A 143,449-nucleotide genomic window follows, 5' to 3' on the forward strand; every position below is an offset into this window, starting at 1 on the left:
ACTATTGCTCCCCCCATTTCTTGTGTCCTGCTGTCACTATAGAGACTCAGGCTCACAATTGAGGTGTTCCTCCCAAGTGTTGGACATAATGATGATATCATCAATGTAGATAATAACCCACTTCTCATCAATTTCTTTTCTGAACTCAATGTCCATCATTCTCTGGAAATGAGAGGGGGCATTCTTGATCCCAAAGGGCATTCTCAGGTATTCATGGATTCCTTTGTGCATAATAATCCTGAGTAGGTGTCTAGAATCTTCTGCAATGACATTCTGGTGAAAACCTTTGAGTACATCCATACTAGTCAGATACTTAGCTTTGGCCAGGTTGTTCAGAGTCTCACTGATCTTGGGAATGGGATAACTGTCTGAAGCAGTGTAGGAATTCAGAGCCCTGAAGTCTCCTACCATTCCGGACTTTCCATTGTGCCAGGCAATGATTACAGGAGTAGTGATTTCAACTACTTCATTGTGACCAACTTTCCTTAGAACATTCAGGTTTACTAGCTCTTCAATGTGTTGCTCAAGAGCTTCTATGCTTTTGGGGCTGGCTGGATAAGGAGGTCTTCTGAGGAGAGGAGGATAGGGTCTCTCAGTTGTCAACTTGATATGAACTTCATGACCCTTAATGGCACCAAGGGGCTGGTTGGTGTTGGAGAAGGCAAGGTTATTATTGTAGAGGACTTCAAACAGCTTCTCCTTTTGCTCAATAGTCAACTTATCACTGAACTTGGCTTCACAGAGTTCTTCTGTAATAAATTTCTGCAGTTGAGGATGGGACTTCTTTACAGCAGAAATTTCATTGGAAGGGCTCATTTTTTCCAGATGATGAGACTTAAAGCTGAATTTCTTCCTTTTTTTCTCATTCCCAATGGTAAAGAATCTCTCTTTGCTGTTTGTGATGTCAAAGCCATAAAGAGACATGTAATCATTTCCAAGGATAAGGTAGTTAATTCTTGCATTTTTCATAACTACAAATTCTGCTAGAATTCTAATGGAACCTTTAGTGTGAGGAAAAACTAAAGCCATTTCTATGATGCCCATTGGCTGTAATTGGTCACTACAGCTGTGGAATTTAGCATGATTGATTGGCATGAGCTTGTTTTCCCATTCTGGTATTATAGAATCCAGCAATTTGTTGCTGATGATTGAGCAAGAAGCTCCACTATCAAGAAGACATGATTGCTCTCTGGATTCAATGAGGACAGTAGTAAGATTTGCTTTTCCAGTAAGATGAGCCTTTCCTCTATCAGGTTTACATTTCATCAGTCTAGCATCCTCTATGTGGGAAGACTGGCAGGATTTGTCCCAGGTCTGGGGTTGATGAGTTTCAGCTTGAATTTCAGCAATGGAGAAGTCTTGGTTTATTTCACACTCTACAGCATGTGCTCCAAAATCAAAATCAACTAAGGGGTCAAAATTGGCACCATTTCCATTGTCCATGGCAAGAATCATGTGATTGGTTCTATGATTCTCTTCCTCTTCATCTAGTTCTGATTCAGACTTGTGTGGCTCACCTTGATCTTCTCCATTGTCACTCTTGGGATCATCATCATTATCCATTCCTACATTATTGATTCTACTCTTCTTCTTAGGGCATTCCCTGGAGAAGTGGCCAGTTTGTTTGCAGAAATGACAGATGAGTTTTTCTTTCTCAGGGGCAGAGACAGGATTCCTTTTGGTGGAGGAGTCAGTTGGTTTATCAGTTTTCTCAGGGGCAGTATTGTTTCTCCATTGGGATCTATTAGGAGTGTTGTAATTGTTTGTCACAGGTTTGTTCCTTTTCATGACTCTGTCTATGACTTCTTCAGCAATTATGACCATATCCTCAAAACTCATTTCCGTAGCATCTCTTTTGTATCTGCTTTTAATAGCATGCTCAAGATTTGGAGGGCATTGCTTCAAGATTTTTTCACAAATAAGATAATCACTGAGTTCAGGTTGATAAGCCTTCAGTCTTTCTCTCTGATTACCAAACCATTTATGGATTTTCCTCCCATCATAGGCGAAGTGATCATTCTCAAACTCTTGTTGCATTTTCCATTTCCAGTTCTCAGTACCAAACTTGTTTCTGATGGCATTCTTCCACCAAGCCCAAGATTTGTTCCCATACTGGTCTCTGATGCCTAGGTACCAATTCCTTGCAGTGTCAGTCAACAAGATTGTTAATCTACTGATTATCATGTTATCCAGCATCAAGTAGTCTCTGACCAAGATATCAGTGTTTTTAATCCAAAGTTCATGATTGTAAGGTAATTCTCCAGAGAATTTCTCCCAGTCTCCATTTTTGGGGATACCTTTCCATAATTCCTTCCTCATTTCAAAGTCTATTGCTTCATGATCAATGTAGGGGAATTTCTCTTGGGCCTTAGCATCAGGAGTATTGCTAGCAGGCTTAGGAAAGTTATCTCTTGGTGGTCTCTGGGGTTCAGGAGTAGGAACAGGAGGAGGTGCTCTGTGTTCTTGTTGTTGCTCATGGTGGACATTCTGGAAGGGATTATTGTATAAGAGATGAGGGGGTTGGTCTCTATCATCTGGTATAAACACGGAATCCAGCTTTGAGCTCACAGAGTTTAATACAGAAGATATGTCACTGAATCTTCTCTTAGATTGTTCAAATTTGTTGTGCTCATTGGCATGAAGGTCATTGATCTGATTACCAATGGAAGTAAGATTGTTGTTCACTTTCTCTTCAAAATCTTTCAGATTTTGACCAATTGTATCCATGTTAGAATGACATTTTGATTCATTTACCAGAATTAAATCTTGAACTGTCTCAAACTTCTCATCTATGTGTTTCTTCAGTTGTTCCAACACATTGTTATTCACTGTGGACTTCTCTCTGGCACTTTCACCTATGTTATTCAGGATTTGGTCAAGCAAAAAAGGAATGAATTCATTTTTAAAAAAATCAAGAATGGAATGATTCAGGACATCTTTAAAATTGCTGACACAAGATTCAAGAAGAGTACCAGGAATGGTTTCAACAGTACCAGATAATTCAGAGAGAAATTTAGAGAACAAGGCTTGTAATTTTTCTTCTAGAAACAAGGGACCATTTCTAGACATTTCAGAGTTAAGATTATTAAGGAAAAATTCTCTATTTGAAGGATCAGAGAGATTTTCAATATCTAAACTGAGGCCTAGTGGGGAATCACTACTTAAGGAACTTTTAGGTAAAGATTCATCTAGTAAGGGCCTCGCCCTCTGGCTCTCCCGCGTCCATAGCCTCTCCTCACTCCTCGTGTGGCTCTCATTAGGTATTCTCCTATTTCTAGGACTCCCTGAGTGTCGTCCTGGGGGCGTCTCCAGTTCCTCCCTGATCCTCTCCAATTGTTTTGAGGATGAGGGGGGTTGTGGCCTGCAAATTCTTGCGGCATTTGAGGATAAGGGTGTGGATTGTAGCCGCCAGTTTGATGATGCGGGCTGGGTCGGAATAACTGAACCACCTCTCGCGGTATAGAAGCTTGTGGCGGCCTCACTTGGAGCGTTTGCGGCGGTGGCGGCGGCGGCAAGGGAGTTCCTTGGTAGTTCTAATTTTCTGGGCGCAGTTGAGGTTGCGGCTGTGGACAAGGTTCTGGAAGATTGGAAAGGGTAGGAACCTGGAACTCCTGCGTCAAGGTTCTGTGCTGGAAGTCCGTAGGCTCTGGGGTCGGCGTGACTATCAACGGCCGTTGGTTGGCATGCGGTATCATTGCTAGCTGCGAAGGAGTTCGGAATTGTAGCGCGGTCGAGTTCGGCGGCACATTGCCGTTGTTCTGATGCGTCACAGAGACTTCTAGATTGTTTAGTTCCTCTCTGGGGATCCAATCCTGACACAGGCGTATCCCGTCGTTCCTCCCAACTAGATCTATGATCATTTCTTGGGTCATTGAGGCTTGGGAGAGGAGACGCCTCATAGTTAATATGTTCTGCGCTTCCCTGGCGCGGACAAACAGGTCAAATTGTTTGTTGAACATACTGATGAGGCTGGACAGCTCCTCCTCTTCCGGGATAAGGTCCATAGGTCCTGAGGACGCCTCCCGTCGAGGGCTCTGAGTGTACGGAAGGAGGGCTAGACTGGGCGGCGCCGTGGGTCTCATGCCCTCTGGGTTGATAGGCTGGGAGGGAGGTTGACCCGTCTGAGGAGGGTTCACCGTTAAATCTATCTGTTCCCTGTCGATAGGCCGTGGGACTGGCGTGGACCTGTTCGACACTAGAGCTATAGACGTCTCTCTCGGTTGGTATAGAGCCGGAGGGATCCCGGTATCTGGGGGGAGCGGCTCCTCTTCCGGGAGCTTGAGGAAGTCCTCCTGTAGAGGTGGCAAGGCTGCTTCTAGCCCTTCGAAGCCGTTCTTCGGCGGCTGGGCTAAAGCGGTAGCGGTGGCGCAGTTCTGCTGAGAGGTCTCTGCCATTTCTGAGGTGGGGAGGCATTGTAATCACGTGTAAGAAAAGTGAGAATATATTAGAAAAAGGAAGATAAAAAGATTGTCTAAAGTTAAATACCTGATGATTTAGATTTAGCGGAAATCCTTTTACTTTTCCTAGTAGTAGAAGACGATTTTTTCTTGTTTTCCTTTGCGCTTGGCTTCGCTGAGGAATTAGAAGTCCACTCGGATATGTTAACAGGAGCTACGGTCCTTTTTTGACGAGTTTTAGGCGCTTTTGCGGTTGCAATAGGAGTCCACGCGGTGCTACTGATCAAATTGCCGTTACACGGATTTGCTACTATTTTGTCGTCGTAGTTTTCTTCGTCTGCGCTAGTCTGCGCCGTCAAGAATTTCTTTACGGTCAACTGCGGTAATTGTAGATAGGAAGCGGGAGAATCTTTTGAGCGTACTCCGTTTTTCGCTATCTCTTCTTGATCCGAAGATATAGAGGGTTCTGGGGAAGATAAGTCCAACGAAGGGATAAATAGCGGCGCGGAGGAGTCGCAATTCTGCACTTTCACGAGTACACAAGACGTAAAATTTTTTTTCAAGGGTTCGGTTAGGAAATTTATCAATATAAAAGCAATTTCAGATAGTTTTGGAAGAATTTTAGCGTCAGTAGGATATGTAGAAAAAATTTTTAAAGTTATTTTTTCAAATTTTAAGAGTTTTTTGTTTGATTTAGTCAGGATGATCAGTCCTTTGGCTTTATAGCAGTCTAGAATTATGAAAAGGTGAGTAATTTTCCCGATGAGGCCCCCAATTGTGAGCCTGAGTCTATATAGTGACAGCAGGACACAAGAAAAGGGGGGGCAATAGTTGGATTTCTTGGGATAAAGAAAATACAACTATAAGAGATAAAGAGAAAGAGAGAGAGAAACCAAGCAGGATAGGAAAGAAGAGAAGTACTAGGTTATTCTAGTGGGAATGCACGTCCACTGGCAATGCTACTCTTCTGAAGAGTGCTGCTATTCTGTGCTAGAAAGAGCTACAGCTTCCTCTCAGGAGGGTATCTGGATCAGATAAGTTTAATCCAGCCACAGTTTTTTAGACTTCTCTCTGGACAGTCAAGGTTCTTAATGGGAAACCTGAGGGACAGCCCTGCAACCTAGATTTGAGGCAAAGGCCAAATGATAATAAGGGACAGCCCTGAGATCAAGATGAAGGCAAAGGCCTGTAGACGTGGAGGGACAGCCCTGTGATCAAGGAAGAGGCAAAGCAAGAAGAAAGAGCAGATCAAGCAAGACACAGAGTTGTACCTCTGAGATAAACAAGGTTCAGTGAAAGAGGTTACTTACTGTCAATATCCTAGGCGCCTGTGACGGTAGGTATACTGGGAGTATAGTAGGCTCTTTGGTAGTGATCCTGGGGTTATCTGGGTGGTGGTTCTGGTGTGCTGGAGTCTGTAGATCCGCCTCAGGCAAGGGGGATCCTGACTACGAAAATTTTCACAGTTTGCTTATGTAATTTACATATGTACATGTGGTTTGGCGCGCCTGGTAGCGCTGACACGTCACAACTGCGCAAGTGCGCCACAACTCAATAACTCAGGGAAGGAGTATAGTTACAAGGAAGTGATAAGTTGTAACTAGGGTTAAATTTGCATGAGGAAACAGAATATGAAGTCAAAACAAGGTTATCTCTTAAGATGAAAAAGATATAAAGTAATTTATATGTAACAAAGGTAGAACAGGCAGCTTTTAGGTCAGCTGTGATGACTCTAAGGCTGACAGTCTCCCTCTTCATCAGTTTTTCCGCAGGTTGACAAGACCCTTTCCTCAGATCTCACCACCACCGGCAATCCTCAAGCCAGTCAACCAAAGGAGCTCAACTTGATGCAACAGTCCGCGTGCGCCTTTGACGCCATCTTTGACGACCGGCCTGCTGCGGTCCAGACCCAGTCCACCCGCGAACTCCAGATCCTCAAGAATATGATTGACCAGCTTGAGACCTGTCTTTCCACTCCCCTCGCCACCATCCCGGACACCAAGACGACCTCCCTGTTCATTTACCCCTCACTTTATCCCTACACTATCCATCTACCGCTGCAGGCCTGCCTTTACCTCATCAATGCCTTGGGCGACGGCTTGACAGACAGCTCTCTAGAGGCTGGCGGGTGGGTTTCCTGCTTGGCAGCCGCTGGTCTGATGCCACCATTGCGCCGAGGCGTAGCATGGGTGAGCTGAGGGATGTTAGCGTGTTTGAGGGAGCATCCCAGGGCATTGCTGGGAGAAGGGTAGAGTTTGCTTGATGCCCAGTGAATTGACTTTGTGTGTCTGGACTTCCGCCCCATGGGCTCTCTCCCCCACTCCCCAGACTCCTGCTGCAGCCGCCGCCACCATGCAGGCCTTCAAGAAGATCTTCCACCGCTTCCGGGAGTCCTCAGCCGCACAGCCACCTGACCCGTGAGCCCCCCAGCTGAGCACCCTCAAGCCACACATGACAGGCCACTCCGTCTCCACCGAAGCATCCTCTGAGTCCTCCACCTCCTCCTCCCACCACACCCTCCATGCTGTCAAGGTCATCTGCCGCCTTAGACCCCATCTTCCCGCTGAGTCTACCGTCGACAAGTCCATCATCCAGATCCTGAACAGCACCCAAATCAGAATCACCAGCCAGTCTCCATATCTCCGCCGTTCTGTGACTGTGGTTTTGACTGGTACATATTTACATATCCCCACAGATACTTTGAAGCATATTGTCAATCACTTTGACTTCTCCACTTGTTACGACAAACAGAGCGGCCAACGTCATGATATCTATGCTGGCCAGGTCCTGGAAATGGTCACCAAAATCTTTGAGGGTATATTCATTCCCCATCCACTTGGTGGCTACAGCACACACACACACATACCAAAGGAGACTTGAGTCTTTTTTGCTGCGCATACAGACTGCTACAAGTTTCACGTTTGTCAATTATAAAACTTCTTACTTTTCTTTTGATACAGAGTGCTGGTATGATCCGACACATCCCTAAAGTTTTGGATTGGATGTACGGGATCAGGGAAGACACACACACACTGCAGGGGTCGCCGAGTGATCCAGGGATCATACCACAAGTGTTGCGGACGATATTTGGGCGAGTGGAAGCGCTCAGGACAAGCGCGGCGAGCAGCTCGGGGAGCTTCTAGATCTCCAGCTCGTGTTTCGAGATCTGGAAGGACAAGGTATGGGACCTACTTGTCCAAGGGGGCACGGCAGCCACACCGCGGGATGTCGGCCCCGGAGACCTGCCCATGCGCGAGGCCGCGAAGCAGCCAGATCTTCACCCCCCATCTGCGCCACGTCATCATCAGGAGCATCCCCCAGTTTGAGAAGCTCTATGAACAGGTCATGCGCTTCCGTTCCATCTTCAGCAACAAACTCAACCACACCCTGTCCCGCTCCCACACCATCCTCACCATCCATGTCACCCATCTTTCCACCAATGGCCCCCCGTCCATCTTGGCAAATGTTTCCTCATCCACTTGGCCGGCAGCAAAAACAATAATAAAACCAGAAACAAAAATAATAAAGAGTGCATAAAGGAATCCGTCGAGATCAACCAGAGCTTACTAGCCCTCCACAAGGTCTTCCGGTACTCGAAATTCATTCATCTCTTTGAGTCTCTCATCTTTTCAATTCTTTTAGGTTTTTTTATTTCAAATCAGAATGGTAGAAGACATGTTTGAGAAGGTGAATGCGAGATTAGCAAAGGTGCCAGACATAGTAGTCGTGAAACGGCAACGTGCTCAAGGACCAGCCGTGGGACAGACTTCGGCGCAAAGAGAGACACAACATTTCAATCAGGCTGAAAACAATCCGCCAAAAGACTTAATATTGGAGGAAGCACATAAAGATACAGAGACATCAAGTTTTTTAGTTACTCTTGCATTAATACGTTGAAACCACTTAAGTGCATGGTTAGCTGACTCCTGCATAACAAATTTAGATGCCCTCAAAAATCTATTGGCAACCATGAAACACAGGGGTCTCCTGAACAATTGGAGGACCCACTGAATGTAGAACAAAGTGGTGATGATGTAATTGTAGACCTTCTGTAGTCAAAATTTTTTAACATGCATTACATGAAAATGCTGAGATGGACAGAGATTCAAGAATGGCCTTGTATTTCTCTTTTTGTTCTATGTTAAAAAAATGTAATATTCTATTTTTTTATGTCTAAAGTGTTTTGTTTGCAAATGTGTCAATTCTGGGAAGTTGTTGTGACATCTGAAGTCTGGCCTGATTTTTGAGAGGCTGGTTTCCTGTACAAAAGTAAAAGATCCTGGGGTTGAGTCTTGGATTTGCAGCAGCAGGACCCAACCTGATACACAACATTAATGGGTGAAATTATTGACAAAGAATTCAAAAAGGTTGATAAATTTGTTATTCAGTCAAAGTTTGCAGTGTGAATACATGAAGAGCACTTATTCTGAAGCTCATTTACCAATAACATAAGAATTGGGAAACTTTGATTTCTGAGGTCAAATCTCAACAAAACGTTTATTCTAATGATGATTCTCTAATTCTATTGCAAACATCCATACATACACTTTGCATACTCTTACAAACCATTCTGCACTTTGCTGCATAGATACTTGAATAAGATGCAATGGTTATCTATTGATTTCATGCATACTTTTCCCCTTCTCACACCAAAAAGCAAGTCAAACTGAGCCACCAAATAATTTCTTAATGGCTTATTTGCTTGCTATCTAGCTGAAATTTCATCAGATCAAAATCCATACATAGTTTGAGTTTTACTAATCACAAGTCTGTGTTGGACCTGCCACATTCAGAACACTTAGGTTACATTTTCTTAACAAGATATTGCCAGTATAGATCCCACTTTACATGAAATAATGCTACCATCCAATAAATTCCACAACAACCTGATCAGGTGTCACAATAATTTGCATTATGACCCTTATGGCCCTTGCCATATATCAATGATAAACAGGCCTTAATCATCAACACTTGCTTCATATTACCCAAAGATTGCCCTTTCTATCACCTCTTTTTGGTCCCCAACTCAATTTATACTCCAAAGGAATGGCTTTGTCTTAAGGCTTAAGTCCCTGCAGCGGCGTAGCCGCCTTGGCCTCTAGTTTTATTCTTATTTAGCGCGTTGAATCATTCCAGTTGTGAAATGTAAATTTTATATCTTGAATGCTTGATAAAGTCAAACAAGAAATAAGAGCAGTCCAATCATACAGATAAAAATATTGATTGGCTTTGGTGAGGCAATGTATCAGAAAAAAACTAGACATTATTTTTGCAAAGGGCAGTGGCCTTCATCACACCTCTCAATATCAACTGAGCTGGACCCCACTTCAGGCCCAGTGATTCCAACTTCTCACAACTGGTGCCCTCAAAAGCAGTCCAGTGGAATATATCATGCTTGGAAATGAAATCTTGGACAGGTATATAATCAGGAGGAATGTGACAAAGTGAAAGAAAATGTTCCATTGATGATGGCAATGCCAACATACTAGCTAGGCTTCCCACGACTTCTCTACGTTTCGGAGGGGGGAGATGATCTGCGGCAAGTAATTGTTTTTGGGTCGAATGGGCTTGATGGGGATGCGGGTCGGGATAATCCTGTGCAGACAGATTCCAGGATCAGTACAGCTTTGGGCGCTGCAAGAAGTACGAATAAGCAGAAAGAAGAAATAATAACCCAACATACTCTTTGCCCGGCTTGATAGGCTTCTGGGAAGGTGGGAGAAGCGTTCGCATCGGAATAATCCTGTGCACACAAATGAAGCATTCCATGGTCAGCGGACAGGAGAGACAAGCATAACTAAGGAAATCAACTTACAACCATGGTTAATAAAGCGGTGGGCTCAAAGGAGCAGATGTCCTCTGGAATCTCAATGAAAATTGAAACCCTCGCATCAGGGGATGAGTTCTCCGCGATGCTGACAAACTTGTCAAACACGCCGTTGGGTTCATTGAAAGAAAACTCGGGTTGGATGATTGAACCAGGGGTGAGGTGATTATAGTCCGCCGACTCGAGTATAATCCAAGACCAATACACCGCATTGTATCGCTCTGCTTGTCCCACCACAAGGTCGATGGGGTAGACATGCTCCGACTCGGTCCGCAGGTGCTCCTTGACATGTGACTTGAATGTGGAGAACATCATGTCTGTCAGGTGCAGTTCCAATGGTGGGATGCAACCTTCCGACGAGGAGATCCGCGTGTGTGTCACGGGACCTTGGCCGCCCTTCTGTACCATTGCGTAGAGGCTGTATTGGATTCAAATGGGGATGGAGGAGTTGGGACCTCGGGAGACGGTCTCCCTCCCCGCATCATCGGAATCTGGGGCCTCATCGGAACCTCGGGCCAATCCGACCGTTTGTAAAGAGGAGGGGTGGTCGGACTCAACGCGTGGCGATTGTGTTTGCAGGTCTGTGGGAGCGGAGCAATGGTCGGTCATCACGGGCGTGATGTGAGAGTTTTAGCGGTGGTGAAGGTCTTGAAGGTCTGCTCTTCCAAGAAGGCAAAACTCCAACAGGCTCTCTGACTGACTGGAGGCACAGAGCCGTGGAAACCTCATAGAAAGTATTTCAGTGTGTGGTTTTGACAGCACACAACATTGGCTCCCACAGACTCCACCGGGATTAAATCTACTCGCGTGGAGCCCATTGATGTTTTCTCATCAGAGTGACGAGGATTTGACACCCCTGTGCATTTTCGACGGGGTGCCCACAATCACGGGGGGCACGGCGAAATCCACGTTGGTTTCACCAATCTAGTGCGACCCGTCGTATCCACACGGCCGCGGGGTAAGAAGTACCCCTGGCGTGTACCTGTACGTCGATCATAGTTACATCCATTTTTCTTGGTGCTATGGTTATGCTGCGGGGTATTTGGTTCGGTTGTTGACAGTTCTAATGGCGGTAGAAATAACAATTATAAGTATATTTATCCTGTGCTTTTATTTATATATTATTATATTATTATTTATAATATTGAGACGGCCTCGGATAGCTATTGGGAAAGAGTAAGGGTTGGGGAGAAACTTACCGGTTTGCGACGCCGGTAGGAGAGGGTAAGGAGTTGAGTTTTTAAGACGGGGTGGTTTGGTTAGGTGGATTTGGATTAATAGTTTTTAAAATATTTATACGGTTTTGTGAGTATTGGGTTCTCTGATCTACTAGGGTCTTTCGAGGAGGGGAAGATAAGATAAGAGAAAATTTGACTCACAGAAATATTTGGGGCAGGCTAAATCCACACCAAAAAATTACTAAATCCACTCCATTTTTGGAGTGAACAATAGTCCACTCCAACTTTCATTGGAGTGAACCATAGTCTACTCCAAATTTTGTTGGAGTGAACAAAATTACACTCCAAAAAAGCCTGTTTTTTGGAGTGTACCCATGATGCACTCCAAAAATTTTGGAGTGAACCCAATTCCACTCCAAAAATATTTTTTCCAAGGGAGATTTTTTCATTTTTTTTTGGAGTGCACAGATGTTCACTCCAAATTTATTGGAGTGGATTAAGGCTTCTCAAATTTAAAAAAAATGCAATTTTGAATCTGTATAATTGAAACTTGTAACTTTGAAAAATATATATTCCAAGTTCTTGGGATGGAGTACCAGGAAAGCTTTATAGCAGTACTCAGTAGTATGCAGGTTACATGAATCAACCTAATTGAATCCCCCCAAATTTATTTCTGATGAAGGTTTTAGTCATTACCTGCATACTACTGCCAGTAGTACGCAGGTTACATGAATCAACCTAATTGAATCCCCCAAATTTATTTCTGGTGAAGGTTTTAGTCATTGTAGAAACTGAAAGAATTGTACATACATCATTTTTCATGTATTTTAAATACACATATGATGCTGACATAAGGTTTTGTTATTCTTTGAGAACTCTGAATTCTTTCACTCAAATATTGTGGAAAACCACTCCAATAAATTTGGAGTGAACGTCTGTGCACTGCAAAAAATGAATCATTTTACTTTGGAAAAAATATTTTTGGAGTGGAATTGGGTTCACTCCAAAATTTTTGGAGTGCATCATGGGTACACTCCAAAAAACAGGCTTTTTTGGAGTGTAATTTTGTTCACTCCAACAAAATTTGGAGTAGACTATGGTTCACTCCAATGAAAGTTGGAGTGGACTATTGTTCACTCCAAAAATGGAGTGGATTTAGTAATTTTTTGGTGTGGATTTAGCCTGCCCCAAATATTTTTGTGATTGCTCAACGGTTTCAAGTGTGGGAAAAATACAAGCAAACTAAGTTGGCGATACATTGCAGGGGGAAGAGGGTCTATTTATAGACCAGGGAGGATGGGGTAGCGCTCTAGAGAGATCAAGAGAAGGGGAAGAGACAAAGAGAGGGACGAGTCCATCAGATGGGCTCGTCGTAACAATAAGCTATGTCTGTAAGGCCGGACTTGGAGAAGTCCGGCTCGGATGAAGTCAGCTAATATTCAGGGATAAGAGAAACAAGGTGCGGAGCAGCTACAAGGATGCCGCGAAAGGCTTCCAATATATATGTGATAGGCCAAGAGCGGCAAAAAGAGGAATTAGAGTATCCTTGCCAAGAGCGGCATACATGAGGCAAGGAACGGAAACGGCACAGTGAGATCCAAGGACTGAGAGAGGTCCGGTAAGTTAGGGAAGAAAGGGTCAAGGTTACTACCTTAGCCTGTGAATAGGGAGAGTTCCTATAACCGGAAGCGGGGGCTTCAAAAACCCAACAATTTGAATGCACAATTGCTAGCGCCACATAACAAAATCAGCCTAACTCCTTGTTGCAAAAGTCGTAGCTTTCATCAAGGCGCTTTTCAAAAGCAAATCCTGCTTTGTCAAAAGCACATCAGCAACCACATCAATTACTATTTCTGGTCGCTTGTGAGTATCCATTCGGCTTCTCAATTCATCCTCATTTCCATACCCGTATCAAATCCCGTTTTTGGAACCCAAAAATCCTCCACACCCCGTATACTGTGTTGCTAACATTTCCATAACCAGTACCAAGGAACTGACACATTACACACTTTTGCTTAGTATTGATCAACAGTATTTCATGGTTTAACTCCAGATGCTCGAATCATCTCACCAGTTCACTGTCTCTGCATCCGGCGCCTAGTTCAATCAACTAGCACTGTTTTTGAGCGCATTCTTTAGCCCGTGGCCTCGAGTTACCTTCTCAACCATCATTGACTGGGCCAATTCAACACGGATCAAATTACCTGGGGATTCAAATGTATTATAGCTCACAACCTGGCTTTAGTGGATCAACTTACCCTGCCAATGCTGCCCAAAGAAGAATGAGCATGAGTCCAGTCCAAATAAGAATGAGCATGAGCATATCAAATCCTCCCACTTATCCCATGCCTCAAAGCCCCAGCATAACCAATCCACCTGGCTTTAGTGGATCAAATTACCCTGCCAATCCTGTCCAAAGAAGAATGAGCATGAGTCCAGTCCAAAGAAGAATGAGCATGAGCATATCAAACCCTCCCACTTATCCCATGCCTCAAAGCCCCAGCGTAATGTAAGGACTCCACTTAGGGGTCCTTCACTGTCCGTATCGAGTGGGGCGCAGAAGGTGAACCTCGAGATGGTTTCTGGTTCACGGGGCTATCTATTGCTCAGGAGAGGGGGAAGAACACTAGACGGGAGAGATATGGTCACAGGTATCTCTCAGTAAATACATGAACTAAGGGGAATGAAAAGGAAACAATATGAAGAACAGAGAAGTGGAAGGCTTACCTAGCCGGGAGAGATATGGTCACAGGTATCTCTGCCGGCTAGGAAGGTGAAGGGAGGATGAGATGATATAGTCAAGCGGGAATTGGATCTGTGATTGCTCTTGTGAAACCTCGCGGTACGCGGGGGCTTCACAGTCTCCCCCCCTATAAAAAGATGAGGGGGAGGGTCTCTCCAGCTCAAAGTTGACAACTCGGATCAAATGGATGGTTGGTTTTTCGTTTTCGAAGGGCAATCGATCCGTAGATGCTTGATGAGTGGGCGATTGTGCCAGTCTAGTACGGTCGGAACGACGGGAACAGGATAAGAGGATGGTGGAGAAGGATGATGGGGTGGAATTTCCATGACAGGGGGCATTTGAGGGGTCACCGATATCCTAGTTGCAACCAGGGAGGGCATCGAGGACCGTTGCTTCAAGACCGGTCTGGGGGTCCGCCATTCCAGTATCAGCGGGAGTGATTGTACTTTCCAAATCAGTGGGAGGAATTGTGCTCTCCGTCCTATGGGGGATCCTCGTAAGCATCGCCCTCTGTGAAATTGATGGGTCGATCTGAGGGGGGACGGTACATGCTTGGCGCTCCCGCTTTCGGCGATGGCACCACAAGCCTCGAGGAAGGAGGCCTTGTCGAACTGAGGAACTTCAGGGACAAATTCGTTGTCCCGTGTGGCCGCCGAGATGCCGAGCATTTTGATTGCGTCCGGGTCTCCCGCTATAGCTGCTGCTTGGGCGTCATCTTCTACCGCGGTCAGATGCCAGTTCGCGAACCCGTGCGCTAAGTCGTCCAATTGCCCGTCCACCCGCGACAGGCAAGAGGCGGATAATTCATCTAAGTCGGGGGCTTCATTCCCTAGGCCCGCAACGCCCGCGGGTCGGCCAACTGGGCGGCCTGCCGTTGTCGGATTTGGTTTTGCAGGGCCGCCATTCTTTGTTGTCCACGCCGGAGGGGGGACATAGTCCACTGGTTTGGGGGGTGGGACAAAGGAGGCCGGTATTTCGACCCGACTCTTGTCCATCGGATTGGGGCAAGCTTTCGGAGCACTACCGCAGTGCTTTTTGCAGAAATGGCACAGCCCAATGCTGTCCATGTAAGCGTGGAGGCGCCAAATGGTATCCACAGACCGGTTGGAAGGAGTGGTGGTGGAAGCGTTGCGGCGGAGTCGTAAAGCCGCCGATTTGACAAGGTTGGAGTAGAACCCGCTAGCACGGCTCTCGAATTCACCGTACTTGAAGTCCACGGATCAAAGGGTCTGATGATCATCTATTTTGGCCTGAAGGACTTCCGGGAGGCCGAACGTTACGGCCTCGGCTAGTTTGTAGTCACCGAGAGAATGTTTGTCGAAGTTCACCAAGCTCTGGAGCGTTCGAGCGCGGGTACTGAACTCCAGGAAGGTTTCAGTATCCACCATTTTCAGTTGGGCAATAATTCGTTTGAGAGTTGTTTTCCATTTGACTGGGAGAGCGAACTCGAACATTCGTTCCTTGAATTCTTCCCACGACTTCCCTTTGTACTTTGCGAATTAGTTTGAGTAGAACAAGAGAAGATTCGTCTCAGAGATGAGCCCGCCCACAATGAGACGCTTGTTGTCTGCATGCGTGACCAACTTTGTTGCAAAAAAAATCTGAAGGGCTTGGATCCACCGTAAAAAGGCTTCGACATCCTGAAAGGGGCCTTTGAAGTGCAGGCCGTCTGAAATCTTGAAGAGTTGTAGATTGATGCGGCCTGGGGCGAGTTGCGGGGCCGGGGTGGACTCAGTCTTAGGACCAACAGTCCTGCTCCAAGCGTCTAGTGCGGCCTTCACATTGGCTCAAGCTTGGCTTTGGACCGCTTTCACTTTGGCTCGAGCCTGCGCTTGTGCGGCTTGCGCGGCTTCCTGGGCCGCGAGGAGTTGCTTGGCTGTGTTTTGCTGTAAGACCAGGATAGCCTGGATCAAGTCGTTGTTGGACATTTCCTCCGGTGCCAATGGGTCGCCGGAGGAGCTTTGTTGGTTGGGTTGGTTCTGCATTGAACCGGTGTGGGGAGTAGTCGAGGTGTTCGGTGCCGGGACGTTAATAGCAGTGGGTGCAGCAAGGGTGGCTTGCAAACGAGCCCGGCGTCTAATCTCCCAAGCGAGTTGTTCCGGATCTTGGAGAGGAAGCAGAGGGTCCGTATTCAACTGGCGGGTGCTCATAAGAGGGTGCGCGTAGTCGGTTATTTCCGGTCAAGAACAAAGCAGTGGCAATGGAGATGGCAGTAGTAGATGGTCAATGGGCAGTGGGAAGGCAGTAACAGTGGTGTAGGATAGTAAGGGGGCAGTCGCAGTTGAAGTGAGCAGTGAGAGGGCAGTCGCAGTTTGAAAAAAAAAAAATTGCTCGCCGAATCGAGGAGTCGGCGAAAGGGTGGAACCAGAAAAAAAAAGTGTAAGGACTCCACTTAGGGGTCCTTCACTGTCCGTATCGAGTGGGGCGCAGAAGGTGAACCTCGAGATGGTTTCTGGTTCACGGGGCTATCTATTGCTCAGGAGAGGGGGAAGAACACTAGCCGGGAGAGATATGGTCACAGGTATCTCTCAGTAAATACATGAACTAAGGGGAATGAAAAGGAAACAATATGAAGAACAGAGAAGTGGAAGGCTTACCTAGCCGGGAGAGATATGGTCACAGGTATCTCTGCCGGCTAGGAAGGTGAAGGGAGGATGAGATGATATAGTCAAGCGGGAATTGGATCTGTGATTGCTCTTGTGAAACCTCGCGGTACGCGGGGGCTTCACACGTAACCAATCCACCTGGCTTTAATGGATCAAATTACCCTGCCAATCCTGCCCAAAGAAGAATGAGCATGAGTCCAGTCCAAAGAAGAATGAGCATGAGCATATCAAATCCTCCCACTTATCCCATGCCTCAAAGCCCCAGCATAACCAATCCACACAATTCTCCCATGCAGTACAGTCCATCAGGCCCTTCTAAGAGACGAAAAAGTATATCTCAATCAGGATCCAATCCCACAACGAACACTCCTGTTTCATTGTACAAATCCTTGGATAACATAACAAATGAGGGGCAGTACTATTCCACCAATGTTTACCATCCATTTAAAACTGAGCCAGACATATCACAGACACCATTAATACCAAGGATATCACAATCATCTGTAGCTGCTTCCAGTCCAACTGGAAGGAATAAAAACTTTATTGACCCAAGACTGTGTGAGTCCTCATCATCAACGGGATGGCAGATTTTTGCAAGACTTTTTTTGCAAGACATAAGGCTTGCAACCCAGGGGTGCCCGCAAAATTGCAAGAACACCCAGTGTCTTGCAATTTTGCATACCATGAGCCAAAAATTTTGTCATGCAAGCATATGTCTTGCAAATTAACACATGCAAAATTTATTCCTAAGACCTCAAAAAGCATTTTTGGGCATGATAATTTGCATGCTATAAGTCATGCAAAAAATATGGCATGCAAAAATTTATGTGTTGCGGCAAATGTGGAAATTTGCAAGACTTGTGTTTGCAAGTCATTTTGATGACCTGCAAACTTAACACATTTTAGGGCCAAAGCAGAATTTTGCAAGACATCTGATTTTTTTGCAAGACATGTTTTGGACAAGAAAAAAACACCCCAGTAAGAAATCAAATGATAAATTTGAAAACTACTTCCTTCTGCTGGATCGGCGAGTAGGTTGGGTGTCTTGCAATGGAACCGAAGGCTGAGGGATATTCTTACCCCTTTTAACACTTGCCTTTTGGGTGTCAAGCTTTGGTGGTGGCAGTTTGGTTGGTATTGGTATGGGCATAGCCGTTGGTGGAACAGGCTTGGTGGTGGGTGGAGCAGGCTCGGTGGTGGGCGGAACAGGCTCGGTGGTGGGTGGAACAGGCGCATTTACCTTCAACTTGATTCTGATTGGTTTCGGCGCTGGCGTAAGGATTTTTGAAGCTTCACAATTGCCTTTGGTGAGGTCGCCAATATCGGGCAAGGGGGAAGCTTTGGAATTGGCAAGGGTTGTCGACTTTGAGGGTATAATTGAGGGTTGTTCTGAGGCTGTTGGGGATAATTCATTTGGTTCAGACTCTGAGGGATTGTGGGGGATCAAGACCGAGTTGTAGGACGAGTGAATGATTGATTTCATTTGCATGAAGGGATAATCTCCAGCGGGATTCTTGTTATCCTTCTGGATCTTCGCCATCGAGGAATCAAACTGCACCTCCTCGTCCACGGTCCATGTCCTTGAGTACAACAGCCAAGAGGTATCCGGCGAGACGCCAGAAATACTACCCGGTACGCGGTTGATGAGTTGGGCAAACCCATCATTACGAATGTCGTTATGGAGCCAAACCCCGACCATCCCAGCAGAAGATCTGAGCATCTTGGCCCAATAATGGTTGTGTGCCCAATACCCTTGCGAGATGAGGGTGTACGTGTATCCACGGATTGAGAGCTTGAAGGGCCAATCCGTGGTCCCCATGAATTTGTCCCTTGCGCCTTCTGGTATATGCATAACTTCAAGATGGAAGTTGAGATGGAGTGGCGGGAGGTCGTCTTCAAATGTGAGCTTAGAGATTTCCAAAAGAGAGTGGCTGTTGTTGCTGCCTGGGAATTGGATCATTTCGACTTCGGAGTTGAGTCGCTTGGGCTGGCGCCCCTTCTTTTTTTGGGGGGTTGCTGGTTTGAATAAAGGTTGATTTGCCTCGGGGCAAGACTTACAGACACGACCGCATGATAGCTGGATGCCTTCCGTGGTCCAGATATCCATAAGCTTCCCGATCTCGGCGTAGGATGTGTTGGAATTGACAAACATTTTGGGCCGGACGGCGATGACGTGGGCTTTGCGCTTTGACTGCAAGTCCAATTGTTTTGTCTCCGGGTGTGCCTCGCAAGTGTACTGCCAATCATCAATGAACCCAAAGAGCTTCTGAAAATCTTTGTTCTTCTTAAGGTTCGTTGGGTCGACTAGGATTTCAATGAAGAAATCACATGAGGAAAACTTGCCTCGAGGAAAGCTTCCCGGGTGCTTCGCGTTAGCCATTTCCCAGAGCTTGTTCTGGCCCCTGGTCAGAGTTGAACGGATGGAGCTGTTGAGGTTCAACTCATAAGTGACCCGTGACAAAAAGTGAAAAAGCAAGGCCGTGAAGAGGTCGGTCCCCTTGCCGTTGATCCCTCGTTGCCACAAAGGGGTATAGATTGCATACAAGCTCTCTAATGCGGCGGCCATCCAGCATCGATTGGCTCGGGCGGGATTATCATTAGCGGCAAGGTAGGAAGCGTATCCTTGGCCGGGGGCCTTGACGAAGTTGGAGGATTTCTTAGCCTTCTTGGATTTCTTCGGAGCCGCTTCGGCAAGTGCGTTGGTAGTGTCAGGGGGTCAGCCATCGTTCTGGTATCGCTGGCGCTTACGCTTCATGCCCAATGAGACGCCGACCTCGGTATTATTTTTGGCACCGTACTTGATCAAGACGCCCTTCATCACGGCATTCCAGTCATCTTGTAAGACCTTTACAAAGGAGAATAAGTCCACCATCCCGTGCAAGAGGCTGGCCTTTCCTCGGCTAATAGAGTCATTTCGTTTAAGTAAAAAGGAATCAAATGATTCATACAAAAGAAAAATCTCACCTGATCATGTAATATAGACGATGCAAGCTTTCCTGTGCGTTGGTTGTATCAGGGATCCCATCGGTGCCGTCTTTACTGAGCATCACACGCCGGGATGGGAAGAGGATGGCCTCAACATCCGCTACGGTCCACCAGTCCAACCATTGCCGCACTTTGGGATAATGGCGGTAGATATGATCGATCTTTTCTTCGTGAGTCTGGCCGCCTTCAACATGAGGTTTGAGAATCCCTAAACAGCATTCCTGGAAGCCTGACTAGAAGCAGCAACGATTTGAGATACGTCTGAGCTAGCCAACAATCAAAGAAAGTATCTTACCTCCTCATCAGTTGATACAAGCGATCGGTTGCGTTTTATCCGGGTCACCTGGCAGAAAAATGCTGTTGGCATCCTTTCAGCATTGATGCCGCCTTGTCTTTTTCAGACACATGAAAAACATCCATATATGCGGCCTTGTGCCCCTGCATCTGAGCCTTTGAGAAGTCCACTAGTTGTCGGGCTAGGATTTCTCGTTCAGCGTGCGTGATTGATGCATCATCAAAAAATTGCCGCATCAGTGTTGTAAAATGGATCTGGTGATACTTCACTGTGAGTCCTCTAATCCAGGAGAGTTGCACAGGGATCCATTGTTGCAATTCATCGCAGAACATCGAGGTTGACAGGAGATAGCCGTTCTCGAAGAAGCAGTACGTGACGTCGGAGACAAGTCCACCATGATAAACTTCGCCGTTCTTATCGCGAGCGAGCAACCTTTCAGACATCCATTCACTCTGAAACGTGAAGTGCTCCATTCCTGGAAGATACGAGCTCGAAATGATGAAAAGGCCTCGTCTTTTTGTCGAGTAAGCGGTAAGAGGTCCTAGGTTAGAATGGATAGACAACAATAATATGGATAGATCAACTTACAAGGCCCAGTTAAACATTTTGAGGATAAAGTCGTCACCCGATCCGGCCCCATTTTTCCCTGGTACAATTCCTAACTCAGCCAACAACGTCTTCCGATGGTAAGAAAGTCTAAACAGAATGCAAAGATAAGCGACTAATCTACGTGAATGATGTAGAAATAAAGCTTACCGGTCGCTGTTCTGGAATGACGGGTGGATTTCAGTGACCCCTTCAAAGGTTGCATTGTCATCCTGTTCTGTGGCGGCTTGCTTTCCCAACTGCAATGGAAACAACCAGCGATTAGCAATTCAGCTCAGTTGCAATTTGGAAAACAAGAGATTGGATATGTACTTACCTTGAGCTTAAAGGCACCCGCGGATGGGTTTTCCTTGATGAGCTTTGCAAAGGCCGCCTTAGCCAGCGGGTCCGGCTTTTTAGCTTCGGCCCATGGATGTTCATGGACACCCTTGTGTCTGAGAAGGCCCCAACCGGTTTCAAGATGTACATCAAATCGAAGCAAGGTCTGGTCGCACGCGAGGTGAAACACTTTACCGGGGCATTCACCGGCAAGGCCCTTGCATTTGACAGGCCTGGATGACATCTGTCAGGAAAAATCACCTCTCCGGATCAAAATAATTGCTTACTTTTCACATAGTTTCGCAATCTCACCGCTTCCAGTGGGGGGCGGGCCGGCCCACTCGCAGGTCGGATTATTGCAGACAAGGGCCCCGAGGCATTTGTAGCGCCAAACCTTCCACTTCCCATTGGCCCGGTTGTTTCCATTGTGCCGTTTAAAAAAAGCTGTGGTACCAAAGTTGGTTATGTCGTCGCCTGGAAGCCAAAGAAAGGTGGTTCGACCGTTTGGATAGAGGGGATAGCCCTGTTGATCAAGCTTGCACCCGTGGTCAATGAATGTTTTATGGTCCTCATTCATGTCGGGGATGAACCATTCCTTGTCCTTTTTTTTCTTCTTTTTTTTCTTCTTTTTTTTCTTCTTCTTCGTTTGTTTACCGTCTGATTTTCCAGAAGAGCTATCCGACTGCGCTGAGGGGTTGGTTAATGTGGGCTTTGATGATTTGGTGGGCGGAAGTAGATGTTTGGAGATTGGAGCAAGTTTTTTTCTGGGACAATCGCTCTCTCTGTCGGAGTCTTCGGCTGAGGATTCAATGGCTGTCTTGATCCGGTGATTTCTAGCTGGCTCTGAAGTCTTGGATGACAAGTTGTGCGAGGGATCTGACCTTTCTTCATCGGAACTACTTTCCGGAACAACGGGGGCGTGACACTTCATGCAGGTGTGCTAAGTACATATTCAATGATTAGCCATGAACAAGATGGAAGAGGATTATAGTTTGATTTTGACTTACTTATGTAGTGATGAGCGTGGTATGGGATGTAGCGAGGAGCGTGGCGTGGGAGATATCATGCAATAGTGGGAATGATCGCCTGCAAAATTCAAATTGGCTTTGGGATGCAGGCAGTTTTGCAATGCATACGGTGCATGCGATATTGTCTTGTAACGTCATGGTATGCAAATTTGTTGGTTGTGGGTTAGGGTTGGAATCTTGCATGACTGTGGTGCAAGTGTTGTGAGCGAAGAGGTGTAAAGTTACCTGGCGGGGGAGCCCGTCGGAAATTTGCGAGGTTTATTTTGCATATGTTGTTCTTGCATGTGATTTTTCGGGGGCGATGCAATGCAAAATTGTAATAACCCCCGGGGGGTTTGGAATTTTGCATGCCATTGGTTTTGCAGGGCTTATGTCTTGCAAAACATGTCTTGCAAAATTATGGGCACCCATCATCAACACCCAAGACTTCCACAAGTCAGAGAGCCCCACTAGACACCAATATTTATGGACCCCTGCCTCATCCACCAAGGAGAATTGATTACATATGGGAGCTACCATTGCAAATTCAACCATTGGTGGAACATGTTTTTGATGTTCAGGGAGATGGAAACTGTGGATTTAGGGCTGTGGCATTCTGTTTGGGAATAGGAGAAGGCCAATACATGCATATACGGTCATCTCTAATGGCGGAATTGAAAAAGAGGAGAGAATTCTACACCAAAGCAAACCCTTTCTATACAGTTGATGAACATTTAATGAGTTTGGATGTTCCATCACCTGAACCATGTGCGGTTAAATATTGGATGGGAATGCCAGGAATGGGAAGGCCAATTGCCAATGCATTCCAGAGACCAGTCATTTTTTATTCAAAACGTGAAAGCCAATCATTCTTCCCCGACTTTGTTGGACCCAATACCAATCGCCCCATTATATTGGCATTCATCGAAATTGAAACCATACGCCATTTTGTTGATCTAACATTTCCAGACATGAGGGAATTCCCAGCTCCCAAACCCATTGGCATGATTGATGAGAAATATTCAGATGCACATTGTGCCTGGCGGGAGAAGTTTGCAAGCTGCTTCAAAATGTATGACAGAGCACTACTCCAGCTTCCAGAATTGGAAAAAACATTTGGCTCTTCCAAAAACAAAATGGATGAAAAAAGGGCTGCCAGGAATAAAAATGTATGAATTAAAAAGATATTCAATGATACCTGAATTCTATAAGCCATCATAGAATATGGGAAACAGGCCCCAATGATTTACAAAATAAATTAAATTTGTACAAGTTGGTTTTTACCATTGAACAGCCGGAGGATCTTGTAATAATGTAACATTTTCTGGAATTTTAATATGAGGGTTACTAGTATTTGGAATAAATTGTCTGGGTTGAGTGGCCCGCAAATTGTTTGGTTTGTGAATATGAGTGACCTGATGAGTGGGGATATGGCATGGTTGTTCTTTGGCGGATATTGTTGGTTTGGCCTGAGATTTGTTCAGCCATTTCTCCATTCCTGATTTGGTGGCATCTTCCCAATTTTGCTTTGTGATAGAGGGGAAAACCAACCTGGATTCAGTCTTGTGATGGATTATTGATCTTAATGAGCAAGCATTAAGTATATATCCATATTTTTTTGTGTGATCATGCTGAACAACATAATGGGAGCTGAGACCCTCTTTTCTACCTACTCTGCTCGGAGCTTCAATTGCTACCTGACAGTGGGAGTCATGGCAATCATGCTGGAAGTTCAGACAACATATTACATCCTATTTGTGGAAAATTTGCCTGGTCAGCTGCAGATGTTATAATTTTATGTGCCACATCCCCATGTTTATAAATCATGCATGTTGTTTGACTCACCTCAGCTCTGCCATAGAAAGGTTTTTTGGTATCATTATATTCCCGCATTTGATAAAATTGGTTGATTCCCGCAGGCTGATATGCTTTGAATTCTATGAAAAATGAACTTGACAAATGTGAAGGTTGCCATATTGATACCACAGATCCCACCATGGGGTGCGTTTTTGGCCTAGATATCTACATATGACTTTGTATTCATAAGTTTATGCTGAAATTCATCACAATAATATTTGCCAACTCACCAACACAAATATTCCTTTGCGGACTATATCATATTCACCTGTTTTGATGCTTGAAATCAATCTCCACCTTACTGTGGGATATTGTTGAACAAGGTAAATGGGAGGAGCCACACCCTCTTCTGCTGAATACTCCCCATCATATATAACTGGATATGCAATAGGTTGAGAAAGGTCTATTCCCATGAGCTTTTGGACCTCTTTGTTGTGTTTGAATACATCTGTGACATTTTTTGAAGGTCGGAAAAAAGCGTTCAATTTATGATTAAATAGAATCACACCAGATAATATGAGCCTCATTGCTTGATAATTGGAGAAAGTTAGGGCTATGTCCCTCCCTGGCGCTTGGCGGTTGGAATGAATTGATGCATTGCTCATTATACCATTGTAAGCTTCAAATTTTTCTGATGCAAACAAGAATGGTGGCTCAAACCTCCTGACAGATTCAGGGAGATGTATGAGCATGTGGAATTTTGGTTTATTGACCCATTGTGCATTCATGCTCAGCACATGATAAAGGAATAGATCTATGTGATGTTTGAGGTCTTCAATATATCTGTCCATGTTCTCAATTCTTGTCTGGTAAACAAAAGTACACAGGTAACACAGGGACATCCATAAATCCCTCTGCTTTCTGTTCATGAATGGAAAGAACACAAATGGGGCAGCTTGAATGACTATCTTCATGTGTTTTCCAATGAAACTCTTGTAGTGGTTTACCATAAATATTGACCTCAAAGATGGAATATTGAGTGAATCCCTGTTGAATGATTGCCAATGGGCCTCCAGTCTCCTTTTATCTTCCTCTGTGAGGCCCTCCATGAAATCACGCAGGAGGTATCGAATAACCCCAAGTTGCAAGACATGAAATATTTCTACAGGGGTGTCTTTGCACCCATCAAATCCTATTCAGGTAGGAGATATTTTCAGCAACACCAAACATTAGACAATGGAAAACATGGTTTAGGAGGGCTGACCTTTCAGTGTGTAGAAACGGTTGAATAGGCGATGTGACCCAGTCTTTTCTGTGGCTTCTATGGATTCCCTCTGTCCTGGCTTGTTCCGCTGATGATACCGCTCAACAATTTCCACATTTATGTTGTCTTTCATCCCATTTTCTTTGGTTCTGTTATCATACTCAGTCTTTGCTTCAGTTTTAGATTCTGTCCAAAATTTATGCATTTTTGATATGGTGTATTCCCACACTCTTGGAGGAGGGGGGTTGATGGTGCATAATAGGTAGGTCAGATGTAGTAACCATACAAATACATGCATACATTTGCTCACAATGTTTCCCCCTGTGGTCAATCCAAAATAATCCTTCACATAGCCCACCAAGGATTTGTCAGCCTTCTTGGTGACAGATAGTTGACACATGCATGGACTGTTGGCATTTGCAGGCATGGGTGTGCTTGTCATCTCCGCATGCATGGGTGAGTCCCCCAGTGCCACCAATACCATACTCATAATGAGGACTTTCTGATTGAGTACGCTGTCATAAGCAAAGTGGCCTTTGGTACTCATTTCACTAATTGCAATATGACAGAAGGAAACCCTGTGTATGAGTGGAACTATCATAATGGACTGATAATCAATTTCTAGGTGATGCCAACTTACTTAATTTCCTCTATGATGGGATCTGCCAACTCTAAGCAACTGGCCACATTGGAGGTTGACACAAAATGACAGTTGTATTCCTGATTAGACCAGTGCGGATGAAGACCAGATAATGTAAAATAATATGAGATATGCTTGTTCCATTGTTTCGAACAGTTACCAGATGTGTCATCTGCATAGAGTGTAATTGGTACATGTCGGATGATGCAACCGTCAGCCTTTTTTCTCCATGGGTTTGGTAGCTCAATTTCATTGATTATTGTATGGCTAACATCTTCTTCTATGAACATACCAAAACGTGGTCAATTTAAAAATTAATGTGTGTTTGTGATTGATATATATATATATACTTACCATAAATCAATCCGCCACATTCCTTTTGTAGATATAATTGATTTTCCATGAGGATTTCTGAGTACATATCGTCAAATTCACATATATCAACCACTCTTTGGGCTGAAGTATTACTGAATTTAATATCTGCAGGCATAATAATTTGAAATCCTATTCCTGAATCATTGGGCCGGAATTCAGGATCACAGCATTTGGCATAGAGCTTGCCTTTGCATTTGTAAAAGAAAGTTGGGATCACCACTTCCCCAGAAATAAGCCGTGTGGGCTCGTATATGTAGTAATGCTTGTGTTGATTGTACACCATCTGAACCCTCACATCCCGCGGTAGATCTTCTCGCCACTTAAAGCTCTGGCACAGGCTGTCAATTGGATCTCCACTTGGATCATGTGGATAGTACTCCAGGTGGTTGGATACATATGGATTTAGCAATTCCTAATCAAAGTAATAGAAGATTTCAGCTCAAAATCCATTGAATACAATAAGATGAATGACCAACATTAGCCAATATTCCTTTTACACTGATGTGGAATATCTTATTATCCCATACACTGATTGTTTCCTGATTAATAATGTTGAGATAATTTCTTAGTCTTTCTCTGGTCCGCCTAGCAGCATCCCAATATGGCAAAACCATTTTCTTTGTTTCAAGTACAGCCCTGATATGGATGTACGCCACACGTGATAGAAGATGGTGCAAGAATCCCAGAATAAGACATGCCATGAACTCCTGGAAATTCAATAGGAATCAAACACCAAATGAGAATCACTATGCACATTGATACAGTGGGTCATCTAATTTGTTTTGGCACTGCATTGTTCATTGCAGATAAATGTAGTGCCAAAAACATTACATGACCCACTGTACATTATATATAGGCAGAAATTTACCTCTTGTTTCCAGAATGGCTGCCAATCATCTTCAGCATTGATACCTGCTTGACTGGTATTTTGAGGTTGCACATTAATTGCTTCCATTGGATCACCTAATATCTCCCATGCGTCAAATTCATCTGAATGGTCTGAAGGTGGCGGATGAACACCTGTCAAATCTGAAGCAAATCCAACATCATCATCATCTTGGATAACATAAGGCTGGTTTACCACTGGATTCTGCATATCAGTGTCTAAGGTATCTTGATGAGGGTTTTCCCAATCCATATGTGATGGCCCATGAGCTGGCTGCTGCTGTTCTAATTGAACTGTATACACTGAATGATGCCTGACTGCATTCAAGTGTGAAGCTGACCTCAAGTGCTCTGTGACATGAGCCATTGTGCGGCCTTGACAGTAAACACATTGGTAACAAGAGTTGCCAAAAGCATCTACACTCCTTGTGAAACCTGCCAATTCAAAGTATTAAATCAGCACCAACATACTCCAAAATGATCATCAAGACTGACCAGGTAATTCCGCCATTTGATGACAGTCACAGACACAGGTTAAAATAATTAATATGGCCCAGTTATTTAGTCAAGATAAACCAATAAAATTTTGTCTAAATTTGTTATGAATTGGTTATGGAGTGAATGTATGAATTTTCCTTGGTCTCAAAGTGACAACAATTAACAAAATCCAATCAATTATTGTATGGGGTTTTGGGCCCATAAAATAATTGGGTTTGTTATTTTATATGAATCTATGGGTGTGGGAAACAAATAAATGCTATATTTAATTGTATTAATAAAAAAAAATCCAATCAGTGAGGAGCCTGTTGACGATTGGTGGCATGAAGTGAGTGCTGGGTGAGTGCGTTGAAGGCCTGGGTGGAATTGACTGAACCAAAGATCAGTCGAGTCCACGGGGAAAGAGCGACGGTGTGGGATCCGTGGATATGATCGCGATCCGTCCAGCGTTGCATCCACGGATCAATGAACTACATATCGTGAGACACAATCAGAGATTTTCACCCAGCCACTCCCCCCAGCACGATCAGTTGTCTCCACCCTGGCCCGATCAAACCTCTCGAGATCAAGTCAGATCAGAAATCACCACTGCTCCAACCAAACATGCACCACGATATAAACGGCTCGTTCTGGCACCTTCTTGCTCAGCTATCCCCTCAGCCCCATCACATCTACCTTCATCCAAACGACTGTACTCACCTGTATCCCTCCGAACCATTCCGATATCGCAATATCATGTCTGCCAGCCCCGCCAAACGATTTGTGCCCCGGTTTGCACCTCGATCAACCGCAGGTAGGCTATACTCCACATTTCCTCAACACCTGTAACATTGGTCATGGGCCTTATACTAATCCTATTATATGACTTCCTTCCAGGTCCTGTCCGCCGATCTCAAACAATTAGTTCAGCCCGAGGGGCTGCAGCCCCGTACCCAGCCAACCAACCCAATCAACCCGCGGAACGCTCTGTCCCAGATGCAGCCTCCGCTGAATTGAACCGCGGCAATGGCTCTGCAGAGGTGGCCAACGGACCAGATCGAGCCACTGTGGATTCTGAAGCAGCCAATCGGGCTGGAGACGCAGCTCCCGAACCAACTCGCCCTGAGATGTCGATCCATCCTGACTTGGAAGGAGTGGCAGCGGCCCAACTTGCCCAAGCATCCGGCTCGCCTCAAATCGAGGATCGATCCAGCAACTCCGGTGATATTAATCCTGCTCTTACTGACGAAGAGCAAGAAGAGCCTGCAACCCCCTTGCGAGTGTTACCTCCGGCGCCACCTTCCGCACATGTGGGAGAGGATGCTGCCACCATTCAACAACTTGGCCAGTACCTCCGACTCCCAGAAATCCAAATAGAAAATATTCAACGCACGGCAACGGTGAGTACTAATTATCAGGAAATCAGCTTCTGCCAGCAAACTAACAGCCTACTTTCCAGCTTGTTGGGAAAGATCATTGGCTCGCTACGCTGATGTATCTCGAATGGATACAATACCGCCTCGAGCAGACCGGATCCATCGGCCCCACCGAGGTAGGACCAATACCTCAAGTTTCCAGGCGCTTTGCATTTCACCCAGATGTCCGAGTAAGTGTCTCTTTCCTTGATGATTTCGGGAAACTTGCATTACTGAAACCAAATCATGACAGGATTTCATTCGCATCAAGATTCGAGAAAACCTCATTATGTCAGATCTCCAGGCCTACGGTCGAACGGTCACCGTGGCCAACCGCGCACTGATACCAAGAACTCCGCTGGTGTTGGTCAAGGTAAGAGAGTTTCTATCTGACTACATATAAACGGAAATTGGTAATAACGGCCCTTACTCCAGGCCAGTATTGATGCAATGACCGCCGAATGGAAGGCACAGTACATGCCCCCTGGTTACCTTGTCCCGGAAAATGAAGCAATCACACGAGTCCGCAACCTAATCCGAGAGCTTCTGAAGTATGAAAAGAGCGCGCTGGCCAAGTTGGTGAGTTGAATTGAAACTGATCTTCTGCGAGAACTGGAGATTGATGACTCACAATTTAAACTTTAGATTTTGACTGGAGCAAGGCCAGGTCGTCGGGCAAATCCAGAGCCAATCCCCAGGATTGATGATCTCACAGTCAAGGTAAGTAAAATAATGAATGCGTAGTATTTCAAGTCACTGATTCATTTATCAACAGGTTTTACGCTCATTGTCACTGCAGCACGAACTGATGACTCGGACCGACATACTTCACGGTCTCCAACCGAGCATGAGAATCCGGATGGCATACCTTTGCCTCCACATGTATGTTCAGCGCCAGGCCGATTGAACCACCACCCAGCCTCACTCACCTTGGGAGGCAATTGATCAACACATGGAAGCCATGCAATCCAAGCCGGCCGACTACAAAGTAGCGTAAGTGACTGGCCTTTTTTTTATATCTTTGAATGAGGTCTGCTGACCCTTTAATAATCAGTTTTGCCCGTCTAGTGATCAGTTACGATGCCCACTTATTTGATGGTACAGCTACTGCGGCTGACATCTCTGGCGTTGCGGTCACGCTCCCGTCTGACGATGAGGTGCATGAGATGATGCTCAGCAGACACCAAGCGCCGCCGACGGCCAATGAGGAAGATGTTGCTCCAGGTTCGATATTCTGAAGATTACTCCCTTAAAGTAGGAATGATAAGTTCTGTCTATCTCTCATATTTTTACTACTTGTATTCCCTGTCTGTTCCTCCTCCTCTTCCTCCATTTATCATATTTCCGCGATTCCTCTGTCCCCTTTTCTGTCATTATTTTCTCCTGTCTCCCCTCCCAAGAGTGTGCAATGTATGGCTACCCCGGCGGCGCCACTAGTCCCTATATCCGATCCGACGGTTAAAACCCGGTCTGAGGCAACCTGACCTCCATGGGAGGATACGACGGAAGCAACCATCTGTTGTGGGTTGCACCAAGGGCCCACGTGGAGCCAATCTCCAGTCAGAAGACGGGGCATCCACGGCCCCTATAGTTTTGTTTGCAAGACGAGGGGACCTCGCCGCCTCCATGGAATGCCCGGGGCTTGTGTGGGATCCACGAGATGATCCCGTGGATACCACCCCGGATCATCTTAGTGGTGAGCACGTGGGCGTGTGGACTGACAGCCGCTGGTCCGCCCCCCGCGAGGGTCAGCTGTGGATTCCTCATCATTTCCGAGTCAGTCCCGCGTGGAGGTACTCCCCGGGTGTACACGCGGCTCAGATTGCCGCCCGCAAAGAAGTTATAAACAATCAACAACAACAGATCCAACAATTGCTTGACCATCACAATCGTCATGAAGATTGTGATCCTTGACCCAAACCCGTCTCAGTCCGCTTACCCGACTTCAACGGCAAAGGCAATGTGGACGTCTGGATCAAAAAGATCAAACACATGCTTACAGGCCGAGGACAACCCCAGGAAAAATGGGCATCAATGGTTGTAGGAAATCTAAAGGATAGCGCCGAAGCGTTTTGGTTTAACCTTGCCAGTGAAATAGATGAAAACTCGATATCATGGGAAACCCTTACTCGACATCTTCGCGTCAAGGTGCTTGGCAATAAATGTGAAACCCTAGACAACCAGTGCCAGTCCTTACGAGAACATGAGAGGTTGGCCAAGAGTAATTATTACTGAGGATCTTCCACAGGATATACAGCTAACAGGAACTTTGTTCCTCATCATAATTGCCGGCCGTCCAACAATAGCTTCTTGTTCCCTTGTTGCGCCTCAGCGGCTCCAGTAACACCGATGGACCTGGATGTAGTAGATTTCAATAACTCAAAACTATCAGACCGCAACCGCCCAAAGCCGTCACTCAACTTAATCAATCTAGACCCAATCGCCGAAACTAAGACCTCTAATTCCGATCCTCTCTTCTTCTTGGAACCAGCTACACCAGCCAGCCAGCCCTCCAACTCTTGGACTAGAATAAACGAAGACCTTAAAAAGATCACCAACAACATGTCCAGGAAGTTCAATGAGAGCATAGCAAATATGAATTGTCTGCTATGGAACGATGTGGAGCAAGAAATGGAATCACATGCCACCTGTTGAAGGATTGAGGAATTGTCCAACTTGAACCCTAGAGCTCTTAAATTCATTCCTGGCGCCCGCCACCACGGCATCACGAGGGAATTAGAACTCAACTATATGGTGGACCCCGCCCCTCTTCCCTTGACAGAAACCAATAAAAGGAAACTCACAGATTCCGTAGAACTGACCTGCAAATGACTTAGACCCGCAGTTGTTGAGCCCACCGACTGGCTCTTCACTAATAGCAACACCAAGACTTACAAATTTGAATTAGACTCAAAATCAGATGTGTCATCTATAATATGGATGGGTGATAGCCCACCAGAGCTCAAACTAAACGCGCTGGCTAGTCACGAGTTATTGCTCCCACGTTACAAACTCGGTATAGGTGATATCGTCTGCAACACCATCATTGACTCGGGAGCGGGATCCATCTATCTCAACATCAACATTGCACAAGAATTACACAAACGTAAACAGATTGACGTCATACGAGTCCCTTCTTGGAATGTCAAACTGGCAACCGGCCAGATCGAACCAGTCTTGCTCAAAGCCAAGTTCATGTTGAAAATCAATAATCACAAGATGCCGATCAAGGCGTTCTTGATTAACTTACCAGAGATGGACCTGATCTTGGGGCTTTCGTGACTAATTCAGACCCGGGCCATACCAGATTACGACGACATGTCATACAGCTTCATTGATCAAAGCAACAAGGCTACCTACGTTTGTCCATACAACACTAACTTCCCAAGGGCCTCCATCAATATTATATTGCCTATTGTGGCTTGCCCTGCGCCAATACAATCGCGGACCTTTGACAATGAATATCTTGAAATCACATATCAAACCGCACCAGATTCCTTCCGCAAAGTTGTAGGTATGCCCAAAGAACGGGAATTTAACCATGACATCAACACCGGTGCGGCATCAGCAGTCAAAGCACATGGTAGAACTTACTCACCTCTGGAACACCTGCTAATTGAGCAGTTCGTCAAAGACGGCTTAAAGGATGGAATCATTTGTCCAAACGACATCTATCAATTCTTGCAAGGTATGAAGATCTTCAGTTCTATCGACTTGAAGTCAGGCTTCTGGCAGATCAAATTGACTGAACAATTGATCCCAAAAACAGCCTTTGCAACCCAGAACGGATCATACGAGTTCTTGGTAATGCCTTTTGGCCTGTGCAACGCACCAGCCACATTCCAACATATGATGAACGTTGTACTACAGGAATGTCTAGGTAAATACGCCCTGGTTTATATGGACAATGGAATAGTCTTTTCTAAATCAGCAGAAGAACATTGAGCTCACATTAAGCGTATTTTTGAATTGTTAAAAGAACACAACCTGGTTGTGTCGGAAAAGAAATGTGAGTGGGGCAAACATGAACTACTGTGGTTAGGTCATGTGGTTAACAGCGCTGGGATTAACGTAGATGATCAAAAAATTCAAAAAATTAAAGACTGGCCGACCCCTACAAATGTAACAAAGATTGCGACTCCGTTGTACAAATTAAACAAGGGCTCCCCTGAAAAGGGAGCCAATATTTTGTGGGGGGAGGATCAGGCCATCGCCTTCAAAGGCCTGAAACACCACCTCGCCCAAACGGTTATCTTACATCACCCAAAACCCTTCCAACCTTTTGTGCTCAATACCAACGCCTCCGGGATGAACATTGGGGCTGTTCTCCAACAAGACCCAAACGCCGAACCAATCACTCCCGAGTTCAGCCTTGAAGAGTATGCAAAGAAGGTCCGCAATCACACCCTCAAACCCATTGCATACAAATCCCAAAAACTATCAAAGACCAAACAAAATTACTTGGCACAAGAACGCGAACTCCTCACAATCGTACACACCCTTAAACATTTCCGCAGATACGTCAAGGGTTCCCCCATACTTGTACGTACTCATCACGAATATCTCAAGTACTTCAAGACCCAAAAAGAAGTCAACCGTTGTCTAGCTCGATTTTTTGACGAACTAGAATTCTTCAACACCTTCATTGTTTACCGCCCTGGCCCGGAACAGATGGCCGCCGACGCCCTTTCCAGGAAAACCGACTGCGCCTCCAACCCCAATCCTCCAGAAGTTGCCGAATCACTGTTTTCAATAGAGCCGAAAGTTTCTCACGCTTTCAAAAGGCTCTGTCACCTCAAAGAAACACACCCTGAAGAACTCCAATAGAAAGGGTTCATATTCAAAAACAATGAACTCTACCGAACCAGCAAAGATAGCCCGGACCGTATCATCATTGAAGACCTTAAGCAAGCAGCCAAACTGGCTCATGAGACACATGCTTGACTTGGTCACCGCAACCCCCGAGACACCCTCTTCCAGCTCCAATCTGAGTGCCACTTCCCATTCATGGCCGACATCATTGAGGATGTCATCAAAAACTGCACGGAATGCCAATTTTGCAGCCCCAACTCAACCTGCAACAAAATGCCACTGCAGGTAATCGAGCGCAAGGCCCCCTTTATTACCTGGGGAATGGATTTTGTAGGACCATTACCAATGACCCCTTGAGGAAACCAATACCTTGTAACCACCATTGATTATGGCACTGGTTGGGCCTACGCTGTCCCCTTACAAGCCCGATCTGGCCTTGCCGCAGTCAAACTCATCAAAACCATCATTGAAAACCACGGCTTCCCACACTCCATCACCACAGAAAATGGGAGCGAATTCAACGGTAAGGTGTATCAGAACTTCCTTGCCGGACACCAAATTTGACACAACCAGATTTCTCCTTATTGTCAGAATTATAGCCTGTCCGCTCAATATTCTTTGTCACCTGTCCTATCTGACCGCGTGGTCTTTTCTTTATCATGTCTGGCCAAGTGGCCCATCCTCCTGTCTGGCCGCGTGGCCTTGTCCTGTCCTGTCTTGTCTGGCTGAGTGGCCCTGTTTTGTCCTGTCCTGTCTGGCCATGTGGCCCTGTTTTGTCCGTCTCTGTCTGGCCGCGTGGCCCTGCCCTGTCCTGTCTTGTTTTCAGTCATGTCACTGTTCTAGGCCCCCCTTTGGATCTTGCTGGGGGGCTCTCTAGTTGTTTGGTCTATGTCCGCTCCTCGGAGATGTAATCAAATCATTGAGTTTGAGCCTTAACCTACCTGACCCACCTGTGTCCCCCACCACACGCTCCTCTTTCACCACCCCTCGTCTCCATCGCCTCATCACCTTGAGTTGAAATCTTGACACTTATAATCCCCAGTCCAATGGACTTGTTGAACGGTTCCACAGAACCTTGGTTAATGCTCTCTGTAAGTTCTGTGTCCCTGACGAACAGACCGAGTGGGACCTGTACTTAAGCCTTGCTCTCTTTGGCTATTTTACTTCTAAATCAGCTGGTCTTGAATGCTCTCCCTTCTATATGTGCTACGGAATAAACCCTACAGCAACACTGGGGAATTACGCTACCAGTAGTGGTAGCGTAATGGTAACGTAACAATTTTTTGACCATTATTGTTACTGTTATCTGTAATGGACAATTTTTACATTATAATTATCCATTTGCACTATTTTTTTTGCTTAAATTACGTTATCCTGTCGGCGGGAGGGGATTTTTTGCCCGCTGTTACGTTACTGAAGTGCAGGAACAGGTTAAATTACTTGTAATATTATGGATAATGTAGTTAAAAATAAATATTATTCTTGTTTTTGAGGGAGGGATCCCCTTCAATGCCTTCCCAGCCTCCACAAATTCCCCAGTCAAAGGGATATCCTTGCAAAGCCACATCAGGCTACTAACACAGTGCGCCATGGTTGAGGGGAGTAGGCTCCCACAGCGACTGCTACAAACATCTGACGCTGCCGAGAATAATCTCTCAACAGCACAGGAGCTCCCAGATAAGCGCAAAGATTTGTGACTAGGATGTGGCTGGGAGTTTTTTGAAGGCAAACAGTGTAAGGACTCGGACGAGTCCTTCACTAAGATGTCTCAACGGGCACGGGGAGCGGGCTTGGAGCCTAAAGTTTCTAGCTCCAACGAGTCGGATGTTGTATTTCTAGCGTCAGCAGAGAGTCGTCCGGTGGTTCTCTCGTTAGTATCTATCTACAACTGGGCGAGAAAAGGAGGAGACTCTTACCTAGCGTCAGCAGAGAGTCGTCCGGTGGTTCTCTGCCGAGCTAGGTAAGGGCGGGGAGCAGCTACGTGTAGGGTGGAGCATGAGGTCGTGACAGGGGATGTGATACTCTTGTGAAGTGCATGCAGGGCGCGGGCTTTACAGTCTCCCCTCCTATAAAAGGAGAGGAAGGAGGAAAGGAAGAAAAGACAGGAGTGGCACAAATAAAGATAACAAAAGGGGGGGTTACTGGGAAGGGTGATCTCAGAGCGTTCAAAATTGGGGCGGGGGGCTTCCGTTGCACAGACTGGATCCTCGATACTGGTTCTAATCTTGTTCCAGGTATCTTCGGCTCCTGAGGTCAAAGAGGCGAGCAGTGTGTCGTGGGAGGCGAGCCGGGGGGGCATATATGACTGATCGGGCAGAGGAAGAATATAGGGAAAGGGGAATGCAAGGGAATCGCGATGGTGGCCGTAACATGGCGCTGTTTACCAGCTTGGGTGCTGGAGGGTCGGCACATGAAGGTGTCAAGTCGACGTCCTATATTGCGTACACAACCACGTAAGCAACGTCCATTGTGAAATTGGTGAAGTGGGCGGGCGGGAGAAAGAGAGGGGGGAACCCACTCAGACTTGTCCCCACTGCCAGCATATAAGCCTTGGATGTGTGCATCCCTGTTAGTCTGGGATGCACACAACCGATTTAACATTGGTTGCGCGCATCCGATGCAATCCGCATCTGAATTGACATCGGGGGACAGTAATCCAAGGGTTTTGCCACCCGATTCAAACTCGGCTGCTCCGCGGCCGAGCCAAAATCGGCAGGCTGTCTGGCCAAGGAATTGAATTCCTCAATCAGTGGCCAGCCGAGTTAACCTCGGCCGCCACCAATCGAGCAATGGAAGCTTGGTTGACAGTTCAACCAAGCTTTCATATGATCGGTCATTCATAACCGATCATATGAAAGCTCGGTTGCGGACCCACCAAGCAAAATGAATATCGGCTGTTAACTCACCGATGATTTCGAATCATCGGTGGGTCAACAGCCGATGATTTTGAATCATCGGTTGTTAGCTCATCCGACGAAATCGAACTGGTCAAGAGAAACTCTCCGGGGAGAAGTTACCCTCCCCGGATAACTTTCCCGGGGAGGAGCCCTCCGGCAGTTAGCACGTCGAACCACAGTGGCCGGAGCCTGCTTGCTGGTCCAAGACGTCGACTTGCCGGTCCAAGCAGACTGCTCAGACTGGCAAGCAGTGCTGGCCGATCACTTAGAGGTACCTCCTTGGCGAGCAGGTCAGCCTGCTTGCCGAGCAGATACTTATACCTGCTTCGCCAGTAGGTCAACCTGCCAAGCTGCTGGCCAAGCAGGTTCAGGTACCTGGTCAGCGAGCAGGTCAACCTGCTGGCCAGGCAGGTAACTGTGCCTTGTTGCCAGGCACCTGAGCACCTGCTGGGCGAGCAGGTTGACCTACTCGCCGAGCAGGTAAAAGCTCGCCAAGAGGGTACTTTTACCTGCTCGGCCATCAGGATGACCTGCTTGCCGAGCAGGTACAGCTACAGGTATTTGCTCCGGCTCGGCCGGCAGGTCATCCTGCTGGCCGAGCAGGTAAAAGCTCGCCGAGAGGCTACTTTTACCTGCTCGGCCATCAGGATGACCTGCTTGCCAAGGAGGTACAGTTACAGGTACCTGCTCCGGCTCGGCCAGCAGGTCATCCTGCTGGCCAAGCAGGTAACAGTACCTGCTCGGAGCAGGTTGACCGACTCGCCAAGCAGGTAAAAGCACGCCGAGAGGCTACTTTTACCTGCTCGGCCATCAGGATGACCTGCTTGCCGAGCAGGTACAGTTACAGGTACCTGCTCCGGCTCGGCCGGCAGGTCATCCTGCTGGCCGAGCAGGTAAAAGCTCGCCGAGAGGGTACTTTTACCTGCTCGGACATCAGGATGACCTGGTCGCCGAGCAGGTACAGTGCTGCTCCGGCTCGGCCAGCAGGTTGACCTACTCGCCAAGAAGGTAAAAGCTTGCCGAGCAGGTACCTCTACCTGCTCGGCCATCATGATGACCTGCTCGCCAAGCAGGTGCTTTTACCTGCTTTGTAAGCAGGTTGACCTGCTCGTCAAGCAGATACCTGTAGCCGCTGCGAAGTCAAGCGGGAACAAGTACCTGCTTGCCGAGCAGGTACAGGCATGTGCTGCTTGCCGAGCAGCAACCGTGAAACCATTACGACACATGTATCGTAATGGCCAATACAGAGCATCGGAAGCGGCAAAAAATTCATGTATTTTTTGAAAGTTGTAGCACATTGCTGTAACGATGCGCTACTGCTGCAATGTATCGGCCTCGCAGATCTGAATTTCTCAGCGCATGGGGAAATCTTGGCCGGCCGCTACAAATACTGCTAAAGCAGTTTTCCTGGCAGCAAACTGCTAAAGCAGTTTTCCTGGGAGCAAACTGCTAAAGCAGTTTTCCTGAGAGCAAACTGCTAAAGCAGTTTTTGTGGGAGCAAACTCCACAGTAGGGATGGCAAAGAGGTACCCGTTTGGCGGTACCCGGTACCACCCAGGGGGTACCGCTTGTACCCGCCTGACACCCGTCCGGCGGTGCCGGGTGCGGTGCCGGGTACGTGATTTTCCCAAAAAAAAGGCACACAACCGGGTACCGCCCAGACATACCCGCCATCCCCGTCCATATCCCCCTACCCCCGCCGGGGGTAGGGGGATTTGGACGGGAAGTCCAAGCCGGAAATCAAGTTCCACCTTGACATCCAACCACAAACCAACCTACGATGGCCACCCGCAAGCAAAAAAAAGCCAACCCATCCCGTGATTCATCCGCCTCACCCCCTGCAAATGACAAACCCAAGGCAGCCAGCAAAACTCCTCTCAATATTACTCCATCTAGCAGTCAGCCGCCTGCGTCTGGAGGACGCCCTCTCACTGACAAGGAAGAGTTACGTGTGTAAAACCTTCCATTTTCTATTTCAATATAGTTTGACATTGCCTTCTGACTAAGTAATTATCCAGGAAAGGCTCAGAAAGTAGCTACAAATGGAATCAGTTCCAGCTACAAATCATATGCGACACCCGAGCTGTCCAATCAGCTTGACAAGCACGGTCGTCGAATGATTGCTTATCCTTGCCAGATGTAAGATTGAATCTGTCTTCTAAGTCTCTCTTCCAAAATAATCTATGAGCTAACATCCTTAATCAGACGTGGAACAAAGATCAACCACCCAACATCGGACTCCTCTTGTGGAAACTTAAACAAACACGCTTCAATCTGCCTCTGGAAACAAGCCAAGGACAAAAAGAAATCCAATTTGGCCAGTTGTGGAATCAGGGGGACCGGAGACATCAATCCAAAAGAGGTAAAAATCTTAATGTGTGAATTGATTGTGATAAGAAAGCTGACATTTAAACTACCCAACTAGGTTGCCCAACTCTGTGCGGTATGGTGTGCCGAGGCGGCGAGGCCCTTTTCAGCTCTGGCTGATCCTAGCCATTGGGCAATCCTCCATCCAACAGTTGACAAGAACTTACCATGCAGACAAACGGTTTCGAGTGACATCCACATGCTTTACTCAGCAATACAACAGAGCTACTGTTCTGTTTTGAAAGTGAGTCAGTTTCCTTTAATATTGATTTGTTGGCTGACCCTTGTTCAATGTTATCTTAGGCACACACTGGGGCAATGTACTTAGGTGTGGATGTGTGGCAGTCCCCCAACGGGTTTGACATCCTGGGGGTTGTGATCTACCGGTTAGAACTCCATGAAACCGGCGATATAGATACAGAAGCAACGCTAGAGGCCATGCCTCTTGACTTTATTTGTCTCTCCCAGAGTCACACTAGTGAATACTTAGCTGAGACGGTACGTCTGGTAGTTGAGAAATTTGGGATTCAGCAAAAGGTTAGACTTTCATCATCTTTTTTTGGTCCACATTGTCTTCTTTTGATCGCTCCAAAGGCTGAACATTCTTATTTACTTCAGATATGGGGGATAGTAAGCAACAACGCTTCCAACAACAAAGTCATGGTAAACGAGCTCAAGAAGCTCAAGTTGACTCGCTTCCGAGGGGAGGCACAGTGGGTACGTTGTTTTGCCCATGTGCTTAACTTGATTTTCCAAAGTATCCTCCGCCCCTTTGGAGCTCAGAAGAAAGCAAAGTCTTCACAAAATCCAACAACAACGGTCTCTGACGGCTCAGACACTTTGGAATCATCCGACAATGACAATGCAGCACTGCAGATAAGGCCGTAAGCACCACTCCACCTTGTTTTGGATTCAGGCTCTCGCCCCTGAGTCTCTTTTTTCTCCCAGCTTCACCCGCGAGATAGACGTCCAATCTGATGAAGAAAATATTGGAAGCAAGCGGGATTCTATCAACGGACAAGACTCAGATGATACTGAATTGCTCAGTCTGGACGACATTGATAATGCTAGCAATGAGGACAATGATGATTGCTATACAAGTGATTGCTGCAGAAGATCTCTGGCTAAAGTAAGACCTTAACTTGATTATATTGATTGAAGGAATCAGAACTGACACCTTATTTTACAGTTTTGTGCTGTTGCTAAGAAATTGAGGTACTCCCCAAACTCCAAGGCTCACTTTCCCAATATCTGCGCTGAAATGGGGTGTGCAACACCTCATACAATTGAACGCGACGTACGTACCCAATGGAATTCAACTCTTTTGCAACTCCAGGGCATTATCAGATGCGAGTCCGCCATGTAAGTCATTATTTTTCCAGATTTCCTCATATATCTACAACTAATGCTTCACCCCAGCCTCAAGTGGCAGTGTCATAAACGGCATGGGTTTGACCGGAAATACTATTTGAACCAGTCAGACTTGGACTTGGCTCATGATTTGGTCGATGTGCTCAACCGTTTCTACAAGATTACGCTTCAAGTGTTGGTAACAGGCTCGGATCGCTTGGCAAACATTGTCATGTTCATTGATCAAATAACTGAACATCTATCAACAGCAATCAGTTGTTCTAAATATCCACCCGCTTTAAGGAATGCCTGTCGGCTTGGTTTGAAAATAACCAACAAATATTACAGCCTAACCAATACCTCCTCTCTTTATAGGATTGCAATTGGTATGTTGAAGTTTCTTATCTACATCTCATGCGTTTGATCTAATACATTTCAATCCAGTCCTTCATCCATCTTTTAGGGACGATGTGGAACTCCGACCAGTGCTGGGCCGTCGGCAGTTACTGGAAGGGAATGTGCGCTGTTAAGCGCTGCCTTCGAGGTGGTCCAGGAGATTCTAGGATTCGAGTGATAGCGGAAGTTTGGAGGGGGGATTTTGGTTTTGAGACAACGGGAGGTAGATTCCCGTCGGCGGTGGTTTGTTTGTTGAGAATCTGGGAAAAGAGCCGGTGAACTGGCCGGGGAAAGTGATCTAAACAAAAAGGACTCTAGGAAAGGGAACGGCGCCGGGGCTGAGAGGATGAACTCAGAAGCTCCGCAAGTATAACGGCCAAGAAAGGTGGGGATCAATAGACTTTAAGATTCGGGACTCTTGAGTTTGACGGATGATCTGAGACAAAATTTTTGGTTCAGACAAAGTCCCTCCCCCCGCCCCATCATCTGAGTTCGAGCTGAACTCAGACTCCGGGGTTGTGACATGCTGTGGACAAGTCATCATACACCCGCGCGCACAAGCGCGCCACAACAACAAAAGAAGGGAGAAAAGAACAGAAAGGAAACAACACCAAAGAAAGAAAACCAACCCTCCGCATACAAAAACCTCTCCAACACGCGCATTTAAGAAACAGAAGAACATCAGACTGGGAAAGAAAAGAAGGGAAAAGCAACAAAAACAAGCACAAAGAGAACCGGGACCTGCTCCTGAAACATCTTGATGATCCCGCCGCGCGCGCCACGCGCTGATTGATCTTGATGTCCTGTGATTTGATATCTTGATGGCTGAAAAACTTGAGGAATCTTCCGCGTCGTGGGCGCCACGAAACAGGCCACCACATCTCCACCACACTTGCAGTCTGTCCCTAGACTGCTCGTCCTCCGGCCGCGCACTAAAGAAAGAAAAGAAAGAAAAGAAGGGAAAAAGAGGTCCTAAAGGGAGAAAACCAAGGGCCAACGCAATGCTCACGAGTGTGGCAAGAAGTAGGGTTTCGAAGAATACGGTAGTAGCTACCCGGGAAGTGCATACCAGGAGAGGAACTTACTTCTGGTCAGGAAAGTCCTCGCGGGAATAAAACCTTTTTACTTGATCCGCGGCAAAACGCCGCTTCAACTCCGTGCCATCGAGTTCCGCGAGCACATAGGAGCCGCCGGGAACCTGCTTCACGACGCGGTAGGGGCCGTTCCATCGGTGGGCAAACAACTGCCCCCACTGCGTCTCCAAGGATCTGTTGAAGGCGAGTACTCGATCGCCGGGCTTGAGAGGATCGCGGAGTCTTGACGAGTGTTTCTCTTCCCAATAGCGCAAGGAATCGCCCCGCGCGTCTATCAGCTTCTTGTAAGCAATCCCACGAGTCTCCTCACTGCGCTCTAGTTGCCGGGAGCGCGCAACAAGGAGGTCGGCCGTGTCCTTCACCGCGTCCCAGTCGACGCCAAGATAAGATTCGATTTCGAGATCTAAGGGAAGAACTGCACGCTGGCCAAAGACAAGCTCATAAGGGGAGTAGCCGGTTGTCCTCTTGGTGGAGATCCGGTCGGAAAAAAGCACCAAGGGCAGGTACTTGCGACAATTCTTTCCGCTCTTGCCGGCCAGCTTCACCAAGGCAGACTTGAGGGGTCCATGGCCACGCTCGACCATGCCCTGTCCTTCGGGATAATACGGAGTAGAGACATGGTGCTGGCCCGGAAGCTCGCGCAGCATCTCGGCCAACGCGCCGCCAAACTCGGATCCACCGTCTGTTGAATAAGAGCGCGCTAGTCCATAGCGCATCGTCCAGTTCTCCTGCAGAAAAGCCGCAACTGCCTCCGAAGTGAGATTATTCAGGATCTTGGCTTTGACCCACCCTGAGAAGTCGTCGCGAGCCACGATCAGATATTTAGCGCCGCTAGCCTTGAGATGAACTGCGTCCATTGAAACGCGCCCGAAAACCGTTGATTCTCCGGTTGGGTACCGCAGCTCTTGAGGGCGCCTGAGGTCTTTCTTCTGGCAAGCCTCGCAGCTCCGACACCAGCGCACCACAGATTGCTTGAGGGCCGGCCACCAGAAGCGCTCAGAGACGCGTCGATAGGTCTCCGCGGTGCCACGATGGCCCAAGTTCTCGTGAAGCTTACATAGGATCGAGTCTTGCTTTGATGGGATAGTTACAACGATGCGCGGCAACGGGCTGCCACGCTTCATGAGCCGGCCCGCTTGCAAAAAGAAGTCCGCCGATCTGCGCTTCAACGCGCGAAACTCCGCCGCATCCGAACCTTCTGGCTGAGACAAAGTCGCAAGAAAAATCTCCATACGGCGCCAAAAACCCTCCTGATACCCCGAATAGCCTGTTTCCGAGTAAACGGTGAAAGAGTGAAGCGGACAAATCACTGGAGAATCCTCATCGAACTCAGAGAAAGGGGGATCGCTGTCGTCATCGCCTTGAGGGCGCCGCAAGAGACCGTCCGGCATGGTGAAAGATTTTCCAGGGCAGTGTATGATGTCGAAGGAAAAGAGTTGGATGAAAGCCACCCAGCGCGTCATTGGCGCGTTGGGGAGGCTTGGCGCGTTAATCATTTGGATAAGGGACTGCGCGTTGACTTGAAGCTCGAAATGCTGCCCCCATAAGATGCTCTGGAGCTTCTTGAGGATCCTAGCAACGCCGCATAACTCCAATTTGGACTGAGAATACCGTGACTCTACGTCGGAAAACAGCAGAGACTTGTAAAGAGCAGGGCGATCCAGACCGTTTGCGTCTTCTTGAGTGAGAACCGCGCCCGCGGCATGAAAGCTAGAGTCGACGGCGAGCTTGAGTTTACCGGCGTCGGGTCCGTATTTGATTTTAACTAGAACAATGTCCTTTCCCACAATAGCCTTGAGCTCCTCAAACGCCTCCTCGCAGTCCTCCGTCCAAACAAAATCCGCGTCCTTGCGCGTCAGACGGCGAAGTGGCAGACAAATCTGGGACAGGCAGGGAATGAAAATTCTAAGGTACACCACCACGCCCAGAAAGCCCCGCACTTCAGTCGCATTAACTGGGGTCGGCCAGGAGAGAATCTTATTGATTTTGGTTGTAGCCATACATCGACCCTCCTTACAAACCACATGGCCCACGATTTCCAAGGCCGGGACGCACGCCGCTAGCTTGGATGCGGAAACCGTAAGGCCCGACTCTTCAATCCGAAACAGGATGCGCTCAAGAATTTCCGCGTACTCCCAAATGAATCGTCGGATCCCAGGGTGCCACGCCAACGCTTCGTTGTCGTAATCAGAAACCGGACCCTTGATACCCCCGTCGTCGATGAAGATCCCGGCATGATCCGGAATCTCGTCCTGAAGAATCCAAACCATCTGTGCTTGGTAGACCGCGACAGAGTTCGTGGCTCCCTGGGGGAGCCTGGTGAGCTGAAATCGCCCCAATGGCGTATCGAACGTAGTGAGGGGCCGAGAGATTGGATGAAGGGTGCGCTTGTTGTAGCCGCCCATAATGTCGCCAAGGCCATAACAAGCGCGGCCTGAGAAGGACTCCACGAACTCTTCTGTAGCTGGAGGCACACCAGCGTCTTGGATAGTGACTTTGTTGAGGGGTTGGAGATCGTGTACGATGCGCAATTTTCCATTGCTCTTGAGCACACAGAACACCGGGCTAGTGTAGCTAGAAGTTGACTGCTCGTACAGCCCGTTGCGTTCCCGCTCTCGAACAATCTTGATAAACTCCTCCATTTTTGCTGCGGGAATTGGAATCTTCTTTTTCTGCCAAGGCTCGTGCTCGACCACCGGAATGATGTAAGGAAGGCCGTAAGATTCTTTCAAAAGTCCTCGCTGGGATTCGTTGAACGCGATAGCCAAACCGCGCTCCGCCAGCACATTCTTAATCAAGTCTAGCTCCGCCGGCCATAACCATCCGGGCGGACCGAAGTTGACGATCTGAAGACTCTCTTCTGTGACTCGACCGCGCGGAACAAAGGCACGTGCAAGAGATCTGGGAAGACCGCGGTACGGATCGCGCGACAAGAGTGGCCTTTGCAGTGGTGGGTTGAGGCTCTGAGGCATTGGCTGGTTCACCGGCTTGACTTTTCGGGATACCGGCTTATACTTTGCCGCAAATGACAAGAAAGACCCCTCCGTCCAGGAATCCACAAGCGCCAACTGAGCGCAATGACTGAGACCGTGCTCGAGCAGTTGCCAGGTGCGGTGCTCCGCGCCATCTTCGAAGGGAGCCTTTTCTGAAAACGAGAAACCAGAAGAGCTTTTGTGGCTCACGAGTGTGGCGCGTGGTAGGGCTTTGACGGGGATAGAAGCATCACGCCTTGGAGGTGCACGTTGGGAGGAACTTACTTCTAGTCCCAATGACCCCCACGGCACACCAAACTCCACCACTCCATCCTTGCAATCCAATCTCAAAGAAAATAGTTTATCCTCGTTCCGGAGAAGGCTTCCAATGACCGTCGCACCACCTAAAGATGCCAGAAAATCGAAATGTGGGGTGCGGCTCACAGCAGTGGCATGTAATGCTTGCGACGACATAGGAGCATCAAGCCCGGAGGTGCATAATCGGGAGGAGCTTACTTTGACCTCTCCCAGCCTCCGCGGAAGCCCAAAATCTTCACCAAACGCACAGATACTTGCAATCAAAGAAAATAGTTTCACCTCATTACGGAGGGTCTTTAGTTTATCCTCGTCGCGGAGGTTCGGAAGTTTAGCCTCATTGCGGAGGGTCTCGAGAGACGGAACTAGATTAACCTCGTTGCGGAGGACCTCGATGGGTAGGACGAGTTTATTCTCTTCGCGGAGACGTGAATTAGTAGGTAGTTTAATCTCATTGCGGAGACAAAGGTGAACCGCAGCAGAATCGTGAAGCGAAAAGCCCGCGCCAGCATCCCGGGGCAGTTTGACGCCATTTATACGAAATTCCTGAAACGAAGCCGCCAGCGCATCTTGACGCGCAACTTGAGAAGAGAGCCGTGTTTGATGGGATGACGGGCCATCTGAAACTGAAGGGCAGAACGGGGGTTTTTCGAGGCTCACGACAGTGGCGCGCGGTAGAGTTTTTGACAACGAGGTGGCATCAAGCCCGGAGGTGCATAATCGGGAGGAACTTACTTCTACTCCTCCCGGCCTCCGTGTAACACCATTATCCTCCTTGCATGCTGATAACCGCGAACCACTGCCCAAGGAACGGGCCAAAGAATAGAGACTTGAGGAAACAGCCGAAGGAAAGCTTTAGGAATCAGAGAATCTTGATGAAGGACCGGGAAAACTTGATGAAACTGATTCGGAGATAGGAAAACTGTTTTTAGAATTTTGCAGGATTTTGAATTGTTTTTTGGCTTTGTTGTTTCGACAAATACCAGAAGGAAAAGAAGAATAGCGCCCATGAGACTCTGGATTAAAAGTTGACTCCGCGGCGAGACTGCGAGACTCTAAATTAAGTCTGCCGCTTCCTGAGCCAACCTGCTCTACAAAAAATGCCGGCCTTCCACTGGATCGTCGCGAGCTTTCCCTTTACGCGTCAGTATCGCCTTGCGACCGCCGCGTGGAAAATCGCGCTCCCAACGCCCAGAATCCACAGAGCAAAGGGTCAACTCGATTCTTCGACCATTGGCGTCCGGTAGGAGGATCTTCTCGCCCGTCTGACCAGAGAAGTCGAGTGTCACGTCAAAATCCATGAGAAAGGGCCTTCCCAAGATGATGGGCCCGTCCACGCGCGTGATCCAAAAGTGGCAGGTGCCCACTATTGACTTCCCAATCCTAATGGGAACGTCTTCGGCGACACCGACCAACTCGCACGCCTGATTGCCGATCCCATACACCGCAGAGTTGAAGTTGACGCGGGGGCTTAGGTTAAGCTTTGATGCCTTCGCATCCGAGATCAAATTCAGCTGGGATCCTGAATCTACTAAAGGGGCCACATTGCCCTCTTCTTCTCCAAGCAGGCAGGGTAAATACCCCAGCGGACAGGAGTACAGCCGGTTCTCTTCCTCTTGAGGCGGGGACTCTTCCAGAAGCGTTCCGGAGTGGACCTTCAGATCCTCCGAGTTGACTTCCACGCGACGCTTTGAAACCTAACGCTTCATCCCATCCGCAATATCCGGCGCGACGGCGCATAGCTCTGCAACCGTGACCGTCAAAGGAAGATCGGAAATCCTCTGGAGCATACCTTCCACAGCCTTGGGATGATCCTTGGCGATCCCTCTCTCGAATCTCACTCTTGAGGGGCCCCCATCCAATTTAGTGGCGGCCGGCGAAGGAGCCGGTTCAGCCTGCAATGGCTGCGGAGGCTGGCTCGCTGGCGAACGTTCGAAGAGCTCGGGCTCTTCGTCCATATCCTCAGCTTCTGATCCAGAGTTAGGGAGGGGCACCTTCTTCGGGGTCTTCCTAGCGGCAGAAGCTGGAACTGTCGGGGCCTTGTAGGGTTTAGGCACCTCGTGCTTCTTGCATGCCGGGTCGGCTTGATAAGCACCCGAAAAGGATTGAGATGACACGGCGGCGGGATACCAAGGATCCGAGGAGCCACAAGTGGCTCGGTACTCTGTAGTCGCGGAACTAGACTGGGGTTGAAAGGATGCCACCACATGGCGAATCGGGCGTGAAGCATCGAACGGAATTAAAGCACCGTTTGGGAGGAAGAAGTTGGTACCTTTTTGCTCCACCAGCTTCTCCTCCTTGTCCTTCTTGAGCTCGAAACAACGTGCCGTCCCGTGACCTTCGCGGTGACAATAATAGCAGACGAGAGGTCCACGCGATCCTGATGGCGCAGCAGCGGCGGGAGAAGAAACTGCCAGCTCCTTCTTCAGCCGCTGCTCAAAAGACTGGAGCATGCGAGATAGATCGTCCACTGTGGCCGGCGCCTGCGACTGAACAGGGGCATCCTTAGGGCGCCGGTTGGCCTCCATCTTTTTCATGATCTCGTTGGACTCTTTAAATTCGGATTTCGACGGGAGAGGCGCTTGTGGCTTGATTTGCTCCGAGGTAAACGCTACCTCCTCCTCCATCTCAGAAGTAGCGGCCGCGCGAAGTTCCTTAAGGGCCGGGAGGAGGTATCGCCCGTCTAGAGTCTTCAGCATCTTCTTCTCTTTGATGAGATACGACTTGATGCGTTGCTGGAATCCGAGTGAGAACGCAAAAAAGAAATAGTCCACTGACAGATCTTCGGATGAAAGGTGCTTGTAGCGGATCAGATACGATAAAATGACATCGAATGTCGACTTGAAGAGTTGATAGCCTTCCAGCGTTGAGATCCCACCCTTAGCAATCCACGAATCCTTGAGGGCTTGCAAATCAGCAACTGTGTATCGGACTACATCGACCTGTCCCCAACGTTCAATCATCTGCTCTTTCAGCGCAGGCCACGACTTGCTTGTGTACCCGCCCATATCCCACACGGCGTCCTTGAGATCTTCGCTGCCAAGAAACGAGGTCACTTGGAGAACCATGTCCTCCTGAGAGGCGCCATCCAAGTCGGCGGCTAATTCATATTCACAAAGGAAAGCCTCAATCCTCGTGCCGGTAAACTTCAGCGATCAATCTTGAGGCTTAATCTTCACTCTTTGGTTAACAGGCTGTCCGGCTATTGGGTCGGCCATCTTGCTGCGCAGCGGGAGAGAGACGGAGAATCTGAAAGAAAAGACGATCGGGTCCGGGGTGGCTCACAGCACGTGGCAATTGTAATGCTTCGACGACGAGTAGTAGAAACCCTTGGAGGTGCAACTATGGGAGGAACTTACTTGTAGCTCTCCCTGCCTCCGCGAAAAAAAAAAAAAAAATGATCAGAAATACGATGAACCAAGAAAAGAAATTCCGGAAAGCAAAGGTGCTCAGTTGGAAGAGCAAGATTGGTGACCACCAAGCGTCTTGAAATCCCGTAGAGACGAGACTGTAAATATTGAGGTCGCTGGTTCGATCCCGGCTCGGGGGACCAAATGTGGAACTCCGACCGGTGCTGGGCCGTCGGCAGTTACTGGAAGGGAATGTGCGCTGTTAAGCGCTGCCTTCGAGGTGGTCCAGGAGATTCTAGGATTCGAGTGATAGCGGAAGTTTGGGGGGGGGGATTTTGGTTTTGAGACGACGGGAGGTAGATTCCCGTCGGCGGTGGTTTGTTTGTTGAGAATCTGGGAAAAGAGCCGGTGAACTGGCCGGGGAAAGTGATCTAAACAAAAAGGACTCTAGGAAAGGGAACGGCGCCGGGGCTGAGAGGATGAACTCAGAAGCTCCGCAAGTATAACGGCCAAGAAAGGTGGGGATCAATAGACTTTAAGATTCGGGACTCTTGAGTTTGACGGATGATCTGAGACAAAATTTTTGGTTCAGACAAAGTCCCTCCCCCCGCCCCATCATCTGAGTTCGAGCTGAACTCAGACTCCGGGGTTGTGACATGCTGTGGACAAGTCATCATACACCCGCGCGCACAAGCGCGCCACAACAACAAAAGAAGGGAGAAAAGAACAGAAAGGAAACAACACCAAAGAAAGAAAACCAACCCTCCGCATACAAAAACCTCTCCAACACGCGCATTTAAGAAACAGAAGAACATCAGACTGGGAAAGAAAAGAAGGGAAAAGCAACAAAAACAAGCACAAAGAGAACCGGGACCTGCTCCTGAAACATCTTGATGATCCCGCCGCGCGCGCCACGCGCTGATTGATCTTGATGTCCTGTGATTTGATATCTTGATGGCTGAAAAACTTGAGGAATCTTCCGCGTCGTGGGCGCCACGAAACAGGCCACCACAACGAGTACTTCAAATCAGCCAAATGGTAGCCAGAATGGATCGCCAAAGCTATACGACTGACTCGGGATATGTGGGTAACATTTTATAAGCCTGAACCACCAAATTCAACCCCTGTGGCATCATCGACAGTAAACGCAATTACTTCCAAGGTAAATTTCTCCGTTTTTTGACAAAAACTCAGTTGGTTTTGTCATCCTGAAGACTAATATCCACCTTAATATTCCACAGCCTAGGACCAGCATGCTTGCTGGACTTGGTAGTGCTGCTGCAGCTTGAGGCGGACACCTCTTGTCTGACCCGTTGGATGCTTGGCTTGCCAGGGGACTCATACTGGATGGTAACGAACCCGTAAATCCGCTGAGGTGGTGGCTCCAGCAAAAGATTTCTGGAATACTCATGGGGGTCTCTTATATATGGCACTGGACGTCTTGAGCTGTCCGGGTGAGTTTGAAATTTAGAGAAATCTTTCATGTGTTGAATTAAATAATCATCCAATTCAACCATCTAAACAATTACAGCAACCTCTGTTGATGTGAAGCAGGCGTTCAGCTTTGGGCGCGATTATATTTCAACAAGAAGGCACAAGCTCTCAGCTCAGTCCTTAAGCAGAGGTATGACGGTGACTTTCTATTCAAAGAAGGGAAAGATTGCGGTAGGTACCTTGGCTAAGTGGAAGGATGATATTCAGCAAGCAAAGAAAGGAAAGGCAACAGAGACAAGAGACAAGGGGGGGAGAAATATTATAGTAGTAGAATGAGTACAGACCAAAGAAACACAATCTAAACCTTTTTTTGAGTGTTTTTTTTAAGGGCGGTACTGCCGGTATACCGGCAGTATACTGCCTGACACCGCCCTGGCGGTGCTGGGTGCGGTGCCGGGTATGAGGTTTGGCCCACAAATCAGTCTGGTACCCGGACCCGCGGGCGGTACCCGGGTCCTGTTTGCCATCTTTACTCCACAGGCAAACTGCCAAAGCCGTTTTCCTGGGAGCAAGGCAAACTGCCAAAGCCGTTTTCCTGGGAGCAAGGCAAACTGCCAAAGCCGTTTTCCTGGGAGCAAGGCAAACTGCCAAAGCCGTTTTCCTGGGAGCAAACTCCACAGGCAAACTGCCAAAGCAGTTTTCCTGGGAGCAAACTCCACAGGCAAACTGCAAAAGCAGTTTTCCTGGGAGCAAACTCCACAGGCAAACTGCAAAAGCAGTTTTCCTGGGAGCAAGCTCCACATGTCAGCCTTAGAGTCAACACAGCTGACCTAAAGTCTGCCTTTTTTCTACTTTTTACATATGAATTACTACATATCTTTTTCATCTTAAGAGATATCCTTGTTCTGAATTCAGATTCTGCTTCCTCATGCAATTTCAAACCTAGTTACAACTTACAAATTCTTTGTAACTCTACTCCTTCCCTGAGTTCTTGAGTTGTGGCGCGCATGCGCAGTTGTGACATGTCAGCGCTACCAGGCGCGCCAAACACATGTACATATGTAATTACATAAGCAAACTATGAAAATTTTAGAAGTCAGGATTCTACAAACCACGCCCCAGATAACCCAGGATCACCACCAAAGAGGATACCACGCTCCCAGTACACCTACCGTCACAGGCGCCTAGGTTATTGACAGTAAGTATAATATTTCTCTGAACCTTGATTATCCAGAGTGCTACTCTGTGTCTCTTGATTGCTTCTCTTTATTTCTCTTCACACCAACCCCTCTCAAGATCAAGGTTACTCTGTTAATCCTAGACTTAGTCTAAAAATCAGAGCAGATTAGATTTACTATTCTGTGTCCCCCCACCATCTCCTTGTGCGCGCGGAGGCTGTAGCCCCTGTTGGTATGGCACAGCTGTCCTTACCACTTTTCCAGGTGGTTCAAGTTGACTTTGAGGATCGTCTTATAAAGAGTAGATAGACCCCCTCCAGATCATTTCTTTCTCTTTCTCCTTCTCTTTCTCTCTCTTTTTCTCTCTCCTTCTGTTTGTAGTTCTTTATCCCAAGAAATACAACCAGGGTCCCCCATTTCTCTTGTGTCCTGTAGTCACTTTAGAGGCTCAGGCTCACACCACAGGCAAACTGCAAAAGCAGTTTTCCTGGGAGCAAACTCTGCAAAAGCAGTTTTGCTGGGAGCAAACTTCCAAATCAGTTTTCCTGGGTGCAAAATCCACAGGCAGCTTTGCCAGGACGCCAAACTGCTGGCCGAGCAGTTTAAGGTGCTTGCCAAGCGGGTAACAAGATTTTTGTCCTATTGGTTGATTAGGGGGTTTCAAAGTTGGCCAGATGCGACTTGCATGCACTTTTGCAAGTCGGTGTTCAAGTTCATTCTTGAACACCGAGTTGCAAAAGTGCATGCAAGCCACATTGTACTACACCCCTTAAGCCTGCTTGAATTTATTTTTGAAATTTGGTGTTCAATAAAAGCCTTGAACAACAACTTGCAAAGGTGCATGCAAGTTGTGCATGGCCAACTTTGAATCCCCCTATTAAACTTAAACAGATAACTCAACCTTCAGTCTCAAAAGTCTCAGCTTTCTATATCTTTAATAGCTTCAGCCGGCTCCTGTGCCACTCTTAAGTAAAAACACAGATTTCTAGCTTACTAAAAGTCCAGTATTTGTAACTAGTTCTAGCTCTATCATTGAAGCAATAACACTCTTAGTTGTTCAAGTTTTACAGTCTTGTAACACTCAAACCAGTCAACCTCAGCAAATAGCTAGGAGTGGAACAAAAAATGGCTGGTAGATCTTGTGAAACAGTAAACTCCAGTGCTTTCAAACACTCTGCAGTAAATTAGAGTACAAGTGACAATCAAGACTCCATGAAGTGCCCATAACTGGAACCAGATGGCAACAAATTTCCTATCTGGAAGCAAAAAGTGAAGCTGTGGTGAGATCAATCAACCATTAACAATGTCAAGATAGTATAGTTTTAAATTATAAAATACATTATAAACTACATATTAATCTTTTTAGTACAAATACTTTACATTAAATCTTTTTCCTCAGATTTCACGTCTTTTTATCACCCAGAAAACCTGTGATAGTTCACTCAGCAGAATTCAATAACGCCACAAATTAGCACAGTAAAGTATTAGTTTCACACGTATATTCAAGCTCATATTAGGCGCACAGCCACTTCTGTCTGTTTTGTTTTCACACAAAATTCCCCACAGTGATTTACATTTCACATGTTGGTAAATCTCATCTTAGATGTGATTTTCTTTCCCAATGTAGCCATTTCATTTCACAACACATTAATTTCTTTTCAAACCACATTAATTTATTTTTCACACTATGATAATTTATTTCACACTACATACATTATTGCAAATCACTAAAACCACTCTCAGACAAGTTTTCATCTATAAAAGGAGGCCTTCCTTGCCCCTTCCTGTTACCTTTTTCCCCATGCTTGCACTAAATAGTAATATTAAGAGATTACTTCCGCATTCATCACTTTATTATAGTTAGATCATCATAGTTAAGAATTAGATCATAAATTTAGAAATTGATAATTATAACTTGCCCTTGACAACAAACCCAATCACGTCATTCATAACATCTCTTTATGCGCACAAAACCTGGTTCTTAGGTTCTGAAAAAGCTAGATAATAGAATAATTCAGTAGATTGGGCCACACTAAAATTCTTAGTGTCAAATTTTTCCAAAGTTTATTATAGGAAGGCAGCCCTTCAAACACCTTTAGCCTAAACTTCCCTAGTTTTGCTATTATTCCCTTCCAAGCTCAGATCACGCCTTGTGTAGAAGTCCCACAATGCACACCCCTCTCCCGGGGGGATGCCCACGCCAAAGCCCTTGAAAAAGGGCGTGTGGGGCCACATGCCCGCCCCACTCCCTATTTTATCCCTTGGTGTGGGACCCAAAGGGCGTGCAAGGGTGTTCATGCCCCTACTTACATAATGCACTATGTAAATCCAAGTTTATTAAAGACACAGTTTTTCCAGAATTAAAAAAAAAATAAGATCAAGGGTTCCCCCTTACAATTATACAAAATGAGAAAAAAACATCATGGGTTTCCCCATCAACCAAAGTTCAAAAAAAAAAAAAAAAAACAGGTGGGGTTTTCCCACTACAAAAACCAGGATACAAAAAAAGGGGAATTTTACATAAGAAAAATCTGAGTTTATTGACAAGAAAATCTCTACCAGCCTTCCAACATCAGCAAAGCTGTGCCCCCAGGCTCACCACCCAGCCCGCTTCAAGCGCACGGGTCAAAAGTGATAGACGTGAAGGCCCCCGGCCCGCAGCTAAGGCTGCAGACCCGTGGGGGGCCCACTCTTCAGCCCCTCAGACTGCACACGTGCAACAGCGGAGGGGCAAGGACGAACCGTCCGCTAGAAGTGCAGCGGCAGAGGACGCCCTGGGGGTATTGATGTTCATCAAGCCCTCCCTTTTATACACAATGCTCTTCCATGTCTCGCTTCCGCGGCCGCGTTTTCACCCTTGGCATTCGCGATGAGACCCTTGGATCAAAATATGGACTGGTTCTTCTCATTGTCAGCACCATGAGGACAACCATCGCCAGAAAACATGTTAAGAAGCTTCCTGTTTGGCATTGATTGTGCAATCACGACGCCACAGCCTGGTAACAATACAAGCGCGCCAGTCACGCAGAATTCTAACGCAAGACGCATGTACATACACGCTTGCCTCCCTCCTATTTGGCCTCACCTTACACAATCCACCCCGCGGCCCTTGCAACTGTCATTGCTTTAAAGTTGATTGGCCCAGCCACCATGACAGTCTCCATCCACATCACCCAGACCCTCCTATAACCACTTCTGCAGCACACCACATCTCACCAGTGTGAATAGCCTCCCCTAGCAGCCACTGTCAGGAACCTCCAATTTGCTTTTTCACCACTTAGAAAGAGAAGAAAAGCCCCAGAAGCCCACACTCAGAGCACTTCACTCCCTTGACCACGACCACACCCAACACTGTAGACCGCCAAGCACTCATGATCTCAAAATTTTCCTGCCCTTTGAGCCCCCACATTGCCAAGCACATCTTTGTCCCTCTGCTTCAGCGCGTGCCTCACCACCTTGCCAAAATTGATGAAGGCATGACTAAGGTGTTGTGGATGATGCCGTCTGCAGAGCTGGGAGAAGATAACGGCGGCGTCGAGCAGAGTCTGGGCAATCATTTTGGACTGCTGGAGTTTTCAAACACGGTGCAAGAGATGGTTGAGGTGTTTGCCGAGCAAGCGCTATCGGGGGGGCGTTGACCAGAGTGATTTCCTGAGCTGGGCAGGCACGGAAGAGCGGCTATTCGAGATCCGGGTGGACGGGCTCGTGGCCTATGGCCTCAGTCTCGCCATTGACCAGCTTTTCAGCTTCTTGGACTAAGCGCTGCTCGCCCTCCAACATCCTTGTGAATTTCTGCCAAGCTTGTTTGATCAGAAGCAGCAGGACGGCCCCCAATAGACTGAGGAGGACAAGCCTCAGCCTACGCGAACTTGTCAAGCCGTCGTGGCACACCTCAATATCATCTCCCAGTCCCTCGTTGGCCGCTCCAACAGTCTCAGACAGATCTTGGACATATTGACCAAGAAATTGGGCTCTGCATCCACATGTGCATCTTGGAACGGCAGACTAAAACAAACAAATGGATGTGAACACAGCCTGCTATGCAAAATGGACGACAATCTCTGTCCCCGCCTCTGTCCAGCTACAAATAGACCTGGGCCGACACCTGGCCCACTACTACTTCTTTTCCCCCTCGATCAGGCTCGCCGCCACCCACTTGGGCTTCCTCAACCCCAAGGCCTCACCTGCTTCCTCTGTGAGCTTGGTGGCGTTGGGGCCACTAAGCTTGGTCTGCTGAGTGTCAACAATCTTAATGAGGTCTATCTCCTTCCTCACATTGTATGGATACCCATATGTTTTTTTCTGAAACTGATTGCATTCTTGTGGCCTGTGTTTTTTCGCCGGTTTATTCAGCAACACACCAATTGGAAACATGTGCAGTCTGTTGTTGATTGCAAAGTCGACGGGATTGGCGTTAAGCACTGTCTGATCTGCTACATAAAGAAATATTTGCCGTTATTTATAGTGCTGATTTAGCTTGATCTCAAATAGATAACACATGTTCTTGTCTTACCATCAATAGATATATTATTGAATATCTCCCTGAACTGAGTAATGGGATGGAATTTAGTAGTAGCATGAAGAAAGTCAGAATCATTGATAGAATATATGGTGAGTTGGTGAGTATTCATATTCATATCAAGTGCATCTATTGAAATGTGGAGCACATGCCATGTCATTGCTCAAACTCAAACTTATCATCAATTCTTCTTTTTAAAAAACTGAATTAACATCAAGACCACATGATTTAAAGCGGGAAATTTCATGTAAACATAACAGCTGTATATTATGTTACTTGATTTTGCACAGATACCAGATTTACCCCTCTCACATGATAAATTATAAATTTCAGGGCTTGTTTACAAGAGGGGAAAATATTTTTCAATCAGTTATTGAAAATACAAAATTTGATGTTAACAATCCTGGAGGCTGAGCTGTGTATTTTCAAATTTGTGATTCCAGACAGAGCTCTCAATCTTAAAAAGGAAATAAATAAGTAAGTTCATAATCCAGATGAAGCATGTTACCATGACGTCTGAGAGTGTGAAATTGAAATTCAAGGATCTATCCAGCTTTGCCAAAATTTTAAGCTGAAAAATCTCTGGATTTTGGGTCTGCAGCGGCAGAGCCGCCTTGGCCTCTAGTTATGTACATAGAACAGCCCCTCCCTTTGTCCTGCCCCCCCCCCCCCCCCCCCCCCAGGCCCCTACTCCCTGCTGTTCAAAGGGGAAAGAGGGAAGAAGGGGCAGAGATCTCGCCCCTCCCGGCCCTCTTCAGCTGTGAGGGGCCGTTTTATGTACATAATGTACATAGACATGGGTGTGCATGGGCGTGCAGGTGCACGCCCATGCAAGGCTTTGCGCACCCTCACACGCCCCTTGCGCACCCTTTCACACCCATGCAGAGGCATGCACGCCCTTCGGGTCCCACACTGAGGGCTAAAATAGGGTGTGGGGCCCTGTAGAGCGCAGAGGTCATAATAGTGTACAAAATAGGAAAACTCCCCCAAGGGGAAAATCATATGGCCATGGAGGTATGGTGTTTATAGTATTTGCAAGTATGTAATTGGGTTGGTGAGAAACTATGTGAAGTAAAATACTAGAACTATGCAAATAAGTGTAAGTAAATAGTATGTCAATATGGAGTAAAGTGATGAGAAATATATAATAAACTATAAAGCCATAGTCCCGCCACAAAAGGCCCCGCACGCCCTTTTCCAAGGGTGTGGGTGTGGGTGTGCCCCCTGGAGAGGGGTGTGTGTTTATCAACACCCCTAAAAGAGATTCCTCAGGACAACTTTACTACTGCCAATGAGAACAACGCAGGATCCAATTTGAACAAGCCAGTCAAATGGCATAACTGTAAAAACCCCGGGGAAGAAAGAAAAGGTACCACCCAACTACACGATTGTAGCAGGCATCAACTCTCCCCCAGAGAGGTATAACACCAGGCCATAATTACAATAGCCGCCTCAGACATGCTGGAAGGAAAAGAATCCAATCCATGCTCAACTTTGAAATCCCTACCAATGTGGTAAGAGCATGTGATGCCTGTATGAAGGGCAAGATTAAACATATGCCTTTTAGCAGCCACTTCAAGCCGGTTTCAAAGCCGCCAGAAGTTGTACATGCAGATCTTGTGGGTCCAATAATGCCTGCGACAAATTCTGCTGCGAGATATTTTCTTACTCTGGTGGATCAACATACTGGCTACATCCAAACAGTAATTCTCAAGCTCAAGAGCAATGCAAAAGTGGCTACAGAAGAATGCTGGATTTTCTTTGAAAAGCAAACAAGTCATGTACTCAAGAAGCTAATAAGGAAACCCTCAAGGAAGCCAGTATTAACCACATGGTTTCTCCACCGTACACGCCTCAACATAGCAGTTTCACAGAAAGGGCAAATCACACAATTATTGAAATGACCAGAACACAAATTATGCAGGCAAACCTGGCACCGGAGTGGTGGGCCAAAGCCATCAGAAAAGCCACAGCTATCACCAATTTCCTTCTGTCCTTAGCCAAGTCAAAGGCGTCCTCCATTGAGCTGATGTTTATGATCAAGCCTAAAATGTATTTTTCAGGGCTTTTGGCTGCAGAGCATGGATAGTGAAGCCAAAAGCAAATTGAGTAAGCTTTGATGCAATTTCATGTGACGGAGTACTACTTGGATATGAAAATGACTTCTCAGCCTATTGTGTCTATTGACAAGAAGACAAGTCAATTGTAACAACCAAGCAGTCCCAGTTTGATGAGGCCAGCTTCCCAGTCTGCTCATCAATAAAAAAAAGCTACAATTACCTTGGTATCAACAAGATTCCATCTTTCACAGACCAGGAACCGTTGCCATATGCAGAGGAGTACGGCGTGGAGGAGCACCTTTGCAACAGCCTGCAAGAAGAATGTGAAAGGCACGAAATTCAGGACATTCTTGATTTTTGCTCGGAGCCACGGTCACAAAACAGTCAGGAGGGCCTAACTGAAATTCCTTGGTACTCAAATTTAATCTCAAGTGACATTGATGTGCAGAACATTTGACCGGATAAGCGTTGACAGGCGTTCCTAGCAACGGTAAAACCACTGCGCTGCAAGCAGCCCAGAGGTTTTTTTGGGAGCGCCCCGCTGCGCTAAAAGCTGATTAAGTTCAAGGGAAAAAACTGATTATTTCAGCGCCGCTAAATCAGCGGTCATACATTGACCTCTGACAGCCGCTGACTGCTTTTTCAGCGTCAGAGCGGTGATTTTGAGGCGCTCCAACATGTTCATAAGGACCAATTGAGGTCCAACGGTGGGTAAATGGGTGGTGGGGAGGTTGATTGTGTGGATGAAACTCTGTAGTGAGTGCGCTGGCAGCGCCACTGTCACTGCAGCCATGTTAAGTTCCCAATAGGGCGCAGAAAAATCAGCGCGCTGATGCTGAAAAAGCAGTCAGCGGCTGTTCAGCAGTCATTCTGCTGTGCTGCGCTGATATTCATTGTTAGTGCCCTTCAGCGGCGCTGCGCTAATGCTGATCAACAGCAGGCATCCACGGCGAACCGCTGAAGTCAGAGTTGTAAGACTCGAAAGGGGCTGTGAAACACTTTTGCTGAATGGAGAAGGGGATGACGGAGGTGAAAACTCTGACCTTCTATAATACCAGCTACAAGACCCACCAAGGGAAAGTTTTAACAAGGTGATAGGAGTTGAATGCTCAAGATGAGTTTGTTCAAGACATAGTATAATGATATATTGCTATGTAAGGGTTGTTATGAGTGTAGTAGTAGGTTGTAAGTATTGTGAGTACAAGCAGTGAGTAAATCACTGATGAGTAGTAGACTGGGGAAAAAAAATGGGGGGGGGGAGAGAGCTCCTTATATAGACAAATGTGAGTGATTTTTGCTCCAGGGGGGGCTGTGCAAATACAGGACTGGCTGTGTACAATTTATGCAAGGAGTGCATGCATGAGTGAGACTGTGCTTAATTTATGCAAGGAGGTGCATGAATGAGGCGGGGAATAATGGGGTTGCGGGGCACAGCCTGCAGGGGCAGTGCTACATGATGTAATGCAGATGGCAAACAAATACAAACTAATATATGCAGTGGAGCTAGAGTGGAGCGGAGAACATATGGGAGTGTATGTGTAAGTGCGGTAAAAGGTGGCTTGAGATGCATGACAGGGGTTTGACAGGATGCTACAGGTTGTCCAAAGGGCTAACTTCCAGTGTAGTAGCTCTGGTTATGCTTCCAGTGGTGAATAGGGGTAAGTTTGGCCGTAGATTCCATTTCTGGGTTCCATATGGCTGTACTGTGAGGCATTCTATGAATAATTACGCAAATGAGAGAAAAACTTTTGATTTTTCTCATTTTCATCTGCCACACCTGGGGGGGAAAAATATGTTAGCGGTAAATCTGCTAAAATACTGAGGGGAAATAATCTGTTAGCGGTGAATCCGCTATGCTAACAGTTAGTGTTGCAATGTTTTTTCTGTGCTAACGCTGAAAAAGTGTTAGCACGGAAAAAACAAGTTACACTACGTGATTAGTTTAGCAGTGTAGAATCCCAGTAATGCTGCAAGTTTTTGCTCAAAAAGAATTGCTCTACGCTAAAGCATAGCGGCCCTGTAGCGTAGTGGCCCACCCTTGCCAGATGAATAAAATATGGGGATGCTGATTTTTACATGCTATGTTTTACATGGCATCCACCCTGCAAAAAGGAGAACATGTAAAGTTGTGTAACGGTTGCAATTGGCCCAACTTGACATTCCATCACAAAAATTCCACCCCATGTAAACAAGGGTGAAAGCGCTGCCCTTCAAAAAGCGCAGCGGTTTTGGTGGCCGCTGCGCTGCACTGAAAGTAGCAGCCCCGCCCGCTGCGCTACTGCTTTTTGAGCTGGCCGCGTAGCGCTCCCCCGCTGCCAGCCAAAAAAGCGCAGTGCAGCGCAAAGCACTGCTGTTTTGGTGGCCGCTGCGCGGAGCTGAAAGGAGCGGCCCTGCCCGCTGCGCTACCACTTTTTGGGTCGGGGAAAAAGCGGGTCCCCGCTATTTTCAGCGGGACTGGCGCTGCGCTACCGCTTTTTGGGCTGACCACGCAGCGGTTCCCCGCTGCGCTGCGCTAAAAGACCGCTTTTTTGTAGCGCAGCGCAGCGTTTCAGCCTTGATGTAAAGCAGCGCCATGTAAAACCTACCATGTAAAATCATACCTGTACTTTCTACCATACAATTTTACAGTCTATTTTCCACATCCTGTGGACTATGCAAAAATCATGCAATGTGAAACTGCAGCTTCATTCAAACTCTTGAAATTAACACAATTCTTCACAGCCATGTAAAATGGATACCATGCAAAATTATAACTTCCAACACCCAATATGCAATTTTACATGCGGTGGAAAAAATAGGAAAAATTCAGCAGATAAAATTTACAATTCATCTTAGGAGACAAAGAGCGCGTAATGCAATTAATTGCACATAAGAAAAGAACAAAAACCAAATAACCTATCCAAGAAATGCAGCATGGAGCAAACAGGAAACAAAAATATAGAAGAAACAATGGCTACAACCCCAAAGCCCCCCAGCCCTTTGACTCCCTGTTTCCTTTGGCTTCCAAGTTGTGATGGTGCGCCACAATACAATCCCAGTTGATGTGCTCCAATGGCCGAGGCTGAAAATTTGTTGAGGAAACCACATTGTGGCCAAGTCAATGGCAGCCCCTTTTCCTGGTCCTGTTTGCAAGCAGCCCTCTAAGCTGGCTGTACATGCTTTCTTCCAGCGACAGGGGCCCCTCCGGGAATGGCGCTGCGAGCTGAGTAGTGGTCAATCCAGGGGCATTACCATTGTCTGTGTTTTTCTTCTAGCGGGGCTTCCTCCCCGCTGTGGAACTCCTAAAAGATCAGGAAAGAGCTGTGAGGGGAAATAGTCAACTACACTACTAATAATGTAGGAGAGGCTACAGGTGTTGGTGAGGCTGCCCTCTAGACTAATGCTGATGGAGAGAGGGTTACACTAAGAAAAAGAAAAGGGTGTGGCTGATGATTCTCTTTGACTTAGATGGCTTTAACACTTTATGAGTCTGAGGTGTATCAATCCTACTGAGTGAGAGAGGAGAAGTGAGAAGGGGAAAAGCAGAAGCTCTTGGGAGTCACTCTGAGATGGGTAATGAGATATATGCTGAGGGATATATTTCTATGGTGATGAAAGTGTATCTAAGTGTGATGTGTAAAGGTGCTACAGAGGGGATGTAGTAGAAATTGCATCATGGAGATACAACATCTAGAGGGGTGTTTATATATGTGAGAAGTACTACAGGGGGGTGATACATGATGAGCACATAGTAACAATATCTGAAGATGAGCAGTAATGATGAAGGCGCAATGACCAAAGAGTGTACATGAAAGGTAACTATGTAGAAGATGAAATAATGATGAGCATTTGATAATAACTACAAGAGCTATGAAGGAATGTACTGCTGATATCATATGAAGAGAAAAATGAGTAATGAAGTTATGTAAGATCTGCAGTCCTATGTAGCTATGATACTAATGAATGATGTATGTAATAATGCTAAGGATATGTATGAAGAAAATACCTGCCAAAACTATACATGCCAATAACTGCTGATCCATTTGGAAATCCTAGGTGAAATGAGTGGGTGACTAGGGGTAAAATGGGGTTTAGAATCTGAATATGAAGTAATAATGAGGTATTTATGAAGGGTTTTGGTGATATGAGGGTGATAGTATGAACAGGAACAGGGTTACCACACCGCCGCCTCAATTTCCTCGATGACAGTGACTTTCAACTGCACAAAAGAGGAACAAAACGCGGCAGACAAAAGTGAGAACTAAAGTAAGAAGATAGAAAAAAGGAGAAGGTCAGAAGACAGACCAGGAGGGCCCTCCATAGGACTGTTCTACGTTGCTTGTCCCTCCACCTCAGTTCAATCAGAGCGGCTTTGCAGAGCCACTTATGCGCAATGGGGGGCGTGTTTGGGGACAGGTTTGCAGATCTTGTTGTCTCTGCAGGCGCACCAGATTGTCGAGCTCAGCAACGCGGATCTTGGCTGCAGTGTGCGCGGTCCTTGCCATAAGGAGGGCCTGGATGCTGAGCTGGGCGGAGCGTAGTAGCAAATGGCGAACAGAGGTGTGGAAGAGGCCGCCGGTGAGTAGGTCAATCAAGTACCGCCGCATCCGCCCCCTCGCGCCGGCTCCGCTGACTAACTTGTGCTCCATACTCCCAATCAGGTCGTATAACAGCTGGGGCGAGAAGGGGTGGGCAAGGGGGCAAACAGGGTGAGAGTTGGGGGCCCTGGGCAGCGGCGAGGAGGGTTTTCGGGCAGACATGTTTTACTGACGGGTCGATGGCGGAGGGGCGGGCACAAGGGACAAGGTTTGCGGGCGCAGCTGGGCTGTTGACGGGTAACCAAACTTCACATTTCAGATGGCCGCCATTGCCGGTGACCAGAGTGGCTGGATCAAGAGATCAAAGTTGGTGGGTAGGACTATGCAGTTTCTGTGTGCTTGTGGGGATTGACATGTGGCCAGCAGCGTTAGTCCAATTTTTTGCTCACTCCATTTGTGTGTAGGCCCGCGCATGTGATGAAAGATCAGAGATGGAGAGGAATAATCACAAGCTTTGACAGTCTTCCCTTGAGTCCGCCGTTGTTGCTGGCTTTGCAATTTTGGTCATGGTCAGGTCAAGTCAGGTGAGTTGATGGAGAGGACTAAGAAAAGGGGAAATAAGGATGAGTTGTCTGTGGGATGTTTGGGAAGAGACACTGAGAAGCCGTAAAAATGAAATGGATGGCAAAAGTCAAATGAGGGAAGTGGGAGGTAGTTGTACATACATAGTTGTCTGTCACCTTGTGTTGGTCCCAATTCCAATGTCTGTGGCCCACTTAGCGATGAATGCAGGATGTGTCAAATTGAAGACTGTTACATGAGTTCAAGGATGGTTTGCGTCTTGAGGAGGAAGGTGATGACTGTGCGTGGTTAGTTGGTGCAGGAAGAGTCCGGTTTGGGGAGGATGTACCATGTGATTGCCATTGCAAGGTTGCAAAATTACACATCTTGAGGTTTGGATGGAGATTTGCACCCACTTGGAACAAGGTTGTGAGCCAACAGCGTGTGAAACTACCGGATGCGGGTGCGCAGGGGTGTTTTTACATTCTACCCTTTACAAGCTCAGACTTTACGTTGGGTGATTTTAGGCAAAGTAAGTGTAAAATTCTATCCAAGGGGAATTTTCTGTAGTTTTACATGCTTGTGTCACTGTAAAGAGGCCCATGTCAAATTCTCCCACCCCATAAAATACTCATCATACAGGATCAAATTGGACTGAGCTAGTAGAAGCAGTTGGTGGCTCAAACTGATCAGTTCATCTTCTTCCCCCAAGACTGAATAAAATTCAAACTTTGTGTAAGCCCCCACCACTTGTGGGGTTTCACAAGTCCTTTAACCTGCTTACATCATCCCCAACTTGCCACAAGTACTTAGACTTGTCTCCTCCCGCTTCTTCCTAGTCAAGCAGAGAGCTCTCCCTCTCTCCGCTCCAGGTAAGCCAGTCACCCTTTCCCTTTTTCTTTCCTCCTTTCTAGTTGTACTTACAGAGAGAGCTCTCCCTCTCTCCGCTCTAGAAACTTGCAACAAAGCCCCCCAACTAGAGAATAACGATTTGGACCCGTTGCTAGGTAGCCGGCACCGCCGGCACCCGCCAGGCGGTGCCGGGTGCCTGTTTTTTTTGTGAAAAGTGGGGGGGTATCCGGGTACTGCTTGAGGTACTCGCTCAAGTGCCTCCTGATGCGGCAGGGGCTGGAGCCCGTGCCTAATACATTGCACCCGGCGAGCCGGACTTTGACCATCTCGCCAAGAGAAATTCACACCTCTCGGCGAGATGAATTTGTACCAGCTCGCCAAGAGGAATGCATCCCTCCCGGCGAGCTGGACTTTGACCAGCTCGCCAAGAGAAATCTACACCTCTCGCACCAGGAAAAAAAAATAGTCACTTGATGACAAGTGACATCATGCCAGCTCCAGCGGGCTACCCACCATCTACCCACCATCTACCCATCATCTACCCACCATCTACCCACCATCTAACCAGTTTAAGAATTTCCACAGGAGATCCTCAGTTTTTGCCGGGCACCACTGATCCCCATTTCTGGTCAGCTGATACTCAGCTTTAGCTCCCAGCTTATGCTCAGCTTTGGTGCCCAGCTCATGCTCAGCTTTGTTGCCCAGATCAGAACCAGTCCTGGCCCAGCTTATTTTCAGCTTTATTTCAGTCATGGCTCAGCTTAGACTCAGATTAGGACTATCATTGGCCCAGCCAATGCTCAGCTTTGGACCAGTATTGGCTCAGCTGATTTTCAGCTTTTGACAAATCTTGGCCCAGCCAATGCTCAGATTCTGAGTCTGACCACTCCTGTAACAGCTTATGCTCATCTGTGGACCAGCCTTGGCTCAGCTAATGCTCAGCTGTGGACCAACCTTGGCTAAGACAATGCTCAGCTGTGGACCAGCCTTGGCTCAGCTGATGCTCAGCTGTGGACCAGCCTTGGCTCAGCTGATGCTCAGCTGTGGACCAGCCTTGGCTCAGCTGATGCTCAGCTGTGGAACAGCCTTGGCTCAGCTGATGCTCAGCTGTGGAACAGCCTTGGCTCAGGTGATATTAATCTTTTGAATAGTCTCAAAAAATCTGATACTCAGCTTTGGAACAGCCTTGGCTCAGCCAATGTTCAGCTTTGTACCAGCATTGGCTCAGGCAATGCTCAGCTTTTGAAAGATTTTGGCCCAGCTGGTGTTAATCTTTGGAACAGTATTGTCCCAGCTGATCCTAAGCTCTGCACAAGCCTTTTCCAAGATGATGCTCAGCTTTGGACCATTGTTGGCTAAGCTGATGCTCAGATTTGGAATATTCTTGGTCCAGCTGACACTTGGATTTGTTTCAGGCTTGGAATATCCAATGCTCAGCTGTGGCCCAGGCTCAGCCAATGCTCAGCTTTGGCCCAGGCTCAGTCAATGCCTACTGCTCAGCTTATGATGAGCATCAGCTGTTCCTGGGAAAAAAATAGGATCAGCTGACTGTGCCACATTGAGTGCTCTGGTGCAGTCCTGCAAGCTCTACAAGTGCTGGTGGAGCAGACTTGGAGCAGTGCTGGAGTAGCTCTGGAGCAGAAATCAAAGCTGCATCATGTCACCTGCCATCAAGTGACTATTTTTTTTTCCTGGTGTCGGCGAGAAATCCATCTCGCCAAGGGGTGTGTCTCTTGGTGAGCTGGTCAAAGTGCCGCTGGCCGAGAGGAATATACACCTCCTCATGGCGAGCTGAATTTTTACACCAGCTCGCCAAGAGTGTTATTCCCGGTGAGCTGGTAAAATCCCAGTCTGCCAAGAGGTGTGTATTCATCTAGGCAAGCTGGACTTGACCAGCTCGCCAAGAGATATACCTCTTGGCAAGCTGGACTTTGGGGAATTGGTGTCCCCAGTCCCGTACGCCAAGTATGTGAAAAAAAGGCACAAAGTACCGCCGGTACCCGCCCCAAGAACCGCTGGTACCCGCCAGGCAGTGCTGGGTGTGGTACTTGGTCCCTGCTTTGGGAAAAAAATGTACCCGGTACCTGGGTCCAAATTGTTATTCTCTACCCCCGACGTTGGAACTAGAACATTTCATGGCCCTTGTGCCCCTTTGACAACGCTCAGTGAAGGACTCAATAGAGTCCTAACACTTTGAGTCTGGTTTGAATAGGGGGTTTCATTGGTGGTACAAAAGCCAGGCACGCAGGAGGGTACCAAGATCCATGTGCAGTGATTGACGGGCGGAGTTCCCAGCCAGGTTCTCAGTCCGAGCCTGAGCACCTGGCAAGAACCAACGGTGGGCCAGCTACAAAAACCGTGGTGTAACAGGGCGCAAAAAAGCGCCCCCTACGCTGCGCTACAGTGCGTTTTAGCGGGTTTTTGGCCTATTTTGCGGCTAAAAGGGCTGTGGCGTAGCGGCGTTAGCGCGGCGCTAACACTACAGGAAAATATGGCTACTTTCATTACCGCTACACTAACAATAAGAGGCCTTGAAGCGTAGTGTAGTGGAGCGGCCCACGATTGCAAGAAAATATTCAATGGGTTGTTATAGTGCTCAGGACTGAGGATCTCTCTTCCCCCATCTGCTCTCACTGTCCATCACTTTCAGCACTTCCTTCTCCTCAACAACAAAAGCAAAAAAAAAATCCTGACCACCCACCCATTGAATATTATTAGTTTACATTGAATTAGAAATCATGAATGAGGGGGGAATGTGTTTGCAATTCCAAAAAAAAAAAGGGGGGGGGGGGGGGGGGGGGGGGGGGGGAGAAGAGAGGTTGAAATAATGGCTTTCTTGCCCTAAAACTTTTAGTTTTCATATCTTTTTATTCCTCCTCTCTCAATAGGGAGAACAAACACTCTAGTCTGATTGAGGTTTTGTGTTCTCCCCCAGGCAACACGCTACCAGTGGGAAAAAGAGAAAAAACAATGTCAGTCTCTTCCTGCACTTGGGTAGTTTCCCTACCTATCATAGAGATGTCTCATTGCATTCATAAAACACGCTTGTCAGCGGTACAGTTCACAAAGCGCAGTGTCAGGTCTCAATCAAAACAAACAGCAAAGTTGGTCAGTTCAAAAGTCATTTCCCCACCTGCCAAGCTCTCACCAGTGGATTGCTGAGACCCCCTCCCCTCCTTTGCCGTTCTTGAAAGACCAACCATGTCTGATCAAAACCCTTCAATCCAAAATACCAATTCCTGGAAGCACTGAGGGCATTTGCCAGGCATTTTCAGGCATTTGTCAGGCATTTGCCAGGCATTTGCCAGGCATGGCCAGGCATTTGCCAGGCATGGCCAGGAATTTGCCAGGCATGGCCAGGCATTTGCCAGGCATGGCCAGGCATTTGCCAGGCATGGCCAGGCATTTGCCAGGCATGGCCAGGCATTTGCCAGGCATGGCCAGGCATTTGCCAGGCATGGCCAGGCATTTGCCAGGCATGGCCAGGCATTTGCCAGGCATGGCCAGGCATTTGCCAGCCATTTTCCAGTAATTGCCAGGCATTTTCCAGGCATTGCCAGAAACAGTGTGTCCACTGCGCTGTGTTTAGTGCAGCACAGTGATTTTGTGGGTTGATGCTGTAGGGGTTTGCACAACAAGTCATGTATATAGTTACGAGTTGTAGGGGGATTTGAAGCCCATGGGGGAATTAGAAATTCTGATTATCAATTACTATCTTGCTTCACAGGTTTTGAGCCTTTGCAAATAGGATCTCAAGACTCTACAAAAATTCTCCCTTAGAACCCAATTCCAACTCTATTTGCTACATGCAGCAGACAGATCACTGCGCTACCCAATTTTTGATTTCCCAGGAAAAAAAAGTGAATTGTAGCGCGCTAAATCAGCGGTCATGTAAACTAGCAATGTACCACTGATTTTTAGCGTTAGCACAGCGTAATTCCGCGAACAAAGCGGTCAGCGTGGTGGTTTACTGCTGCTTTTCTACTTACAAGGAGAAAACACACTGGGAAAAAAGTGGAAAGGCGGAAGCTTTGAACAGACAGCAAGCATGCTGCGCACCCACAACGTGGTTGCTATCCGCTGATTTAGCGGGTAGCAACCACATGGCAGGCAATGCTGCGGACCTGCTACATGGTTTCTACCCGGTGATTTGGCGGTTAGCAACCATGTAGTGGGCATGTAGCTGCGTGTAGTGGGGTTTTGATATTGCTTTGCTTTTATCCAGTGAAAGCAGAAATTTTTCTGCTGTGCTTTTGCTCAATGCCCTGGGAGGGTAGTGGTCAATTGCTGAGTGTAGAGAGTAGCGCAGCTGGGACACCGCTGCGCTATTACTTTTTTGGTCTGGCCACATAGGCGTCAACCGCTACGCTAAGCTAAATGTCCACTTTTTTTTAGCTTAGCGCGGCGGATACACTGTTTTTGCCAGGCATTTCCAGGCATTTGCCAGGCATTGCCAGGCATTTGACAGCCATTTGCCAGGCTTTGCCAGGTATTTTCCAGGCATTGCTAGGTATTTGCCAGGCATTGCCAGGTATTTGCCAGGCATTTGCCAGGCATTGCCAGGCGTTTGCAAAGCAATGCCAGGCGTTTTCCAGGCATTGCCAGGCGTTTGCAAGGCATTGCCAGGCATTTGCCAGGCATTGCCAGGCATTTGCCAGGCATTTGACAGCCATTTGCCAGGCATTGCCAGGTATTTGCCAGGCATTGCCAGGTATTTGCCAGGCATTGCCAGGTATTTTCCAGGCATTGCCAGGTATTTGCCAGGCATTGCCAGGCATTGCCAGGTATTTGCCAGGCATTTGCCAGGCATTGCCAGGTATTTGCCAGGCATTTGCCAGGCATTGCCAGGTATTTGCCAGGCATTTGCCAGGCATTGCCAGGTATTTGCCAGGCATTTGCCAGGCATTGCCAGGTATTTGCCAGGCATTTGCCAGGCATTGCCAGGCATTTTCCAGGCATTGCCAGGCATTTTCCAGGCATTGCCAGGCATTTTCCAGGCATTGCCAGGCATTGCCAGGCATTGCCAGGCATTGCCAGGCATTGCCAGGCATTGCCAGGCATTGCCAGGCATTGCCAGGCATTGCCAGGCATTGCCAGGCATTGCCAGGCATTGCCAGGCATTGCCAGGCATTGCCAGGCATTGCCAGGCATTGCCAGGCATTGCCAGGCATTGCCAGGCATTGCCAGGCATTGCCAGGCATTGCCAGGCATTGCCAGGCATTGCCAGGCATTGCCAGGCATTGCCAGGCATTGCCAGGCATTGCCAGGCATTGCCAGGCATTGCCAGGCATTGCCAGGCATTGCCAGGCATTGCCAGGCATTGCCAGGCATTGCCAGGCATTGCCAGGCATTGCCAGGCATTGCCAGGCATTGCCAGGCATTGCCAGGCATTGCCAGGCATTGCCAGGCATTGCCAGGCATTGCCAGGCATTGCCAGGCATTGCCAGGCATTGCCAGGCATTGCCAGGCATTTGCCAGTTTTCCAGGCATTTGCCAGGCATTTGCCAGGCATTGCCAGGCGTTTGCCAGGTATTGCCAGGCATTTGCCAGGCATTTGCCAGGCGTTTGCCAGGTATTGCCAGGCATTTGCCAGGCATTTGCCAGGCATTTGCCAGGCATTTGCCAGGCATTTGCCAGGCATTTGCCAGGCATTGCCAGGCATTTGCCAGGCATTGCCAGGCATTTGCCAGGCAATACCTGGCAAACGCCTGGCATTTGCCAGGCATTGCCAGGCATTGCCAGGCATTTGCTAGGCATTGCCAGGCATTCGCCAGGCATTGCCAGGCATTTGCCAGGCATTTGCCAGTTATTGCCAGGCATTTGCCAGGCATTTGCCAGGTATTGCCAGGCATTTGCCAGGCATTTGCCAGGCATTGCCAGGCATTTGCCAGGCATTTGCCAGGCATTTGCCAGGCATTTGCCAGGCATTGCCAGGCATTTGCCAGGCATTTGCCAGGCATTGCCAGGCATTTGCCAGGCATTTGCCAGGCATTGCCAGGCATTTGCCAGGCATTTGCCAGGCATTGCCAGGCATTTGCCAGGCATTGCCAGGCATTTGCCAGGCATTGCCAGGCGTTTGCCAGTTATTGCCAGGCATTTGCCAGGCATTTGCCAGGCATTTGCCAGGCATTTGCCAGGCATTTGCCAGGCATTTGCCAGGCATTTGCCAGGCATTTGCCAGGCATTTGCCAGGCATTTGCCAGGCATTTGCCAGGCATTTGCCAGGCATTTGCCAGGCATTTGCCAGGCATTGCCAGGCGTTTGCTAGGCATTGTCAGATGTTTGCCAGGCATTGCCACGCATTTGCCAGGCATTGCCAGGTGTCAGCCTTAGAGATACATCAAGTATCCAAAAGACTGCAATCACTTAGTAAATAATAATAATTAGTGCATTATTATTGCAGAATCATATTCCTCATCATAAATTAAGGGGGGTCACCCACTCAAAGCAACCCCTTATTCCTATTCCTTCATGTACTAATTGCATAATTAAGAATTGGCCCCAGAAAGCGCCCAACAAGGTATTACATACAAAAAATTAGTAAAATAAACAAGTTGAATAAAATTAAACTACTGTACATTAAAGAGTAATATTACTCGTGTAAAAATACCCCCTGAAAACATTATGTAGACTTCTACTGAAGCTTTTTCACATGAAAATAGGTTATCAATATGTCATGTGACAGAGTCAGGGAAATTGGTCTATTATAATACAAAATAGAGGCCAAGGCGGCTTCGCCGCTGCAAAACCAATTTTTAGCCTATTTGCCAAAATTTGGGCTAAAAGCTCAAATCTGAATGAATATTATAAAATCATTTGCTTATTCAGGGTGGAACAGGGAGTTTCAATACTTGTAGAAGAATTTTAAACCAAACCAACAGTGATCAAATTCATTTTGCATGAATACCAATGGCCCACCGGTATAATTTAATGGTTATTGCCTTTCATCTGACCAAAAATTGCACAAGAATGAGTGAAATCATTAATGTTAATCAAAAGAGTACCTGGGTTTTGTCTTAGGAAAAAATTGGCTGATGGAGGATCAAAAAAAAAATGAGTTTGAATTAAATTATCATGCTTCAACACAAAATTGTATGGTTTGGAGATTGAATCTTGTCCACATGTGATTCAGCAGAGGAAATAGATCAAGAGTCTTTATCTTCACATTGAAAATAATTGGGGCTTCTTGGGATTTGTTCATTCTTCAAGGCTTCATCCTCAGAATATTTCTTCTTCAAGGCTTCATCCTCAGAATCTTTCATTGGTGGTGTTGGATCACAATCATGAAACTTATGTAATAGAATAATTTTTAAGAAGCATTGCGTGGAAATTTGGGGAAAAATGAATCAAAGGAGAAGAACCTGATGTACGGAATTGGATCCTCCACCAAACTGACCACTGTATCTGCAGATTTAGCTGGGAAGTATGATTCAACTGCATTGAGTAAATTGACCATCAGGAGAAGCACTGAATCCTTGTCGTATGCAACAAGCTTGTGGAAGACTGGGACTTTGTGGGTGACCAAGTTTTTCTGGGGTAGGGAAGTTTAAAACTCTTCATTGTCTATACCTCAAGTGATGAAAGGGATGAGCTCATCACATGTCCTTGAATGTTATCAAATTTGATGCAGGCAGCCCCCGCGGCGGGCAAATAGCTAGTTTTGATTGGCTTAGTCTCAAGGCCCTCGCCTTGTTAGATCAACAGGACTCCAAAGTGAGTGTGCCGGTTGGCATGCATGATCAAAATCCTTTCTGAGGAAAAACAAACTTACAAAGATGTGAGTATAGGTGTGAGTACCAGGATTTGTGAATGTTCAAATAATATCATCAGTTGGTAGTCAGCTGGAGAAAGAGAGCGAGGATAAGTCAAAAGCAAAAACCAACATGAAAAATTGGGGGATGAGGATGATGGTAAGCATTTTACAAAATAAGAGCTCACCCAATGTGTTTGACCTCCCAAGATTAATGGTCATCAGTCAGCATGCCCAAGGGGATCTCCTGCTTGGGGTGTGGCTGGGCATCGCAAGGGCCATGTTCGGGACGTGATTTTCGACCCCGGCTCTGAGAAGTGTGTGACTTGTCCCTCGCCGTCGGGCCGGCCTCTCCCTGCTGTTGTCCTCGGCGGGGGTGACCGGCTGGGGGAGGCGGGACCTGCTCAAGATGCAAGGCTTGGAAAGCCTCCAGATTGCTACCACCAGAGGGTTGTTTGACGGGTCTGCCGACCACGGAATGGTGGCTGGGCAAACGTGGTCTCTGATGTCCAGCGCTGGCAGATTGAGGTGCTGTGTTGTTTGGATTGTGGCTCTAAGCAGGGGGAGTGCCTGGATTGGTGGTGGGGCTCGATTAGTGATTGGCTGGAGAAGGTTTTCCCAAACGGTTGGCGGAGTGGCTCAAATACAGTTGGGGTTCTTGAGCAGCTGGGGGTGGTTCCGAGGGAGCAGGTTGTTTGCGCCGGCGCCCTATTCTGATGGAGGTGAGCCCATTCCAGGAGTGGTTTCCATGGCGTGATTGATTGCTATATTTGCCGCTTGGGTGCTCGCCACTCCTCCCAGGGCCTATCAATAGGCCTTGGATACGTGATCTGGAGCGGGATTGCAAAGGCGAGGTCTGTTGGACGGTCCCCGCTGGGCGATGAGAGGAAGTTGTCCGACTGGGTGCATTGCTGGCACCCATGTTGGAAGCCAAAGTTGTACAATCAGGCGTGTGACTGCCCAAGTGCGACACATCAGATGGCTTGAACGGCAGCCCATTGGGAAGAACTCACTTGATTTCAGGCACGTTAGAATGATCAAGAACAAACACCTTTTGACATTGGGATGGTGGCCAAGATTGGGCGGGTTTGCTGGTGCGAGAGTCCTTATCTTTGATGGATATCAACCAATGATTTTGCTTGATAAGACAGACGATCTTGTAGATTTTGATTATCTTCTTACTTTGAGGGATTTTGTCCAATTTAAATTTGAACAACAAAATTCCAGCAACTGTAAAGTAGCAAGAGCTTGTGGATAGCGTTACGGCTGTTGACGCTAGGGGCAAAAAATTAGCATCAATTATTTGAAGCTAGCAATGATTGAATGATCATGATTACATTCAACCCAACACCAGCTCCACTGACCCCTAACTGTTTGGATAGCTGGGTCACATTGAGATTGAGAAATGCCTGGCATTGCCAGGCATTTGCCAGGCATTGCCAGGCATTTGCCAGGCATTGCCAGGCATTTGCCAGGCATTGCCAGGCATTTGCCAGGCATTGCCAGGCATTTGCCAGGCATTGCCAGGCATTTGCCAGGCATTGCCAGGCATTTGCCAGGCATTGCCAGGCATTTGCCAGGCATTGCCAGGCATTTGCCAGGCATTGCCAGGCATTTGCCAGGCATTGCCAGGCATTTGCCAGGCATTTGCCAGGCATTGCCAGGCATTTGCCAGGCATTTGCCAGGCATTGCCAGGCATTTGCCAGGCATTGCCAGGCATTTGCCAGGCATTGCCATGAACAGAGCCAGAAGTTCATCAAGGCCACCTTGATCATTGATGACCAGAGCCGGACAGTCATTAAGGCATAGAGAATGTCAAAATGGACCTGGGTACCGGTTGGACTGCCTGTCAGCTGGTGTACCCGCGTAGGGAACAGGCTGGACAAGGAGTTAGTAACTCTATATATATAATTACTACAAAAATCTGGATACAATAGTAATAGAGAGGAAGAGAATATAAGAGAAGAATTAGGAAATTTATTTTAGCATCTATAGCGCTTATACTTGTCTTGTCCTTATGGACTGTTTAAGCTGCTTATAGCTAGCCTCTCCAATAGAATTCTATCAGAGGTTAGATCAAAGATATTTCTAACATATTTTGGTTTCTTTCTGGCTATGATTGCACGGTTGGGTTATTACCAAAAATCCAAGAGTAAATTTTTATAGTATTTGTGTTTGTAGGAATATTCATTATGGATAGTAAAAATGGAAAGTGATTTGGAAAGGATATTTATAAGAGGGGACTATCCTATAACCTTTTGTAAGGTTAGAGAGTTTAAACTTACAGAGGAAGTACCTGGTAGCAATATCTCTATTGAGTACAATGGCTTAACAAGTTCTAACGGATCTGAGAAAAGGGTCAGAAGATATTCATATCAATTATTCTCCTGTTCTGATTGCTAAGGTAGAGTAAAGAAGATACTAAATAAAAGATTCTGATACTTGAGTACCAAAATTTAGCAGTCTAGTACAGACTCATCCTGAGTAGTATGTTACTTTTTGTTTACGATTTTGGGTAGCAAGTTGAGTAAAATTATTGATCTGTTTTTTCTCTGAGGGGGAGAAGAGAATCTCTCCAACTATTTCGAAGAGAAAAATATTCTCTCTTCTTTGGCTTTTAGAGATCACCGAGTGGACCTGGGTACCTGTGGCGGGTGCGGGTGCCTGCGGTCATTTTGGGCATATTTAGATACCCGGACTCGGACCCAGCACCCGTAGGGCAGGTACCGGCGGTACCTGTGGTGTCGAGGATGGTGTAACCTCTTCATGACCAACACAGACCGGTCATCAAGGGTGTATATACCCTCTCAATGCCTGACCTGGGCCGGGTATTGAGAGCGTGTATGTATACCCTCTCGATGTCCAGTCTGTGCTGGACACCAAGAGGGCATACATTCTTGATGACCAGCACAGACCGGACATTGAGAGGGTGTGTGTATACCCTCCCAATTTCCGGTCTGTCCCGGTCATCAAGAGTTTACACCACCCTTGAAACCAGCATAGACCGTCATCAAGGGTGTATATACCCTCTTGGTGCCCAGTCTGGGCCGGATATTGAGAGGGTATGTCTGTGTGTGAATTCTTGATGTCAGGTCTGGGCCGGACATCAAGAGTGTATGCCCTCTTGGTGTCCAGCACATACCGGACATCAAGAGGGCATACATACACCCTCCCAATGTCCGCTCTGTGCCGGACATCAAGAGTGTATGCCCTCTTGGCGTCCAGTATGTGCTGGACACCAAGAGGGTTAGGTTAGCAGGGGCCATGATTGCGCTGCAAAAGGTCGTCCGCGACTGCTTGTCTCCAGACCTTTTGCAGCGGGTACCTGGACGGGTACCCGCCATCCAAAATTTACCTACCTGGACCCGCACACGGCACCTGCGGGCGATCTCTACTGGCTTTGTTTGTGATCTTCTCATCAACATGCATGTCAAAGTTTTTCTTCACTATTTGCTTTCTTTGTTTGTTAATTCTTGATTATCATTTCTACAGCTTATGGTTGTTCTTACCTTAAGCATGTATGCATTATTCTGTTTTCTTGCGCGCAGCTCTTGCGCTCCATAGCACTGATCTATCACATAGCTTATCATTACACATTCTTTAGCTCTACGCTCTGTGCTCTGCGTTTACATTTAATTAGAACAGTTTAATCTCTGCGCCTGCACATCTTATACAATTTTATATTATATTAGTAGTTATGATATTTTGCAACCCTCTTGGACGTTCTAAATGTCTCAAGGGTTGACACCGCCAGTACCCGCGTCTTTTTTACCAAAATCAGGTACCCGGCACCGCCGGTACCCGCCGGGGTTTTTTCAATCAAACCTCACTCTCACAATGGTTTCACCGTTGCTGCTCGGCGGGCAGCACATCGCTGTACCTGCTCGGCGAGCAGCACATGCCTGTACCTGCTCGGCAAGCAGGTACTTGTTTCCGCTTGACTTCGCAGCGGCTACAGGTATCTGCTTGACGAGCAGGTCAACCTGCTTTCAAAGCAGGTAAAAGCACCTGCTTGGCGAGCAGGTCGTCATGATGGCCGAGCAGGTAGAGGTACCTGCCCGGCAAGCTTTTACCTTCTCGGCGAGTAGGTCAACCTGCTGGCCGAGCCGGAGCAGCACTGTACCTGCTCGGCGACCAGGTCATCCTGATGTCCGAGCAGGTAAAAGTACCCTCTCGGCGAGCTTTTACCTGCTCGGCCAGCAGGATGACCTGCCGGCCGAGCCGGAGCAGGTACCTGTAACTGTACCTGCTCGGCAAGCAGGTCATCCTGATGGCTGAGCAGGTAAAAGTAGCCTCTTGGCGTGCTTTTACCTGCTTGGAGAGTCGGTCAACCTGCTCCGAGCAGGTACTGTTACCTGCTTGGCCAGCAGGATGACCTGCCGGCCGAGCCGGAGCAGGTACCTGTAACTGTACCTGCTCGGCAAGCAGGTCATCCTGATGGCCGAGCAGGTGAAAGTAGCCTCTCGGCAAGCTTTTACCTGCTCGGCCAGCAGGATGACCTGCCGGCCGAGCCGGAGCAGGTACCTGTAACTGTACCTGCTCGGCAAGCAGGTCATCCTGATGGCCGAGCAGGTAAAAGTACCCTCTTGGCGAGCTTTTACCTGCTCGGCGAGTAGGTCAACCTGCTCGCCCAGCAGGTGCTCAGGTGCCTGGCGACAAGGCACTGTTACCTGCCTGGCCAGCAGGTTGACCTGCTCGCTGACCAGGTACCTGAACCTGCTCGGCCAGCAGCTTGGCAGGTTGACCTACTGGCGAAGCAGGTATAAGTATCTGCTCGGCAAGCAGGCTGACCTGCTCGCCAAGGAGGTACCTCTAAGTGATCGGCCAGCACTGCTCGCCAGTCTGAGCAGTTTGCTTGGACCGGCAAGTCGACGTCTTGGACCAGCAAGCAGGCTCCGGCCACTGTGGTTCGACGTGCTAACTGCCGGAGGGCTCCTCCCCGGGAAAGTTATCCGGGGAGGGTAACTTCTCCCCGGAGAGTTTCTCTTGACCAGTTCGATTTCGTCGGATGAGCTAACAACCAATGATTCAAAATCATTGGCTGTTGACCCACCGATGATTCGAAATCATCGGTGAGTTAACAGCCGATATTCATTTTGCTTGGTGGGTCCGCAACCGAGCTTTCATATGATCGGTTATGAATGACCGATCATATGAAAGCTCGGTTGAACTGTCAACCGAGCTTCCATTGCTCGATTGGTGGCGGCCGAGGTTAACTCGGCTGGCCACTGATCGAGGAATTCAATTCCTCGGCCAGACAGCCTGCCGATTTTGGCTCGGCCGCGGAGCAGCCGAGTTTGAATCGGGTGGCAAAACCCTTGGGTTACTGTCCCCCGATGTCAATTCGGATGCGGATTGCATTGGATGCGCGCAACCAATGTTAAATCGGTTGTGTGCATCCCAGATTAACAGGGATGCACGCATCCAAGGCTTATATGCTGGCAGTGCCCCTAATAGATTTTTGAGGCAGTCTTCATTGAAGGTGGGGTCCGCGTGATCCTTGCCAGAAACAGTGGCGGTAGCGAGGCCACAATCTTCATAGTAGACGGGGTTCTCTGTGATGTTGTTGATGAAGTCAGCGTTGGATAAGGGGCGGCACTCGTTTGCCACAATCTCGTCAAGGGTGAGGCCCGCGAGTTCGGCCGCTTGGATGGCGCCATTGATCTCGGCGTATGTCGCAATGGCGCTTGCGGAGAGGTCAGGGCACTCGTTGTTGTCTTCTATGACCGCTACTCCAGCCTGGCGGCCCACAGGACGGCCTGGAGCGGGAGGGGCGGGTTTGGGTGGGGATCGGGGGCTAGTCCATGCGCGCGGGGCCGTGTAGTTGGGTGGCTTTGGAGGTACCACGAAAGAGGTAGGAATGATCACCTTATTGCGGTCACAGGGACCTGGGCATGTGCACCAGGAAAATAAAATAGTCAGTTGATGACAAGTGACATTACACCAGCTCCAGCCAGCTACCCACCATCTATCCAATATATATCCACTATCTACCCCAATCTCCCAACTATCTCCTCAACTTCCAAAATTTAACAAGGAGGTCCTGTTCAGTTTTTGATGAGCCCAACTGATCCTCAATTCTGTCCAGCTGATACTCAGCATTGGTACCCAGCTCATACTCAGCTTTGGTACCCAGCTCATACTCAGCTTTTCTGCCCGGCTCATACTTAGCTTTTTCATACAGCGCACCCTCAGAATTGGAATAAAGCCTTTTGACCATTCCTTGTCCAGCTGATGCTCAGTTTTGTACTATTCCTGGCGCAGCTGATGCTCAGCGTTGTACCAGCCTTCTCCTAGTCCTGTCCCAGCTGATGCTCAGCTTTGGCCCAGTCCTGGGCCAGCTGGCCAGCTGATGCTCAGCTTGCTGAGTAATATATCAGCTGAGCCAGGCCAGGGAAAAAGATGGGAATCAGTTTGGAGAGGATCAGAGCTGAAAATCAGCTAGGCTAGGGCCAAAGATGAGCATCAGCTGAGCCACAGCCAAGGCTGAGCATCAGCTGTGCCAGGGCCAAAGATGATCATCAGGTGGCCAGCTCCAAAGCTGAGCATCAGCTGGGCCAGAAGAAAAACTGAGCATCAGCTGAGCAAGGGTAAAAGCTGAGCATCAGCTGGGCCAGGGCCAAAGCTGAGTATCATCTGGTTTTTTCACATTGAGTGCTTTGATCCTGACACCTATCATGTGAGCCCCAGATGTGCTGGTGGAGAGGAGCAGCATTGGAGCAGTGTTGGAGCTGAAAACAAAGCTGTGTCATGTCACTTGCCATCAAGTGACCTTTTTTTTTCCTGGTGGTGCCTGCGGCGTTTCCGCAGTATTTCTTGCAAAAGTGACATCTGCCTACCAAGTCAAGGTAGGCGTGGATGCGCCACACGAAGTCAGGGTCATTGCGGTCATAGGTTTGAAGGGGTGAGGAAGGATTTGCGGGCTGGAATCGGCGTCTTGGGAGAGTCTTGTAGAATACACAGCAGCGTTGTTCAAACGTCGGGTATTTGAAGTTGGTGGCCTCAAGAAGCTGCCACTCTCTGACCTTGGCCTTGAGGTCGCGGGGCATACCGTAGACGACAAGTTTAGCTAACGCGCAATCCAAGAGAGTCACCTTGTTGAAGTTGATCATGCTCTGGAGCGTCCGGGCTCTGGTGCTGTAGGTGATGAACGTCTCTGAGTCCATCATTGCGAGATGCTGCGCCTTCTCCTCAAGATCTTCCCTCCACAATTGAGGGAGTGAGTATTCAAATAGACGTGCTTTAAAGTCTGACCAGGGTTTGCCCATGTAGGATCCAACCTCGTTGGCGTATAAGGAAAGGAGGTTTGTCTCCTCGAGAAGGGTACCGATAACGTGTAATTTATTGTTGTTGTTGGTTATAGCCCTTGTGGTGAAGTGTATTTGGACGCCCTGAATCCAGTTGAGAAACGGCTCCACGGCCTGGAACGGGCCTTGGAACTTCGGCCCATCCAATCTGAAGTGTCGTAAGTCGATCCGGTTGGATTTGGGTTTGGCTGGGGAGTTTGGTGGTGATGTCTCTGTCTTGATGTTAGAGTGGGCTGCAATAGCCTATAATGTGGTTTGCAGCTGGATTTGGGTTGTTTTCTGTAACAATAGCATGGCCGCCAGCATCTCCTTGACGACCAAACCGCTTTCCCCGGAGCCCGATTGGCGGTCTTCGTTAGTCATGGTTAACACGTGGGGAGGACGGTTGGAGGGAGAAACTGTAGGTATTTGAAGGGGAATAGTTTGCTTTGGGGAGCTCGGCAGGGGAATCCCAATAGCAGCTCGGTTCCAAAGAAGAGTGTTGAGTTGTGCGTGCCGGCGACGTTCAGCGTTACTAGTGCGGATAATAGCCTCAGGATCTGACAAGGGTATCAGCAGATCTTTATTCAAATTCCTTGTGGTCATGAAATTGCGATCCTAGGGCGTTGGGGACAGGGTGTCAAGCGGGACGGGATGTTCAGCGGGACGGGATGTTCAGAGGGACGGGGCGTTTGAGCGGGACGGAACGTTCAGCGGGACGGGAAGTTTGAGCGGGACGGGACGGGAGAGAGACTGAAAGAAGAAGAAAAAAAAATTGCCAATTTGATTTGGAGTAGAAAAAAAAAGTATAAGGACTCGGACAAGTCCTTCACTAAGATGTCTCGACGGGCACGGGGAGCAGGCTTGGAGCCTAAAGTTTCTAGCTCCAACGAGTCGGATGTTGTATTTCTAGCGTCAGCAGAGAGCCGTCTGGTGGTTCTCTCGTTAGTATCTATCTACAACTGGGTGAGAAAAGGAGGAGACTCTTACCTAGCGTCAGCAGAGAGTCGTCCGGTGGTTCTCTGCCGAGCTAGGTAAGGGCGGGGAGCAGCTACGTGTAGGGTGGAGCATGAGGTCGTGACAGGGGATGTGATACTCTTGTGAAGTGCGTGCAGGGCGCGGGCTTTACAAACAGTTGCCCCTGGACCAATACAATTACTGTGTGTGCTAGAGCTTGTGAAAACTATCATTGGGTTAGGGCTGTTTCACCCCTGGGAATTGAGATAACACATTATCCAGGGGTGAAGTGCTATATAAGCATATTATCCAGGAGCGGAGCACCGTACAGAATCTGCTTCATGGCAATAACGCACTATCCTGGAAAATTATCATTACATTATCTGTTTCAGGATGCAAAAAAAATATGCACACAATTATGTTACGGGCGCGTCAGGAAATCACAAATTACGGATAGCAGTAACGTTGCTGGGCGGCAACTGAAACCATTGCGTTACTGAGATAACATGGATAACGTAGGGTAACGTAATTACCCAGTGTTGCCTACAGTAGCAGTGACTTATCAACAAGACCGCCAAGAGTCTCGCTCCCGCCAATCAAGCAACTTTGTCGAAGAATGGGCCGCTCAAATTGATAAAATTAATAATAAAGCAATTACCCGGTCAACCAAAAATGAAGCTCAGTACCACGAGCGGAATCTCCACCCAGGTGAATTGGTCTTACGCCAGTTCGAAAATTGTCCTACTTTAGGTTACGGTCTCTAAACGGCTTTATTCACAAGTCTACGACCAATGGTGATTGCCTTAAGAGATATTGCAGGGAAACAAAAAAGTTATTCATTAACCTCAACGTCGCTAAAGCAACTGGAACCCTCTCCGGGCAAAACAAAGCCCAAAGACAATCACGCGGCCAACTGCCCATCGCCTAAGTCAAGCTCGGAGGCTTGAAACTCGGAGGGGATGATGTGAAGCCCCCGCTTTCAGTTATAGGAACTCTCCCTATCCACCGGCTAAGGTAGTAACCTTGACCCTTTCTTCCCTAACTTACCGGACCACTCTCGGTCCTTGGATCTCACCGTGCCGTTTCCTTTCCTTGCCTCATGTGTGCCGCTCTTGGCAAGGATACTCTAATTCCTCTGTTTGCCGCTCTCTGTCAGCCACTGAAACAATTGTCCATGTGTCTACAATGATAGTTACAAATCATGTAACCCAATGGCTAAAGGCTGCCTTAATAGTGACCTAGATCTTGTGTAAGATCCTGTGTTCAAGTCCTCCTGTTGTCTTATAATATTACTTTTGTTGCAATCATTAGTTTATATGTACTAAACTACATGATTTCACACTTATTATGTATTTACCTTGATTGAGAATAATACTGTACTAATGGAGTATATCTCTCTATGGATTTACCATACATAGAGAGATTACATAATTATTCATGTAATCCCTCCTCTGAATTCCGTGGACCTCTTCCCCCTCCTTGGAGTTAAGGATCCCTCTGGGGCCTTGACTCGAAGGAGGATCAGGTCCCTGTAATATAAAAGGGGGGGATCTTTCCTCTGGAGAGATCTTTCCCCCCAAGATTATTACACATACAAACCCGTTGACCTTACTTAAACTAAAGTGAGTGGGGTTTCCTAGTAATCTACTAACCTTATATTTCCTTTACAGTTTCCCTTTTCCTTCGAGTATTCTCCTAGGTACAGGTCTTCATACCTGTATCCTAGAAGAACAGAGTTTCCGTAAACCTGTTTTGAGCAACGGCGCTTGGCTAGAGTAATCGCCGCGTCCCCTTACTTACGTAAGGGTGCTAGTCCCTCCGCCTTTGGCGTCTAGTTGGACTTTATTCCACTGGCCTTCTGGCTATAGTGTGACCCATAAGACATCTGGCCGCTTCTTAGCCCCTGCAGATTGTTGAAAACCCTATCATCTCCGCGTCACCGAAGAGACCGGAGCTGACACTCTCGGCCTATCACATATATATTGCCAGCCTTTCGCGGCATCCTTGTAGATGCTCTGCACCTTGTTTCTCTTATCCCTGTATATTAGCTGACTTCATCCGAGCCGGACTTCTCCAAGTCTGGCCTTACGTACATAGCTTATTGTTACGACGAGCCCATCTGATGGACTCGTCCCTCTCTTTGTCTTGTCCCCTTCTCTTGATCTCTCTAGAGCGCTACCCTATTCTCCCTGGTCTATAAATAGACCCTCTTCCCCCTGCAATGTATTGCCAGCTTAGTTCACTTGTATCTTTCCCACACCTGAAACCGTCAAGCAATCACAAGTTGTCTGTTTTTGTTGAGATGAACTGGGACTGAAGCAGCAAGCAGGAGCGGAGTGAGTGCGTTAGAAAGGATGAGGAAAAACCTTTCCAACTGCTTGCAACTTCAGGTTTAAGTAGCCGAGTGAAATGAGATACAAGTGTCACAGAATGTGACATGAGAGATGAGCACACAGATTGAAGCAGACAACAAAATGAGCAACCTCAACACCCCCCCTTGCTGAAAATCTGAGAAGAGGAGAAAAAACAAAGTGGGAGAAGAAAAAGAACACTAGATTATTCCAAACATATGCCGGTGTTTTTCCAGAAGAACCCGCGGAAGAGGTTTCGTCAGCATGTCTGCAAGCATATCGTGGGTTGAGACGTGGAAGATTTTGATTTTGGCGTCTTTCACACACTCGCGCACAAAATGATAGCGAGCGTCGATATGTTTTGTACGAGAATGGTGTTCCGGATTGTTGGCCAAGGCTTCAGCGCCTTCGTTATCGACATGGAGGGGTAGAGCCTCTTGAGGGCGGAGGCGGAGTTCTGTGAGGACGTTCCGAAGCCAAAGGCCTTCTTTGCAGGAGTCTGACAACGCCTTGTATTCAGCCTCGGTGCTGGATAGAGAGACAGTGTCCTGTTTCCGGGATTTCCAGGATATGGCTCCATCGCCAATTCTGTAGGTGTATGCGGAAGTTGAGCGACGGTCTTCACAATCCTCGGCCCAGTCGGAGTCGGAGAAACCACTGCAAGAGAGAGAACCTCCTAGACGAAGGCTTAGATGTTTCGTGGACACTAGATAGTTCAGAATGCGGATAGCTGCAGCCCAGTGTGCGGCGGAGGGATTTATGAGGAATTGTGACAATTTGTTGACCGCGAAAGAGATGTCCGGTCTGGTGCATTGAGCGACCCACAGGAGGGAGCCAATGAGTTGATTGTACGGCCCGGGGGAGGGAAGTTCATCAGGCCCACGCTTACGGAGATCTTTGAAGAAGGAGTCGGTGGGGGTAGACACGGATAAGGAAGGTCCAGAAAGGAAACAGGGAATAAGGTCTTCGATGTAATGAGTCTGAGACATGAAAAGGAGACGTTTTTCGATGTCGCGCGTGATTTTGATGGAGAGGAAGTGGTGAAGTTCCTCATCAGCTCCAATTTTGAATCTACGCCCAAGAGAGGCTATGAGGGAAGAGACATAGGAAGGTTCTCCAACCACGGTGAGATCATCCACATGTACAGTGACCGCACTGATGAGTTTATTCTTTTCAAGCCGAAAGTAGAGAGTGGGGTCGTATTTGGATTGAAGGAGGCCGAGATCAAGGAGAGCTGAGTGAAGCTCCTGATTCCACTGTCGAGGAGATTGTTTCAGACCGTAGAGAGACCGCGTGACCTCGCAGACGTAGTCAGGATGGATGGAATCCTCAAAACCGGTAGGTTGTTCCATGTACACCGGTTCGTCTAGATGACCGTTTAAGAATGCCGTTTTGAAATCCACTTGTCGTCCTGCCCATTTGCGGACTGCGAGAAGACTACAGATAAGGCGAAGAGTTTCCATGCGGAGAGTCGGAGAGAAAACCTCATTGTAGTCCATCCCGCGAACCTGAGAGTAGCCCATGGCAACAAGTTGGGCTTTTAGTTTGAGAATGGATTTGTCTGGTCGGCGTTTGACCTTAAAAACCCATTTGGACTTTATTATCTTGCGCTTGTACGGGCGGGGAACAAGCCTCCAGGTCTCCATCCCTAGGAGAGAGGAGAATTCGTCATTTGCAGCCTTAAGCCATCGTTCCTTGTTTGGGGAGCGTTGGAGTTGACGCCAAGTTTTCGGAGTATCCAGATCTCTGGGGGAGACTGCGGCCTTGGACCAGTGACCCAATCGATCAGGAGCTTTTCTTGAGCGGTTTGACCGGCGGACTGGCGGCATAGGGGCAGGCGGAGAGGGAGACGGAGGAAGGGAAACAGCTGCAGCAGGCGGAGGGGGAGACGGAGGAAGGGGAACAGCTGCAGCAGGCGGGGGCGATGGCGACCTGTGGGCAGGTGAAGGTGAGCGACCCTCTTGGAGGGGAGGCGAAGAGGGAGGCGGAAGAGGACGAAGGAAAGGCGATGGGGGAGAAGTTGGCGAGGAGGCATGCTTACCAGGAACCACTCGAGAAGGAGGCGAAGAGTGACGTGAGTGATCCGCCGGAGGTGGCTCAGGAGGTGCGTGGATGGACGCCAATAGTCTCCTGTCGAAACGGGGCTGGAGAGGAATGTTAAGGGGAGGATCAAAGATGGATGGACGGGAGGTGGGTGTTTGCGACTGCGGGAGCGGACGAGGAGTGGGTACCAATGGGAGCGGAGGAGAGACCGAGGCGAGTGGAGGAGAAGGCACGATGGGGTTAGGCGGCGATGGGGATGGCGCAGGAGGAGACGGATCCCGTGGAGGAGAGCTGACTGGAGGAGTCGGGGGAGGACGAGACGGCCAGGGTAGTTCAATGGTGATTGAAGGTGACGGACCAACAGTGCGATGGTCATAGGGGAAAGTAGAATCATCAAAAAGAACATCTCGTGTCTTAACTACTCGCCTGTTTTGGAGATCCCAAACTCGGAAACCGTTACCATTGGAGATGTAGGAGAGAAAAAGTGCCGCCCGGCCCTTGGGATCGAGTTTCTTTCTGTCCGCTTTGGGGACTTTGTACCAGACCAGGCATCCAAACGGATGAAGATCTTGAAGGGAGACCGATTCCTTTCCTAGAATGGAGTATGGGGAAAGGAAACCGGAGGGAGTAGAGAGAGGGATTGAATTGAAGGAATAGAGAATGTGTCGAAGGGCATCCACCCAAAAGGATTTTGGAAGTTTGGACCCCAGAAGAAGGCAACGAATGAGGTTTCCCAAAGTCCTGTTGGCCCTCTCTGCCACGCCATTCAACTCAGGAGAGTGGGGAGGGCCGGGTTCGTGTTTGATACCCGCGTCCAGAAGAAAATTCTCAAAGGCTTTTGAAAGGTACTCCCCGCCATTGTCCGAGCGGAGAGATTGAATACGGTAGCGTCCATCTTTCTCAAAAAACGCCTTAAAGATTTTAAAGCAATGAAAAACCTCACTTTTGCATTTCATTGGCATAACGGAAATTGATTTAGAACAGTCGTCTATAAATGTGACAAAGTATTTGTAGCCTTCGCGAGAGGAGGTTTCAAAAGAGCCCACGTCTGAGTGAATCAGCTCGCCAGGAGTCGGAGAGCGGTACGGGGAACGAGAAGTGAAAGGGGAGCGGTGCATTTTTGACTGGATGCAGATATGGCACTGCTGGACGTCGATCTCATTCATTTGAGTCGGATGGATGTTGTGTATCCGGAGGAGTTTCTTCAGGGACTTTAGGCCTATGTGGGAAAGCCGAAGATGGTAGCCAAAAAGAGAATTGTCAGTGTGTCGTCCAGGGACCACAGAAGCGGAGCTGGACGTCACCTCGCCGGATGGGAGATAAAAGAGATTCCCTTTTTGGTATCCTTGACCGACTATGGTGCCGGAGACTTCAAAGTCCTTCGCATCGTAGATATCGCAGGAGTTAGGAGTAAAAACCAGACGAAGGGATTCGTCGCACATGCCCGCAACGGATAGAAGGGGTTCGTGGAGATCCGGAACTACCAGTGTTTTGATAGATTTGGAGATGTCGAGTGGAAGGGATGCTTGGCCTTTGTGGGTGGCGGAGACAACGGAGTTGTCGGCGAGGCGGACCAGAATGGAGGTTGTCTTGAGATGAGACACATGGTCGGCGGTGGGGGTCATGCTCATGGAGCAGCCCGAATCAATATTCGCATCGATTGATGCTTGGAAGGAGGAGATGGAGGGAACGAATTCGGATACGATCCCGGCATACTCTGAGCCGGCGGAGTCGGATTCTCTATCAGAGTCACTGCCCAGCTTGACGACTGTGGTGAGCCCTGCTTTGGCAGCCGGTTTGGGTGATCCACGGTCTGGACCTGCGGAGGTGCGTTTTTGGGAGTTGTCCCTAGAGGAGTTTTTACCGGAGTCCGAGTGGCGACCAGAGGTATTGCTGGTACGGCGGCCTTGTTGATGCTCTTCTAGGACCCGTGCTGCGGTTTTACAGATTGAGAGATCGTGGCCTTTGATTTTGCAGAAAGTGCAGAAAAGAGAATCATTGAAGGGTGTTCTGGCCTTGCCGCTCGATGAGGTTTTAGCGACGGAGGCGGAGATAGAATGATCCTCCTCGTCACGAGACTTTCGACGGAGGGATTCGGCTTTGAGTGCCGAGACAATGCGAGAGGATGTGATTGACTCCTCGCTCATCATGGAAGAGACACAGTGTAACCAATCGACCGGGAGAGAGCCGAGGAGAGCAGCCGAATGGATATCGTCAGTCGTTAGAGGCTTTTTCTCCGTGATGAGAGAGTTGAGATTCTCTGCGCAGAGTGCGAGCTCCTTGATGTGGCTGTCGACATCGTCTCCAGTCATTCGAAGTGTAACGAGTTTACGAAGCCAGTACATACGGCCTCCGGCGATGGAATCGAGGTGGGCTTTTTGAAGAGAGTCCCACATGCCCTTGGCATCAGTACCAAAAGCTCGGATAAGACAAAGGTTGTCTTGGTGGACCGTGCGGGCAATGAAAGAGCAAACATCGGCATTGTCGGTAGCCCATTTGGCCGTGCGTTCTTTGGGTTTTACCGGCTCCAATAGGTAGGCAAGTTTTACCGAGGTAAGGTGAACGGTGACGACAAAACTCCAGCTGAGGTAATTGGAGCCCGGTTCAGGTGGGGTGAGCTGGGGAATACCGGCAACTTTAAGCGAGGAAGACGATTCGGAGTTGTCCGGGACAGCAGAGTCTGCCATGGTTGAAATGGTCTGGAAGGTGGTTGATCCTTAAGATGGTTTAACACACTTTGTTCGAAAACGAAGTTCGAAGTCCTGTGAGATCCTTGCGCTTTCAGGTGCAACTGGTGCTCATAACCTGTTGAGATGAACTGGGACTGAAGCAGCAAGCAGGAGCGGAGTGAGTGCGTTAGAAAGGATGAGGAAAAACCTTTCCAACTGCTTGCAACTTCAGGTTTAAGTAGCCGAGTGAAATGAGATACAAGTGTCACAGAATGTGACATGAGAGATGAGCACACAGATTGAAGCAGACAACGAAATGAGCAACCTCAACAGTTTTAGAAAAGCACAACAGGGGTTGGAGCCGTTTATGGTAGTAAGCATATTGGGTATAGAAACCGGAGATGAGGGTGATTTGATCGGTGGATTCTTGCCATTTGTTCATTGTATGTTGATGCCCGGAATTGAATGCCTTTGAAAAGGAACAAAAGAACCGCGTAGTGTGCGACGGAATGTCAAGGACCTGCTAACTATCAAACAAAAGATTTGTGTGCTGTGTGTTGAAATGCCGTTGGCCCGCGCGCATCATGAATACAATAGAGAGGTGAGAATCGTGAATATAAATAGGTGCGTCGCCGCCGCCTTTGATTTGATCATTTTAGTCACAGGGCCGGCGGAGGCGACGCATCTAATTATATTCGCGATTAATCATTTGAGTCGCAGGGCCCTGAGAGGTATTGACTGGCTTTGCCATAATATTCGTCCTCTCAGGTTGGTCCTTTATTATACGGACCTACTTCGCGCACTGCGAAAAACTCTTTGCGCACTGTGGGGGTCGTTGTCTCAACGTCCCGCCCCCAGTGCGCGCTTCCGCCACGGCTCTTTGCGCACTGTGCATTCCCCCGAAAAAACGGCTTACTTTTCTGGATATATTTTTCGATGAGTCAATAGAACGAACTTTTATGATCCCCCTAAAGAATAATCAAGTCATTCAGGGGTCTCCTTGAGCCTAGAGAAAATTGACATGAAAAAATCATATTTGAACACGGCAGGGACCTGTAATACCGCTTCCTGTGCCCCATTAGCCCCAAAAATTTCACAGTATCATGGTACATGTGCAAATTCATGACCTGATAATTTTCAGAATTTTCACCAGCTTTCCCTTAGCCCAAATAGGTATTGCGTTTATTATTTTGCCTATATGTATAACTTTTTTGTTACACACACCAAAGGCACAAAATATTGAGAGCACAGAGAACTATGCTTCAAATTAATTCCCTGAAATTCCTAGCAATAGTGTGTCATTATAAAATGAGATATAAGGGGTGCGCAGCAGGCTTAGGAGGAAAATTACTGCTAACTGTATAGCTTTTTTTTTCGGACTTACTTCGCGCACTGCAAAAAACTCTTCGCGCAGTCCCAAACACTTTGCGCACTGCGGGTGAAATACACAACTTTTTCAAGATTTTTTTTGACCAATCAATAGAAAGCCCTTTAATTGGTCTCTCTGAATTTTTTGGGAGTTTTTTGAAGCATTCTTCCACGTTCAAAAAAATCATAAAAAACCAGAACAAAGGTATGATGTGGGGGCCTAAAAAACAAGGTTCCTATAGCCCAAAAATTCCAAATCATTTATTGGGTAATGAAATATATAAAAACAGCTCTTTTGGAAATTTTTAGCTAATTTGTGGAAGGATAAGGGTCCGAAAAATGAGGATATTTTAGAGGCAATGTGCTATCATGTGGTGAAATTTCCTCATTTTGCATACCCTTATTTTTGCACAAAGTGGCTCAAAAGTATCAAAGTAGCTGTTCTTATATATTTCATTACTCAATAAATGATTTGGAATTTTTGGGCTATAGGAACCTTGTTTTTTAGGCCCCCACATCCTACCTTTGTTCTGGTTTTTTATGATTTTTTTTTAACGTGGAAGAATGCTTCAAAAAACTCCCAAAAAATTCAGAGAGACCAATTAAAGGGCGTTCTATTGATTGGTCAAAAAAAAATCTTGAAAAAGTTGTGTATTTCACCCGCAGTGCGCGAAGTGTTTGGGACTGCGCGCACTGTGCAGTGCGCAAAGAGTTTTTTGCAGTGCGCGAAGTAAGTCCGTTTTTTTTACGCACCCAAACAGTCCCAAAATTTCAGAAATGTTTTCATTGTGGATATTCTCCCCGCCATAAATTTCTTGGCAATAGTGTGTCATGATAACATGAGATATAAGGGGTGCGCGGCGGGCTTAGGAGGAAAATGGCTGCTACATGTATAGATTTTTTGTTACACACTGAAACAGTCTGAAATTTTCAGGAATGTTTCCATTTTGCATATTCTCCGCGCCATAAAGCTCTTAGCAATAGTGTGTCATTAAAACATGAGATAAGTTAGCAGTCATTTTCCTACTAAGCCCGCTGCGCACCCCTTATATCTCATGTTATCATGACACACTATTGCCAAGAAATTTATGGCGCGGAGAATATCCACAATGAAAACATTTCTGAAATTTTGGGACTGTTTGGGTGTGTAACAAAAAAGCTATACAGTTAACAGTAATTTTCCTACTAAGCCTGGCGCGCACCCCTTATATCTCTGGGAAAAATTCTGAAAATTATCAGGTCATGAATTTGCACATGTGCCATGATAATGTGTAAGTTTTGGGGCTACTGGGGCACAGGAAGCGATATTACAGGTCCCTGCCGCGTTAAAATATGATTTTTTCATGTCAATTTTCTCTAGGCTCAAGGAGACCCCTAAATGACTTGATTATTTTTTAGGGGGATCATAAAAAGCCAATTTATTGATTCATCAAAAAATATCTCAAGAAATGCAAGCCGTTTTTTTGGCGGAAAATGCACTGCGCGAAGAGCCGTGGCAGAAGCGCGCACTGGGGGCTGGACGTCGAGACAACGACCCCCACAGTGCGCAAAGGGTTTTCCGCAGTGCGCGAAGTAAGTCCGTTAAAATATGATTATTTCATCTCAATTTTCTTTAGGCTCAAGGAGACCACCAAACGACTTGATTATATTTTGGGGGGGTCATAAAGGTTGTTCTGTCGACTCATTGAAAAAATATCTCCAGAAAAGTAAGCCGTTTTTTTGGGGGAATGCACAGTGCGCAAAGAGCCGTGGCGAAAGCGCGCACTGGGGGCGGGACTTCAAGAAGACAACCCCCACAGTGCGCAAAGAGTTTTTTGCAGTGCGCGAAGTAGGTCCATTATTATATTAAAAATCACAAGGGGAAATGCTGCGCAAAAAAAGTACTTGCTGACGTAATTAATGATTTTTAATTAATTGTTTTGACATTGCGCACTAGGTGAATACCAAGCTTAAGACAGCCTCTAGAGCCCCGCAGGGTCTGTCTCACAGAGAGGCTTGCCCCCAAGCGCCGAAATTTGGTGTGGAAGCTGACGGGCCTTAGAGCATTCACATTGGTTGGGTTAAATTGCCGGGTTAAGGCGAGTTAACCCAACCAAACCTGATTGGCCACTTGCATTGCTTCCGGGTTAACATCGGGTTAACAAACCAGAAGTTTGATTTCAGGTTTGTGGTCGCTAAATTTAGCAACTGCTAACCTGAAATCAAACCTCTGGTTTGCTAGTCCAGGTTTGATTCAGGGGAAATTCAAATCATCTCCAACTTCGTCAACACCCACCAGTGCCACCAGCACAATGACTAAACCAAAGCGGACTCGCACAAGCAACTTCACCCCCATCAAAGATGAACAACTGGCCCGCAGCTGCAATGGTGGGCCGCTACACTACATGTAGTACGTAGTTCAGCGCAGTGTAGCGGATCTAAACTACAAATGACAGGGTCTTCCGTTAGCGGGCAGTGATTGCCCGCTAGTCTACTGCTAACAGGCACCCCTTGAAACTACAGGGCCTCTATCGCCGCTATCATCACTAGCAGTGCTATTCAACCGCTAAAAAAGCTGATAGCGCTGTTAGCGCCCGTTAGCGTAGCGTAGTGGCCTGTAGCCGGCGCTACAACTAACGGCAATGTGTCAGGAACTACACAACGCTAAACTAGTGGATAGCGCACGCTACTGATAGTTTAGCGTAGCGGCCCACCGTTGGTACCTGGATTGAGATCTTGAAGGACATTATAACCAATAAATTGCAGACCATTGGATCCTTCTGGGTACAAGTACAAGAAACATTCAAAGGCCTCTCAGGCACACATAAGGAGGTTGTCACTTTAACGAATTGGTATGTTTTTTAGTTGCATGTCTGTCTTCTGACTTCATACCTCAAAATGAGTTGAAATGATCTGATTTTATTTTTATTTTTTTCTATTTGGGTGGGACTTGCTTTGAAAATCAACCATGAAGTTTTCAGCCCATTACAACAAGTTCATAGACCACCCTCCCTCTGGATCTGCCCCTGCCAACTATGTGAAGATAGCTAAAAAGGCCTACTACGAGGAAACACAAAAGGTCTTTTTGTATGACACAGCTTGGTTGATTCTGTACCCGCATGAGAAGTAGAGGGACACCAGCAGTATCCGGAAAAAGAAAACTCAGCCAACTCCAAACACTGCGGAAAGCACTCCACAGACCTCCAATTCCACGCAATTGCCACACCCCTTGATTGAAGAGACCAGTAACCTCCCAAACCAAGAGAGTGGACCAACTGGGTTCATCCAATTGGAATCAAAAGTGCTAAACGCAAAGAAGCAGAGCTTGAAATTGCCCACAAGAAGGTTAAGCTTCTTGAAAAGAACTTGGTCGAGGGCTATAAACAAATTGCCCAGTTTGATTGAGCCAATCAACTCCAAGAAGAGACAAATCGCATTCAGCAGGAGCACGCGGACGGCTTACATGTGCAAATCAAGATGTCCATCATGGAGAAGGACCTCAGTAAGCTCGACGAATTTGCTCAAGAATACTACCTTGAAAAAAAGAAAGAGATCATTCAAGACATGCAAAGAAACGAAGCTGACAATCAAGCTCGACAGGATGCTGCCAATCAAGCTCAATCAATGTCGCAAGCCAATCAAAAAGCATACAAAGAAGATAACAAAGACAAATATGATGAAGATGAAGACACTTTACCTTCCCCATCTTCTTTTTTTCCTGTATCAGATCCAACTCTTGACCCCAGCTTGGATTTCTTGTAGTTTCTTTCTTATCTGGCCCTGCGGCATTAACTTCACTGAGCCCGGCGCATAGTGGCCAGCGTAAGCAAAGAATAAGTCCCTCTGGAGTGTATTGCGAAGTACTCCTGTGCTGTTATCTTCACTAAGCCGCCAGTGTAAACAAAGAATAATTTTCTCTGGAGTATATTGTGAAGTGTCCCTGTGCCGTTATCTTCACTCAGCGGCTGGCACATAGCGGCCGGCGTAATAAAGTTTTCCCTGGAGTGTGTTGCAAAGTGTGAGCGGGCAATCTCATGTCTTACTCCCAATCTGAGGTTACATTGGGAGAAACTGAAGCATCAAAGTGAAAAAGAAAAAAAGGTATTGCTAGATGGAAAATAGAAAATGTATATAATCTATTCCATGGCACTGCTGTCTGTATGTTTGGCATCATTGTCTGAATCCTCATTGGAATCATTTGAATCATAATCAATCTCTTTGTCGTTTGAATCATCAATCCTTTGCTCTCTTATAAACCACGCCGTAACCATTGCACGTTGACAAGGTCTTCGATCAAGTATGAATGTTGCAGTCGAGATTGAACATCCATTCTTCGGAAGTTGATTTAGTTGCTTGTGAGTGGTGGCTGATTTGGTTCTGGAGGTATCACTCGAGTATTGTAAGGAATATTAGTTGGAGGAGCAAAGGAGCAATCATTCCATTCGTCTATGAGCATATTATGTAGGATAATACAGCACATTATAAAATGTGAGCCTGAGTCTCTTATGTGACTACAGGACACAGAGAAAAGGAGGGGGAATTTTTTGGATTTCTTGGGATGAAAAATACAAACAATGAGAGAGAAAGAAAGAGAGAAAGAGAGAAGATCAGGACTAGACTTTAAGTCTTTTAAATATGATCTGGGCTATTCTCAACCTGGAAAAGTTGGATACCAGCTGTGCAAGGCCAAGAGAGTGCAACAGCCTCCACTCACAGCAAGGAAACATTGGTGGGATTCAGAATTAGGGTTACTACTCTGCTCTGATTTTATAGGTCTTAATCAGAGACAACCTTTTGATCTTTGATGATTGAAAGAGTTAAAGAAAAGAAGAAAAAATCAAGAGCAACAGAGTTTAACTCTGGATAAGCAAGGTTCAGTTAAAGAGTTTACTTACGGTCAATATCCTAGGTGCCTGTGACGGTAGGTATACTGGGAGCGTGGTAATCTCTTTGGTGGTGATCCTGGGTTATCTGGGGTGTGGTTCTGGTGTGCTGAAGTCTGCAGATCCTCCTCAGGCAAGGGGGATCCTGGCTTTGAAATTTTTTGCAGTTTGCTTCTGTAATTACATATGTACATGTGGTTTGGAGCGCCTGGTAGCGTGACACGTCACAACTGAGCATGCGCGCCACAACTCAAGAACTCAGGGAAGGAGTAGAGTTACAAAGAATTGGTAGGTTGTAACTAGGGTTAAAATTGCATGAGGAAACAGAATATGAAGTCAAAACAAGGATCTTTCTTAACATGAAAAAGATATGAAGTAATTCATATATGTAAAAAGTAGAAAAAGGCAGACTTTAGGTCAGCTGTGTTGACTCTAAGGCTGACAAAATCTTTTGACCTCAGAAGGTTTCACAGACACTTTCAACCCCGGTCTTCCCTGGTTGTCCCCGCAGAGTATGCCAATCAGACTGAGAACAAAGAAGTATAATGGTTGCCTTGTATCCAATGCTCTTTGCCCTCTCCAATGGAAATCTTTCACCCTCATCCAACACCAATTCTGTGCCCATAAAAAACAACAAATTCATGATGGACTAGGAGATATATCCATATCCAACCAAACAGGTATGTTTTTGTCTCATTGATTTTGTGCCTAATTTTTTCATTGATTTTCCACTCTTTCCATGTCTCTTCAGATCCAGCACCAGCCCCATCGACCAACTCTACCGGCACTACCCGCAAGAAATCTCAAAAAGAGAAACAAAACAACCAAGCAATGAAGTGTAAAAGGATGAACACAAGAACAAGCATAACAAATCAGCTCATTACCAGGAGCACGAGGATATTGAGCTGTGTAAAGCCTGGATAGCCATAAGCAAAAACTCACAAATTGGTACCAATCAAAGTGCTGAGACGTTTTGGGATCAAGTCCACAAGATCTATACCAAATCAATCTCTGAGTCTGATCCAAGTCAAACTGCGAAGAGCTTGAAGAACAGATGGGCAGGCCTTCAGAAAAATATCAGCAAGTTTTGAGGATTTGTGGTCCAAGTTGAGAACTTGAATCAGAGCGGAGCCTCCCTGGAAGACAACTTGAACATGGCTCTCTAACTCTTTGCTCAAGATCAAGTAGGTAAATCTTTTACTCACCTGCAATGCTACAACATACTTGTCAAGTGTCCCAAATGGCACAACTACTTTTGCCAGAAGATGTCGACTCCACAATCCCAATCCAAAAATCGATCCCAAAGCCCAAGCCCCAATGGGCCTCAACCAAGGTCCAAACCTGTTGGAACAACCGTCAATGACAAGTCAATCTCCACTAGTTGTGTCAGCCTACGTGATGCCAAGGATATTATCCTTCTAGCTACACGTGGTGCAAAGCAAGAAATTAGAGTTGTAAACCTCTAAGACAAAGGTAAAAGGGCTAATTCCAATGTAAATGTTGGGAATTATGGCGTAAAAATAGGGCAATTTGGGCCAATTAGACGTAATAAAATTGATATAATTAATTTTAAGAGGGGCCGGATAAATCAGGGGTGTTTAATCCCTCTAGAATGAAGAACTGGGGCCTGTCAACAGGTGTGGTTTAAATCCCAGAAGGAAATGGCGGAGAATCTCAAGAGAAGGGGCTTAAAATTACTAGTATAAGACCCTAGAGGCACTTGAGGTTCTTCAGGCGTGAAGTTGGGCAGTTGAAGGCGCTCAGAGGAGGTAATCTTGAGGGCAGGGTGGTTACTGGGCAGCTTCAGGGCGGAAATTGGGGCTAAAAATCACAAAAGTAGGTATTTTACCTGGCAAATCACAGGCTAAGGAGGCTGTTGAAGGCGGGTAAAATTCTAGTAGGTAATGTAAAAGCTGGGGAATCTCCTTTTGGGCGGAGAAAGGGCCCTTTTTATAGCCTAGGCAGGCCTCCAGGGGCGCCCAGGGGACAGGGGGACACTTGTGGGCGCATTCTGAGGCAATTTGGTTGCGCTAGAAGGCGCTGTGGGTCGTGGAACCTTGGGGCTTGGATACAAGGGTTGCCAAGAGCCTTTTACAGAGGTTCTGCGTGTTTTTACACATGCCTTGCACGTCATGGGGGCTGGTTTGGGGGTTCTGTGACGCTCATTTCCGTGGAAATGTGCCACAGAAGGTACTAGAACTGGCTTCTGTGTACTTGTACACGTGCAAGCAGTGCTTCATACATGTTCTGGAGGCGCTTATTAAGTGCTCCAGTTCATTTGACCCCTTCTACATATTTACTACAGTTGTAATTTACACGTAGTGAGGCTTGGGAGAAGCTGGGGCGCTTTCTAGTGTCTCCTGTGCACGTTGCAAGAGCCTTTTTCCATCTAGAATGTTTTGATATTGAATGAAGTGGTAATTACATCTTGTTTGGTGATTAATTACATGTGTACAAGACATATAACACATGTAATATTGCTATTGGGGCGTATTCTGGCCCATTCTTACTTACTGGTAACCTGAGCGCTTTGGTTGCGGGCTAGCTTATGCATTATGCATATATGTACACTAGGAGCGCGGGCTTGAGCTCTAGGCAACAGAGCACGCGGGCTTGGGTGCGCCACGCAACAAATAAAGCCATCTTTTAAAATATACACAACACCTCAGTTACGTGACTGAAGATGGGTGTAAATATATGTACTTATATATATATGTGCATACAAGTGCATCTACGCGGGGCGTGATGCACTTGCGCAAACTTTGAAGTTAGTTTACACAAGGAAGGGATAATAATTAAGGGTACTTGTAAGTGAGGTACCCTAGGTTATTTTACCCGTAGAATAAGAATCTTCTATAATATTTCACATATTAATTACATAAAGCTGAGTAATTAATTATTTATATATGTATTTAATGTTTTTGCGTAGTTTTACATATGTAGAAGTAATAATGTCTCTTTCATATGTAACACTACTTTTTATGGTTTTATTTGTATGATTTCTATGTCACGGTGGCTCTGCCACAGTAGCCAGCTGACAAGTTGGGCTGATAGAGGTTCCAATTGTCCAATGGGGAAAAAAAGGTCAAAGCCCTTCACCAATAAAAGGCCAAAGGTGCAGAGGACTGGAAAGATAAAGTTAGAGCAGCTCAGCAAGAAATAGCTTTGCAACTGAAGAGACAGAACAATATCTACAAACTCAAGGCGCAAACGGTGATTATGACAAAGGACTTGAATGACTGTAATCATACAGCCCATCATTTTTTTTGAATTGAAGCAAGAGTAAATACTTGAAAATCTTGAATCAAACGGTACTATGAATAGTGCCTCGGTACTATGAATAGTGCCTCTGGCACTATGAATAGTGCCTCGGTACTATGAATAGTGCCTCTGGCACTATGAATAGTGCCTCGGTACTATGAATAGTGCCTCTGGCACTATGAATAGTGCCTCGGTACTATGAATAGTGCCTCTGGCACTATGAATAGTGCCTCGGTACTATGAATAGTGCCTCTGGCACTATGAATAGTGCCTCGGTACTATGAATAGTGCCTCTGGCACTATGAATAGTGCCTCGGTACTATGAATAGTGCCTCTGGCACTATGAATAGTGCCTCGGTACTATGAATAGTGCCTCTGGCACTATGAATAGTGCCTCGGTACTATGAATAGTGCCTCTGGCACTATGAATAGTGCCTCGGTACTATGAATAGTGCCTCTGGCACTATGAATAGTGCCTCTGGCACTATGAATAGTGCCTCTGGCACTATGAATAGTGCCTCTGGCACTATGAATAGTGCCTCTGGCACTATGAATAGTGCCTCTGGCACTATGAATAGTGCCTCTGGCACTATGAATAGTGCCTCTGGCACTATGAATAGTGCCTCTGGCACTATGAATAGTGCCTCTGGCACTATGAATAGTGCCTCTGGCACTATGAATAGTGCCTCTGGCACTATGAATAGTGCCTCTGGCACTATGAATAGTGCCTCTGGCACTATGAATAGTGCCTCTGGCACTATGAATAGTGCCTCTGGCACTATGAATAGTGCCTCTGGCACTATGAATAGTGCCTCTGGCACTATGAATAGTGCCTCTGGCACTATGAATAGTGCCTCTGGCACTATGAATAGTGCCTCTGGCACTATGAATAGTGCCTCTGGCACTATGAATAGTGCCTCTGGCACTATGAATAGTGCCTCTGGCACTATGAATAGTGCCTCTGGCACTATGAATAGTGCCTCTGGCACTATGAATAGTGCCTCTGGCACTATGAATAGTGCCTCTGGCACTATGAATAGTGCCTCTGGCACTATGAATAGTGCCTCTGGCACTATGAATAGTGCCTCTGGCACTATGAATAGTGCCTCTGGCACTATGAATAGTGCCTCTGGCACTATGAATAGTGCCTCTGGCACTATGAATAGTGCCTCTGGCACTATGAATAGTGCCTCTGGCACTATGAATAGTGCCAGAGGCACTATGAATAGTGCCTCTGGCACTATGAATAGTGCCTCTGGCACTATGAATAGTGCCTCTGGCACTATGAATAGTGCCTCTGGCACTATGAATAGTGCCTCTGGCACTATGAATAGTGCCTCTGGCACTATGAATAGTGCCTCTGGCACTATGAATAGTGCCTCTGGCACTATGAATAGTGCCTCTGGCACTATGAATAGTGCCTCTGGCACTATGAATAGTGCCTCTGGCACTATGAATAGTGCCTCTGGCACTATGAATAGTGCCTCTGGCACTATGAATAGTGCCTCTGGCACTATGAATAGTGCCTCTGGCACTATGAATAGTGCCTCTGGCACTATGAATGGTGCCTCTGGCACTATGAATAGTGCCTCTCTGGCACTATGAATAGTGCCTCTGGCACTATGAATAGTGCCTCTGGCACTATGAATGGTGCCTCTGGCACTATGAATGGTGCCTCTGGCACTATGAATAGTGCCTCTGGCACTATGAATGGTGCCTCTGGCACTATGAATGGTGCCTCTGGCACTATTTCCAAATCTTTGACTGATGTATCTAAGAGGTATTTGCTTTCATGAATGGAAACCACTGCGTTGCAAAAACTATCCATGCTCTCCATAGAGGTGCTCTTTGATAGCTGTAAGTATTTTTTGTTACAGTCAGTGGCACATCCATAAGGAAGCATTCATAAAGCGCCAGTGATCTTCAGTAGAGGATGTATTCCAAGCTTTCCTAGTGCATTGCGCTTTTGAACAAATCATTCATTGTATTCTTCCACATCCCCAGCAATCTTCAAAAAGAGGTTGCAGCTCATTTGAAAACGTTGGCAAAAAGGTAGGTTCCAAGTAGAGCCGATCTTCAGAAAAGTAGTGCTGTACAAGCCTTTGATAGGCACCCTGAAAATCACGTGTTCAATTGGGTTGCTTTCCCGGCCTAGATCCACCATGAACTGACTCTTCCTCTTCTTCATCAAGCAGTAGGTTGATTTCCTGGATGACTGTGTGTTTTATTATATTTGAGTTTGAAATCAAACACCGTCTTTGATTGAGCATTTGAATCAAATGTGGATCTTGGTGCTCCATGTTTGGTATACTAGAATGACGGCCAACCAATTGCTATTTTGTCTTTGTCCCATCTTCCTGAAAGTGGACCAGCGTTTGAGTATTCTGATTGGTATGTTCAAGGTCAATCAAGAGTGTGATTGGCTGCAGCTATTTGAGGCTAGTTGATCAAGAACTGGGTGGATATTTTGAGGATGGCAATGGATTACCGTAGGGGGATTTGGAGATGGGGTTTGTCAGCCTTAGAGTAAACACAGCTGACCTAAAGTCTGCCTCTTTTCTACTTATTGCATATGAAATTACTTCATATCTTTTTCATATTAAGAGATATCATTGTTTTGACTTCATATTCTGTTTCCTCATGCAATTTTAACCCTAGTTACAACTTACCAATTCTTTGTAACTATACTCCTTCCCTGAGTTCTTGAGTTGTGGCGCCCATGCGCAGTTGTGACGTGTCAGCGCTACCAGGCGCGCCAAACCACATGTACATATGTAATTACATAAGCAAACTGTGAAAATTTTTGAATTCAGGATCCCCCTTGCCTGAGGTGGATCTACAGACTTCAGCACACCAGAACCACACCCCAGATAACCCAGGATCACCACCAAAGAGATTACCAAGCTCCCAGTATACCTACCGTCACAGGTGCCTAGGATATTGACAGTAAGTAAACTCTTTCACTGAACCTTGCTTATCCAGAGTGAAGCTCTGTTGCTCTTGACTGTTTCTTCATTTCTTTCACTCTTTCAATCATCAAAGATCAAAAGGTTGTCTCTGATTAAGAGCTATAAAATCAGAGCAGAGTAGTAACCCTACTTCTGAATCCCAACAATGTTTCCTTGTTGTGAGTGGAGGCTGTTGCACTCTTTTTGGCCTGGCACAGCTGGCATCCAACTTTTCCAGGTTGAGAATAGCCCAGATCTATTAATTAATGACTTAAAGTCTAGGTCTGATCTTCTCTTTCTCTCTCTTTCTCTTCCTCCCTCTCAGTTTGTATTTCTTTATCCCAAGAAATCCAAACTTTTCCCCCCTCTTTTCCTTGTTTCCTGCTGTCACATAAGAGACACAGGCTCACAGGGTTCACATGGAAATATGGATCCCGGATAGCAACTTGCTATGGAGAAAGAGAATCTGCGCGGGCCCTATATCATTTTTTGGGTCCCTATTCAAGCCAAATAGGGACCAAAAATCTGGGCCTGCAATGGAGATGCCCTAGACAAATACCCAGACCCAGCTGCACAGAAAGGTAAGCCGCCTTCTGCAGTCCAGAAAGCTAAAATTTATTGCCATGATTACCAAAGCCAGACAAACAGCCACAACACCATTGGCTAGAACCAAGCCAAAGAAACACACAGTTCACAGAACCCTGTGAGTAAGCAAGATTGGAAAAAGACAGACCTTCACCCAAGGCTGACTGAGATCCTGTTCCTTTACAGAACTGTTGCGGAACGTTTGGACGCAAGACCCAAGAGGTCCTGCTCACTAGAATCTCAGAAGCCAAAGCAACCTGTAAGCACATGAGAAGTCCCATGGATAAAAAGACAAATGTTCCAAGTCAAGCTGAGAGATATGCTCAAACAGTGGCTCAAGAAATACTAGACTCATATTGGTGAGATAAAACAAAGCTTCTACAATAACAGGTTTTATTTGCCTAAGCAATGAGAAAGAAGAAGAAAACAGACACCAGGGGGGGATGTGTGGCACTCTCTAGAGAGTGCCATACCATATTTTCTTTCTGTAACTCTTTCTGATATCAACTGTTCAAACATGTTTGATTTTGGTTTCAAATAATTTGATGTTATGTTCAACTGAGGCTGAAATTTGATCAAACCAATGGTGGCCACACTGTTAATTGAGTGGAGGGTACAACCACTTCATGGTTGGTGCACATTGGGATTCTACACAAACATTGTACTGGCCATCAATTAGAGACACCCTACACTTAATCAATGGGCTGTATAGTAACCAAGTGGAGACACCCTCCACTTGATGACTTTTGGATGTCCATTGAGTGGAGGGTGTCACCATATAATGACCATATACATTACCAGCCATTGAGTGGAGAGAAATTTCTGTGACACACCTGAGCCGCATCCGGTGAATACTTCATCCTCACCACCCATTTTTCTCAAGCCACTGTGCTCTTCTCTTCTCAACACTCTTTCTGGACTTGCGGGATTCAATTCAAAATTCAAGAACCCTCCACTTTATTACAGATCACTTACCCCAGCGTCTGTCTGATCACGAACAAGTACATGGCACATATCCAGGACACCTTTGCAGTCAACCGGGTTGGCTTTGTGAGTTTCATTCTTCAAAATCGAGGCAACCACGGAGTGGCCGATCGCGCGACGCGACAGAAATGGCTGGACAAGCAGCAACTCTTGGAATTTTGGCAAGGCAAGGAGAGTGAGTACGGTTAAATACAAGTTGATCGGGGCCAGCAAGAGCGCTAGAAGATTTTGAATCAAAGCCGGATGGTGAAGATCTGGACTATCCGCATGCTCTTGCACTTTCATCTTTGCAAAGCCCAATACTTGGTCAACATGTTCCAGTCAATCTGGATAGCAAATCAGAGCCAGGTTGGTTAGAGAGACAAGCAACGCGTTGACGTCTTGGATAGAAAGATCTGGTTGAGCCTAAGAAAAAGGAGCGGTAAGAAATAGAGAAATGGCACCAAGAATGTACAAAAGATCATTATGTTAAGAACTGACCTGAATCAGTTCAACAAATTGATGCCAAAATACTTCAAACAAGCGCACATTTTCTGGTATTCCGCGAAATTTCCAAACTGGTTGGTTATGGTTGCTTTGTCCAGTTTCTGTACATATGAGCCCCATTTCTGTCTAGGAACAACAAAGGAGGTGTGATGGGTGGGAACTCCCACAGTTTGGATTGAGTGATGGGGGTGAAGCTGTAGACCTTGGTTTTGCCCAACTGAGGCTGACATGGCGGAAGTATTCTTTGCCATCACAACACGTGTTTGTGCACCGGAAGAAATAGAATGCTATGCCACGGGAAATGTTGCAGATACCTGTTGGTGTGAGAAGAAGTTGAGGGACAGATTGTAACTTGAATTTGTCCAAAACACTCGTGTGAGCACACGTACTGCAATCCAGGGGGGGGAGGGTAAGGGGCCAAAACATCACAGCTGGAATGGGCAAGGTTTGAATTGGCTTGCGGAGGGAGTGTAGAATGTCAGAAAAATGGGTGTAGAAAGATGGTTAGGATGAGGCAAGGTGCAACGGTGTATCCGCTGCGCTGCATATAGCGCAGCGAAGCGGTTAGCCCAGCGATTTTTCGGGTCGCTGCGCTACGCGCTACGCGCAGCGGGCAGATCGCTGCGCTACGCGCTTTTTGATTTTCCCGGGAAAAAAATCAAAAAATAGCGCGCTAAAGAAGCAATCACGTAGCAGTCAGCGTCGCTTTTCTCTATGCCATGTGGGATCCAAAAAAAAAAAAAGGAAAAAGGGTTTAACATACATAAAAACATGTTTACAACATAAAACTGTTCCGCTATCCGCTAATTTAGCGGGTAGCGTAGCAAATTTTTGCTTTTGCTGCGCTTTCGCTAATGGCCCTGGGAGGGTAGCGGATAATCGCTGCGCGTGGCAAGTAGCGCAGCGGTGTTCTCGCTGCGCTATTGCTTTTTGATCTGGTCACGTAGCGGTCAACCGCTGCGCTACGCTAAAAGGCCGCTTTTTTTAGTGTAGCGCAGCGGATACACCGTTGCTGAAGGTGTGTGTTTTGGCCTCCCCAAAATATTGAGTTGGGGGAAGAGTTGCGGGTATAAATAAAGCCGTGCTTGGGTGGGTTTGTACTTCACGCTGCCCCACCTAGGCACTTTAAAGCCACAGGGGAGTGTCAATGGCAATGGGGGTTTAGGGTACTGGTTATTGGGATTTGCGTCAGCCCTACAAAAACTGAAAGCTCAGGTTTTTTGTTCAAATTGAAGGGGGAAACCCTTGAACCAAAAACCCATGAGTTATTGGTTTTATTAAACTTAGATATTGGCTCACTGGCTGCTTTTGAATCATTAAATCTAGTCCAAAAAATCAGTTATCCATAACTGTTTGCTTGGATAACTAATTTCAAGTTTATTTTCAGGGATTATTTTCTACAGATGTCAAGCCTATGTCTCCAAAGTTTAAAAAATGATTTATTATGTTGAGTTGTAGTGTTGTTGTTTCATGTTTCTCTCATGTTTTCCTGCTTCAAACCTTTCTCTCACCTTTCACAGCCGTGACATCCTGTATGTAGTTACCTGAGGCAGCGGAGACGTGGAAGCCCTTTTCCTCATCCTTCCACAAACTCACTCATCTCTGTGTTCTGCTGCCCCAGGTTAGCGTTTCTTTCTTTTTCTCTTTTTCTTCTTTTCCTTGTTCTTTCATTTCTATGATGCAATGAATTATCCTTCGACAAACTCACTCATCTCTGTGTTCTGCTGCCCCAGAATGATTCATCTCATCATATTTTAACCACATAAAGCTTTGAATTGCCAATAAACAAAGATAAAGGCCACCAAAATCCAACTTACAGATAAAATTGATGGATAATTTGATAATGTCACTGCCCACCAATGTTGACACCCTTTTATTCACATTTCACACTCTTTGATTTTATTATTGACATAGCTTATATATACTTGTATCTAGTCAACCTCAAGAAGCTGGTAAATTTCCATTGAGTGGATTCACATCTTCCCCCAAGTAACCCACCACTGACAATTCCAGACAGCATAGAATTGAGACCATACACAAATCAAACAACTATTCTACTAATAGATCTCAGTGGAAAAGTTTCTGGGATGGCATCTAGGTTCACTTCGGGTCGCCGCCGCCGGCACTGCTCTTAGGATCGGCCTTTCCACACTTTTTGTTGTAATCATCTTTGCTCATGCCCTTGGGATCCGGGGCTCCACCCTAAAAGTGAGAACAGAGAATTAGTGTTGGTTTGGAATAAAGCGTTCAAGGGTTGCGTGAAGTTGTATTGGGACAAACCGATGGTGTGGTGCCGGTAGCGCAACAAGCAGTATCTGTTGTAGGCTTTTCTCCGACTTTCACCTTCTCACAAGAAAACTTGCTGTCGACAGGAGTGGCGAGAGTAACTAGCCATCAGAAGTGAAGAAGGGGAAAAGAAGGAAATTTATTATCAAATATAAGCCTGTGATCCTTAAAACACCCCTCTGTGGGGGATAGCTCAAATAATCAACTGTTGGCGAGATTTGTAGCAAGAGATACTTACCAAAATAGGTGAGAGTTCCTTGATCATCCTCATTGCTTGCTACGCAACTGCCCTCTGGCTTGTCCTTTTCAGCCAGGCATGTATAGGGTAAACTACTTTGAACTGAGATGGCCATCATAAGAGCTACAAACAAGCTAATTGTGAACTTCATCTTTCAAGTTGGGAATGGTAGTTTTACTGGGATAATTTGCCAAGGACGGAAATGCTCTGTGTGGTAGGTATATGAGTTGTTTGTGAGGATTTGACGCAATGCTATTTACAGATGATTGGTTTGAAGTGGGATGAGATGATAGCCAACTTGAAGCTGAGCCTCCTTCTTATAGTCGCGAACCGTCCTCCAGGACCTGGAGCTGCTCTATGGTACATGCTCAAAACGAGGGGACGGCAAGAAACTGCATTCTGCTGCCCTGGAATCGTCTTTTACATCGCCTGCATCCATGGTTTCCGATGACAAGGGGCATTGTCAACGGTTGTCTCGAAATCAAACACTCATCCATTACGGCAATCAATCACCCCACAGAATTAACTTCCTCGGTTAAGATGATCAAGTGAACCACACTCATCGAGCTCCGTCCTGGTTGATACTGGTTTTGAACTTGAAATTGAAACCGAGAGTCTGTCGTGTTCATGGGTATCGAGGCCAGAGGTTTTCGCTACGTAGCGTTTGGACTTGAGGCCGACGGCAAAACATATTGACGCTTTCTCCCTCTGAGTGCAGTTGCTCCGGTGTCGTAGCAGTCGGACTCGTGTAGCTCGGCCGTCGGGCTCTGGTATCCTAGCGGAGTCAAGTCAACAGGGGCTGTAATAATCGTCATCTCCTTAATGAAGCTTGGCTGGTTCGCGTTTCGGGCATCTTATTCACCTTGGTTATGACTCATCATTTCTTCGCAGGTTGTCACAAGCCGGCAAGTTTTACTGAAGGCAATTATTTCGAATAGCCGGACTAGGCCAGTGCTTGCTGTGTCAGCCACTCAGTGGCCGTTGGCATCACCCAGCTCCGGTCATCGAAATTGCACCCTCTACTTCTAGGCGCGGGTGCGAGGTGCGGGCCCAGAGCCGGGTGTTGCAATGGTTAGAGCAGACTCGACAAACTGTTTAGCAGGCTTAGGGAGTGTATTAAAGTGTGGCTTGCATGCACTTTTGCAACTCGGTGTTCAAGAATGAAGTTGAACACCAACTTGCAAAAGTGCATGCAAGTTGCATCTGGCCAACTTTGAAACCCCATATTGCTCTTGCACAGCAAGCCAGCATGCCAGAACTCCCACTCTCCGCAATTGATACCAGCTGACATTCTCTCACTCAAACTCCAGTCTATCAGCGAATCCAGAATCCTTTTTGTCCCCACAGATCATGTCAAAAAAATCTGCGCTTTGTTGCTGGATTCGTCTTCACTTTATCAGTAGGATGAGTTGGACCCCGCAGATCTGACAGAAGCCGGAAACCCGTCAGATGTGGCCGCAGAATCCGGAAATCCTGTAGACCGAATCCGGGTGTGGGACAGAGCTATTGAGATCTGGAATCCGGTCAGATATTGAATGCCACCAGAGACTGGCTGTTTCTCTAGATATGTAATCACCAGGAATCTCCCTACAAGTGGGATTTGATTTGGTTAATACGGAAAATTTCAGGGATTTCCTTGGGGAATCCCCAGCAAAACAAGCTCAATGTTGGACCTGGACCCACTTTTTTTGATGTGTTTTTGCAATAAATGAAGGACTTCTGGTCAATCTGGGAGCTCATATTTTCCAGGGAAATCAAGGCTAGATTGTCCAAGAGCCTAGATCTGTCCAGCCCTGCAAAATCTGAGAAAATCTGGGTTTCCAGATCAATGGGAAGTCCTCCAATACATCAAAAAAAACAGCATTGAAATGTTGTTGAATCTGGCCAGATTCCAGATATGACTAGTAGTAGGGTGAGGGTGCCTGATAGGTGATATCCGGTTTCAAGGCACTGGATCACTACCTTACTTTGACTAAATGTCAGAAAGTTGATGTGAGATTTGTTTAATTTGATCTACTTTCATCCGTCTACCCCTTGTAAATTTATGCACATCAGTTTTCCAACAGTAAATTGCACTCATGGGACTTGAAATTTGTATGTTTTCAACTTGGAATGTACATAAGTAAACAGCTTACCTGATGATTATGCATATGAATTCAACAGAAAGATAAAGAAGTTAGAAGACAAGACAACAAGAAAAACACAGATCTCAAAAAAGAAACAAGGAGATTTGTTGATTTGAATGATTGGTTTCAAACCAAAATTACTTGCACCATCATCCTTGCTCTGCCAGGCATGTGATGCAACCTGTTGTACAATCTGGAAAAAATTATCCACCTGGTTTTAAGCACTGAGAGCCCATGTGGAAAATACATACAGATATTTGGGGCCTGGGGGGTTCAAAATCAAATTTGACAAAAATTTGGAGGTAAATTTAAGGCCTTTATAAAGAATATTTCAAAATTTTGGCAATCTGGCTGCAATTTTTTGTTGCAGAGGAATTAAATTGGTGGGTACTACTTAACAATTTTAAAAAAAAGTTCATAAACAGCTTGAAATGTGTCCTAAAGTTTGGCAAATTCAAAGCATGAACCCCCCTTTTGAGGGATTCCTAATAGGGTCAATCTAAATGCACGCCACTTTTTGACTAGATGCACGCCAAAAAAGTGGCGTGCACGCCTGTACGCCATTTATTTTGGCGTACAGGAGCAGTGCACGCCATTTGTTTGGCGTGCGTAGCCCTGCACGCCAAAAATACTCTTTTTTTGGAAGAATTTTGGCGTGCACAAACCCTCCACGCCATTTTTTTTGGCGTACAGGCGTTGCACGCCACTTTTTTGGCGTGCATATAGTCAAAAGTTGGCGTGCACCGTTTTACATGCAGTTTTTTTGGCGGCACAGTTGGCCACTGCGCCCCAACGGCATGATGAATAGTGCCTCCGCCACTATGAATAGTGCCAGGATGAATATTTTTCATAGTGGCCGAGCTTGGCGGAGTCACTAATTATAGTGGCGGGGCTTGGCGGAGGCACTATTCATAGTGGTGGAGCTTGGCGGAGGCACTGTTCATAGTGCAGAGCTTGGCGCAGGCACTATTCATAGTGCGGAGCTTGGCGGAGGCACTATGAATAGTATATGAATATGTCATTGGGCCGCAGCAACGATGCATCTATTACGCTACGGTTAGCGTGTAATACCCTAATTTAGCGGTTTTTTAGCGCCGCTACGCTAAACTAAAATGTAGCGGGCGGACTATTACAATTACAGCTAACTCAGATTGGGCAAAAAAGTGCAATTTTCGCTACAAATTACAGCTAATTTAGCGTAGCGAGCCGCTAATTAGCTGTAATTTAGCTGTAATTTAGCGTTAGCGGTTTTTAGCGGGTTGGTATTACGCTAAAAATTACAGCCCCAGATTATTAGCGACAAGCGCTACAATTTAGTTTTAGCGGCGCTAATTACATTTAGCGTAATAGATGCATCATTGGCCGCAGTGGTCACACCCTATTTTGTTGTGCGCAACTGTTCCCGCCAAAAAAATTGCATTCAACATGGTGCACGCCACTTTTTGACTAGATGCACGCCAAAAAAGTGGCGTGCAAAGCCTGTACGCCAAAAAAAATGGTGTGCAAAGCCTGTACGCCAAAATAAAATGGCGTGGAGGGTTTGTGCACGCCAAAATTCTTCCAAAAAAGCGCATTTTTGGCGTGCAGGGCTACGCACGCCAAACAAATGGCGTGCACTGCTCCTGTACGCCAAAATAAATGGCGTACAGGCGTGCACACCACTTTTTTGGCGTGCATCTAGTCAAAAAGTGGTGTGCATTTAGATTGACCCTTCCTAATAATGTGCTGAAATCATTTATGATGTATTGTGCAGTCTCCAAAACAAGCCTTATCCTTGTACAAGACCCCTGGGGGTACCACCCACCATCAAGTGAGTACAAACCATGACTGGAGGACCACCTGTCTGCTACAATTCTCAATCTAGATGGGAAGGCTGAACCTTACTGGCTGGTGAAGACTGATTGAGATCCAGTGTTCAACAGAAGACAAATGTGAGTGCCTCTCCCCAAATTAAGCCACATAGGGCACAGGTATTCCTCCACTAGAAATGAATTTGATTCAAGTATGCTGCATTTCAACTGGGAGCAGTTTGGTGAGATAAATTTACAGTGTTGGGCATTCTTCCAATTGAGCAAAAAGGGAATATGTAGTTGGAATTTTTTTACCTAGATCTATACATCTCTGAGAAAATTTGGGTCTATCAAACTCTTGATTGATTCAAAAAACAAAGAGAAAAATACAGGAAATTGTAAAAAAAAAACATTTTCCTCCCTTCTAGAGTCATTGAAAATTGATATCAAGAAAGCATAGAATCAATGCCACACACAAATAAAACTCTATCTCAATTGAGATCAGGAATGTTGTTGCAGGGTATCTTTTGGGATGAATTAAAATATCACTGCGGTACAGGCATTGAGGTCCCACTTCCAGTTGCACCACCTGTACTATCATCAGCCTTTGTGCACACTTTCTTGTAATCATTTTCTTTCATTCCTTTTTGTGCAGGTTTGCCCTTTTTTTAATTGAGTTCAGTTCATTAACATTTTAAAAAGTGAGAACATAAAATCAGTTTTGATTTCCAATGGAAGTATAAGTAGAGCTATATTGGGACAAACCACAGGTGAGGTACCAGTGGCGCAGCAACCAGTATCTGTTGCAGGCTTGTTTTGGATTAGCACATTCTGGCAGGAATTAGTTGTTTTATCAAAAGCGGGGGCAAGCACAACTAGCCACCAGGAATGAGAAAGCAGAAATAAAGAAAGGTTAATATTATTCATCCTATGCTCGCAAAGCACTCCTCTATGTAGAATGGCTAAAATATATTCAAAAGATACTTACCAAAATAGGTGGGAGTTCCAGATCCATCCTTTTGTCTGAGTATGCAACTGGGTTCGGGCTTTCCCTTGTCACCCTTGCATTTAAAGGGTGAAATAGTCGGAATACCATCACTTTGGACTGAGATGGCCATCATCAAAGCTACAAACAAGCTAATTGTGAACTTCATTTTTAACGTCGCAGATGATAGCTTTAGCAGAATAATTTTCCAAAGATGTAAATGCTCTATTCTGAATGTATGTATGTGAATTGTTTGCGTAGATTTGACAAACTGATATCTCCAGGTGATTGTGATGAGTGAAATGGAATTTGCTGATAGTCGACTTGATGTCGAGCCCTTGGTCTTGGGGCAAGGTCCTCCAGCGCCTGGAGCACCATGGTACCTGTTTGAAACAAGAGAACAGCCAAAAACAGTTCACTCTGCTCCCCTGAATTCTTCCATAGTTACTTGAATCCATGGTTTCCGATGACAAAGAGACCCCTGACATAACTTTGTTGCAAAAAAAATATGTCTATTTGCCCTGGAAACCCATTACCCCAGTAAATTAAATTCCTTAGTTGAGATGATCAAGTGAGCCGTAAACATCAAGCTCCATCCTGGCTGACACCAGCTTTGAACTTGAAATAGAAACCAGTCCGTTGTGCTCATGGGTACCAAGGATAGAAGCTTTCATCAGCGTTTGAGCTTTTGTTGGACTCGAAGACAAAAAATATTGATGTTTTCCCCCTCAAGAATGAAATTGCTCCGGTGTCCTATGATTCCAGGTCTAGATGCAGGACTCGTCCACAACACCGTCCCCAAAATGGGTGGCCGAGCCAAGAAAGAGCCACTTTCGGAGCTATACACGAACCAAGGCAGGCTGCAGGGCTCAGTGAGGACCGATGGAAGTGGATAACAGTCCTGAGTCGGATGCAGAGCGTGTCTGAGAATCTGACAAGGGTCCAGTTGAACCATCAGGACTTGGGCTTGCGAGCGTTGATCAGTAGTCTGAGTTGTGCGGTTTTCATCGTGAAGGACACGTATCTCGTTGTCCCTTAACCGCAGCAGACTTAACGCATTCGTCGCCGACTCGCCTCTACTCACGTCGGCTTCGTGATCACTGCCTTGGTCTACGTACCCCCCAAGTTGACTTCAACAGAACAATCAGTTTGTGCCTTGTACAACACCTTGATTCTTGCTGATGAACATCCCCTATCTGCTTAAAATACCTGCATACTTTTGCTTGTTCTCTAATGTTTGTTGATTTATAACTCCTACTCAGTCTTCCTCACACAATGTGCACATACATTCTTGCATCTGTATTGGCTTGAGACCGAGCTTAAAACATGGGCTGCTCCGCTCCGAGAATCGCGCGACCTGCTCATACCCCAACGCGCGAGCAAACCTCCTGGGAGGGACTCTGTCTGTCTTGAGAGCCATGTATTTAAGCCAATCCTTCCTCCTTCTGGCGGTGTTGATTAATGTGATTTCTTTTTCACGATCTCGGTTGCAAGGTGTCGACTCAAAACCACCCCGAGACAATCCTGTTATCTAGTTACTCTCCAGAAGCCGTCGGCCGCGGAGTCTGTTCAATCAAGTTGATGCACAACTTGGGCATCAAGCTCAGTGTGGCTGGGCGAGTCTAAGTTTATGTAGACTCCAGAAATTCTCATGTTCCCTCTCTTCCTTGCCGATCTGTGATTGCTGCAAGTGGATCTCGATTTCGAATTTTGTACATAGCTGGAATCTCGGGCAAAATTCCGGTAGACTAGGTATCTATGTATTCAAAGGTGACGAGTGCAGCGGCAAGAATTCAATAGTTTTTGCTCTCTTTATTTTTTGCCTTTGTTGGCTATCCAGCCGTTGAGCGTTCCTTTTAAATCGCTAGTCCCGTTGATGTTGTCCTTTTGTCGTGTTTGTGGTATATGCATGTAATACATACAGAGTTTTAGCTGGAGTTTCAGACCTATTCAGACCCGCTCGGTGGATTGATGACTCAGCGGTGTTCAGCCATTTCTGACTTTTGGCTGACTCGGCTCTGCTCAGTTTTCCCTCCGCGCGCGAGTCTCGGCTGATTTAAACCCCCCGTGACGTTGCCCCTTGTCTCCCCCTCCCCCTCCCCCTCCTCCCACTTCCCCTCTCCCAGCACGGCCACCAGCACCCCGCGCCCACACACCCACCTCCTATCTTCCCAACAACACTCCCAGCCCCTCCAGAACCCCACACCCCTCATCTCCAAACTCGGATCAACACAACCGGCTATCAACACATTCATCCTCTCCCCTCTCCTGTCGCGATCTGACCTGCTTGGCTCTGTTTTCTGTATCATTATCCTTATCTGATCTCTATTTATCTACTCCCCGCTAAGTTCAACTCAATCTACTTGGATCGGGCCATCTGTCATCGGGAGAAACAGCTCAAGAGCCACCAAGACAACAATCGAAGAAGTCATGTCGTCCTCTCGGCTCTCGTTGCGTCCCTCGCCCTCACGACCCAAATCTTCCGGCAGGAAAGCAGCTCTACTGCCTGCTCAAATCCCTCTCCCGCCGTCGCCTCCCGCCTCAGATGGAATCGAAGATCCCTTCGGTCCGCAATCACCCCAGCGGGGATCCTCCCGTCGAGTCTCCCCACGAGCTAAAACATCCGCGTCTCGGCAACCTGTCCCCCAACCTCCACGTCGCCGCAGCACCCATCTGGCGCTCGAGGCGGTCGTCGAATCCAAGCAAGACATCGGCCGAACGCGCTCCAGGAAGCGTTGCGTGCTTGCAGACCAGCTCGACTCCAGCTCGCCTCCCACGAGTCCGACCAACAGGAAATCCGCCCGGACTACTAAGCGAGTCAAGCTTTCCCAAGCATCTCCTGCTTGTCGATCGCCACCCTCTTCGCCCATTCGTGCCCCCAGAGATACTCCTAATAACCCGTTCCTTGTACTCCAGAAATTCTCATGTTCCCTCTCTTCCTTGCCGATCTGTGATTGCTGCAAGTGGATCTCGATTTCGAATTTTGTAGCTGGAATCTCGGGCAAAATTCCGGTAGGCTAGGTATCTATGTATTCAAAGGTGACGAGTGCAGCGGCAAGAATTCAATAGTTTTTGCTCTCTTTATTTTTTGCCTTTGTTGGCTATCCAGCCGTTGAGCGTTCCTTTTAAATCGCTAGTCCCGTTGATGTTGTCCTTTTGTCGTGTTTGTGGTATATGCATGTAATACATACAGAGTTTTAGCTGGAGTTTCAGACCTATTCAGACCCGCTCGGTGGATTGATGACTCAGCGGTGTTCAGCCATTTCTGACTTTTGGCTGACTCGGCTCTGCTCAGTTTTCCCTCCGCGCGCGAGTCTCGGCTGATTTAAACCCCCCGTGACGTTGCCCCTTGTCTCCCCCTCCCCCTCCCCCTCCTCCCACTTCCCCTCTCCCAGCACGGCTACCAGCACCCCGAGCCCACACACCCACCTATCTTCCCAACAACACTCCCAGCCCCTCCAGAACCCCACACCCCTCATCTCCAAACTCGGATCAACACAACCGGCTATCAACACATTCATCCTCTCCCCTCTCCTGTCGCGATCTGACCTGCTTGGCTCTGTTTTCTGTATCATTATCCTTATCTGATCTCTATTTATCTACTCCCCGCTAAGTTCAACTCAATCTACTTGGATCGGGCCATCTGTCATTGGGAGAAACAGCTCAAGAGCCACCAAGACAACAATCGAAGAAGTCATGTCGTCCTCTCGGCTCTCGTCGCGTCCCTCGCCCTCACGACCCAAATCTTCCGGCAGGAAAGCAGCTCTACTGCCTGGTGCCTCTGGCACTGTGAATAGTGCCCCGGTACTATGAATAGTGCCTCTGGCACTATGAATAGTGCCCCGGTACTATGAATAGTGCCTCTGGCACTATGAATAGTGCCCCGGTACTATGAATAGTGCCCCGGTACTATGAATAGTGCCCCGGTACTATGAATAGTGCCTCTGGCACTATGAATAGTGCCCCGGTACTATGAATAGTGCCTCTGGCACTATGAATAGTGCCCCAGTACTATGAATAGTGCCTCTGGCACTATGAATAGTGCCCCGGTACTATGAATAGTGCCTCTGGCACTATGAATAGTGCCCCGGTACTATGAATAGTGCCTCTGGCACTATGAATAGTGCCCCGGTACTATGAATAGTGCCTCTGGCACTATGAATAGTGCCCCGGTACTATGAATAGTGCCTCTGGCACTATGAATAGTGCCCCGGTACTATGAATAGTGCCTCTGGCACTATGAATAGTGCCCCGGTACTATGAATAGTGCCTCTGGCACTATGAATAGTGCCCCGGTACTATGAATAGTGCCTCTGGCACTATGAATAGTGCCCCGGTACTATGAATAGTGCCTCTGGCACTATGAATAGTGCCCCGGTACTATGAATAGTGCCTCTGGCACTATGAATAGTGCCCCGGTACTATGAATAGTGCCTCTGGCACTATGAATAGTGCCCCGGTACTATGAATAGTGCCTCTGGCACTATGAATAGTGCCCCGGTACTATGAATAGTGCCTCTGGCACTATGAATAGTGCCCCGGTACTATGAATAGTGCCTCTGGCACTATGAATAGTGCCCCGGTACTATGAATAGTGCCTCTGGCACTATGAATAGTGCCCCGGTACTATGAATAGTGCCTCTGGCACTATGAATAGTGCCCCGGTACTATGAATAGTGCCTCTGGCACTATGAATAGTGCCCCGGTACTATGAATAGTGCCTCTGGCACTATGAATAGTGCCCCGGTACTATGAATAGTGCCTCTGGCACTATGAATAGTGCCCCGGTACTATGAATAGTGCCTCTGGCACTATGAATAGTGCCCCGGTACTATGAATAGTGCCTCTGGCACTATGAATAGTGCCCCGGTACTATGAATAGTGCCTCTGGCACTATGAATAGTGCCCCGGTACTATGAATAGTGCCTCTGGCACTATGAATAGTGCCCCGGTACTATGAATAGTGCCTCTGGCACTATGAATAGTGCCCCGGTACTATGAATAGTGCCTCTGGCACTATGAATAGTGCCCCGGTACTATGAATAGTGCCTCTGGCACTATGAATAGTGCCCCGGTACTATGAATAGTGCCTCTGGCACTATGAATAGTGCCCCGGTACTATGAATAGTGCCTCTGGCACTATGAATAGTGCCCCGGTACTATGAATAGTGCCTCTGGCACTATGAATAGTGCCCCGGTACTATGAATAGTGCCTCTGGCACTATGAATAGTGCCCCGGTACTATGAATAGTGCCTCTGGCACTATGAATAGTGCCCCGGTACTATGAATAGTGCCTCTGGCACTATGAATAGTGCCCCGGTACTATGAATAGTGCCTCTGGCACTATGAATAGTGCCCCGGTACTATGAATAGTGCCTCTGGCACTATGAATAGTGCCCCGGTACTATGAATAGTGCCTCTGGCACTATGAATAGTGCCCCGGTACTATGAATAGTGCCTCTGGCACTATGAATAGTGCCCCGGTACTATGAATAGTGCCTCTGGCACTATGAATAGTGCCCCGGTACTATGAATAGTGCCTCTGGCACTATGAATAGTGCCCCGGTACTATGAATAGTGCCTCTGGCACTATGAATAGTGCCCCGGTACTATGAATAGTGCCTCTGGCACTATGAATAGTGCCCCGGTACTATGAATAGTGCCTCTGGCACTATGAATAGTGCCCCGGTACTATGAATAGTGCCTCTGGCACTATGAATAGTGCCCCGGTACTATGAATAGTGCCTCTGGCACTATGAATAGTGCCCCGGTACTATGAATAGTGCCTCTGGCACTATGAATAGTGCCCCGGTACTATGAATAGTGCCTCTGGCACTATGAATAGTGCCCCGGTACTATGAATAGTGCCTCTGGCACTATGAATAGTGCCCCGGTACTATGAATAGTGCCTCTGGCACTATGAATAGTGCCCCGGTACTATGAATAGTGCCTCTGGCACTATGAATAGTGCCCCGGTACTATGAATAGTGCCTCTGGCACTATGAATAGTGCCCCGGTACTATGAATAGTGCCTCTGGCACTATGAATAGTGCCCCGGTACTATGAATAGTGCCTCTGGCACTATGAATAGTGCCCCGGTACTATGAATAGTGCCTCTGGCACTATGAATAGTGCCCCGGTACTATGAATAGTGCCTCTGGCACTATGAATAGTGCCCCGGTACTATGAATAGTGCCTCTGGCACTATGAATAGTGCCCCGGTACTATGAATAGTGCCTCTGGCACTATGAATAGTGCCCCGGTACTATGAATAGTGCCTCTGGCACTATGAATAGTGCCCCGGTACTATGAATAGTGCCTCTGGCACTATGAATAGTGCCCCGGTACTATGAATAGTGCCTCTGGCACTATGAATAGTGCCCCGGTACTATGAATAGTGCCTCTGGCACTATGAATAGTGCCCCGGTACTATGAATAGTGCCTCTGGCACTAAAAAGCATGCCAGATCCACATATCAGCGGACGTGACCGCTTTGAGAACAACCATAGGTACCTTTAAAATGCACACCAAAAAAGATGTCAAGATTGTACATGACAATGAGCAAAATCAGGAAGCAAAAACTTCTCATTTCCTTGGAACTGTCCTTTCCATCTGGATGGGCAGTTCTTACACTCCTAGTGCATGCAACCTAATTATCCAAGCATCCCTGGAAAGCCTCTCTTCTTCCCAATTTTCAATAGTCTTTCCAAATCTTTGACTGATGTATTTAAGAGGTATTTGATTTCATGAATGGAAACCACTGCGTTGCAAAAACTATCCATGCTCTCCATAGAGGTGCTCTTTGATAGCTGTAAGTATTTTTTGTTACAGTCAGTGGCACATCCATAAGGAAGCATTCATAAAGCGCCAGTGATCTTCAGTAGAGGATGTATTCCAAGCTTTCCTAGTGCATTGCGCTTTTGAACAAATCATTCATTGTATTCTTCCACATCCCCAGCAATCTTCAAAAAGAGGTTGCAGCTCATTTGAAAACGTTGGCAAAAAGGTAGGTTCCAAGTAGAGCCGATCTTCAGAAAAGTAGTGCTGTACAAGCCTTTGATAGGCACCCTGAAAATCACGTGTTCAATTGGGTTGCTTTCCCGGCCTAGATCCACCATGAACTGACTCTTCCTCTTCTTCATCAAGCAGTAGGTTGATTTCCTGGATGACTGTGTGTTTTATTATATTTGAGTTTGAAATCAAACACCGTCTTTGATTGAGCATTTGAATCAAATGTGGATCTTGGTGCTCCATGTTTGGTATACTAGAATGACGGCCAACCAATTGCTATTTTGTCTTTGTCCCATCTTCCTGAAAGTGGACCAGCGTTTGAGTATTCTGATTGGTATGTTCAAGGTCAATCAAGAGTGTGATTGGCTGCAGCTATTTGAGGCTAGTTGATCAAGAACTGGGTGGATATTTTGAGGATGGCAATGGATTACCGTAGGGGGATTTGGAGATGGGGTTTGTCAGCCTTAGAGTAAACACAGCTGACCTAAAGTCTGCCTCTTTTCTACTTATTGCATATGAAATTACTTCATATCTTTTTCATATTAAGAGATATCATTGTTTTGACTTCATATTCTGTTTCCTCATGCAATTTTAACCCTAGTTACAACTTACCAATTCTTTGTAACTATACTCCTTCCCTGAGTTCTTGAGTTGTGGCGCCCATGCGCAGTTGTGACGTGTCAGCGCTACCAGGCGCGCCAAACCACATGTACATATGTAATTACATAAGCAAACTGTGAAAATTTTTGAATTCAGGATCCCCCTTGCCTGAGGTGGATCTACAGACTTCAGCACACCAGAACCACACCCCAGATAACCCAGGATCACCACCAAAGAGATTACCAAGCTCCCAGTATACCTACCGTCACAGGTGCCTAGGATATTGACAGTAAGTAAACTCTTTCACTGAACCTTGCTTATCCAGAGTGAAGCTCTGTTGCTCTTGACTGTTTCTTCATTTCTTTCACTCTTTCAATCATCAAAGATCAAAAGGTTGTCTCTGATTAAGAGCTATAAAATCAGAGCAGAGTAGTAACCCTACTTCTGAATCCCAACAATGTTTCCTTGTTGTGAGTGGAGGCTGTTGCACTCTTTTTGGCCTGGCACAGCTGGCATCCAACTTTTCCAGGTTGAGAATAGCCCAGATCTATTAATTAATGACTTAAAGTCTAGGTCTGATCTTCTCTTTCTCTCTCTTTCTCTTCCTCCCTCTCAGTTTGTATTTCTTTATCCCAAGAAATCCAAACTTTTCCCCCCTCTTTTCCTTGTTTCCTGCTGTCACATAAGAGACACAGGCTCACAGGGTTCACATGGAAATATGGATCCCGGATAGCAACTTGCTATGGAGAAAGAGAATCTGCGCGGGCCCTATATCATTTTTTGGGTCCCTATTCAAGCCAAATAGGGACCAAAAATCTGGGCCTGCAATGGAGATGCCCTAGACAAATACCCAGACCCAGCTGCACAGAAAGGTAAGCCGCCTTCTGCAGTCCAGAAAGCTAAAATTTATTGCCATGATTACCAAAGCCAGACAAACAGCCACAACACCATTGGCTAGAACCAAGCCAAAGAAACACACAGTTCACAGAACCCTGTGAGTAAGCAAGATTGGAAAAAGACAGACCTTCACCCAAGGCTGACTGAGATCCTGTTCCTTTACAGAACTGTTGCGGAACGTTTGGACGCAAGACCCAAGAGGTCCTGCTCACTAGAATCTCAGAAGCCAAAGCAACCTGTAAGCACATGAGAAGTCCCATGGATAAAAAGACAAATGTTCCAAGTCAAGCTGAGAGATATGCTCAAACAGTGCTCAAGAAATACTAGACTCATATTGGTGAGATAAAACAAAGCTTCTACAATAACAGGTTTTATTTGCCTAAGCAATGAGAAAGAAGAAGAAAACAGACACCAGGGGGGGATGTGTGGCACTCTCTAGAGAGTGCCATACCATATTTTCTTTCTGTAACTCTTTCTGATATCAACTGTTCAAACATGTTTGATTTTGGTTTCAAATAATTTGATGTTATGTTCAACTGAGGCTGAAATTTGATCAAACCAATGGTGGCCACACTGTTAATTGAGTGGAGGGTACAACCACTTCATGGTTGGTGCACATTGGGATTCTACACAAACATTGTACTGGCCATCAATTAGAGACACCCTACACTTAATCAATGGGCTGTATAGTAACCAAGTGGAGACACCCTCCACTTGATGACTTTTGGATGTCCATTGAGTGGAGGGTGTCACCATATAATGACCATATACATTACCAGCCATTGAGTGGAGAGAAATTTCTGTGACACACCTGAGCCGCATCCGGTGAATACTTCATCCTCACCACCCATTTTTCTCAAGCCACTGTGCTCTTCTCTTCTCAACACTCTTTCTGGACTTGCGGGATTCAATTCAAAATTCAAGAACCCTCCACTTTATTACAGATCACTTACCCCAGCGTCTGTCTGATCACGAACAAGTACATGGCACATATCCAGGACACCTTTGCAGTCAACCGGGTTGGCTTTGTGAGTTTCATTCTTCAAAATCGAGGCAACCACGGAGTGGCCGATCGCGCGACGCGACAGAAATGGCTGACAAGCAGCAACTCTTGGAATTTTGGCAAGGCAAGGAGAGTGAGTACGGTTAAATACAAGTTGATCGGGGCCAGCAAGAGCGCTAGAAGATTTTGAATCAAAGCCGGATGGTGAAGATCTGGACTATCCGCATGCTCTTGCACTTTCATCTTTGCAAAGCCCAATACTTGGTCAACATGTTCCAGTCAATCTGGATAGCAAATCAGAGCCAGGTTGGTTAGAGAGACAAGCAACGCGTTGATGTCTTGGATAGAAAGATCTGGTTGAGCCTAAGAAAAAGGAGCGGTAAGAAATAGAGAAATGGCACCAAGAATGTACAAAAGATCATTATGTTAAGAACTGACCTGAATCAGTTCAACAAATTGATGCCAAAATACTTCAAACAAGCGCACATTTTCTGGTATTCCGCGAATTTCCAAACTGGTTGGTTATGGTTGCTTTGTCCAGTTTCTGTACATATGAGCCCCATTTCTGTCTAGGAACAACAAAGGAGGTGTGATGGGTGGGAACTCCCACAGTTTGGATTGAGTGATGGGGGTGAAGCTGTAGACCTTGGTTTTGCCCAACTGAGGCTGACATGGCGGAAGTATTCTTTGCCATCACAACACGTGTTTGTGCACCGGAAGAAATAGAATGCTATGCCACGGGAAATGTTGCAGATACCTGTTGGTGTGAGAAGAAGTTGAGGGACAGATTGTAACTTGAATTTGTCCAAAACACTCGTGTGAGCACACGTACTGCAATCCAGGGGGGGGAGGGTAAGGGGCCAAAACATCACAGCTGGAATGGGCAAGGTTTGAATTGGCTTGCGGAGGGAGTGTAGAATGTCAGAAAAATGGGTGTAGAAAGATGGTTAGGATGAGGCAAGGTGCAACGGTGTATCCGCTGCGCTGCATATAGCGCAGCGAAGCGGTTAGCCCAGCGATTTTTTCGGGTCGCTGCGCTACGCGCTACGCGCAGCGGGCAGATCGCTGCGCTACGCGCTTTTTGATTTTCCCGGGAAAAAAATCAAAAAATAGCGCGCTAAAGAAGCAATCACGTAGCAGTCAGCGTCGCTTTTCTCTATGCCATGTGGGATCCAAAAAAAAAAAAAGGAAAAAGGGTTTAACATACATAAAAACATGTTTACAACATAAAACTGTTCCGCTATCCGCTAATTTAGCGGGTAGCGTAGCAAATTTTTGCTTTTTGCTGCGCTTTCGCTAATGGCCCTGGAGGGTAGCGGATAATCGCTGCGCGTGGCAAGTAGCGCAGCGGTGTTCTCGCTGCGCTATTGCTTTTTGATCTGGTCACGTAGCGGTCAACCGCTGCGCTACGCTAAAAGGCCGCTTTTTTTAGTGTAGCGCAGCGGATACACCGTTGCTGAAGGTGTGTGTTTTGGCCTCCCCAAAATATTGAGTTGGGGGAAGAGTTGCGGGTATAAATAAAGCCGTGCTTGGGTGGGTTTGTACTTCACGCTGCCCCACCTAGGCACTTTAAAGCCACAGGGGAGTGTCAATGGCAATGGGGGTTTAGGGTACTGGTTATTGGGATTTGCGTCAGCCCTACAAAAACTGAAAGCTCAGGTTTTTTGTTCAAATTGAAGGGGGAAACCCTTGAACCAAAAACCCATGAGTTATTGGTTTTATTAAACTTAGATATTGGCTCACTGGCTGCTTTTGAATCAGCCCTACAAAAACTGAAAGCTCAGGTTTTTTGTTCAAATTGAAGGGGGAAACCCTTGAACCAAAAACCCATGAGTTATTGGTTTTATTAAACTTAGATATTGGCTCACTGGCTGCTTTTGAATCATTAAATCTAGTCCAAAAAATCAGTTATCCATAACTGTTTGCTTGGATAACTAATTTCAAGTTTATTTTCAGGGATTATTTTCTACAGATGTCAAGCCTATGTCTCCAAAGTTTAAAAAATGATTTATTATGTTGAGTTGTAGTGTTGTTGTTTCATGTTTCTCTCATGTTTTCCTGCTTCAAACCTTTCTCTCACCTTTCACAGCCGTGACATCCTGTATGTAGTTACCTGAGGCAGCGGAGACGTGGAAGCCCTTTTCCTCATCCTTCCACAAACTCACTCATCTCTGTGTTCTGCTGCCCCAGGTTAGCGTTTCTTTCTTTTTCTCTTTTTCATCCTGTATGTAGTTACCTGAGGCAGCGGAGACGTGGAAGCCCTTTTCCTCATCCTTCCACAAACTCACTCATCTCTGTGTTCTGCTGCCCCAGGTTAGCGTTTCTTTCTTTTTCTCTTTTTCTTCTTTTCCTTGTTCTTTCATTTCTATGATGCAATGAATTATCCTTCGACAAACTCACTCATCTCTGTGTTCTGCTGCCCCAGAATGATTCATCTCATCATATTTTAACCACATAAAGCTTTGAATTGCCAATAAACAAAGATAAAGGCCACCAAAATCCAATTTACAGATAAAATTGATGGATAATTTGATAATGTCACTGCCCACCAATGTTGACACCCTTTTATTCACATTTCACACTCTTTGATTTTATTATTGACATAGCTTATATATACTTGTATCTAGTCAACCTCAAGAAGCTGGTAAATTTCCATTGAGTGGATTCACATCTTCCCCCAAGTAACCCACCACTGACAATTCCAGACAGCATAGAATTGAGACCATACACAAATCAAACAACTATTCTACTAATAGATCTCAGTGGAAAAGTTTCTGGGATGGCATCTAGGTTCACTTCGGGTCGCCGCCGCCGGCACTGCTCTTAGGATCGGCCTTTCCACACTTTTTGTTGTAATCATCTTTGCTCATGCCCTTGGGATCCGGGGCTCCACCCTAAAAGTGAGAACAGAGAATTAGTGTTGGTTTGGAATAAAGCGTTCAAGGGTTGCGTGAAGTTGTATTGGGACAAACCGATGGTGTGGTGCCGGTAGCGCAACAAGCAGTATCTGTTGTAGGCTTTTCTCCGACTTTCACCTTCTCACAAGAAAACTTGCTGTCGACAGGAGTGGCGAGAGTAACTAGCCATCAGAAGTGAAGAAGGGGAAAAGAAGGAAATTTATTATCAAATATAAGCCTGTGATCCTTAAAACACCCCTCTGTGGGGGATAGCTCAAATAATCAACTGTTGGCGAGATTTGTAGCAAGAGATACTTACCAAAATAGGTGAGAGTTCCTTGATCATCCTCATTGCTTGCTACGCAACTGCCCTCTGGCTTGTCCTTTTCAGCCAGGCATGTATAGGGTAAACTGCTTTGAACTGAGATGGCCATCATAAGAGCTACAAACAAGCTAATTGTGAACTTCATCTTTCAAGTTGGGAATGGTAGTTTTACTGGGATAATTTGCCAAGGACGGAAATGCTCTGTGTGGTAGGTATATGAGTTGTTTGTGAGGATTTGACGCAATGCTATTTACAGATGATTGGTTTGAAGTGGGATGAGATGATAGCCAACTTGAAGCTGAGCCTCCTTCTTATAGTCGCGAACCGTCCTCCAGGACCTGGAGCTGCTCTATGGTACATGCTCAAAACGAGGGGACGGCAAGAAACTGCATTCTGCTGCCCTGGAATCGTCTTTTACATCGCCTGCATCCATGGTTTCCGATGACAAGGGGCATTGTCAACGGTTGTCTCGAAATCAAACACTCATCCATTACGGCAATCAATCACCCCACAGAATTAACTTCCTCGGTTAAGATGATCAAGTGAACCACACTCATCGAGCTCCGTCCTGGTTGATACTGGTTTTGAACTTGAAATTGAAACCGAGAGTCTGTCGTGTTCATGGGTATCGAGGCCAGAGGTTTTCGCTACGTAGCGTTTGGACTTGAGGCCGACGGCAAAACATATTGACGCTTTCTCCCTCTGAGTGCAGTTGCTCCGGTGTCGTAGCAGTCGGACTCGTGTAGCTCGGCCGTCGGGCTCTGGTATCCTAGCGGAGTCAAGTCAACAGGGGCTGTAATAATCGTCATCTCCTTAATGAAGCTTGGCTGGTTCGCGTTTCGGGCATCTTATTCACCTTGGTTATGACTCATCATTTCTTCGCAGGTTGTCACAAGCCGGCAAGTTTTACTGAAGGCAATTATTTCGAATAGCCGGACTAGGCCAGTGCTTGCTGTGTCAGCCACTCAGTGGCCGTTGGCATCACCCAGCTCCGGTCATCGAAATTGCACCCTCTACTTCTAGGCGCGGGTGCGAGGTGCGGGCCCAGAGCCGGGTGTTGCAATGGTTAGAGCAGACTCGACAAACTGTTTAGCAGGCTTAGGGAGTGTATTAAAGTGTGGCTTGCATGCACTTTTGCAACTCGGTGTTCAAGAATGAAGTTGAACACCAACTTGCAAAAGTGCATGCAAGTTGCATCTGGCCAACTTTGAAACCCCATATTGCTCTTGCACAGCAAGCCAGCATGCCAGAACTCCCACTCTCCGCAATTGATACCAGCTGACATTCTCTCACTCAAACTCCAGTCTATCAGCGAATCCAGAATCCTTTTTGTCCCCACAGATCATGTCAAAAAAATCTGCGCTTTGTTGCTGGATTCGTCTTCACTTTATCAGTAGGATGAGTTGGACCCCGCAGATCTGACAGAAGCCGGAAACCCGTCAGATGTGGCCGCAGAATCCGGAAATCCTGTAGACCGAATCCGGGTGTGGGACAGAGCTATTGAGATCTGGAATCCGGTCAGATATTGAATGCCACCAGAGACTGGCTGTTTCTCTAGATATGTAATCACCAGGAATCTCCCTACAAGTGGGATTTGATTTGGTTAATACGGAAAATTTCAGGGATTTCCTTGGGGAATCCCCAGCAAAACAAGCTCAATGTTGGACCTGGACCCACTTTTTTTGATGTGTTTTTGCAATAAATGAAGGACTTCTGGTCAATCTGGGAGCTCATATTTTCCAGGGAAATCAAGGCTAGATTGTCCAAGAGCCTAGATCTGTCCAGCCCTGCAAAATCTGAGAAAATCTGGGTTTCCAGATCAATGGGAAGTCCTCCAATACATCAAAAAAAACAGCATTGAAATGTTGTTGAATCTGGCCAGATTCCAGATATGACTAGTAGTAGGGTGAGGGTGCCTGATAGGTGATATCCGGTTTCAAGGCACTGGATCACTACCTTACTTTGACTAAATGTCAGAAAGTTGATGTGAGATTTGTTTAATTTGATCTACTTTCATCCGTCTACCCCTTGTAAATTTATGCACATCAGTTTTCCAACAGTAAATTGCACTCATGGGACTTGAAATTTGTATGTTTTCAACTTGGAATGTACATAAGTAAACAGCTTACCTGATGATTATGCATATGAATTCAACAGAAAGATAAAGAAGTTAGAAGACAAGACAACAAGAAAAACACAGATCTCAAAAAAGAAACAAGGAGATTTGTTGATTTGAATGATTGGTTTCAAACCAAAATTACTTGCACCATCATCCTTGCTCTGCCAGGCATGTGATGCAACCTGTTGTACAATCTGGAAAAAATTATCCACCTGGTTTTAAGCACTGAGAGCCCATGTGGAAAATACATACAGATATTTGGGGCCTGGGGGGTTCAAAATCAAATTTGACAAAAATTTGGAGGTAAATTTAAGGCCTTTATAAAGAATATTTCAAAATTTTGGCAATCTGGCTGCAATTTTTTGTTGCAGAGGAATTAAATTGGTGGGTACTACTTAACAATTTTAAAAAAAAGTTCATAAACAGCTTGAAATGTGTCCTAAAGTTTGGCAAATTCAAAGCATGAACCCCCCTTTTGAGGGATTCCTAATAGGGTCAATCTAAATGCACGCCACTTTTTGACTAGATGCACGCCAAAAAAGTGGCGTGCACGCCTGTACGCCATTTATTTTGGCGTACAGGAGCAGTGCACGCCATTTGTTTGGCGTGCGTAGCCCTGCACGCCAAAAATACTCTTTTTTTGGAAGAATTTTGGCGTGCACAAACCCTCCACGCCATTTTTTTTGGCGTACAGGCGTTGCACGCCACTTTTTTGGCGTGCATATAGTCAAAAGTTGGCGTGCACCGTTTTACATGCAGTTTTTTTGGCGGCACAGTTGGCCACTGCGCCCCAACGGCATGATGAATAGTGCCTCCGCCACTATGAATAGTGCCAGGATGAATATTTTTCATAGTGGCCGAGCTTGGCGGAGTCACTAATTATAGTGGCGGGGCTTGGCGGAGGCACTATTCATAGTGGTGGAGCTTGGCGGAGGCACTGTTCATAGTGCAGAGCTTGGCGCAGGCACTATTCATAGTGCGGAGCTTGGCGGAGGCACTATGAATAGTATATGAATATGTCATTGGGCCGCAGCAACGATGCATCTATTACGCTACGGTTAGCGTGTAATACCCTAATTTAGCGGTTTTTTAGCGCCGCTACGCTAAACTAAAATGTAGCGGGCGGACTATTACAATTACAGCTAACTCAGATTGGGCAAAAAAGTGCAATTTTCGCTACAAATTACAGCTAATTTAGCGTAGCGAGCCGCTAATTAGCTGTAATTTAGCTGTAATTTAGCGTTAGCGGTTTTTAGCGGGTTGGTATTACGCTAAAAATTACAGCCCCAGATTATTAGCGACAAGCGCTACAATTTAGTTTTAGCGGCGCTAATTACATTTAGCGTAATAGATGCATCATTGGCCGCAGTGGTCACACCCTATTTTGTTGTGCGCAACTGTTCCCGCCAAAAAAATTGCATTCAACATGGTGCACGCCACTTTTTGACTAGATGCACGCCAAAAAAGTGGCGTGCAAAGCCTGTACGCCAAAAAAAATGGTGTGCAAAGCCTGTACGCCAAAATAAAATGGCGTGGAGGGTTTGTGCACGCCAAAATTCTTCCAAAAAAGCGCATTTTTGGCGTGCAGGGCTACGCACGCCAAACAAATGGCGTGCACTGCTCCTGTACGCCAAAATAAATGGCGTACAGGCGTGCACACCACTTTTTTGGCGTGCATCTAGTCAAAAAGTGGTGTGCATTTAGATTGACCCTTCCTAATAATGTGCTGAAATCATTTATGATGTATTGTGCAGTCTCCAAAACAAGCCTTATCCTTGTACAAGACCCCTGGGGGTACCACCCACCATCAAGTGAGTACAAACCATGACTGGAGGACCACCTGTCTGCTACAATTCTCAATCTAGATGGGAAGGCTGAACCTTACTGGCTGGTGAAGACTGATTGAGATCCAGTGTTCAACAGAAGACAAATGTGAGTGCCTCTCCCCAAATTAAGCCACATAGGGCACAGGTATTCCTCCACTAGAAATGAATTTGATTCAAGTATGCTGCATTTCAACTGGGAGCAGTTTGGTGAGATAAATTTACAGTGTTGGGCATTCTTCCAATTGAGCAAAAAGGGAATATGTAGTTGGAATTTTTTTACCTAGATCTATACATCTCTGAGAAAATTTGGGTCTATCAAACTCTTGATTGATTCAAAAAACAAAGAGAAAAATACAGGAAATTGTAAAAAAAAAACATTTTCCTCCCTTCTAGAGTCATTGAAAATTGATATCAAGAAAGCATAGAATCAATGCCACACACAAATAAAACTCTATCTCAATTGAGATCAGGAATGTTGTTGCAGGGTATCTTTTGGGATGAATTAAAATATCACTGCGGTACAGGCATTGAGGTCCCACTTCCAGTTGCACCACCTGTACTATCATCAGCCTTTGTGCACACTTTCTTGTAATCATTTTCTTTCATTCCTTTTTGTGCAGGTTTGCCCTTTTTTTAATTGAGTTCAGTTCATTAACATTTTAAAAAGTGAGAACATAAAATCAGTTTTGATTTCCAATGGAAGTATAAGTAGAGCTATATTGGGACAAACCACAGGTGAGGTACCAGTGGCGCAGCAACCAGTATCTGTTGCAGGCTTGTTTTGGATTAGCACATTCTGGCAGGAATTAGTTGTTTTATCAAAAGCGGGGGCAAGCACAACTAGCCACCAGGAATGAGAAAGCAGAAATAAAGAAAGGTTAATATTATTCATCCTATGCTCGCAAAGCACTCCTCTATGTAGAATGGCTAAAATATATTCAAAAGATACTTACCAAAATAGGTGGGAGTTCCAGATCCATCCTTTTGTCTGAGTATGCAACTGGGTTCGGGCTTTCCCTTGTCACCCTTGCATTTAAAGGGTGAAATAGTCGGAATACCATCACTTTGGACTGAGATGGCCATCATCAAAGCTACAAACAAGCTAATTGTGAACTTCATTTTTAACGTCGCAGATGATAGCTTTAGCAGAATAATTTTCCAAAGATGTAAATGCTCTATTCTGAATGTATGTATGTGAATTGTTTGCGTAGATTTGACAAACTGATATCTCCAGGTGATTGTGATGAGTGAAATGGAATTTGCTGATAGTCGACTTGATGTCGAGCCCTTGGTCTTGGGGCAAGGTCCTCCAGCGCCTGGAGCACCATGGTACCTGTTTGAAACAAGAGAACAGCCAAAAACAGTTCACTCTGCTCCCCTGAATTCTTCCATAGTTACTTGAATCCATGGTTTCCGATGACAAAGAGACCCCTGACATAACTTTGTTGCAAAAAAAATATGTCTATTTGCCCTGGAAACCCATTACCCCAGTAAATTAAATTCCTTAGTTGAGATGATCAAGTGAGCCGTAAACATCAAGCTCCATCCTGGCTGACACCAGCTTTGAACTTGAAATAGAAACCAGTCCGTTGTGCTCATGGGTACCAAGGATAGAAGCTTTCATCAGCGTTTGAGCTTTTGTTGGACTCGAAGACAAAAAATATTGATGTTTTCCCCCTCAAGAATGAAATTGCTCCGGTGTCCTATGATTCCAGGTCTAGATGCAGGACTCGTCCACAACACCGTCCCCAAAATGGGTGGCCGAGCCAAGAAAGAGCCACTTTCGGAGCTATACACGAACCAAGGCAGGCTGCAGGGCTCAGTGAGGACCGATGGAAGTGGATAACAGTCCTGAGTCGGATGCAGAGCGTGTCTGAGAATCTGACAAGGGTCCAGTTGAACCATCAGGACTTGGGCTTGCGAGCGTTGATCAGTAGTCTGAGTTGTGCGGTTTTCATCGTGAAGGACACGTATCTCGTTGTCCCTTAACCGCAGCAGACTTAACGCATTCGTCGCCGACTCGCCTCTACTCACGTCGGCTTCGTGATCACTGCCTTGGTCTACGTACCCCCCAAGTTGACTTCAACAGAACAATCAGTTTGTGCCTTGTACAACACCTTGATTCTTGCTGATGAACATCCCCTATCTGCTTAAAATACCTGCATACTTTTGCTTGTTCTCTAATGTTTGTTGATTTATAACTCCTACTCAGTCTTCCTCACACAATGTGCACATACATTCTTGCATCTGTATTGGCTTGAGACCGAGCTTAAAACATGGGCTGCTCCGCTCCGAGAATCGCGCGACCTGCTCATACCCCAACGCGCGAGCAAACCTCCTGGGAGGGACTCTGTCTGTCTTGAGAGCCATGTATTTAAGCCAATCCTTCCTCCTTCTGGCGGTGTTGATTAATGTGATTTCTTTTTCACGATCTCGGTTGCAAGGTGTCGACTCAAAACCACCCCGAGACAATCCTGTTATCTAGTTACTCTCCAGAAGCCGTCGGCCGCGGAGTCTGTTCAATCAAGTTGATGCACAACTTGGGCATCAAGCTCAGTGTGGCTGGGCGAGTCTAAGTTTATGTAGACTCCAGAAATTCTCATGTTCCCTCTCTTCCTTGCCGATCTGTGATTGCTGCAAGTGGATCTCGATTTCGAATTTTGTACATAGCTGGAATCTCGGGCAAAATTCCGGTAGACTAGGTATCTATGTATTCAAAGGTGACGAGTGCAGCGGCAAGAATTCAATAGTTTTTGCTCTCTTTATTTTTTGCCTTTGTTGGCTATCCAGCCGTTGAGCGTTCCTTTTAAATCGCTAGTCCCGTTGATGTTGTCCTTTTGTCGTGTTTGTGGTATATGCATGTAATACATACAGAGTTTTAGCTGGAGTTTCAGACCTATTCAGACCCGCTCGGTGGATTGATGACTCAGCGGTGTTCAGCCATTTCTGACTTTTGGCTGACTCGGCTCTGCTCAGTTTTCCCTCCGCGCGCGAGTCTCGGCTGATTTAAACCCCCCGTGACGTTGCCCCTTGTCTCCCCCTCCCCCTCCCCCTCCTCCCACTTCCCCTCTCCCAGCACGGCCACCAGCACCCCGCGCCCACACACCCACCTCCTATCTTCCCAACAACACTCCCAGCCCCTCCAGAACCCCACACCCCTCATCTCCAAACTCGGATCAACACAACCGGCTATCAACACATTCATCCTCTCCCCTCTCCTGTCGCGATCTGACCTGCTTGGCTCTGTTTTCTGTATCATTATCCTTATCTGATCTCTATTTATCTACTCCCCGCTAAGTTCAACTCAATCTACTTGGATCGGGCCATCTGTCATCGGGAGAAACAGCTCAAGAGCCACCAAGACAACAATCGAAGAAGTCATGTCGTCCTCTCGGCTCTCGTTGCGTCCCTCGCCCTCACGACCCAAATCTTCCGGCAGGAAAGCAGCTCTACTGCCTGCTCAAATCCCTCTCCCGCCGTCGCCTCCCGCCTCAGATGGAATCGAAGATCCCTTCGGTCCGCAATCACCCCAGCGGGGATCCTCCCGTCGAGTCTCCCCACGAGCTAAAACATCCGCGTCTCGGCAACCTGTCCCCCAACCTCCACGTCGCCGCAGCACCCATCTGGCGCTCGAGGCGGTCGTCGAATCCAAGCAAGACATCGGCCGAACGCGCTCCAGGAAGCGTTGCGTGCTTGCAGACCAGCTCGACTCCAGCTCGCCTCCCACGAGTCCGACCAACAGGAAATCCGCCCGGACTACTAAGCGAGTCAAGCTTTCCCAAGCATCTCCTGCTTGTCGATCGCCACCCTCTTCGCCCATTCGTGCCCCCAGAGATACTCCTAATAACCCGTTCCTTGTACTCCAGAAATTCTCATGTTCCCTCTCTTCCTTGCCGATCTGTGATTGCTGCAAGTGGATCTCGATTTCGAATTTTGTAGCTGGAATCTCGGGCAAAATTCCGGTAGGCTAGGTATCTATGTATTCAAAGGTGACGAGTGCAGCGGCAAGAATTCAATAGTTTTTGCTCTCTTTATTTTTTGCCTTTGTTGGCTATCCAGCCGTTGAGCGTTCCTTTTAAATCGCTAGTCCCGTTGATGTTGTCCTTTTGTCGTGTTTGTGGTATATGCATGTAATACATACAGAGTTTTAGCTGGAGTTTCAGACCTATTCAGACCCGCTCGGTGGATTGATGACTCAGCGGTGTTCAGCCATTTCTGACTTTTGGCTGACTCGGCTCTGCTCAGTTTTCCCTCCGCGCGCGAGTCTCGGCTGATTTAAACCCCCCGTGACGTTGCCCCTTGTCTCCCCCTCCCCCTCCCCCTCCTCCCACTTCCCCTCTCCCAGCACGGCCACCAGCACCCCGCGCCCACACACCCACCTCCTATCTTCCCAACAACACTCCCAGCCCCTCCAGAACCCCACACCCCTCATCTCCAAACTCGGATCAACACAACCGGCTATCAACACATTCATCCTCTCCCCTCTCCTGTCGCGATCTGACCTGCTTGGCTCTGTTTTCTGTATCATTATCCTTATCTGATCTCTATTTATCTACTCCCCGCTAAGTTCAACTCAATCTACTTGGATCGGGCCATCTGTCATCGGGAGAAACAGCTCAAGAGCCACCAAGACAACAATCGAAGAAGTCATGTCGTCCTCTCGGCTCTCGTTGCGTCCCTCGCCCTCACGACCCAAATCTTCCGGCAGGAAAGCAGCTCTACTGCCTGCTCAAATCCCTCTCCCGCCGTCGCCTCCCGCCTCAGATGGAATCGAAGATCCCTTCGGTCCGCAATCACCCCAGCGGGGATCCTCCCGTCGAGTCTCCCCACGAGCTAAAACATCCGCGTCTCGGCAACCTGTCCCCCAACCTCCACGTCGCCGCAGCACCCATCTGGCGCTCGAGGCGGTCGTCGAATCCAAGCAAGACATCGGCCGAACGCGCTCCAGGAAGCGTTGCGTGCTTGCAGACCAGCTCGACTCCAGCTCGCCTCCCACGAGTCCGACCAACAGGAAATCCGCCCGGACTACTAAGCGAGTCAAGCTTTCCCAAGCATCTCCTGCTTGTCGATCGCCACCCTCTTCGCCCATTCGTGCCCCCAGAGATACTCCTAATAACCCGTTCCTTGTCAAAGCCGGCGAGAAACCGCGCCGGGCTGGCGCCCGACGCGACGAAGAACACCGCAAATTGGTCTATGTCTTGTTTGTCTCTTTTCCCAACTGTTATCCTTTTTCCCCGTTCGGCCTGAGTTCTAATCGCCACATGCTTTCTTGTTGCTCGTTTTCCCGTTCCTTGATACAGCCGAGGAAAACGAATACCGTATGACACGACGGAGGACTTGAACCACGCCGGAGGATCCCCGTTTGGCTCGTCGTGTCCGAAGCTCTTGTTCCCGTCGCCGCCGAGTCCCGGGCCCGCACGGAAGCTGAAGTTCACGGACGAGGACGAGATCTTCGGCGGGAGTGGTGGGGGAGGACAGATGAGTCCCAGTCGGGCCAACCAACGCGACCGCACCCAGCTCGGCTACCAGACCCCCAAACGCGACAACAACAAGGCTAAAAATCGTCCCGACGGCTCCCACATGCTTCCTACCCCTCAGAGTAGACCTCGACGCTCGGTCGTCCCTCCGGCTTCTTCTTCTCGTCAAGTCCTCGCTCACCCCGTCAAGACCGGTAAAACCATGGCTAAGGCTATGAGATGATCGTCTGCCCTCTTTTTCTTTTTGAATTGCTTTTGTTTCTACCTCCCTCTTTTCGTTGACCCTGTCTTGGAGCTTGATCGCCTCTAGTCTTTAACTCATCCAGATCCTACTTAAAAACTACAAAATCTATCAAAAAAAATACAAGTCTATGATATATGTACCCCCTTTTCTTTCTTGTCCCGTTGATGAACGACCGATCTCTAAAAAACCCTACCCATACTGCTTGAATTATATACCTACACATACACTCTGGTTCTCTTCCTTATCCTTATACATTCTTGTTGTGAGAAGTAGAGATGAATTCTTTGAAAAAACCAGAACTTTACACAATTAGGTAATTAGGTTTTCCCTGATTTATGTTTTCGCACTCCTCTTGATATTCATCCATCCTTCTTTGTGTAGATATGTCTTTGGTTGTTCTATTATCAGTATGACATGCGCTTGGTGGTTATTCCCTTTGGTTGTTTGGTTTCTTGTTGATCGATCAATCAAGACAATTAAGAGACCTTTAATGGAAGAAGGTTGTTTTGCAGATTCTTGAGGACTTGTGTGCACACAGAGTGGTCTTCAAAATTGAAATCAAGAACTCACAAAATCATCATTCCATACAGCTGTTGTGTAAAAGCTTGTGGTTTTCTGCACTTTTTTATTTTTTTTTCTGACCCAATTATTTTTTGTTCACCCTGGCTCAATGGCACAGGTCACTCCTGAACAGGACTGGTTCTAACTTAACTAAGTCCCTCCTCGGGGGTGCGAAGCGACCTCCGAAGGAGGGACTTATGACTTATGTCACACTTCTTGCCTGAGAGATTGGGGCTTTTGTGGCTTTTTATGCCATTTTTTCCTTTCTCCCTTCACACCGGAAAAACTAGGCAGCCTTGGCTGGAGCCCTGAAGGGTCAAGATAGCTGAACATCTTGGCTTTGTGTCCCTGTCCTCATGATGAGGATTGGATGCAGGGGCTGCAGTGGCCAAGGCCTCTTAGGCAGCAATTATAAACGCAAATTCGAGATTTTTTCGAAAAGTAACTGAAAAGATTTTCAAAAGAAATTACAATTTTATTTTATTTTCTTTTCTTTCAAATATCTTTTGATTGAATTTCAGATCATTGGGTGCAGTTATAAACACCCAATGCCACGCGTCCACAAAGCGTGTACATAAGACTCAAGAGCCTGTAGCCAGTGTACCACGCAAGCCACCTCCGTTATTGGAACGGACATGGCTTAATCGTGGAGCCTCTCCACCACACTGCAATACATAGCCAGCCTCCTGGGGTTTCTGCAGCGCCAGTATCCTCCTGGGTGGAACAAGACAATTTCTGAGTCGTCTGCCAAAGCCACACCGCTCACGATGCTACCTCCCCCGCTCCTCAACATCAACACCTCGAATCAGTTGATGGCCTTTTGGTTCTCCAATCAGCACCCGCACGAAGAGGTTTATATACGAGCAACCCGGCAGGTGTTTAAGCGACCCCCCCGATGGGAGCCATGGAACGATCCCCTCATGCCACACACGAGATTTGTTGAATATTTCCGGATGTCCTTGGCCAATTTCCACTGGCTAGCCGACAGCTTACAAGATACTTTGCAGCTCGATCCCTTGCGGCGTGGAGATCCGCTATCCGTGGAGGCTCAGGTTGCCGTTGGCCTTTATCGGCTTGGCCACGGGTCCTGTTATGTTACGATTGGCCACGTTTTTAGCATTGGCAAGGAAACGGCTGATAAAGCGTCTGCGCGGTTTGTTACTGCCGTCCTGCAGACGTTCAGGTTGAATACCGTCAGGTGTGTGCTTCTGTAATCCTCTCCCAACGTCTATGACTGATCCCTCCCATTGATGCCAGCTTTCCTCGTCTGGACAATCATGAACAATGGGATGAGATCAAAGCATCTTTTGAAGAGAAGCATGGAATCCCGGACATTGTTGGTGCGATTGACGGGACGCACATCCCGTTGGCCATGCCGGCAGAGGATCGCTGGAAAGGGTATGTCAATAGGAAAAGTTGGTTGTCCATTGTGTTCCAATGCGTCGTGGACGGTGACGGTAACTTCCGTAATGTACATTCATTAGCTCTATTTTCCCTGCCCTTTGGCTGTTCAGCTTGGGTCACTGATACTTTTGGTTCAGGTCAGCGGGGGTGCCCCGGGCTCCATGCACGATAGCCGACTGTTTCGGCGTTCACAACTGGGTCATAGTCTTTCACCAGCCTCGCCAGTTGCGCTGATGATACCTGAGGGCTCTTACCTCATAGGCGACGCCGGCTATCCATCTAACGTCAGGATACTGGTACCGTATCCTTCACTGGCGCGCGAAGACAATGTGGATTTCAACTTCATCCACTCTTCAACCAGGATGGTTGTCGAACGGGCCTTTGGTCAGCTGAAGAATCAATTCCGGATCCTCCTGACGGCACAAAAGGCCAAGCCCCTTCGAGCCAGAAATAACACGTTTGCCTGTATGATTCTTCATAATCTCTTACAAAGACGAGGCTCTCTCTACCTTCAAGTATGGGACGAAAGGAGCTCTAATGAGGATCTTTTTAACGAGGTACCCGCGGCCGATGCGCGCGCTGGGGACAGAGCTGGCTATCAGCCTAATCCTCCAGTTGAACACATGAACTCAATTAGGGATAGGCTCCGGTCTTATTTAGTGTAGTTAGCTTCTTGTGATTAAAGTAATCCATCAAATCATATGGCGATGCTATTCTTCCAGTGGCGGCTGAGCCGCTGCTTCCAATGCCTCCGCGGCGTCCATGGATCTGATTAAGATCTTATTGCTATTAATCCTGTGGCCGCTGAGCCGCTGCGTCCAATGCCTCTGCGGCTTCCCAAGCCGCCACTTCGTCTAATGCCACCCCCGTTTGACATCCCGCGGCGTCCATGGCTTGGCGGATCCGGGCCATCGCATCACGTGATGCCCTCTGCACGTCATCTGGGGAGTCGTATTCCTCCAATGATATCGTTGAATGACAGGATGACATGGGCTCACGGATGCCCCATGCCGTTTCGGAGGAGTATACCGCCGTGCTCTCATCAGTCCGCTCCGATGACACAAGGACGGGGCTGCTGACGGGTTGGTGATTCTAGCAGTGTTTACCATGGTCAGTGATAGGATCATTGGTGCCCAGCGCCTGAAGATGGTTGCTAACCTGTTCGGATATGGACACATATTCATACCCCTGCTGGGGACGGGTACCATTGCATTGGTCTGCTGATGGGGCTAGCCCGGTCGTGCCAAGGACTCGCGTGTGAAGGGCTATTGTCTCCTGCTCGTTTGAATCCGGGATGCTAGGGTTGTGGGCTGGGTCAAATTGCTGGGAGCTAGAGGCCTCGGGAACACTGGCGGCGTCTTTTGTGTCGCCCATGTCTATGGATGATCCCTTGGCGGTGTCCTTGGGAGTTGGGGGCTGCGCGTCAAACCTAGTAGAAGCCCATGAAACTAGGGATGAAGCGTGGCCCACAGTCCAGGTGGATCCGGACCCCCCCAGCCAGAAGACCTCATCCGGCATCTCCCTGATCAGCCTATTCCGATCCGTCCGGTCAATCCTCTGCCATTGTTCACCCACACAACACATCATCATCAACATTCAAATGACACCAGTCCAAGGAATCTTGTGGAGCTCTGACGGGGTCAACGGTGGGCCTCCTTCAATGACCATACTCATTGATTGGATGTCCACTGGAGACAATTATCAGCGGTGGCATGGATTAGGGTCGCAGGCTGCAAAGCGCGCAATGTCCCAGGAGATACTCAGGGAGTTGGCCGTCTACGGGATTAACAATCGCAAGGCAACAGGTCAGCCCTCCGGCTTATCTGATCATTTGCATGTTCCTCCACTGACGCACCAACCACCATTGTAGAGATATGCCTTTGGATTTTCTTCCTTGAGCAATCCTACAAGGAAGCCGCGGCGTTCCGCCGCGCCTCAGTGGGCTCCCAATGGGGCATTGATCCAACAGGTCGCCGAGTATCCGTGGAATGTCAGTGAATGCCAGTGATCTCGGTCGTCATCATTTTCATGGCAATAAAATCCTGACAATGCCTCTGATCCTCCACACAGCTCATACCCGGCGCATTTGCAGGCACTGGGATTGACTTAACCCAATTTTGGCCCCGTACGAGGCCATCTCAATGGAAGATTGAATCAGAACTTAGATTCCATATTAGAGCTTTTACCAACTTCTTCTGATTAGAGACATGTTCCGAGACACTTAGAAGCAAATAGATAACAGCTATTTTGCCAACAGTATAATGCTTTTCTGATAGAGAAAACAAGGAGAAACCTCGAGAATAATCAGCCAAAGCTACTGGAGAGTTGCAAGGAAAAGCATATGGAAAAGAATATGGTCCATAAGTAATTCTGATGGGGATAAAATAGAGAATGATCTGTAATAATATGCAGAAGCCACAGGAGGGTGATAAATCTAGTGATTGACAGCATGCGAGGCAGCGCGTAACATGAGGTACTAATTCCTGTTGGCCAGATTGCCAAGCATGGTCAACATGGCAGTCTCAAATAGTTGCCGGGATTTCTCCTGTGCGGCCCGATCGGATGCCATGCGCTCCTGGTTGGCCTCATATCTTTGTGCCTCTTCTTTGCGGGCCTCTTCATGCACCCGACGATCATCCTCTTGAACCTGAGCTCGTCGTTCGGCATTCTCGCGTTCCAACTTGAGATGGCCCTTGGCAATCGCCCGTGCGGCCTCTGCATCCTTGAAGGTCGCCGCCCGCGTGGCTTCTTTCTGATCCTCGCGCTTCTTGGCGTGTGCACGTTCATCCGCCCGCAACTGGTCCTGTCGCCGGCGATCCTCGTCCTGTCGCCGGCGATCCTCCATCATCCATAGGCTTGACGTCTCCTGGGCCTTTTGCATCATCACGAGCATCCCGGCCGCAGTGGTATCTTCCGGCTTGACGACCTCAGTACGACCGCGGCGTCGTGCAGACAACTCGACAACCCTTGGGGGCTGCGGGGCCGGCGGCATCGGCAAGCTAGTTGGAGGGCGGTTCAATGGCTGAGATGAAGGGATTGGCGGGAGAATTCCCGCGGGCTGAGTCAATGGCTGCGACAAAGGTAGAACGACAGGGTTTGTGTCAACCCCAGCCGCCTCTGCCGCCTCAGGTTCTGGGTCGGATGGAGGATTGAGGGCTAATTCTGCCGCGGTCAACCCGGCCTCGCCTTGGTGGTCCCGGGCGGCGGTTGCGGCATCCGAGTTGCTGATTGGGTCCTCCCCACCCCCCTCTGGGCCAATGTCAGCAACCAAGGCCGCCAAGTTGTTTGAGATCTCTTCATGCCCGTAAGCTACCGTGGCCGCGTTGTCACCATGCATCGAGGAGATGTAATGCCAATACTGGAAGAGAGCAGATGGATTGGCCACGCATCCCATAGAGATAATGAGCACGAAGGGAAACTTACCGATGCAGGAAAGCTCTTCTGTGTGAGTACTACATATAGCCCACCACTGCCCGAATGGGATAGCATATTGTACACCTCCTAGGTGCGCATCATGGCAGAGAGTGCATCAGTTTCCATGTGCACGGATCCAGTAAGAGCTGCCTACTTACTTTCCAAACTCCCATAACCACTCGGTAACGCCGGGCCAGGCTGTCCTTAACCCGGTCCGCTATCAAGGGGTAAGCCTCGCGCGCTGGATTGCATTGGTTATAGTAAGTCACCCAGTTCATGTAGCCTGGGCGGACACGATCAAGCTCGTCAAACTCCGTTTTGACCTCGTTGTACCACTGCAATAGTTCCAGAGTGGCTTCCTCCGTCCACAGCGAGCGAGGCGTCGGCGGAGGCGTTTCTGCGGCTATGATGGCCGCGCGAACACCCTTGTGTAGTTTCTTGAGGCGCACCGCTTCAAGCCGCTCGGCCGTGATCCTGGCGCGATCCGCCTGCTTTTGAGCCTTGAGGGCCTCAGCAGCGTCGATTTCCGCCCGGGTTCTGTTCTGCTGGCGAGTCGACGATGATGCCACTCGGGCTCGAGTCGACGATGATGCCACTCGGGCTCTGCCTCTAGATCCCCCGCCACGAGATCCACCGCCACGAGTGGTGCAGGGGCCCCTTGCAAAAGCATTAGTAGGGCTGATACCTGCTTGCAAACCTGTGATTGCCTGCGCAGATTGGCCAACGGTATTGTCGTTCGAAGACCCCAAAGAACCTGGGGTCTGGAGCAATCCGGCCGGGGTGTTGGAATTGACAGGCGTGCGCTGTCCACGGTTAGGCAAGACCGGTTCGTGGTCCTGAGGTGAGTTGGGATTGTCGACGTGGGCTGACCCTGATAATAGGGCAGGATCAAGGCCAAAAGAGGCAGAGCCTTCAATATCTTGATGCTGCTGAGTGGACATTGTGTCAGATGGCAGTGGATGGATGATGGATTGTGGGGTGAGCAGATATGGGAGTCAGATGACTGTTGGTGGTGCAGAGGGGATGATGGATGGCGGATGGGGGAACTGTGTGAAGATGGCTTGGTTGGGCGGTTTCATAGCTCTGCCGACCTCCGCCGCCCCAAAATACAGGAAATAGTATTGGGAACGGCACCAATGACCTGCAAACGGTACAGATGTACAATTCATCTATACTCATAAATGACTTTTGGAAATTTGAAAGTTTCAATCCCGCCTCCTGCGGTTCTGAAGATTTTTTGTAGTATTTTTGAAATAAAATACATTTCAAAAAAAGTTGAATAGAACTTTGGGAAAAGTTCGAATACTTCTCAAAAATATTTCAAAAAGGTGTTTATAATTGCTGCCTTAACCAGAGCATGGAGAGCTTGGTTCCTGTGTAATTGAATTGAGAAACCATACTGTTTTCCGTGGTCAGTTCAATCCGCACAGCATACAGCTCAAGGAACCTTGAAAATACATAACTTTGAAGGGTCATGGAGCAACAATGGTTGGACTTCCAGGAACATGTGTAGCGGCAAAAGATAGGGAAGAGGGAGACAAGTTTGATGATCCAAAGCGCATGCCTGGGGCCCTTTGGGAACAGGGTCAAAAATTGAAAGGCACAAAATTGCCTGCAAAAACATTTGGAAGATTGGAATCTCTCAGGCCAAAATGTGGACATTAGTCCCAAGTCCCTCCTTCGGAGGTCGCGCTTTGCGCGAGGGCGCTTCGCGCCAGCCCAGGCTGTACCAGGGCCCTCCGAAGTGGGGGACTTGTGTTAAGTTAGGGACTGGTTGCCCTGCTGCAAGCTTAACTAAGCCACTTGTGGTGAGCAGGTCTGGGCCATAAGCAAGAACACAAAGCTTGTGTGAGACAAGCGTCAACACCGCAAGAGCTATGCTACGCAAAGCGGTAAGCGTAGTGAAAGCGTAGTAATTTGGGTCCCACTTCGCTGCGCTTTTAGTAGCGGACTGGGCGCTACGCTTTTTGCTTTTTTTTTTTTCAAGCAGAAAAGATCCGCAAAAATAGCGAGCTATTTTCAGCGGTGAATAGCGAAATTCTGCTACACTTATTGCTACAGTAGCGGAAAAAACGCTACTTTAGTGATTTTGCTGCGCTACTGTAGCAACATTCCAATATCGATCCCCAGCATCATAATTGATGGAGGATTGATGATTAATTTTCATCTAAGGCAGTTTCCACAGAAAGGCGGACTGGCCCGCTACGCTTTTTCAAGAAAAGCTGCCCCATTTGCTACGCTTTTGGCGCTACAAGGCGCTAATAGCGCCAAAAAGCGCCGATTTTGCCGCTACGCTCAGCTTTAGCAAAAGCGGAAAAAAATTCTCTGCGCTACGCGCTAATCATATTTAAAGTAGTGGTACTGGCGCTTTGCTACCGCTTTAAGTAGCGGCCTTCCGCTCGCGCTATCGCTAATTGTCATTTGAAAAAGCGGTACCCCCGCTTTGCTACACAAAAGCGCCGCTTTTTGTAGCGAAGCGTAGCTCTTGCGGTGTTGCAAGCGTGATATAGAGCCCTCTTTTAACAGTTTCTCTTCTTGCGTCTACGCCACTCACCCCAATTTTTTGCTGTTTTGTGTTTCTGACTGTTTGCCATGTCAGTAATTTTTTCATATTTTTTTAGTGTTGTTTTTACATTTCTTCATTAGGGGGTTTCAAACATGGTGTAGGTCCTGTTTCAGGAACCCCCAATTCACAGAATCAGGGCACCTGCAACACACCCACCCAATTTTACCCAAAAAACATACAGAAATAATTTGAAAATTCATTTTGCAGGAAATTTGTTTTCCTGAATTGGGGTTCCTGAACTGGTACCTGCACCATGTTTGAAACCCCCTTTTTTGAAACCAGCTTGCAAGAAATACAAAGAAATTCTTTATTATAATGAAGAACATTACATTATGATGATGACTAAGGTTAATTAATTAAACAACACTGAGTTAAAGAAAATTAAGCAATCATTAATAACAGCTACATATATTATTGAGTCCAACTCAGTAAACATTGATCAAACGCAAGTCCAAGTTAGGGAAAAAAACAGAACACAACTCCCCAAGAACCTGTCATTCACAATCACCATGGCGGAAATACAGATGAATCCACCTTCTGGTGGCAATGATCAGCCGGATACGCTCCCTTCAACCTTGCCGGCAGATGCTATCAGTGTTACAGAAGACCCCTTACCCTTTGAAGATGTGTTGATCAACCACACAGAAGAACCATTGTTGGGAGGATCTGGACGAGTGCTCAAGAATAAATCAGGAAAACTTTCCTTGAAAAAGAATAGGGTTGAGCTTTAGGCACACCAATGATTTACTACACGCACACCAAAAAAGGTGTGAACCTCTGACCACTCCAATATTTGTTGGAGTGGGATGTGGTTCACTCCAAAACCAAATCTTTTTTGGAGTGCACATCCTTGCACTCCATGCTGGTTTGGAGTGAACACCTGGACACTCTGGTATGTACTCTTGTCCAGGGCCGGCGGAGGCCAGCCATTGAGCAATAGCACTGCCCTCTATGGCCGGTCGGCGCCGGCCATTGAGGAGAGTACATACACCAGGTCCCTCAATGACAGGTCAGACCGGTTAGCAAGAGGACTGAACCCTCTCGATGACCAGGATCAACCGGTCATGGAGAGGACACAGTCCTCTTGATAACCGGGATCAACGGGTCATCAAGAAGACTCAACCCTCTCAATGGCAGGTCAGACCGGTCAGCGAGAGGACTGAACCCTCTCAATGAACCGAACCAACTGGTCATTGAGAGGATACTGCCCTCTTGATGACCGGGATCAACCAGTAATTGAGAAGGCTCAACCCTCTCAACAACCGGGATTGACTGGTCATTGAGAGGACTCAGCCCTCTTGATGACCGGGACCGACTGGTCATTGAGAGGGCACAGCCCTCTTGATGAACGGTGTGGAACTTCTACGCAGGGCGTGATCTGAGCTTGGAAGGGAATATAGCAAAAACCAGGAAAGTTTAGGCTAAAGGTGCTTGAAGGGCTGCCTTCCTGAATAAGCTCTGGGAGAAATTTACACTAAGAATTTTAGTGTGGCTAAATCAGAAGAAATATTCTTAAGTATTTCTACTACAGACCCTAAGAACCAGGACTCTGTGCATGGGATGAGAGGTGTTATAGTTTGACGTAAGTGACTTTTTAGAAGAGTCAATTTATATTTGTTATGTTATCAAGTTCTCAATTCATGATTTCAATTTATATTATAATTATTACTATTATGATCTTACTATTTAGATGGGTGATGGAAGCGGAAGTAATTTCTTAATATTACTATTTATGCTGGCATGGGGAAGAAAGGGAACAAGAAGGGGCAGAAGAGGCCTCCTTATATAGTAAATAAACTAGTCTGAGAGTGAATTTTACAAGTGTGAAATAGTATACTACTTTGGGATGCTGTAAAGTTGTAGTGTGAAATAATAACCTATATTGGGAAGCTGTACATGATATTTGTGAAATAGTATACTACTTTGGATTATGATCACTTGGCTTGTTCCTCTTTAGGGTGAAAACATTGTCTAAGAGTAGATTTTCTAACATGTGATAATGGAATCTTTCAGCAGTGTCCCCTTCAGTCCTAGAGTAGATTTGTACTACGTAATGTGTGTGATTTGTATGTGAAACTAGGATTCTACTATGTACTTGATTATGTAACTAAATAGACTACTACTGGTTTTCTGGGTGATAATATAATTGAGAGATCTGTGTAAGATTTTGGTTGTAATATGTTTTGTACTATAATGGTTTTGTTTGTACTTTATAATACACTATTATATTAATTTTTCCCTACTTTTGATGTGTTTGTAAGTGGATTAGTCTTACCACATCCTCCCCCAACTTAGATGGACAACAGAAAGAAAGCTAATTTTTATGAATATAAAGGAAATGAAACTGTCTGAAGTGAGTTGCTGCGCCGCGCGGTCGGGCTAAGTTTGTGAATGATGGGTGTGATATTTGATTTCCCTAAGATGTTACATGGTCACCAGCTAGCGCGTATTTCTTCAAGTTTCCACGTGATTTAGCTGTGATATGTTCAGTTGAAAAGATATCACGACATTACTTATGTCATCAATCTTTCTTTCCCGTATTTCCTTGAGTTTCACAGGTTGATAATTATCTGTCACAAATTCCAATTCTACCAATTGTTCCTTGTCCAATACCGCTCGTATTTATAATTCTGGACCGCTATTGATCCCTTGACATCACTCCTCTTGGTCAAGTCATTGGCCAAGTTCCTCTTATCAATCCCTTTTTCAGTTTTCGCAAAGAATCTTCTTCACACTACCAAGATGGATGAATTTGCAATGTCGTATATTGATCAATGTAGCGTATATTGATCAATTTATATTGATCATTTTTTTTTTTATTACTCTTCTTGATACCTTTGTCTGTTTTCCATGTCTCCTTAATACTATTCTATAATCTCTCTCCTTCCCCCTGTGTTAGCTGCAAGCCACAGGAATCATTTTTTTTTGCCTGATAACATTCATAAATTTCTACATACACTATTCAATTCTTCCTGAAAAAAAGACATTGCAAGTTTCAGGATTAATCCAGGGTGGCTGAGGGGTCTCAATTTTTTTTTTTTTTTTTTTTTTTTACTTCAACACTTGATGTTATCAGAAGTCTCCAAATCAACTTTTTTTTCAAAAAAGTAAAAACATTGACCCCTGACCTCTCTCATGATACCATCCTGCACACATTTTTAATTTGAATGGTTGAACTTGCTCAAGATATTGCATATCATACTTGAAGTGCTACATGCATAGGAGGCCTTTTTGAAATTAGTTTACCATGGTTTAGCATAATTTTGTCAGGTTCTTTTTTTATCTACTTTTGTTATCAACCACAGATTAATGAGGAATATTTCCACATAAAATTTCATTGGACAATTTTTCTGCATATAAAACCCAGAAATATTGTATTTGGGGTCACGTCCATTATGCAGCAGCTACAATCTGATCAGTTGCCAAATCTCACTACTTTGTTAGTTTCTTGGTATTTCTGCAACTATATCTCAACACAGCCTGGGAATTTTTCCATGAAATTGGTACCAAATTGTTTAAAAGCCCCCATATATTCATTAAGTATCTTGGATGACCACAAAACCCCCAAATGTAGCAGCTACAATCTGATCAGTTGCCAGATCTCACTAATTCAGTAGTTTCTTGGTGTTTCTGCCATTATATCTCAAAGCAGCTTGGGAGTTCTTCCATGATATTGGTATCAAAATGATCAATAGCCCCCAAGGATTCATTGTGTACCTTAAATGACGACAAAACCCCCAAATGTAGCAGCAACAATCTGATCAGTTGCCAAATCTCACTAATTTGGTAGTTTCTTGTTGTTTCTGCCACTATATCTCAACACATCCTGGGAGTTCTTCCATGATATTGGTATCAAAATGATAAATAGCCCCCAAGGATTCATTGTGTACCTTAAATGAAAACAAAACCCCCAAATGTAGCAGCAACAATCTGATCAGTTGCCAAATCTCACTAATTTGGTAGTTTCTTGGTGTTGCTGCCACTATATCTCAACGCAGTGTGGGAGTTCTTCCATGATATTGGTATCTAAATGATCAGAAGGCCCCAAGGATTCATTGTGTACCTCAAATGACCACAAAATCCCCTAATGTAGCCCCTACGACCTGATCAGTTGCCAAGTCTCACTAATTTGGTAGTTTCTTGGTGTTTCTGCCACTATATCGCAGCGCAGCGTGGGAGTTCTTCAATTATATTGGGACCAAAATGATCATAATCCCTCAAAGGTTGATTGAGTACCTTGAATGACCACAAAACCCCCAAATGTAGCAGCCACAAAGTGTGATCAGTTGCCAAATATCACTAATTTGGTAGTTTCTTGATGTTTCTGCCACTATATCTCAGCGCAATGTGGCAGTTCTTCCATGATATTGCTACAAAAATGTTCAAATGCCCTCAAATATTCATTGTGTACCTTGAATGACCACAAAAACCCCAAATGTAGCAGCCACAATGTGATTGGTTTCCAGTTTATCCCTCCGGCGTAATTGAAGGACCCAAGCTTCCAAAAGCTCTTGAGTGGTTTCAAATGCGTCCCAATTGATACCTAAAAAGGTCTCAAACTCTAAGCCCATTGGTAAAATGGGTTGTTGGCCAAAAACAAGTTCAAAAGGCAAACAACCTGAGGTTCTTTTAGTTGAGA

The 143,449-nt window shown here is 46.8% G+C and overlaps 12 protein-coding genes across 12 annotated transcripts; 7 read left to right on the forward strand and 5 right to left on the reverse strand.

Annotated features, from left to right (window-relative positions):
* Positions 1-6,244: 6,244 nt before the first annotated feature.
* Positions 6,245-6,818, forward strand: PtA15_13A289 (uncharacterized protein; the record flags this gene model as incomplete). The annotated part of the gene is made up of 2 exons (XM_053162471.1): positions 6,245-6,586; positions 6,726-6,818. 2 exons carry the CDS (start codon positions 6,245-6,247, stop codon positions 6,816-6,818), a joined length of 435 nt encoding a protein of 144 aa, XP_053026444.1.
* Positions 6,819-6,848: 30 nt separating this feature from the next.
* Positions 6,849-7,540, forward strand: PtA15_13A290 (uncharacterized protein; the record flags this gene model as incomplete). Its single annotated transcript, XM_053162473.1, has 3 exons — positions 6,849-7,049; positions 7,149-7,193; positions 7,358-7,540. The coding sequence occupies 3 exons, from the start codon at positions 6,849-6,851 to the stop codon at positions 7,538-7,540; spliced, it is 429 nt and encodes a 142-aa protein (XP_053026445.1).
* An 82-nt stretch (positions 7,541-7,622) lies between these two features.
* On the forward strand, positions 7,623-8,370 carry PtA15_13A291 (uncharacterized protein; the record flags this gene model as incomplete). Its single annotated transcript, XM_053162474.1, has 2 exons — positions 7,623-7,862; positions 8,341-8,370. The coding sequence occupies 2 exons, from the start codon at positions 7,623-7,625 to the stop codon at positions 8,368-8,370; spliced, it is 270 nt and encodes an 89-aa protein (XP_053026446.1).
* A 9,387-nt stretch (positions 8,371-17,757) lies between these two features.
* On the reverse strand, positions 17,758-18,164 carry PtA15_13A292 (uncharacterized protein; the record flags this gene model as incomplete). Its single annotated transcript, XM_053162475.1, has 2 exons — positions 17,758-18,020; positions 18,116-18,164. 2 exons carry the CDS (start codon positions 18,162-18,164, stop codon positions 17,758-17,760), a joined length of 312 nt encoding a protein of 103 aa, XP_053026447.1.
* Positions 18,165-71,450: 53,286 nt separating this feature from the next.
* PtA15_13A293 (uncharacterized protein) lies at positions 71,451-72,161 on the reverse strand (the record flags this gene model as incomplete). The annotated part of the gene is made up of 2 exons (XM_053162476.1): positions 71,451-71,770; positions 71,864-72,161. 2 exons carry the CDS (start codon positions 72,159-72,161, stop codon positions 71,451-71,453), a joined length of 618 nt encoding a protein of 205 aa, XP_053026448.1.
* A 19,209-nt stretch (positions 72,162-91,370) lies between these two features.
* PtA15_13A294 (uncharacterized protein) lies at positions 91,371-93,618 on the forward strand (the record flags this gene model as incomplete). Its single annotated transcript, XM_053162477.1, has 2 exons — positions 91,371-91,519; positions 93,528-93,618. The coding sequence occupies 2 exons, from the start codon at positions 91,371-91,373 to the stop codon at positions 93,616-93,618; spliced, it is 240 nt and encodes a 79-aa protein (XP_053026449.1).
* A 9,522-nt stretch (positions 93,619-103,140) lies between these two features.
* PtA15_13A295 (uncharacterized protein) lies at positions 103,141-103,715 on the reverse strand (the record flags this gene model as incomplete). Its single annotated transcript, XM_053162478.1, has 3 exons — positions 103,141-103,242; positions 103,321-103,427; positions 103,565-103,715. 3 exons carry the CDS (start codon positions 103,713-103,715, stop codon positions 103,141-103,143), a joined length of 360 nt encoding a protein of 119 aa, XP_053026450.1.
* Positions 103,716-108,025: 4,310 nt separating this feature from the next.
* Positions 108,026-108,634, reverse strand: PtA15_13A296 (uncharacterized protein; the record flags this gene model as incomplete). Its single annotated transcript, XM_053162479.1, has 3 exons — positions 108,026-108,142; positions 108,246-108,355; positions 108,469-108,634. 3 exons carry the CDS (start codon positions 108,632-108,634, stop codon positions 108,026-108,028), a joined length of 393 nt encoding a protein of 130 aa, XP_053026451.1.
* A 2,261-nt stretch (positions 108,635-110,895) lies between these two features.
* On the forward strand, positions 110,896-111,486 carry PtA15_13A297 (uncharacterized protein; the record flags this gene model as incomplete). The annotated part of the gene is made up of 1 exon (XM_053162480.1): positions 110,896-111,486. One exon carries the CDS (start codon positions 110,896-110,898, stop codon positions 111,484-111,486), a length of 591 nt encoding a protein of 196 aa, XP_053026452.1.
* A 9,283-nt stretch (positions 111,487-120,769) lies between these two features.
* Positions 120,770-121,344, reverse strand: PtA15_13A298 (uncharacterized protein; the record flags this gene model as incomplete). Its single annotated transcript, XM_053162481.1, has 3 exons — positions 120,770-120,871; positions 120,950-121,056; positions 121,194-121,344. The coding sequence occupies 3 exons, from the start codon at positions 121,342-121,344 to the stop codon at positions 120,770-120,772; spliced, it is 360 nt and encodes a 119-aa protein (XP_053026453.1).
* A 7,180-nt stretch (positions 121,345-128,524) lies between these two features.
* PtA15_13A299 (uncharacterized protein) lies at positions 128,525-129,115 on the forward strand (the record flags this gene model as incomplete). The annotated part of the gene is made up of 1 exon (XM_053162482.1): positions 128,525-129,115. One exon carries the CDS (start codon positions 128,525-128,527, stop codon positions 129,113-129,115), a length of 591 nt encoding a protein of 196 aa, XP_053026454.1.
* A 678-nt stretch (positions 129,116-129,793) lies between these two features.
* PtA15_13A300 (uncharacterized protein) lies at positions 129,794-130,844 on the forward strand (the record flags this gene model as incomplete). The annotated part of the gene is made up of 2 exons (XM_053162485.1): positions 129,794-130,344; positions 130,445-130,844. 2 exons carry the CDS (start codon positions 129,794-129,796, stop codon positions 130,842-130,844), a joined length of 951 nt encoding a protein of 316 aa, XP_053026455.1.
* Between the last annotated feature and the right edge of the window lie 12,605 nt (positions 130,845-143,449).

This window comes from Puccinia triticina, chromosome 13A, assembly GCF_026914185.1.
Source record: "Puccinia triticina chromosome 13A, complete sequence".
Classification (NCBI taxonomy): domain Eukaryota; kingdom Fungi; phylum Basidiomycota; class Pucciniomycetes; order Pucciniales; family Pucciniaceae; genus Puccinia; species Puccinia triticina.